The sequence below is a fragment of the Manis javanica genome, chromosome 3 (assembly GCF_040802235.1).
Source record: "Manis javanica isolate MJ-LG chromosome 3, MJ_LKY, whole genome shotgun sequence".
NCBI lineage: Eukaryota > Metazoa > Chordata > Mammalia > Pholidota > Manidae > Manis > Manis javanica.
This window is the reverse complement of record NC_133158.1, coordinates 76,821,044-76,965,222: the sequence shown is the minus strand read 5'-3', so window position 1 is coordinate 76,965,222 and position 144,179 is coordinate 76,821,044. Positions and strand designations below refer to the sequence as shown.

The following is a 144,179-nucleotide window of genomic DNA, read 5'->3' as shown; positions in this document are numbered from 1 at the left end:
ATCACCATTTCATGTTAGAAATAATACAAACAGGATCCAGTCCCAGTTAAGTATTCAGTGGGAGTGATTTATGATTCCGTACCAATATCAAATAGGTGAAATGACAGTGTATGAAGCTACATAAAGGTATGTGGCAGAATAACCAATCACACTACACTAGATCTCATAAAAGTTTCCCTCCAGATTAATGTGTCAGCTGGCAACCTGCACAGTTCCCACGGGGCTGCTGGGTTAAAGGCAGCAGTGACTACAGCCATTGGAAGAGAACTGAGTGGGGAACTCTAAAATGGGTCTGCTTGTCAGATCACCACCTACCCTACCCCAGGGAAGTCTGAGATAAAGCCTACTAAGTGGAGAAAATACAATAGCTACTGATGTCTTCACCATTACCAAGGCCATTAAAGAGATGTAAAAAGCACAACAGCTAACCACATTCATAAATAAATAGTAAACTAGCCTTCAGAGAAGGCAGTAAGAACCCCATCTCATAAGTAACTAGATGTATGTTAATTTAATTTTGTTGGAAGGAGAAGTAGAAAAATATGAAACATTAATCACCTCAGGAATGATTTATTGTGCACATATCTCTGCAGGGAGGAGGAAAGCAGCTTGGTTTGGGTACCTTCCGCTCCTGCCTCCTTCTTGATCACAGGGGAGCTGTGTTTATACATCTTCTATATGTCAATTGAAGTAGATTAGCTTGATGTGGCCATCCTCTACTTTCATGTGTGTAGCCAGAATCCACTGACTTTCATGGGCAAATGGTGGTGAGCTTGATATTTGTGATGGAGCTATTATGCATCAGACCTCTGGGTCAAACACTCTGATCTGGGGACTGTGCCAGATGGCTGAGTTATTATTTCCCCCTCGTTATATATGAATGGGCTCCTTTCTTTTTTCCCCATCTTTATTTAGACATAATTGATATATAACATTGTATAAGTTTCAGTTTTACAATGTGATGATTTGTTATATGCACACATTGTGAGATGATTACAATAATAAGGTGAGTTAACACATCTGTCACCTCATAGTTTCCATTGTGTAAGTGTGTGTGTGGTGAGAACTTTTAAGATCTACTCTCTTAGCAATTTGTAAATGTATAACACAGTATTGTTAACTATAGTCAACATGCTGTACATAACATCCCCAGAACTTATTTATTTTGTAATCAAAAGTTTGTGCCCTTGACCACCTTCTCTCATTTCCCCAGTCTCTGACCCTGGCAACTATTAATCTAATCTCTGTTCTGTGAGTTTTAGATTTCATATGTAAGTGAGACCATACAATGTCTGTCTTTCTCTGACCTTTGTTCCTTAGCATAATGGCCTCTAAATTCATCTCTGCTGTCACAAATGTCAGGATTTCCTTACTTTTTATGGTATGTATATATGTATGTATGTATATATAGTTTTCTTTATCCATTCATCCACTGACAGACACTGAGGTTGTTTCTGTGTCTTGGCTATTGTGAATACTGCTGCAGTGTTCATGTGTGTGTAGACATCTCTTGGAGGTAGTGATTTCATTTCCTTTGGATATATACCCACAAGTGGGATTGCTGGATCTTATGGTAGTTCTGTTTTTATTTTTTTGAGGAAATTCCATACTATTTTCCATATTGGCATCTCGAGTTTACATTCCCACCAGCAATGCACAAGGTTCCCATTTCTCCCCATTCTCATAAGCATTTGTTATCTCGTCTTTTTGGTAAGTGCTATGCCAATAGGTGTGAGGTGATATATCTCATGTGGTTTTGATTTGCACTTTCCTGATGATTCATGATATTGAGCACCTTTTCATGAACCATTGGCCATTTGTATATCTTCTTTGGAAAAATGTCTCTTCAGGTCCTTTGTGAATGGGCTCCTTCCTAGGAAAACAGGTCTTTCATCAGATATGACATTCTAAATTTCCTCATTGACACAGGTCAGCACATACATTATATCCTAGTTGAATGAATTGCTTTTGCATTAAAAGTGATTGAGAAGTTCACCTAGTATATTAATGAAGTAACTTGCATAGTCAGCTTCATTTTTAGCCTACTTAGATCTATCTTTGTCAGGAGTTTTAGAAGTGAAAGAAAACTTTTAAATCTAAGACTTACTCAAGCTACCCAGGAAATAATAATTTATTTATATGCAGACGACCATGTATAAACAACCTACTAGCAAAATCCAATGTGCTGACATCAAGCAGGGCTGTGGAGGGTAGGGCAGAGGTAGGGAATGCTACTAGTCTGACTTTTCCTTCTACCAGAAAACATCTTATCATGAAACTTAATCATAGAAAAAGATTTCACAAAGAGCTAGTATAGATAGTTGACTTTTTTTAGGTTTGTCTGGTCATAATATTCAAAATAACCAGTCCAAAATACAATTTCTTATTTCAGCCTTGCTGAAACTCATGTTTCAATTTGTAAATTTGTAAACTGCATATATTCTGAAATGTGCATTTTTAAACTTGCCCATATGAGAACCTTGTCTCTTAAAATTTAACAAGAGAGTATGAATATTTATAACTATTTCATTATTGCCCAACACATTGTTGCAACTCTCACTAGGCATATCCTTCAAGGAATTTCCTTCAGCAAAGGTTTAATTTTTCTTTTGTGGGTTCGTGCTTCTGAAGAGGTCAGAAGGAATTCTGAACTAAACTTGATAGTTAAATTGAGGATTCAGATGGGACTTTATAATTTATATTGATGTGTCTGGCATTTTGTATAGTTTATAAACTAGCTCTGAAAACAAATTTCAAAATGAATCGAATCAAGGTTTAAATGACAACAACCTTTGTCAGAATAAGTAGTCAGCTTTCAAGTACATGAGCTTTTTTATAGGACAGCATTCGCTGGGAAACATGTTTTGGCATGTTTGTTAAAAATTCACTTAAAATCATTCAGTTTAAAGGAGACCAAAAGCTAGGCATTGAGCTGAGGTGTCTAATTTTAACTTTCAAGCTTTCCCTAGCCTAGAAACAGACATCTCTTGCTCAAGGATGGAGTCTAATCTTGCAGTTAACTTTTATCACCCTGGAGACAAGTATTAGAAAGCAGCACCTCTCGTGCTTAACAGTTACTAAACCGCAACCCAGATTAAAAATAGTATCATTAGCATGCCAAGAGTGACGCAGGATAGAGAACTGTTCCATGACAGTAAACCGTATCTTCCTTAAAAATGATATGACACACTTTCAACTTCCCAGGAAAGAAGTAAGGTTTATTCTCACTTGAAAATAAGAGAAAAGAATATTGCTGTCTTCAAACTATAGGTAGAAATTGAAACACTTTAATAACGCATTTAAAAAATGTTTACCCATTAAAAAAATTCTAAAGTGCTTCACAAAGAGCAGTAGAATGAGAGCATCCTAAACTGCAAGAATTGAAGGGTAACAACAGCATCAAGTTGCTTACACAAGGCAGTATTTCCGTGATTAAGCCAATGCCTGCTTTGGAAACGCTCAGATTCTTCACCCCAATGTATTGGGTTTCCTAAGGAAGAGGACCTTTGGACACCCGGGGTGCTTGCTGTGGATGCCTGTTCAGCTCTGGTTTATTGTCGCGGATCTTCTGTGGGCTTAGAACCAAAAGCAGCAGCTGGACCTGTCAAGTCTGCTAAGGGCCTATCTGCTGTCCACAGTGCCCTTCAGTGTCTTAGAGGGATTTGCTGACAGTGATATTGCTGACCTTGAACTTCCTCACGGAGATACAATTGAGGGGAAGAAAATTTACTTTTTCCTCCCAACCTGAGCATGGAGCAAAAGCCCAAGGACTGGACTGAAGAGCAATTGGAGTGAGACACTTTCTGTGCTCAGCACCACCTCACCATCTTCAATCTGGCCCAGTAGCCTTACACTGCATTTGTGGGTCTAGATTTCTATTTTCTAATGAGTTAGTTTTTGCCTCTAAAAATGTTTCATAGTCCCTTAGACAAATAACCAAATAACCCTTGGATGTTATGTGCCACCAGTTATCCAGAGCAAACTTGCCTAATCCTATGGTGGGTAAAGCTTACTGTGCACATGCTAAGACCCCTGATACAGGGTTTCCAGTAATGAGCTAACTATTTATTTACCAGGGCTTTGTAACTTTGAGATTATCTCTTATGGGTTCTGCTTTAACTACTTAAGGATACAAGTAAGAGAAATTATAATGAAAATCATAATAACCATTATAATAGCAAATCACCAACATATTAAGTCCTCTATGCCACACATTTGTTTTACATTGTTTTATACTGATTAACTTACTCAGTCTTCGCAATAACCCTTTAAGATAGGTGCAACTATTTATCTCATTTTACTGTGAGGACACTGGGCACATAGAAGTTAAGTAATTTTCATAAGTTACGTCAACTGGATTCAGAGCCTCAGCATCTGATGACTAGCAAGAGGTGTAAGGAAGAGGAATGACATTTTGCCTTCATTATATTTTATTCTCTAGTTCCAATTTCAAAAGCAACTAACTGAAATAAAAGAATATTTCTCTGTCTGTCAGTGGTAAGTCCCACTGAAGCACAGACCATGCCTGCTTTCTCTCTCCATGGTATCTCTGGCACCTACTCAGTGCCTAGTACAAAATAGGTACTCAATAAAAATTTATGGGACAAATGTATGAATGGTCTAAAAAAACTTCCAGTTGCTTTTTCTTATATGACCTTTCTTTTTCTTGTCTTTCCAATTTCAGTGCTTATTTTAATCTTTGCTGAAGAATTACTGAGCAGTATCTGGATTAGAGTAATTTAACACTCCTTGTCAACAATTTACACAGCTTTCTTTGTGTTGTAATTGCTAACAGAAGAATTGGGCCAGTTTGGAAGATGAATCGATAAAGAGAGTATTTTCCTTACAGGATGTCACCAACAAGACTTCTCCGAGATGTGTAAAGAGGAGCCTACTGAAACTGCGGTCCGTATCTAGATGGATGAGCCATGGCTTTCACGGCTTCTGTGAGGTCCTTTACCATATTTTATTTGTTATTCCTGGCAATAAGAATAATTTCAAAAATTAATCTCTGGTTGTATGCACAACACTGATAGAGCTATGTAAGTTATACATTGTGTGTGTGTGTGTGTGTGTGTGTGTATGCACAATATATATAGAAATAGGTATAATGTCTACAATTTGACTTATAAAGCTACTTAATGAGTGATACATACGGAGGCTGTGTGAGTATGTAGCTTCTAAATCGAACTACGGCCATGCAGTGAGAACTGTATTTTAGCTCTGGTCTTTGTAGTTGCTAAATGTGATTTGACTATTCATCCAATAATTCATCTCATTTTTCTATCTTCTGAATATCTTCAGCTTCTTAATTCTGAGATGTCATGCTAACCATCTTCATTAAAGGAATAATAAAATAGCTTCATTTTACACGATGCTTTCTTTTAAACTCTTTGACAGCATCCTGGAACTTAAAAACATCCATTCATAAATTATTCTTATGATTAGGCCTTGATCAATTCACTTAAACTTAGTGTGGCCTCTTCTCCATTTGCAAATGATAGTCTTGACCCACTTTTCACAGGAGCCAGTAAAAATGATTGAGCCTTCCTCAGAGAGTACTTTAAAAATATGTAATCACTTAGGGTATAGGAAAAATTAATCACAAAAATTTTTTAAAAACTTTAAAAATAGCTAGAGGAAAAATCCAGGATGCAAGCAGGGACTTCCTAATGCTAAATAAGGCAGAACATATTTTTGCTAGTCATTTTCCTAGTTTAAGGAAAGCCTATTTAATTATAAAAAATCTATTTAATCAGTGATGGAGTCATTTCATTCCACTGAGTGTCTAATTGTAGGGCAGCTCCACAGCATAATCATGACCTTCTTTTGTTGCGCTCAGCTCAAGATGGCTTTTACTGAAATGTGACAATGGAGCAGTTCTCTTGATTAAAGCACTTAAATAAATAAATAAGTGCAAGATGAATTTACCAGCTGGGGGGAAAGGAGCAAATGCAGCTGTAAATCCTATAAGAATAGTTTAATCATTAAAAAAAAACTTTCATGGATTATTTAAATTGTGCTTCTCTAATTACAATAGTTTATAACATTTCCTTTTCTTTAATAGCATTTGCCTTGCTTAGCCATTACCATAGTTAGTGAGTTACTCGGATCCCTGCCTCACAGAACCTTTCCAGTATTGTGAAGAATAACTGAAGTTACATGAGTGTGCTTTTCTTTTTGTCCCTAGAAAGAGACTCTGATAGAATCTGAAGAAATTGCATTTGTAGAAAATTTATACCTTATAGTCCCTTACTCACAACCTTTCAGGTCTATTTAGTAACAGTTTAATTTTGCACATTCACCCATTCTAATTGCCCCCTCACAAATTTTGATAATCCCCTTCAGTTTTGGCAGGAGAGCAGCAGAAAGAAAAATTTTTCAATTTTTAGTCTTTTGGAGTAGGTACTCAGAATTGTTGAGAACATTTAAAAAATGATTTCGGTCTTCTCATATGCCAAAATCTGTGATCTTACCTCACACCCCAGTCCCCCAGCTCTGCTTTCAGAGGGCATAGTGGGGAGGACCCTCACCCTCTCTCCTGCATGGTCCTCTGGACCTAGTGTCCATTTGTGCAGCTTTCCTAGGTTGATTTGAGAGTGAGCAAAAGTGTCTTGTAGCAAGAGTCAAGCAGGGCTCAGAACTGGCTGTGTGAATGTTTTGCTTTTCCTGTACCTGCCTTTGTTTCTGCATCTTTTGGAATTTAGGGGTGTGTGTGTGTTTGTGTGTGTAAGAAAGAGAGAGACAGAGGGACAGAGAGAGAGATTGTTATCTATTCTGATACTACCATAAGCACAATCAAGTAAAACATCCTTCATCAATTCTGTGATAGTAACTACAGTGTCTGTGGAAAGGAGAATGGTCTAAAGTTGTAGAAAGAATATAGGCTTTGTAGTAAGAAGCATCTAGGTTTAAATCTGAGCTCTGTATTCACAGACACTTAGCTTTACTTTGTCTTGCAAATTCATCAAACCTATCTGAATCTGTTTTCTCATCCATAAAATAGGAATAATAATACGAACTTCATAGGGTTATTGTGACTATTAAGTAAAGTGAAGAAATTGCATGGAACATTATATGTTCAAAAACTGTGTGTTCTATTCTGCTGCTTAGTATTCCACTGAGGTGACTTTACTATAAAACACAGACATATGATAAACATTTCAAGAAGTATCAAAATACAAATAACAAAAAGGAGGGTAAAACAGTTAAGCTGAACATATGCTTGAAGTTGTTTACTTGGATTAATTGTAGTATTCAGCTCTTAGATTCTTGATGGACAAGGTAACAAGATAAACATAGTAGGTAACATTATTATCAATATTTGACAAAAGAAAATAAGACTCACCAACTTTTTCCTGTACTGATGTTTTTTTAAATATTAAATATTAAGTATCTTTACTCTTATGCTGCATCTCAGTTGTCATTAAAATTTAATTAAAAGCTGATTACAAGTTCAATAGAGAAGAGACAGCATCATCAAAGCATGGATGGATATTTCTCTGCTACAGCAATGGCCACCTCTTTCTTAACCAATAGAAGGAATCTTGTTAGAAACAGTCTAGTGAGGTTTGAACTAGAGGTTATTCTATTGCAGAAATGGTGGAAAAAGCTGACTACATGCAAGACCAGTGTAATAATGGATGAGGGGAAATTCTTGAGGGGAAGATATATTTACTTTTGGAAACTTATTTTGATCAGCAATTTTAGAACCTTTGAGGTTGATTATGTCTTCCTAGACATTTTAGAAATAAATTGGATAAAATTATGTCTAAAAAAGAGTGTGTACAACTCATAGCCCCAAAGGTAGGCTTCAGAAGTAAATGGGTATATGAGAAACAAATTGAAACCATTATATTTTAGAGGTTAACATAGTAAATGTTCATATTTTCTTTCAGTTTTGTAAATTCAGGAGGATAGATTGGTATTTCTTTGCCTCAGTTTCCTCATTTGTGACTGCATCCTTACAGACATTTTCCTAATAGTCCCAACAATGGTCCAGTGCCAATGCTCTACCAACACTACCCCCTCCCCACCACACACGCTTACCTCTTACCGAAGTTCATTGTCCTCATTAGTAAAGAAGTCCTCCTTACTTGAAAGAAGTGTGAAGACTTTTGTTTTCCTTAAGTGCTCACCTACAATTGGTACTATAAAATATTAGTGTAAAGGGAAGGTATAATGCTTCCAAATTCCTGAAGATATTAATCTTTGAGAGTTGCCAATGAAAAATTGGAATTCTGGGAATTGCACAAATCATAAATGATCCTTAAAACATTTCCTACATTCTTCATAGTCTTTATGGGTATCTAAACAAATTATTACAAATACAAATTAAATATTAAATTTAGTAGCATTACAAAGCACTGTAGCCTTTGAAGAATGCTGGATTATATTCAAATAATGGAACATTCTGAATCCTAGCAAAGTTTGCATCACTCACTACACAGGATCATGTGCCAATATTGGCAATATAAGGACTTATTTTGTTCTAAAGTGTTATTTCTTAGAACATTGCTCATAGGATTTGCTTAAATTATATTTTGCATATAAACTGATTAATATTTACTTCATTTGTAAGCATGACTTACTATTAGTAGCAAACAGGGCTATGAACACACACTTATAACATGGCAGTAGATACAAACAATACTGTCTGATTAGATCAGGAAACTTTAGTTCCCAGAAATGTCCACCTCAACTTCTGAGCCTTCTGCACTGTTTCCTGTTCCTACTTTCAACTTGACTAGTAGATTCCTTTGAAGCAGTGTTATCTCTATGCTGACTCTTACTTTTTAAAGAGAATTATACTTGTTCCTATTTTCTCCATTCTCAAGTGATTTTTTTTCCTGATTCCAAAGAAACATATCAATTACCCCAGAAAAGATGGGAAGGGGTTCCTTACAGAAATACTAGGAAATAGCCCCTCTCTCTAAGACAGTGGTTCTCACCCTTTGTGGTATTTTAAATTCACTTGAATGCTATTTTTCAAATACCCACAGCTGGGTGGTAGATTTCAGGGAGTTAATTTAACAGGGTTTATTTTTTCAAATGCAGGCAGTTCTGTTGTCTAGTCAAGTGTGAGAACTTCTCCGCATTCTATAGTTCAATGAACACACTTTGAAGTATGTCTCAGGCTTTCATTGTAGGTGAATTTTTAATCTCTGAAATAGGTTGACAAATTCTTGAGGGGAAGATATATTTACTTTTGGAAACTTATTTTGATCAGCAATTTTAGAACCTTTGAGGTTGATTATGTCTTCCTAGACATTTTAGAAATAAATTGGATAAAATTATGTCTAAAAAAGAGTGTGTACAACTCATAGCCCCAAAGGTAGGCTTCAGAAGTAAATGGGTATATGAGAAACAAATTGAAACCATTATATTTTAGAGGTTAATATAGTAAATGTTCATATCTGTATTATTTCATTTTTGGTAGTATTTAATTGACCTTTTATTTTTCAGTTATCGAAGATAAATATATGTATATATATGTATATATATACATATACACACACATAGCTATTTAAAAATAGTTATGCAGAATTATTGATTATGAAAACAAGATTTACCTGCCCCAGTATCCCTCTCCAGAAGTATTCACTTCTAATTCAATAAGGTTTTTGTCCCAGTTGTCATTGTAACATTTCTAAATAATATAATTATGGTGTTATTTCTTGATGATTTATTTTTTTACATCTTCTATGTATTTTCTTCCATGATACCAAGGATTTGGCCTCCTACTATCCCTCATCATTTTGTCCATCTTTCCATTAAATTACCATATTATTTTTTAATACTCTACTGGCTAGTTTTCTAATTTTAGTATATATGATTGCATCATTTGTTTTGTACTTTAACTATGAGCTGTTGCTCTTCATTTTTATTTTTGCATAATCAAAGTTGATGAAAGCATATCCCATTTTATAACATAAATACTTTCTGTACTTTGCCTGTATATTACTTTTGTATTTTGATGGCTAATATTTTCACATTATCCTAAGAACAGTAAATTAAAGTCAATCAGTCACTTGTACATTGAATGCCCCACTTCAGTTTATTCACTCTTTTCTTTTGTATCCTGTCATCATTTAAATAAAATTTGTCGTAGACATTCTTTCCTGACCCCCTTTCTCAGAGACCACTAACATTGCTAGCTGGTTTTCCTCTGTAACCATCCAGTCAAGCTCTGGACTCAAAGCTATGATTCTGGGATTTCCCTCTAGGTTGAGAATCATTTTCTCTCATATTCTGAAGACATTTCTGTACCATTTTCTCACATCCAGTATCAGTGATGAGTCTTTTTCTAGTCGTTTTCCTTCATTCTAGGTAAATTTTAATTGTGCCCTGAAGCTTTTTAAATTTTCTATCTTTGGTACTCCAAAATTTCACAATAAAGTGTCCAGATGTAGGTATTTTTCCATTCATTATGTTGAGCACTCAGTCTGCTGTTTCAATCCTGAGATCATGTCCTTTAGTTCTGAGAAATTCTCATTCACTTTTCCTTTGATGATTTTCTTACCTCTGTTAACTTTCCTCCAGTCATCTGAACATGTTGGGCCTCTTGGAAGATACATTGATGTACTCTCTATATCTTTAACGTTTTCTCTCATCATTTTCTAGTTTTTTAGTAATATTTAAAATTTTTATCTTTCAACGATTTTTATTCTTTTTTTAAGCTATCATTCTTTTAAATTTCAAGCAATATTATTGAATTCTCCCCTCCCCCACAGTATATCTATGTCTTTATTAATATACATACAATTTATTTCTGAGGATATTTCCATTATTTTAACCTTGTCTTTTTATATCCATTTCCTTAAGAATAACATTTTTCTGTTTAACAATAATTTCTCTATTTCATGTTGTAGGCTTGCCTCAAAGATCTCATTATGCATTGCTGCCAACTCATATTTAAAAAGAAAACAATATAAAGCACATTGAGGTTCAGTGCATAGATGGGGCTTTTGCTAGGTTTACTCTAGAGCAAGTGGGCAGGTGTGCAACTGCTACAACTGTTAAAAAATGTCAGAACTTGAGATGTTTTTTCTGGCATTTGGGAAATCCTTAGAGAAGAGACTTAATTTTTTTGTCCAGGCAGTAGATATCTTGGGGCCAGATGGTGCAGAGAGAGTTGGGAGCTTGACTTTTAATTAATCTTCCTATTTTTAACTCCAAGACTTGCCCTTGTCTTGGTGTTCAGAAATTCCAACCTCTATCATCAGCTGTATCTCTTTCCAAGTTTATTTACCTGAGCAGTTGCTTCTTTTCCCTGTACCATCATTTTTGCTGCATGGCCTCCCTTGGTGATTCTTTCCTTGTTCTGGACACAAGTTACACACTCAAATGCCCATTTTGCCCAGGCAGGTAATTAAGTAAATGAAGAAGGTAGCCCTTAAGAAATAAAAATGGAGCTGGTATGTCCTGGTATAGGGGAGATTGCCACTACTTAGTTTCAGGTGTTATGTTTTTCTGCCTTTACAGTCAATTCAGTAAGTTTCCCAGGGGCAAAAATGATAAACACATATGGTTGGTCCATCATAGTGATTCGGCAGTCCTCCTAGGTGCAAAATCCTAAAGGAAACTTATTGTTTCTTAGTAGGGCGCTTTAGGTCCTATTACTTTCCATCAGACTTCTCCAAGCTACCTTAAATGAACATAGATTCTGGGTTAGCCGTGCCCTTGTCCACGTCCAAGCAGCTTCAAACCACATCAGAAAGGAAACATTGTATTTCCTATTCAAAAAAATTTTGATGTAGAGGCCCTAAATAATCTAAAAGGCAATGTTTCTAGCTTGATTTTATAGTACCATGGCAGCATGCTTCATGTTTCTTTCTCATGTGGACCCTAGGTATAAATTTAGGGCTGAATATTAAGACATAACTCAGAGAAAGTGATTCTGCATGGGTCTGGGTTAAGGAGGTTCATTTATATAGCTTTTTGGTTCTATAACTTGATCCAAAGATAGGATTGAATTTAATATATAATCTGAGAATCAGATGGATGTTTTATTCTTAGATGGTCACTTTTAATGTTATTTCTCTTGTTAGGCCTTTAGATAATGCAGCAGAAAGTTAAGGATTGCGTTCTTAGATGAGATCTTGAATGTTACGGTGTTCTGATGCTGATTGAAGGAAGAATTAGTGAGAATTATTTGTATTACGTAGTGATGGTAGCGTTGAAAACATATTAGATATTGAAAAATGTAAATGTGTTTTGGAGCTGAGGAAGGCCTCTAAAAGGGATGTTGTAAAAGAGGCCAAATGGATTTGCCACACTCTCTTTGCTATATTGGCAAATGTATTAGTTTTCAGAGTTAATGCTGAAAGGTAGCAGAATATGTCAGCCCAAAATATGACTGAGGTAGTCAGGACATGCCACCCCAAAATATTCTGCTTTGGTATATAATTGTTTTGAGCTGTTAACACTTGCAACACAGCAAACACAGGGAGAGGCTTTCTCTAAATTTCTCTCATCTGCTTAAATACTTGTCCTCGAATGTGCAATTTGAGGTTGAAAAGCACCTCAAATTAAAAAACATGTAAGTCTAGTGATATCCTAGACTCCCAAGTAAAAATGTCAGAAAGGGACTCCATGTCCTTTTTCAGTTACACACTAAATAACTCAATGTCCTTTTTAGTTACACACTAAATAACTCCATGTCCTTTTTCAGTTACACACTAAGTTGTCATTGTTTCCCTCCCAGGGGAATTATGTAATTCAGGGAGGGCTGACTCACCACAGCAGAGGATACTACAAGTCAACACCATACCTAGACAAACTTTATCAGAAACTATCATACTTCCCATTTAGTCCTCTAAGGGCCCATTCGTCTTTCTTAAAAATCACTTACTGTCCTCTCAGAGGCTTACTTCTCCTCTCCCCTTCCCCTATTTAGATGTTATTTAAGCCTGAATTCTAAGCCATCTCAAATAGTTACTCATTTTTCCCCTGGGGATCTCCTATGTATGCCTGAGTTACACATGTTAATAAAGTTCTGTTGGTTTTTCTCTTGTTAATATGTTTTTTGTTATAAGGTCCCCAGTGAGAACTTAGAAGGGTAGTAGAAAAATTATTTTTTCTACCTTACAATGCCAAGACATGACTTAACAGAGGTGAGGAATTAGGTCCCAATAGTCTCCATGAGACTTCCCTAAGCCACCCCAGATAAATACACAAATCTATATTAAAACCATGTGCTTTTCCTACAAAGATAATTTTAAACCCCAGCAATAAACACATAATATAAGAACAGTGTGAATTCTGTTCTAAGTAGCTTTACAGCATGTTCCCTTCTACCTCCAATCTGATTTGTACCCATAAGTCCCTCCTATTCAGTTCATTTGTTAGCACTATCTATTATCAAAGGAAATATTATAACTGCAGGTAACCACAATTTATATTCACATTTGTACTCACAATCTGCTGAGAAATAGGGCCTATGTGGTAGTTTAAATTCAGTTAAGTCTGACTTGCCCAGGTATTTAGAGCAAACAACAGATTTTTAAGGTATTTGCATTACCTAACAATTCAGCGTGATGCACATGTCTGCTTTAGGCCTGTCAGCTTCCTCCCTGAGCAAGAGAAAATCAAATCAAATCTCAACAAACATGAAGTGCATGGTTTGCTGCTCTGTGTCTTTAGATGGATATAGATCTCTAAACAATTGATAAAGTTGTGGTGTTGTAAATTGATTGTTGAGACAGGCAGTGGTGCATACCACAGCCTGTCTGTCCTTGCCTCACTCTGCTTAACTGGTTACTCACAGACATGTGTCTAGATCAATATCCTAACATGTGAAAGATTATTGGAATGTGCAAAGTGATGAAACTTAAAGGTAGGTTTAAGCTGCTGAGGTTGAAAAGCACCTCAAATTAAAAAACATACGTCTAGTGATATCCTAGACTCCTAAGTAAAAATGTCAGAAAGGGACTCCATGTCCTTTTTCAGTTACACACTAAATAAAATTTTAGTCTCCTTGGGAAACCATCCAGAAAGGGGAAGGATCCAGATGCTTCTCTTTGGGGTTGCTGGTAAGATATCTTGATTCCTTAACTTGTTTTGCATAATCCAAAGAGCTGAACTTCGGCCAATTTTTAGGTGAAAGAAGCTTATGGAGTCTAGTTTCTAAATCCTGCAACTAAATACACTAGACATGCAGAAAGTTTTTTGGAGTACTTCAAAAGCTTCTCTAAGACTAGACTCTAAAGGTATATTTTATTTATTTATCTCTGCCCAAACCTGCCCCACACTAGAAATAAGGAGAGGAACCTTAATCTGCAGGTGCCAAAGGACAAGTCTATCTTTTAAAAAAATTTGCTTGGGTACCGTAAGACTGTACATTCCAAAAAGGGCCGCAACCATGTCTCCCATCCCACATTCCCTTCTTTGAGGCTTCTCCTATCATGAGGTGGGGTCTCTATGCTCCTTCTTCTTGACTCTGGGTAGACTTGTAATTCCAGCAGAGGTGATGCAGTGAAAAGTGATACAGCTCTTCAGTTCTCCTCAGAGATACTCTTGGAACACAGTCATCATGCGGGACGCCCCTCAAGCAGCTCCGTGCAGAGGCGCATTGGAAAGGAACTAATAGCCTCATCCTCGTTACCAATCCTGCGTGAGCCACAGTGCTAGTTGAACCTTCAGTCCTGGCCGAGCCTCCAGCTCACTGTCATGCAGTGCAGCAGCAGGGTGTCCCCACTGAGCTCCTTGCAAATCACAGATGTGTGAGCAGAACACATGTTGTACTTTTGAACTTTGGGGTACTTTGTTGGGCAGTAAAGACCACTGTATCAGGGAATCCTCTTTCAGCTTGTTAAGACTTGAATTTGGTAGTGTTTTCCTTTTCTCTGTCACAGAAGTTGGCCCACTGTGGTGTGCAGGCTAGATTAGGAACCATAGTGAAGAATGGTTTCTGTATTTTAAAAAGTCATTGAAAGAAAACTCAAAACAAACAAACAGGCAAAACCACAAAGAATATGTGACAGAGACTATATGTGGCCTGCAAAGACTAAAACAGTTACTATCTTATCCTTTACAGAGAAAGTGTGCAGACTTCTGCTCTGTGATAAGCCATCTTCTCTCAGCTTTTAGTGTAAATTAGTGCTACTGGTTTTGTGCCCAAAGAAAAACTTAGCAAGAAGAGGAACTCTCAGAAATCTTTCTCTAAGGATCCTATCATAACTGTCTTCCCACAACTAACTTAAATTTCAAAAGCAGTTACACATTTTATTGAATACCTTCATGAAAATGTGTTAATTTCTCTATCAGGATACAATAGATCATAGTCCAAGAAAATATATTTGGGATATGATATACCTCAGAATCATGCATTATTGAGCAGGAAATTTTAGGAAAACATTTGCTTGAGATCTGGAAATAGGCATTCTACCCTTTTTCTTTCCCTTCAAACATAAACACTTGGTACATCTGTAACTTCTTTTCTAAGGCTGAAATAATATGAATATGGGGGGAATATTTGTATACATTTGTCTTATACATTGTGATTATATATTGGAACTGAAGGTTTCTAAGACCAACACTGAACTGGAAAATTACTAGAAAATGTAAACACATAATACCGAACATTTTAGCCTTTCTGTCTTAGATGACTGAGTCGATACATTAAGACACCATATCAAAGTGAGTTACCAGCCCAGGATTGTATTAGGCAACTGTGCTGTCTTATGGGCTCAAGGCACCAGTAAAATCATAAGATCTGACCAAAAAGTCTTTTTCTCATAATTCTTTCATTGAATAGATACTTTTATTGTATTTCTAATTTCAGATTCAATATTGCTGATGTACGGACTTACATGACACACACACTCTGAGGAATAAGAGTATTTTAATTTAATAGTATTTGGATGTAGACAGGAAAGTAGTGGATGTTTGGGATTTTGAATCCTACTTACTCTTCTCCCTTGATTTGGGCAGAGGGGGTGGGGGTGGCTAGGAGCTGCTGGAGGACAGGTAGATGTGGTAGAAATCTTACCTCACATGTGGGAAGATGGATTTGTGCTCACACATCACATCTGTTCTGTAGAATTTTTTTTTTACTTTTGATAAAACTACTTATTATGTTTAAAAGGTAGAGCTTTGGATTGGTAAAATTTTTAGTTAGAAAAATTTTTTTTGGCATTTAAACTACTTTTGCTTTGTTATTTGCCAAAGAAAAGTGTCAGTGGAAAATTATGAATGTCAAAAAACTGTTTTCACAATTAGCACACCTTTATGTACTGACTCACCCTGTCCTTTCCAAGGGGTCTTAGTGGTTTTAGAGAAAACAACAAAACACAGCCTTAGAAGCCTGCATTTAAGCCCTTGATATGTTGGAAACTGCTGTGGAGCCTTAATTTGGTAGTAGGTTTTCAGTGCAAGGTAAAATTGATGTGATGATATAAAGGAGTAATACAAGTAACAACCTTTCAAAGAGATTCAACATAATTGTTACAAAGTGAAAACCCTTTTAGAACCTCCATACATTTCAGCAAGAATTGTGTTGTTTTCCATTATGGTTTTTATAGAGCTTCTGTAATATTGGTTCATAAAATGTGTGTCTGCAGAAATTATCTACGGAAGTTGGAGGTGGAAAGACCTGCTAGGGCATCTATTTCATTTACAAGCCATCAATAACTAATGTAAGACATGACAATAATGCAACATTAAGGTTATACATTTAAACACAGAAGTCAGGAAATGCAAAAAACAAGGATCTCATAATAACATTGAACTCCCACAGTGCACAGATAAAATATTTTTGATTGCTAATTATACTGTTAAGTGTTATACCTTAAAATGAAACACATGAAATATGAAGAAGCTAATGTTCCCTTGAGATACTTAACTTGCATTTCCTGGCTTTTATGTTTAAATTGGAAACTTTAAAAGTTTCATTGACATAGATACTTGTTTTTCATTTCCTTCCTTCACTTTGAAGAAAATGAAAACAATGCTGTCCATTGATCACTGATGTTGTTAAGAAGTGCTGAGTTACCCTCAGTCTCCAGAGTGCTTGCTGAAGTGATTTTAAAATTGAACTGATAACATTAACCAAAATCACCGCCACGGTCTTCAGGATGTGGCCTTCCATGTCTCTGAGCACAGACCCACAGCCACGGCTGGATCGTTTCATTTTAACATGGAGTCACGTTCCCTAGACAAATTGGCTCTGTGCCATGTTTGTAGATTTCTAAATTTTACAAAGTGCAGTTTGAGAAGTAGTGGGATAGTGATAATGTCAACATCTGATAAATTTTGATGTGAGGAAGGCTTTTTAAGAGGGCAGAGTCTTCCTTTCAAAAGAGTACTCTTATTTAATTGTTTAATAAGAACAATTAAAAGGGAGAGGACAGAAATGGACCATGGCAGTAGAAAAACTATCTGGGTTGTGAGATTAGAAACTTAATATAAATTTAAATCAGAGAATCAATGATGGCAAAGGTATCAGTGGGGTAGAGGAAGGATGGACTCAGGAAGTGGATGACAAACCATATATGGTCAAAGTGCAGATGCTGACATGGTAGGCAAAGTCCTTCTTAATTCCCCTCCTGCTTACCTCTGGTGGTAGGCAGAACCACGGACCCCGAAAGATGTCCATATCCTAATCTTCAGAACCTGTGACTATGTCACTTCACGTAGCAAAAATAAATTTTGCAGCCCTGATTAAGTAAAGGATCTTGATATAGGGAGATTCTTCTGGGATATATGAGTGGGCCCAGTATAATCCCATGGGGCCTTATAAGGGATAGAAGAAGTCAGGAGAGTCAGAAAAGGAGACACAGCTATGGAAGCACAGGTCATAATTACTCGATTGTTACCTCTGAGGCTGGACAGTAGCCATAGCCCAAGAAAGGCAGGTAGCTTCTAGAAGCTGGCAAAGCAAGGAATGTATTTTCTCAGACAGCCTCCACAAGGAAAGCAGCCCCACTGATGCCTGGATTTTAGCCCCACACAACCCATTTTGGACTTCTGACCTCCAGTACCATAAGATAATAAATTTGTGTTGTTTTAAGCCACTGATTTTGAGGTAATTTGTTGCTACAGCAATAAGGAAACCAATATACCTGTACACACTCATAGTGATGGTCTTGAAGATGGCATCTATTGTAAGATACAAAACTAATTTCATAAGAAACTTGGAGTTGGTTACAAAACCAAAGATATGTTTATTGAGTTAGTGGCTTATCTTAATTAGTGCAATTACATATTTTTATCTTTTTTAATATGACAATCAAACTTGGGGCCCAAGTTTTCCTTGCAGTCAGAATCTAATGACTCTTCTGGTTTTCTTTAGGCTATTGGAAATCATGTAATTTGATCTTGACAGGCTGCTTTTTCATCACCCAAGCTCACAATTTCTTTAGAGATAGACATTGTTGTTTTGAGGTGCTTTGTTTGCACTTGCTTCTTGTTAATTCATGGTTCCATTTTTTTCTTAATTGAATTACATGATGTTGGAAGCTTAATAGCTTCTCTTATAAACTTAGGAGAAGCATTTGTCAGGCAGATGTTGGTGCGCCAGGGGTAGTCCTTGGCTGTGCATGAATCAGCCATGCTATGCTTCACTACCTTTAACAGTCCTATGATTTATTCCGAAGCACTGGCAATGTCTCCTGCCTCTAATTGCATTACCTGAATGTGACAGCCTTCTGCATATTCAAGCTGCCTCATAGCTCACATAGTATAATCTTCTTTGAAGACATTTAAGAGACAATTAGAGATCCATATTTCAATGGAAATTAAATTGCTTGTGATGCTCCCAATGCAGAGAACTCAGGTGAGTTAATGAACAAACACCGCTAAGGCAGACTGGTGCTTCTACTTCAGGATAAAAGCCACTGTGTTTCATCTCACTCTTCTGCCTCTTAGCTGAAAAGATGATTTTATGTTAATTACATGGCACATCTCGATTTTTAGGAACATCAAACTGAAAAAATTTGGCTTTTTGATATCCAAGGAATGTGATAATAACATGAATAGTAGCTAATACAATACAGTTCAGAGAAATTGAGGCTGGGGCAAGATAAGTTCCTCAAGACCACAGGGTTAGCGGAGGCAATGTTCAGATGGAGTGATGGCGGCTCTCTCTCTAAAGCCTGGGCTTTTGACCACTGCACCTCCTTACCTCTCTTAACACAGCCTACACTGCACTTCTTGGTGATCCACGCACATGCTCTCTTTCCAGCCTCTGCGTAGTTGTGTACGTGGTCTCTACTTCATCTGGAAACTTCTCCAAGCAGGTGGCTCTAGACTCAAGTGACTAGAGTCCCACCTGGCCCCACCACTCACTAAGCCTTAGTGGCCTCATTTCTAAAGTGCAGGTTACTTTGTTCCTATCTCATTGGTTGCAGTGAGGATTGAGTAAAATAATATAGGTAGTGTTTAAAACAATGACAAGTACGTAAGAAATTATTCTAAATAAGAAGGAGAAGAGGAAGAAAATAATGATACATATATTACTTTCCAACAGCTTCTACCATTCCTTACAGTGTATTTTTTCATACCCCTCCATTCAGCGATGGCAGGAAAACAATTTTTGACCATCAGCTTTGTGCTTGCACAGTCCTAGTTTTACTATCATGAAGGCAATTAATGATGTTAAAAGAAATGTGAAGATGCTGTGTAATGGGGAGAGCTCCTGAGTGGTAAGAAGAGAAGCAGAGCCAGACACAACTTGGAAGTGAGTGGGAGAACTCTGACCAGGTGTTTTTAGGATTGAAGTCTCAGATTTTGAAAATCAGGGATATTTGGTCTTTCTTATATAGGTCCTTTCTATTCTGTCCCAAAAGTACATCTTTAGGTCCGGCGCAGCGTAAATGCAGGGAGTCCATGTGAGTCACTACTTCCTACCGCTGGGTGAATCTGGAGGGTGACATTACCCACCGCCTCTTCTGGATACTGCCTTACGTACATTTCCATGATCTGAATATGTACTGTATCTCAATGAAATTATAGTGATTTGTTTTTACTAAAGAATCTTAAATGTGTTTTTTTCCACAGGGCAGGCTGTTCCCTTCACTAATCACCATGGCTTTTAAATTCTCACATTTACTGAATACAGCACTCCCTCTGAGATATTTGTAAAAACCTTTACTTGTTTGAAAGATACAGTAAACTAAACGATCATTTCTGTTTAGAAACATTTCCTGACAGTTGAGTTAATGGTGACAGATTACTTTCACCCTTGGGATAAATGTGGGTGAATGTACCTACATATACTACATAGACATATATATATATATGTTAATGAACAAACACCACTGTATATATATATATATATATTTATACAGATTCAGCAGGAGCAAAGAGGAATAGTTTGATGCCATTTAAATAAACACTTTGATTTTAGAGAAAATTGGAAATTAGGAACAAATTTCAAAGAAGGCAAAAAATTTTAGAATGGGAGAAAGCACTGCTTTCTCTCTTCTCTATCTTTTGGTATATTATTTGTCTAGTGAGTTGCAGTGAACTTTAATATTTGAAAAAGGTCATATGAATAGCCAGATTCACATACCATATTTGAATAACGCAGGCAGAAGTGATCTAGAGAATTAGCATACTTAGATGAGGAAGTGTGAATTTCCAGCCCGGTGTCATTTCTGCCCCTGATTTGTTGTTTGACCTGAGGTTGTCATTCTCTTCTTTGACTGTCAATGGTGATAATGAGATCTCTTCTTTCCCTTTCTAAAATAGATGTTATGAAGAATGCAATAATCTCCTATTTACATTTTACATACTACCTCCTAAAACTGCCTATATACTACTACCTTCCTAAAACAATGCTTTGCACTCCAGCTTTGCGCTCTAAAGAAATTTTGAGATCTTCCCCATGGTACAGTATGCAAGGTCCTCCCCATTTAGGTCCCAAGAAATTGCTGGCCGTCTTCAATGTGGGAGACACTGTACTGTGCACTTTTAATATTAACTCTTAATCTTCATATCACCAGGAACATAGCTATTAAGGCTCACACTCTTTTAAATATAAAGAAAATATCTTGAAAAACCCAAGTTTAAAGACAGATTTGTTGGATTCTTGGCTTTTGCTCCTTCTATATGCATATTTATGTTGTTACTGCTTACCTTGTACCTCTGTGCACATGTGTGCTCACATGCATGCACACACACAAACATGTATGCACACACACAGAAACACACATGGACACAAATACACACAAATGTACACATAAACACCCACAAGCATACATAAACACACACTCACACAAACACATGCACACAGAAATGCACACACACAAACTCACTCTTTGTATAGAACTTTATATATTTATGTTCTACCTGCTTTCAATAAAGATACAAGGTGGAACAATAAAATTCAAGTATACAACACCATTATATTAGAAATGAAGAAAAACAAGAACTATGTAAAGAAAGAGGAAGCTAGCATTTTATCTCTGGAATATTTCCCCACTGCATTATTTTACATTTGCATGACCATCACTCCAAGTCTCTTGCATGGACTGCTGCAATGGCCTCCCATCCTGTAGGCCCCTCTGCTGCTACCCCTATACAATTATGTTCCACACAGATGGTAGAGTGACTATTTTAAAACGTAAACCATGACAACTGCTTAAAATATTCTATTAGTTGCTATTACACTTAGGATACATTGTCATTCTGTAGCAGATCTGCCCTTCCTCATCCGGCTCACTGCTGCCATAGGTGGCCTTCTTAAAAGAGCACATCTGGGCCAGGGCATTTGTTTTTGTTGTCACCGAAGCCTGGCACATTCTAACACTAGGTTTTCCTGCGAATTGCCCCTCCTCATCATTTGGACCTCAGCTCCTAGTTTGCTAGTTTCTAGTCAGTCTATATGGATATACTCTGTCCATTTTTAACAGCTGCATAATATTCATCATATGGGTGCACTTTAATTCAGTTAATCTGCCACTGCCAGTAGGCATTTAGGTTCTGCCCAGTCTTTCACAATTACAAAAAAAGAAAAACACCCCTACAATATGAATGATCACATATATATATCAACACACTCAAAGATTATTTATAGGAATGATTGCCTGAATTAAAATTACTGGATCAAAAGATGTGGATTATTATTTTTTATATATTTCACCAATATATCACTCAATATAGAGTTTTATTTTTTCACCTTACTGAGGTAAAATTGACAAAAATTGTATATATTTAAGGTATACAATGAGATTGTTTGATATATGTATACATTGTGAAACGATTGCCTTAAGTTCACAAACACATCTATCATCACACATAGTTTTTTTTTTCTTTTGGTGTATTAAGAACACTTAAGATCTACTCTTGTAGCAAATTTCAAGTATATAAAACAGTATTATTAACTATAGTCACCATGCTGTGCATTAGATCCCCAGAACATATTCATTTTAGACCTGGAAATTTGTACCCTTTCACAACATTTCCTCACTTTTTCCACCTTTCAGTCCCTTGGTAACTATTGTTCTACTCAGAGTTTAATTTTAAAGCATATCTCAGTGAAAGAAGCTTTATGAGATATGCAGCTTTATGCGGCCTTAACTTGATTCAAGGATAGAGCTTAGAAAGCCTTCAGGAGTAAATGTCTTAAATAATTTTTTTGATGCACACTTTTCTCAGCAGGTCTTTAAATAAGAAATTTTTCTCTGAACACAGCCTTCCACATTTCCCACTGCTAACTAAAGGATGACCCACAGCCTTAGCAGTATGGCATAAAAACAGGAGTTGACCTACTTTGCACACTGGAAAGGCTTAGGTGTGTTTTTGCCTGAATGGAGGGACCCAAGCTTCTTTATGGGGATGAGCCAGGGGCTTCCTTTATTGAATACCCATCTCCTTCTCCAGCTCAAAAGGGCTAGTGCCAAGTCACCTCTGCCATAAGGTTCCCCTGACTATACCAAAAGAATGCAATCTTTCCCTTCCCTTTATTTCTGCCACTTACTGGCTGCACTCTTTACTTGGTCCTAAAAACATGCTTTCTTCATCTTTTATTGTATTTCTCTTCTTTATGTTTTCTTTCCCTCACTTGAGTTTGATGCTTAGGGACAGAGATGTTGCCACACCCCTCTTCTTATTTCTAAACCTAATTTAGTAACTCAAATGTTCTAATACAAGCCTAAGAATGATCAAGCCTAAGATAATCCACTGGCCTCTCACTCTCCAAACCAGTCTCCCTTCAGCCTGTGATATTCCAGCAAGAGACTATTGACCTCCAGCAGGAGCCGATCTCAGGCGTAGAATATTTTCCTCCCATAGGAATTCATAACAGGAACAACCTGTGACCTTGGCTTTATTAGCTGTTTTCTAACCAACTGAACCCATGACTAAACATTTTTAGGTGAAATTTCCATCAATTCATTGTTAAGCTGACTCTAGAAAGAAAATAAACTGTAGCCCTGGAGGAAAACAGCATAAAAAAGTTGCCAGTGAGAGAAAACTGGGGTTATATGGCCGGTGTGTGTGCCATGTCAGCTACAGTAGCGTCCTCTCTGATGAGCTGCGCAGTGATCCATATATATGTATGATCTCTCTCTATATATCTTGAAAGACTGCTGAAATCAAATTTCCAGATGCAGTCATTATTTATATTTTCACGTCCTGGCATAGTAACACTGACAGGCCTGAACAATTCTGTGCCTCTGCTGCTGCAAAGCTGTTTTTCAGCAGCTGTGTATGAAGTGTGTACAATGAGGAAGTTTTGTTCTGATCTCTTCTGAATGTTTTGCATATTTTGGGTACTCAGTCCACTTGATTGACAGGTTGTCTTTACAGATACCATTGAAGGCTGCAGGTACTTCTTTTGGCCAGTTCTTAAGAAGAGAGCATTGATGGTGTCTATGCTCTTTGAAATGAGGGATTGAGCACTTAGAAATTATGAGTTGAGACAGGACCCAACCCAGCTGATTTTGCCTATATTTTAATTTATTAAATTTGTCTTGACACTGATAATTATTGGCTTGCTACTCTGTTATGAAAAGAAAAACATTGTGTAGAATGATTAGTACAAATCTGACATCACCCCTTGTTTGTGAGTGGTTAGGATTATTACAGTTCTCTCTTGCTACTCAGTATGTGACACACAAGCTGTAGTTTAAAAGGAGCTCTAAGTGAAGGGGAGGGGTAAGAAGTAATTATTCAGGTAATTTAGTTTCCCAAAACCTTTTGTTTTAAAAGTTTAAGGTTTTAAAGTTTAGGTCCTTTGAAACCAATTTTAACCAAAGTCAAACTTAACAAACTAAGGTTAACCTTGTAATAAATGTGTTGTAGGCAAAGGCAATTTTTTCCTCAAGGTTTGACTGCTTCTCTTAGCAGCCCTTAAACCAATAGTCCTTTTAGAAATAAAAAGTATTATATGTAGTTTTTTTTAAAACCTCAATATATTGTGGCATTCTCTGGCTTATAGTAACTCAGTAAGTTCTTTCTAGTGACCTTAATTTAAAAATCTTCACAAATGCTTTTTTTGGTGTAAGTATTTCATTGGTTTTCTTTATTTCTGTCTTTGAAGCCATTATAAAATTCTTTTATTCATTTAAATATCTCTCTCCTACCATTCACTCATTCAATAAACATTTATTGAGCACCAATCCTTTCTTGTGTAAAATGAAAACATGCCTGTTTATAAAGCAGTTTTATCCTTGCTTGGGATGGTAGTGGTGCTTAAATATCAAGTAAACATTTTTAGAAAATCTTCAGTTTCTATAAATTGGTTCTTTGAATGGGATGCTGTATAATGGCACACAAACTAAGTATTCCTAATCTGGGAATGTTCTGGAACAAATAAAGGCTAAGTGAACAGTAAGGGGACTTTGATAAATCCGTATGTTCTCAGTCCATTAAAGGGGGTGAAAAGCAAGAAATACTGCACTGGAGACCCAAAAAACCCTACCTGTGCCGAGTTGTTCATTTGGTATCCCTGACTTCCTGAGGCAATAGAACAGTATTTGATGATTATGAACAAGCCTCTTTAGTTCCACATCTTAGTCAAGTGAAGATCCAGAAGTTAAAAAATGTCAAACTATTTTCTTCAGGTTGGCTTGTGTGAAGGTGGTATGTTCAGCCTGTTGTTAAATGCCAAACATTTGAGTGGATTTTGATCACGATCTTCATATTGATAAAAGTGTGAGAGTAAGTTGCTGATAAAACTGAAGTAATTAGCATTTTAAAATCTTACCTTATGGGAAACTTCAAAACATATAAGATACAAAATAAATAGAAATAAATAAAAAACAAAATAAATATAGTAGTATAATGTGTGATAGTATAACACATAAAAAACAAAATAAAGAAAGTAGTATAATGAGCACTTCTGTGCCCATCACTCAGCTTAAAAAAATTAGGGCTATCTAGCCATTCTTGCATTATCTTTGCTTCTATTCACTTCCCATCCTTGCTTGCTTATTATTAGTAATACTTCAGTTCTTTTTTGTGAAATATTATTAAATGACATTGAACTGTACAAATCTTAGCAAATAAATGAATATTTATTTTTTCACAGATAATGTACCCTTTGTAAACCCTCCTATTCCACAATCAGCAGTGGGGTTTATAGTTATCATTGTGGGTGCTGTAACTTCTGTAGCTATTTGTATCGAAGAGAGGGAAATTCTTTCTCCATTTACTCCCTGATGCTTAGGAATGGTATTTGGGTCTTATACATGAACTTAAAGGACATGAGATGGGTGAGCCTTTGCTTCAAGCTAATAGCTTTTTAACATTCTTCTCAATTATAGACTTTCTGAAATATCCTCCCCTTGTGCCTCTTCAAGGTACAAGGAAAAGAGATAGCTATCATGATTTGAAGGAGGGGAAAAACAGAATCCCCTACTCCCATGTTAATCTTCAAGGTCTTTCCTTTTAGTAGAAAATGGGATGGAATTAAAGTCAAATGATCTATCTCAGGCTTTTATCTAAGTGAGAAAAGATTTGTTTTTTTCTTTGATCTCTAGTAACTCATTTTTCAGTACTTAGTTGTTATCATTTCTATATTAGTAGTTATATTTCTATAACCTCTTAGTGAATCAGGGAATAGATAAAATTCTAGTTTATCCACATAGATTTTAGCTGTGGTTGCTGAAGTTGCATCAGAGTGTTTAAGTAGAGGGTGGGACATAGTAGATGCTCTGAGGCATATTGGGGACTGTGAGCAGCAGAGTGTGTGGCTTGAGAACGTTCGACTCTGTCTCTGTTTCCTCCTTCTGGCTTTGTTCAGTTCAAAATACAGATCATTACTAACAAATAAGCCCTGAATTCTGTGTATCAGAAGTATTCACAATATTTCTTTCCTCTGTTGGCAGTGAAAATTACAAACCAACACAGAGATATTTTTAAAATGGTCAGAATTCTCCACTTGCTGCCAAGATCTAGTTACTTATTCATAGTCAGTGGCTATTTGCAAGGCTGATCATTATAATTCTGCAGAAAACTGCCTGTGTTCCCTTGTCACTCTTGAATAATCAAATTCCAGGGCTTCAATAAGGGTGCTCCTCATTTACAAGGTTAATTCCTCCAATAATGATGTCTATACCCTCACACACATTTCAGAGCTGAGAATTTATTGTATAGGGCTCAAACTCATTGAATATGCAGTGTAAATAACCTTATTAAGAATGCAGTGAGAGTGTATACATTACTGTTCCACTGGGTCAGGAGGGTAAAGACAACGAGAAAATGAGGCATTTACCACTAAGTAGTCCAACTGATTTATTTTACTCGGCCTTTTTCATTTTGAGCCTTTTGAAGCACAGGCTGTCTGAGTACTCTGCCCTCACCTAGGCATTCATTTAGAAATTCTAAATTCTAGAGGGTGTGGGAACTATCCCAGAGAACATGTCCAGGGACTATGTGTTAACTGAAGTTACAATTGAGATAACATTTCAGGGAAGGGTGAGTTGATAGTAAATCTGTTTTTGCTTTTGTGCTTCAGGTGTTTCTATTAGGGTTCTATATAATGTATGATGGAGAATTTCTCCCTTCCAGTATAAACACAACTCAGTTGGTCTAGACCTAAGCAGCGACATGGCTCCAAGTAGAGACCAGAGCTAAGAAGGAACAGGTACACTGGCTCTTTGGCTGTCTCCTACATGTGGTCTGTAGTTCCAGTCAACTCTAAGTGCTTTGATAAAAGAAAGTTGTGGTCTACCATTTTGCCTAGACACGGCACCCAGTATAGTAGTGTGTCAACGGGAAGAACTCTGTCAGCCAGGTGGTCTTCTGAGATACCAGGTCACATTTTATAAAATAGAAAACACTGTATCAAAGCTGTAATATCCTCAGGGCCCTTCCCCCAAGGGTCATTCAGCTTATTAGCATAAACTTTTCCTAGTCCTTGGAACAACAAAATATTTTTAGGTATTTTTAGGAAGACATTAGTGTTGCTGTAATATTTCTTCACCTGACAATGCAAATGATTATAGTTTACTGTCTTCTGTATTATAAATGTTGTAAACTGGAGTGGACTCATGAGAAAAGTATTTGGATTTATGATGATCCCAAAATAAGAGTCCTATTGAGTGCATTTATGATCTGTACATTTCTCTATATTACTAGCTTGTTGAGACTTACTCCTTTGACTCACTCTATGGTTCGCAGGGAGAGGATGGAGTCTCTCCTTTCTTTTATTCAGCTCCTTGAAGTTCAGTTTTGGCTTATCTTATCCTGGTCCCATTTATCTAAAAAGAAAGATATTTTCTCAGTTTTCATTGTCCCAAATCTCTGTGTCATGGATGCAGAATGTTTGTTTTCAATGTTACTTAAATTTTTAAATTAAATTAGATAGCCATGTTGGCTATCAAAATAGTAGAAAGGAAAGAAAGACAGTTACAGAAGACTTTCAGTCATGTGGTGAGAGGAGCAAGAAACTAAAATTTTGGAGGACCAGGACATCTCCCAGGGGCTTTGGAGTCAGGTCCATAAAGGTGAAACATAGTAAATGCAATGTAAAGAATTTTGCATTGATTTGTCACCTCCTTAGTTGTTAGAGACCAAGTAATATGACCCAACCTGTATAGTATGTGGTGATGTATTCTGTTCTAAACTTTTACTAACCTGCCCTATCAGTGTCAGCTTCTGCTAGACAGAACAGGTTTTCCCAATTCTCAATACGTATATTTTTGAAGTCTGAACTGTTGATGAAATATAATGTATCTTTCTTTGTCTTGTTCAACTTGTTGAAAAGAAGCCTGAGTTGGGAGTGAGAAGGTGTGGGCTTCATTCCTTGCCCTGGCACTAACCAGCCAGTGGTGACACTGAGTACTTAGCACCTTGGGGCTTCAGTGTTCTCTTCATCAAATGAAGGGGTTGGGCTACATAATTTAAGATTCCTTCCATCTGTAATATTTTCTTCTTCACATCTTTTAAAAAAATTCACCTTCATGAAAATATAATACTCATTAATGATGATCAGCTGTCCCCTCACTTTGAAAATACTAGAACTGAGTCTAAGAAATGTAAGTCTATGATGGGATCTGACAAAAAACCTGGTTTCCTAACTTGCATGTTGCCTTTATAATTAACTCAATCAGGTTGTACACCATGTACCTCCCTTCAAGAAAGAATTGGCTGTTCAGCAGCACAGAATGCAGTTAGACAACCCCTAGGAATCAGCTCAGTGTTTGATGAGGGCCAGTCCTCTCATGTAATCCTCTGATTCCTGTCCTTGAGAGTCCTACTGCCTAGCCATGTCTGCCTATCTGCTCTAGAGCATCCCATCAGGTTACCTGAGAATTTTCCAGGCTTTCTGAGGCTTTCTCCCTTCTTTCCTTCCATAAGTGCTGGATCTATGTTGTCTGAAAGCATTTTCTGCTCACCTCTGCTGCTTCTTCTCTTGTTTATCACAGGCACTGCCCACCCCTTTTCACCTCCTCACCCTGGTGGGTCTCTTACATGCTAACATCTCCATGTCTACCTCCCAGAGGACCTGAACAGACACATCAGAGAATCTGTGCTGGGTTAGAAGAGAAAAAATGGTTATATCAAAAGATTCATTTTCAGGTGTATTTGGAGAGGAAATTTTTGTTTACATTTCTTCTATCCTTTCTGTTTTTCTTTTATGGAATTGAACACTTTTGAATATGAATGGGAACTGAGAGACCTTACTTCAGCCTTTCCACAGCAAGGGCCATATGAATACCATTGAGTGCTGCTTGGTACAGAGCAATGGCAGACAAAAAGATTTGGGTTTTCTGCAAAGACCACTTCAGCACAGATTAACCCACAGATGACAGAAATAGATGAAGCAAATCAAGTCAGAGCTAGGCCTGGAACAGGGAAATTGTTAACTACTTCTGCCTTAGGAAGAGGCAGGTTCATGGTTGTATGTCCAGGGCAGTCACACAGGGCTCGAGCTGAGGATATGATACAATATGGTCATCTTGAAATTCTTGATAATTTCATCTTTTAATTTGCATTTTATATTCAAAATCATCCCTATGGGGTGATCGAGCATGCATTGGGGTCTTGGAGCCTCTATTTACATGTGGCCCTCTTCCTGTCACCTCCCGACTTCCCCTGGTTGTGTGCCCAGCCACCTGCTCCTTTGTTTTCACGCTGTGACTTCTGCTGCCATCCGTCCACAGTGGGGACTAAGGCATGGGCTTGGGGGAAGGCACTTGTGAGGGTCTGTACTTGTGCAGTCGGTATCCTCTTTCCCAAGGCAAGGGACATTAAAAGCAAATAAAAATCACTATGACATGTTGAGAGACTACAAAAAAAAAAAAAGCTTTTTCTCTACCTTTGAATAAGAGGTTCATATTTTCATTCTGCATTGATCCCTGCAAATTATGTAGCTGACCCTCACTTCAGGCCTTCATAAACATCTTTCTTTGCAAGGATTAGGAGTTAGTAAGAACATCACCTTTTCAATATTATTTCTATATTGTATAGTATGTAAGGTATATGATGTATATATACATCATACACACACACACACACGCATATATATATATATATGCATAATATAATGCAGTGATATTTATGGTATCTCCATGGTTCCAAATCTTATTTTTCTATTTTTTAGGCTCAGGAAGTTGATTTTTTCTTTCTCTGTAGGTATAAGCTTCTGGATGATTGATGTATGTCTACCAAATTATAAGAGCCTCATGAATTAATTTATTTTGAATTGATAAGTGGTTGGGGATCAGCACATCTTCTCAGAAGACATGTCTATGTGGGAAATCAGATGCTTTTAAGAAAACCCAGAGAAAAATTATTTAGATGATCTTTAGAAATTATGTTAATAGATTGGTACCCCTTCTTTACTATAGGAATATACCCTCTGAAAATGCTGGAGACTCATATCTGCCAATCAGAGCATCCTGTTCTACAGACTGTGCTAAAGACACAACTATATAATATTTAATTCTCAACTCTTGTTTACCCGTATTTTATCCTTCTGAAGGCATTGAGTGTTGCAACATTCAGCATCTAATCATACAGCTTATCTCCTATCAATTATATTTAGTTCTAAGATATCCTCATGATGGGATTTTAGTCTGTAAACACTTAACCACAGTAGCAACACATTTGTAAATGATCTTTTAGGATGGATACCTTTTTAAATAATTGATCAAATATGTTGGTGATGGTTAAGTTTTGCTTTCAGAAGTTTACATTTGCTTGCTTTCTCAAGTTCAACATAAGTTCGACTAACGTTTTATGATAAAATTAAAAAAAATCTATCTCCTGCATTCAGCAGTTCTTCAAGAAGCAATGATTTTTACTATAAACCATAGTTTAAAATGTTTAAAGAGAATGGCTGATTAATTCTAACCATTCTCTAATCCATCACCATAATTCAGAGCCCATCTTTCTCTTTGAGTAAAATCTCTAGGAGTTAAACTTACCAAATATTTATGGTATCAACATGTTTGTTTTATTTCTACAATGAGATGATCAGCTTGAACAAATTGTGCAAATATTATCAGAAGAAAGAACTCAATATCAGCTCCCTAAAAATGAAAATGATCATTTTTCAAAGATATTTTTCAGTATCCAAGTGGATCATGCTTAACAAGTCCACCCTGCATGTTCTGTGGAGTGCATTCTGGGAGGAACTCATCTTGAAATGTCATTAAGATGTAGCCCTCCTCGAATTTAAATTGTTGTTAGTATTCATATGGTAGAGACTGGGAATTACTAAAGTACACCCTTAAAGTTTTCTTAAAGTACACTTCTAAAGTTTTCCAGTTAATGGATATGCAGAAGCCTGAGGATTTCATTGTGTTCTTGAGTTCAGACCTTTGGGAAAAACTAAAATTGCTTCTTGAGAGAAGTCTTAGTCATGTCCAATTCAATTGCTCTGCAGCTGAGCAGGAATACAGATATGTTATTCAATGCATATATTAAACTATGAATCTAATCAACTATGCAGCTAGTAGCTAAGTCATAAAGAAGCCAGTTCATTAAAAATAAAAAATGTCTTCGCTTCAGAAACTTACAAAAAACTTTTTTTTCAAATGTGTGTTATATATACAATTCTTTAGGAGGACATCTGAGATAAAATCATTTTTCTAAAATTGATCATCTCCTCTTTGCTTTAGCTAAGTCAGTAGATAGCTACACTAATCTAGTTGTCAAAAAAATTGTCATTTTAGTGTTTGATTAATCTATTCATTCAACTAGTATTTGTTGATCTCCTACTCATAGCTCATTTAGGCATAGTTATAAACATAGCAAAGATTCTGTACTTGTGGACCACTACGGAGGGATGTGGATAACCAGTATCTGATAATGACAAGAACTATAAAAAATAAAGGAGATGTTGGGTCTGTAATATTATTATTTATTAATATTATTCTGAATGCAACATGAGGTTTCTGGAACAGAACAGATTTATTATTATTTATTTATAGAGAAAAAAATGTGCCCTCCTCTTGTCAACAATGTCCCTGTTCTGGGGTGTTGCAGTGACCAACAGATGTCACTTTGCACATTCTGGGTCTCTATTGTTGAGTCATCCCCCTCCTCAGCTTCTCCTCAAAAAATGAATGTGGACCTTTACACAGGAGAGAGAGGCAGCTGCTTCCCTTCCCCTTTTGAGAGATTTTTCCTGGAAAAGGACCTGGGATCTGGGGTCCTACTTTTTGGAATGTCTCCTGGGTCTCATTTCCCCTTAAAGTATAAATATATACCTCTGGAGTGGCAGGCCTCTCTGGAGCTCTAATTATTGATTCAGTCATAAATTATCTTCCAGGAATTATTTTTTAGTTTAGTTCCAAGTTTCAGTAAAATTTTGTGAGAAAGCCTTAACTGTGCAGAAACAAAAAATATTTTCTCCACAGCTCCATGAGAGGATTAGGGGATAGAGTGCTTGATGGGCTCCTTTACATTGACTTGCCAGCTCTGAACTCTCTCAGGAAGTGATCTAAGCTGAGATCCGAAAGGCCAGAAAAGAGCCAGCCATGTGAAAATCTGTGCAAATAAGACATCTGGCATAAAGGTCTTAAGGTTACAATGAGCTTGGAATGTTCCAATAATTGAAAGAAAGTCAATGTAGCTAGCGTATAATGAAGAGAATGAAGGAAGTCTATTCAGAGCAATGGAAAGTAGCCAGTTATGCTAGGCTTTACAGAACATGGGAAGGATTTCAGTTTTATTCTAGGTATAATGGGAAGCTATGGAAGGGTTTTGAAACAAGTAGGAAGCTAGTGGGATAATCTCAGTAAGAAAAAAAAAAGAGGAGTGTTTTGAACTATGGTCTTAGTAGATGTAAAGAAAAAAGTGGATATTGTACTTAGTAATTTTCATTCTCCATTCAACAAATGTACTGGGAGACTACTATAAACTCTATAGACATTAGCAAGATTCTGGGGACATGACTAATTGTAAGATCGAAAAGATGTTGTCCTGAAATTTATGATGCAGTAAGGAGGAGAAAATATTGTGCTCAGGATTTTAGAAGATGCTGTGGAAACAGAAGTAGCACCTAAGCCAGAGTGGGACAGAAATACATAAAGGAAGCCTAAGAGTTAAGGTGTTTTCAGCTGTATGTAACAGAAACTCAATATACTTTATTTTATTTTATATATCTTATTTTCATGTGACTTAGAGTTGGAGGCAGATGGAAGGTGACAGGATGACCAGGATGACGCTGAGGTCCCATACCTCCCCTCGTTGGCAGCATCGTCACCCCTCGCACAAGGCCATTCTCATGATTACAAAAATAGGTATTGCCCTTCTAGACATCACTTTTCAATTCTAGGAAGGAAGAGAGAGAAAAGGAAAAGAGCAAAAGATACATTTGTGGGTTTGCTGGGTTTTTCAGGAAGATAACAGTCTGAAAAATACAACGCTTAGCTGCTGTCTTTCCCTCTCTGCCCATCTGCAGAGCCAAGGGAGTGGAGAGCTAAATAAATTTAAACAGAAACATTACCCACTAAATTAACTTGGTTTCTATTAGAAAGGGAGATGGAGTGAGTAGATGTTAGGAGAGTAATTAAAAATGACTGGAACAGGATATGATTTCTGTAGAAAGAGTGAGCTAAGACTTGAAAGAAAGAAAAATTCTCAGATCATTGAGAGACTTACAGGAAAAAAGAAAACTTCCTATCACTTAACCTTTTCTTCCCAATCCTTTTTTTTCTTTTTTTAAAGAATAGTGATAAGAAATAGTATAAAAAAGATGCCCCTGTTCTTCCTTTTCTGTAAAGTTGCTATTGAAGATACAAATCATATTTTAGTCACTGTTCTTTTATAGACTCGTAACTAAATTCCTCTTTCACTCTTTCACTTTCCTTTACATTTTTCCATAAGGTTTATTTTATCTATTCCTCTTAATTACTTAAATCAGTTTAGAAATGGGTGGAAACCTTTTCAGCTGTGATTGAAAAAAATAAATGTAGTAATATAGTGAGCATGAGGAAAAAATGTCTTTGATCATCAGAAGATTTTTTTTTTTACCAAATATCTAGTACAAGGGACCTTCAGGTTGATCCTCAATACACAGAGCACAGGGCAACTAACAAAAACAGACCCACACATATCACTGGTCAGAATGTTACCCTTGTAATAGTGGAATTAAAAATAAAATTAATATAAAAACATGGTAAAATATCAAGGATATTAATCTTACCCCTTTATTTCAGGTTATAGGGAGTATTTGTTTCCTGACCCTTCTTAATTTTTCTAGCCCACATTTCTTAAACTGGGGGAAGGCACACCTTCTTTGGGAAGAAGGAAAATTGCTTACGATGAGTATCAGTAAACAACTCTTGCCTGTGGAATTTCCATGTCTTGAGGAATTAGTGACTATAAACCCACTCTACTGAAGTATTTATCCCAACAATGCCCCTTCTTAATTTCCAGGTGATAGCTCAGTTGCGGGTTCAAGTCAAGTAAATATTCACAACCAAGCCTCCATGATCATGTGGTTCAAATGCAAAATTCAGCAGACCCCTGCTTCAGAGAGCACAGGACATGCCGGATAGTGCTTAGCATGAGAACTCACTACCAAGATGTTAGTACACACGGCTCACACAAGCCTAGAATCATGAATTGGACTTTGTGCAAGTTGTTTTTTGGGAACTCGTTATATCTTCATAAAACTCATTTTCCAGATGACTGCTGATTATATTCACAAAACAATAATTTTAATGTTTTCCCTCCTGTTTAATTTCATGTTTGATAATTGCAGAGTCCCCCATTCAGGGTGAGCTATGTTTCCTCCATCATCTTGACTATATTGATCTGACTGAGCCTGAGTGTGTGGCTCCATTGCTGCAGTCTAACTTTTGGCGAATAGATTGGACATTGGTAGGCGGACTCCCACCCTTAGGACATTTTAGTTTCTATATTCAAAAAATGGGTAAATATTTGCTTAGAGTGGAGCTGAGAATCAGTATGGGCAAATACATTCATTTCTTTAGTTTTGTCTCCCATTACTATACAGATTATTAAAATACAATAACTTTCCTCTCACATTCTTCATTTAAACTTGAAATTCAGAACATTGGAAAACAAAACATTTTTGTTTTCAGAAAATGAAGAGATGCTAACAAATGTGCATGTGATTTTAATACATCAGATTGCTAGCTATTTCAATGTTTTATCCACACACATAGAAAAATGTCATTATATCACTCAGTTTCTAAAGGCTGTAAGGCTCCTGATAGTATAAATGAAGTGACCTTTCAGCAACGTAACACTGGACTTCAGAAATGGTGAAATCAGAAAGCCACTTAGAGTTTAATACCCTCTCTATTAAGAATTCTTTTGGAGAAACACAAGAGTTGCTGTTCAGCACCTACAAGTGCATAGGAAACCTGCTGAGTGGAAATTGGCCCAGGAATCTACATCCTGAATGGATTCCTTGTTCATGAAAGTCTTGCTATGCATGCTGTGCTGAGAAAGAGAGTAGAGGGGGTGGGAAAGGTAACCACTATATTTGTTGCATTTCAATACCTTCCAAAATATTTACTGGGCAAAATGGAAGGAATTATTTGACCTAATAATTGTTTATATAAAGGTTAACAAATGTTTCAGGAAATAACTTTTAAAGGACACCTGATACTAAGAAAGAATTGTGTCTGTTCACAAAATACTCTTTAAATGTCACTAATATACCTGTCTATGTTCATTGTGGGGAGACCAATTTACTTTGAAATACATTGGGTTTCAAATAACACAAAGTGGTTGCAAAAGTTTGATTTACATAGACAAAGTATTTAACTGTGGGATGAAAAGATGGGAGCTGGAAGTAAATTGGATTCTACTTTTTCAAAACTGAGACTATATAAAAGAAAGTCTTTGTCCATCAGAGCAGATGGTCTAAATCCCGTTGGGGTACATGGGCTCAATTCAATATTGATTTGGGATTATTCATTCAAAGGGTTTGGTTTCTTCTGAGAATTTAATGAACTAATAAACTGTGTCATTCAACTTGAGCATTATCACTTGTCAAGTGTGATTCAAAAGGGCTATTAAGGTAGATTTTTACTCTTGAGAAAAACCAAAACTCTGGCTCTGACTGGTATGAACCATTTCCTTAGAAAGTCAACTAGCTCCTACAGTGATATGACTTAAGAAACTAACCTTAATGAAGTAAGTATGATTCTATACTCTGGATTTGAGATAAAGCTGGGAAGGCAGTGAATTCATGGGAGACCAGAATAAAGTCCTCAAAAGAATCATTCAGCTAAGAACAATGAATTGACTCTAATAAGATAAAGTTAATTGTGAATAAATCTAAATTCCTTCATTTAGGGTGCAGACAAAAGCTAAAAGAAAAAAGTCTGTAGAGTTATAAGACAGGGGAAATGAGGTTTAGCAGCAACATGTATAAAATTAGCTTGCTGTTTTTATTAGTCAGGTTTCTCCAAAGAAGCAGAACCAATAGAATACATCTCTCTACCTCTACAGCTCCTCAATCATCTCTATCTCTGTCTCTATCTCTATCTCTACCTCTGTCTCTATCTCTCTGTCTCTATCTCTATCTCTAATCTCCATCTCTCTATCTCTATCTCTAATCTCCATCTCTCTATCTCTCTCTCTAATCTCCATCTCTATCTTCTCTATATATACTCTTGGTACTGTCTTTAATGTTGGCTCTATGGAGAAGAGTTAGAAGGTAGAAACATTTTTTTAAAATGATGTTGGAAAAAAATTGATTTATATTGTTCCATTTATGTAGAAAAGTTATGGGAATGAATAATTTTCCATATATGTTGCATTTTCATCCATAACTGATAAGTTTTTGAAGGTCAAACCCATAAGTTTAAAAAACCAGAAAATATTAATTTTGTTCTTCATCTCTTATCCTTGTTTTGTTAAGATAATGCCACCGAATACCTTTCTAAATGTGTCAGAAACTGTAACTATGATGTTATGAGCAATCTACTTTGAAATAAAATTATTATGAAGATAGTTCATTTGGACTTACCATTGTCTCCCTTTACAATGTGGTAGTTTTTATTTAATAAAAATAAATAGATGAAATCATGATATTGGGCCTCATGGATATTCAATATGATGAATGTATAGTGGGCTTAGGGCATTCACTCTGTGACTCAGGAAAATGCCACTACTGGCTAATTGGGCAGTATGGTCCAAAAGAACAAGATTTTAGCAGTAAACTACCCCATTTTTTTTTTCTATTAAGAAAATGCCATTGATGTCCCAGATTTCTAGACAAGGTACACATTGGTAGCTCAAAGGTTTAATTTAGTTCAAATATGTGAAGATGATTAAAAAAATGAGACAACATAGACAATTTGGATGGTTGTAAATAAAAACCTTGATCTGCTCTTTTCTTGAAAAACTGGAATTTCTGGCAATGTTGGGTAATGTATTCCTGCATGGCAACAATCTCTTGAAAGAGTGTAACCACTGTTGCCTTTAGGCAAGCTCTGTGCTCTCTAGTTGAATGTGGTTCCAGCTACTCACCTGATGGGCCCATATGCCCATCTACCGGTGGCTCCTATAACTTATTTACACTATCCCCTCCTTGCTAGTTCTTGAAATTCATTTCCTGTTCTAGAAAATAGGTGAATGAAAATAAGAGTTCATTCTAGAATGTGTACTGAAACTATTGCAGTAGCTTGTGTTTCTGGCTTAAACATTTCTTAGAATCTTTGGTTTGAAAAGGAATGGGCTGCCTTATTCTGACAATGGAGATATGATTAGAACAATTTTTCCTACCATTATTCAGTTTGTGGCTTTCAACAAAGATTTGCTGGAAATACATACCACAATTTCAGTGCTTTTATTGGCAAATAGAACTGTATTGGTGAACTGATGCAGTAATTGCATTTTTATGGCCATCAGCACTCTAATTTGCAATTATTTTAAATTTAATGTTTTGATTAGATATTTCCAGAAATGAGTGTGCTTAAGTAATCCAAGAAACAAGGAAATGCCTTATAAATCTAGGGATGATTTAAAAGCTTTCTTAAAGTTATTCAATATCAGATACCTAGTAAAGCTGGTTCCTGGAATTGATCATCTGTAAATAAATAACTACCAAGAAATTATAGTACTATAAATTCTGTAATCACCACAAATTCTCCATAGATAGCATCCAGAATAGGTCAGTAAATCTTGTGTGTAAGAGGAATCTCTAAAAATACCTGAAAAAACAAACAAAGGTTTAAAATATCATGTGATATATGAACAACAACATATCAGTATTTCCACTGATTGTCTTAAGGTAATAAATCCAACATCCTTTAATAACATTTTCCCATTTTGTGGTACAATAATACCTACAACACAGTAAAACTTTTACTTTATAGATGTTTGCTAACTTATCAACTATCAGTTTATGTTGATCAAGAAATAAAGCTAATTTATTCAGCTTTTAGACTCTTAAGATTAGAAATATTCGGTTAAATTACTTGTTGAGTTGGGAAATCGATTGTACTTATGTGTAAAGCTTGTTTGGGCATCTTTCAAGTGTGGCTGAATCTGTTTTTATAACTTGTCTACAATGCTGTGTGGCCTGAAATCCCATTAGGACCTATAACCAATTTGTTTGTGTTTAAGAGAATGCATGGGCTTTTTGTAAGTACCTATAAAATCTGTAGCTCTCCTACAATTCAGCTCTGCAGGAAGAAACCCGCTAGTGTGCATCTACAAGATGCCCATATACCAGTAGAAAATGAAAAGTAAGTAAATTAGTACGAGAGGATCTATGATGTCAAAAATTATTTTCTGATTGCTGGATTAATTGATTATATCAATTAAAATAAAAAATCAACCTATATGTGTCTTGTGAGCTCCTTTGTATCATTGAGTTCAGGTCCATTTTAAAACAAAAAGGGATTCTGTAAGTCAGGCTAAACATTTGGATGGTACTGACTTCATCAAGCATAGGGGCTTAGAGATACCACATTCTGATATTTATTTTATAATACAGTTCTTTAGTGTGAAGGTAAAGTTTTGTTTTAATAGAAAACCTTGTTAAAACTGGTCTTATTTACAATCTCCTTTAACTTTGAGAGAAACATATTTTCCCTCTTTGAAATTGTAAGGAAGAGTTAAATGCATTTTCTATAATTCCTCACTTTTTTCATTCATTCATTTATTCAAAATATACTACTGAGTGCCTCTTGTATGCCAGGAGTTCTTCTAGGTACTAGGGAAGCCTTAGGGAACAAGGAAGACCCATGGGGTTGGCTAGAAATTAGGGAGAAGATACATAAATAAGTAAATTATGTGTTCTGTTAGAAAGTAAGTGCTATAAAACTGGATGAAATGGAATCATCCAGGAAGTAAGTGTGCATAGTTAGGTGAAGTGGGCAAGGACAGCCCTCAGGGCAGTTCCATTATTGAGAGATAACTTTGTGAGTCTACAGCGGGAATCAACCTTTACACCTTACCCATATCACACACTGTTGGCAAATGCCAATCTCATCATTCTAGGATTGATGCTAATAATAAAAAGACAAAATCTCAGCTTCATATCTCATATTGAAAAGATACTTATATTGACTGGTAGAGAGAAAGTAACTCTACTGTAAGCATAATCCTAAAGTACTGACTTACTAACTATGCTTTATCATAGCTCCATCTGACAAGGAGGGCATTTTACTTTCATTTTCTAGCTGGAGAGATCCAGTCATTGAGGGTTTAGGCATATGATTTTTGAGGGAAGTTGGGACTGAGCCATCTAGTCTGAGGATATGGTTATTAGGGCATCTTCCTAGTCTCAATTCTGCCTCTGTTAGGAACTAAAGCACGTTGGTCACCTATCCTCTGGTTATGAAACATCGAGGAAGACCTTTCCTGGACAGGATAGGCTGCTCAGATTTCCACTTCTGGTGGTACCAGCTACTGATGAATACTTGATATAATTAAAATCATTCCCTGATACAAGCATAAGCTGCATGTACAACTAATCAAATATTAGGCAAGCCATATAGTCTGTAAAACAAGAAATTCCCTAATAAGAGCCTTAGAGTTTTCAGATAACTGGGAAAATTTTCTCTTGGAAGTTTGTGGAATGTATGGCCTTGCAGTTTACTACGTTTTCAAAGTAAAATAGTAACAAATAATGTCAGTTACTTCATCTCAACTATTTTATCTTTCCCTCACTGAAAGCCTCTAATGGAATTACTGTCTTCTTAGCTGACCAACTTGTAGAGTATGTGGGGAGTGGTATTCAATATTTATGAAATGTTCCTTTTCTCATAGGACGGAAGCTACTGATTTTTTTCTATAAATGACAGAATTTATTAATTGCTACTTGAATCTGTTGCATTGTAATTTTAACTTTTAAAATGGTAGAGGACGTGGCAGACAGGTATTCAAAGTAAAACCTGAAATATCACGGGAAAACAGCTAATCTGAAAGCTTCACATTAGAGTAAAACAGCCTCTGGAGAATTAGGAAAAGCTGCAGTTCCTATCAACATAATTAGGAAGACCTAAAAGAGGTTTTCTAGGACTGCTTTTATGTTTTTAATCTGAGTTCTTAACCAAAAAAATACAAGGAAATTGGTATTAATGGTATTTGAACTATCAATAAATTCATGTATCTCTTATTTATTCATGAGTAGAATAATATTATAGGAATGTTTGTTTATGGAGCCTACACTTCCCAGAAAAACATGAACTTGGATTTGTTTGGTGTAGAAAGCACCAACTCTCAACACTAAACAGGAGATAGAAAGCAACGTCATAGCCTTTGGCTATTATTATTTTTCAAGCAGTTACATTAACGTTAAATTCACTTGCTATTTAGGGAAATAGTTTGGTTCAGGGGGTTGGCTAGAAGTCTTAAAAGACTGAACTCTGAGATTTTAATCTCAGTTCACAGTCACCAGAGGCAACTTGCCTCTGTCACAGAAGCAATTGAGAACGTAAATGCTAAAGAATCCTGAGCCAATCAAAAAAAATAAAATTTTATAAAGGTATATGCCAGTAGTATGACTGTTAAAGCAATATGCTTTTTCAGGGTGGCCATCATTATTAAACAGATGATAGAGTACTATCAATCTACACAATGGGCTGCAACCTTTCACACAGTCATCTGTAAGGACTATAAGTGCATAAAGCAAAGCTTTCCTGTGGTCATATCTTGAAAAACTTTCCCTGTGATGCCCAATTCCCAAATTCTTACTTTCTTTCCCACTAAGAAGTCATAATAGCTATTGGGGTAGAATGCTTAGATGATGTCCACGCCAGGTCCAGGGCTCCAAAGGCTGGTAGCATGAGAGTTGTTTGGACGCCCCTAAATGAAAGCAGAGATTATGAAACAGCTTCAGTGTCTAGCTCATTCTTCACGATTGGGCCTGTTTGGATTTTTTTGCATTAACAGCCTCTTAGTCATTATTATCCCAATCAAGTCAGTTTTCACGATGGTATTCCATATCCCATTTTCATCGCTACATGAAATGTAGTATTGAAAGGACCAGGCATCTTTCATGAAGCATAACAGGACATTGATAACCGTGCAGATTAACTCCCAATCCAATCTCAGGCCTTGTTTCTTACTTTGTGATTTTTTTTCTAGACCAGCAGGCTTTCCCTCGGCAGGGTGATGGTGGTTCACTTACACATACCACTCAAGACTTCTGTACAGTATAAAATAGAAGATCAAAAGCAGGTCAGAGAAAAGAAGTAAGGGAATAAAATGAAAATTGAAAGAGATGTCGTTGGAAGGACACAAAGGTCTATAAAAAAAGATGAGCTCAAGTTTCATGTTGGTGATGATTAGTCTTACAAAATATTCTGAGACCTGTGGAAACATTTGCTTGTCTAAAATCGTTTCCCACCCCCTCTCTGTCTTTTTAAAGGCTCCTCATAATGAGCAACTCTTCTCTCATTTGAAGGGTTGACTCTTTTCTGAAAAAGTTTGGTAAGGCCAGGCACTCCAGCATTCAGTCACATGCGGCAGAACCAGGCACATGGAGGACAGCTGACTCCCCGGAAGCAGGGACTTGGGTAAGTGTCCAGCACGAAGCCTCTTGAAGTGACTGCAGATGTTGCCTTTTTAGCTAGCACCCAAAACTCGTTTTACTTGAGTAATGTTTTTATGACACAAAACAAACATCCAGTAAAGCCCTTCTGGTTGGTGTGGTTGCAGTGATGGAGAAGGGTTGGCTTGGGAATTATCGTAATATAGGAAAAGGAAGTGAAATACATTCCCCGTATTTGAGGGCAGAGAGGCATAAACAAAATTTTATTTTGTGAACTCTAGTTCCCATCCCAATTATTTTGATTAGATGTAGAGAAAGGGCTGACTCTTCTGGCAGCTTCTGCAATTTTGAGATTAGAGCTTGAGGTCAAAAGTTGTGCAGGATTTGCCACACCATTATATTTCAGACTCGACTTTCAGCCACCATCTACTGCCATAGGCTACAGCCCACAGGTGATCCATGAATGTGAGCAAGCAGGCAATTTACATTGAGATTTTTTATCAGGAATCCATCATACCAGAAAAGCTGGCTGAATATGGGTGGCGTTGACTCTAATTACAAAGATAATATGGTAATTGAAAACAACTATGGTCTGACTTCTCCTTAAATGAAAATTGTTTTAATGATTAACCTTATATTGTTATAACTGCCATGGAATCTTATCTAACCTGGAAGAAGTCATCCATGACTTAGAGGAAACGTGATCTCCATTTCTTAGATTGTCTTCAGGCTCTTTCTGTTCCAAGACTGCCTGCCTTTGGTAAAATCAATTGTTTCTGATGTTAAGGAGAAGACTCATTTTTTAAGTCATATATTTGAGATAATCTTTGTGGTTCTCAGGAATATGACATTATTTGTTTGGCCACTTTGGACTGGCTTTTTAGAATTCATTTTAAGGGCCAGAGAAAAACAATTCTACACTATTGGTTTAAATAAATTTGATAGTAAAAGGACTTGAACAGCTAAAAGCGTGGTATTTCTTTTAATACCTAATAGAAAATGTCTATTATTCATTTTTCAGTCACTGTCTCTTAAAGACACATATCAGAACTATTATTTGAGTCATTCCTCCTTGGTATACATACATTTTTTAATATGATTTTTGATTTTTCTTTACTATTATAATACTTAGGTAAATATAAAAACCTAGAAATGTGCTGTATGGGCTTTCATTTTAGAGATTTTTCAGAAGCATCCTCAAAATAAAAATGAGTTCATTCTTATTGTTAATAGTCATATAATATAATAATGATCATGTTATATGTCCTAGCAAATTATACATTCCTTTCAAAACATTTAAAGCTTCCCCTCTCTTTAAAGAAGGCCTATGATAATGATGCAGAGGTAGTAAACAATCATGTTTTTCTGCCAGGAAATATTAAAGGCAACGTTTGAACCATGAGCAGATGCTCAGACTGTGCAATCTAGTTATGGCAGCAAACAGTGAATTGCTGAAGATTTATGTTTTTGTAGTTTTTTCAATAGCTTGGAAAGCATTAAGTTCTTTAGCAGAGAATGATAATCTTTTGTATTATTTAAATGCCTATTAGCAATGTTTGCTTGCAAGGAATTCAATTTTTTGATTAATTTATTAAATTTGTACTTCTTTCCCTCTTTCTTGTATTTAAGCTGGAATATAAACTGGGTCAAGACTATAAATTAAGCTTGATTTGGTTTGCTGTGTTTTGTTCATTACAAAATGGTGTAGCTTCAAGCCAGGCATATCAGCTTTATCAAGACATAATAAAGTAAACATGAGCCTGAGTTTTACAGATTCAGAGTCCTTGCTGATTGTTATTAGATGTCTAAGTGGATTTCAGGTGGAAAATTATAGGATCTCCAAGCTCTGAAGATTTCAGTGACATGGCAAAGAAAGGTACACCTCAAAAAGTAAATGATCAATTCAATCAGTTCAATAATACTTTTTCAAATATTCAATGAACACCGTGGTATTGCATTGCTAATGACCAATGGTCTTTACCATACCTTACAGAAAAATATATTGAGAAAATAATAAAATAACATAGGCTAAAAGAAATCTCCTTGGGAATATATTGTGTCCTGTCCCCCAGATTTCTGTGTTGTGAGTGTATAGAATCATATACTAACTGTTTAAAGCAGGGTTGGCAAACTTTAATGAAAAGGACACATAGTTAGTATTTTAGTCTTTGCAGGTCTCTGTCACAACTACTCAACTCTGCCATTTTAGCTCAAAAGCAGCCATACAAAATATACACATTAATAAGGATAACCATGTTCTAATAACATTTCATTTATTCACCTTCACATATGAATTTCATATAATTTTTCCTTCTCATGAAATATGTTATTCCTTTTTTGACTTTCTTTAACATTTAAAAAAATGTGAAGACTGTTTTTGTTCATGGTCTCTACAAAAACAGGTGATGAGTAGAATTCAACCTGCAAGCCATCGTTTACTGACTGCTGCTTTTCTAGAACTCACAATACGATATCCTAGCACATAAAGAAACATAAAAAAACAAAATTATATACATGAATTTTTATGACTTTTTTTAAGTGACAAGAACATTTAGAAAATATTATAGAGCCAAACCTTTGGGTGCGGGCAAAGCTACTAAATCTCAAGGACAGCAAAATTAAAGTTAGATTAATACAACAGTTTTGTTATTTCTAAATTGCTATATATGTGAAAAATCCAGATGCTAAATACAAAAGATATTTTTAGTTTGGTTAAAATGTTGTGACTGAATGAAAACATTAACAGCTTTACTTGTTTGTAAAGTTAGGATTCTTTATAAAATGAGGTTAACTTTAAACTTTCACAAACAATATAGTCATTTATGATGAAACTGTATCATTAGAGTAAGAAAGACCACTTTTTGTCATGTTAGAATTTTAAGTGTGACATTTGCTTAAATATGCTTAGCTAATAAACAGCAAGCGTTCATATAATTATACTAGTTCTCTGTTGAACACACAATCACTAAGCCACTGAATATAAATCTTCTGTATATTACATTAATTGTACTTTCAAATCAAACCATTTTTCTTTAGATAAGATATTAAGGAATTGGAAAGAAATTGTGGCTTGCTTTCTGTTTAAAATGTAATTTATCATAATTTGAATATAAGAAGTCAAAATAATTGCACTTAAACTTAAAAAATGCTACTCTTTTAGAGATTTTAAATTATTATCTATAAAATATATATATTTAAAAAACAAGTGTATAATTATGTGCATTTGTGCTCATGTATTTGAATTATGGCATAGCATTTCTATTTGAAAACTATTTTGAATAGGTATTTAAAATTAAAGTAACATATTTCTGGTTTCTAAAATTTTTTGCTTTATTAATTCTGTCATAGAAATGTGTGCCATTAATGTTAATGAAGTGAAAAGGAGACTTAATGATGGACTGTGTTAAGTTAAATACTTTCTAGTTTACAAACGTTTTAAAAAGTGAAAAACTACTTATAGAGTATAAAAAGCACTAGCTGAGCATTTTCTTAAAAAGTAAAGCAATTATTAAAGCTATTTAGAGAACATAAAAGTATGACTGTTAAAAAAATATGAATACATCAATTGACTAAATTCAAGCAATTTTTAATCCAAGAGTTTTACCTACACAGATGTAATTTCAAATCAACTTGTAGACCCAAATACCATTTTCTTTGTATTAAAACCATATGAATATAAATAAAAGTTATTTATAATGATAGGTAGGTTAATTTGAGGATTTTAATATACTTGATGTTTCATTGAAATAGAAAATTTTAATTTCATTAGTGATACAATGTTTAAAATGTAAAAGCATTTTCTTAATCAGGACTAGATGTTGATACAGCTGATTTTCTACATTTTGATAGTATGGTATAATCTATCTCTTTTGTAAAAAGATGATCCTTCATTTAACAAACATTTCTTATGAATCTATAGTAGACCTGGCATTCCACTAGATCCTGAATACAAAGGTGAATGCAGTACTTTTGACCTTATGAAGCTTACAAATTTATTAGGGGAGAAAAAAATGTACATTTAACTCAACTGGAGTGGTTTTGCCTCCCTGGGGACATCTGTCAGTGTCTGGAGATGTTTTTGGGTGTCATTACATGAGGGGGAGTATTCCTGGCATGTCGTGGTCAGAAGCCAGGATGCTGTTCAAGCCATAGAACATAAAGAATTATCCAGTCTAGAATGTCAGTAGCTTTGACTCTGATACAGCTTGATCTAAATGTAGCACATTTTGGACCTACTATTATGGAATGTTACAGACACTGGTGGAAATACCAAAGAGGAAGTGGTCAGTTCTACAAGCAAAAAGGGTTGTCTCCATAGATGAGCATCTTGAAAGAAAAGTTAGTTATGTGTGAGATAATTCTTGAAAAGCTGAATGGAGAGATGGTACTACGCAGAAGGGTTGGAGTTGGGAAGGGAAGTTTTCAACGCAGCCAAGTGAGCAAAAGAATGGATGTGTAAAATGACTTCTCATCTTTGGGGGCTATAAGAAGTCTGGAATGGGTAGGATGGGCCTCGGAGTACAGAAATCTGAGTTTGGGCAGTTAAGTAGGAGTCTTATCTTTAGAACTTTTTCTCTTCCTTTCTTTACTTTTTCCTTTCTTTTTCTTTTTCTTTTTTGGTATGTTAGAGAGTTGGGTTTTCTCCTGAAAGGTGTTGGAAATGATGAAAGGTTTCAAGTAGGGACATCACATGATCAGGCAGCCCGTGTGTAGAATTCATCAGCCTTGGTGTGAAGTGTCTTGACTATTTAAGGAAACACAAAATCCTACATTATTTGATCAGAAAAGAGCCACAGGGGGAAAAAGTCTCCCACTGGGAAAGAAGGAGCCCTACTTCTTTTCCTATAAATGTTTTGCTTCTGACTCAGTTCACTTTCTTTGTCAGAACTCTATCAAAGCAATAAAAATTGAACCTTCATTTTCTATAGTTTCATAAATGTGTTATGTTGCTGATGGGCTGACTCAGATGGGCTTAAACTGCCATGTTGCGGCATAGGAATGAGGTAGCATGTCCATTCTTGGAGGTTCCATTTTCTGATTCCTGTGTGCAGCCATGTTGAAGCAAAAAAAAAAAAAAAGAATCTGCTTTTAGAATGGGAGAGAGATTTGATTATGCTGACTTCTTAAAACTCCTTAGGTTAACTCAGGAACTCTGTTATGGATACAGAATATTAACTACCACCAGGTACACCTGGGCATGGGCCCTCTGTGGATAGCTTGGAGGACCCACCCAATGCACAGCCGGCGTCAGGCTTGAGACCATGGAAGACCTGGCGGCCAAACTTAGGGAGACTGGGCAGATTTGAGCCCTTTCCCTGAAACTCAGCACTAGAACTATGAGTCTCCTGGAAAAAAAAATGTTCAATGGCATTCTATTTTAGCCTTTTCACCAGTAAACATTCTTTTTTTTTTCCATTAACAATTTAAAATGAGTTTTAACTTCTTCGAGCATACACGAACTTTGACATAGTGGCTTTCTGACAGTGTTACAGAGCTAGAAGGAACTAGTCTATGGTTTTTTACATAAAATTGACAGGTTAGATGAATCTCATTCAGGTAGCAGAGAATTAACTAGAGGTTTGAACACGGAATTCTGAACAATGATATTTATACTTCTCAAAGATCTTATTTTGTTTTGCCCAGCTCTCTAATTCGTTAACTTGGCTAATAACATGGTGCAATGAAGGCAAGCTTAGGAGTCTGATCTTTCTTTTGACGATTCTCTGTTCTTTAGCATAGATCATGCTCCACATCCTAGGCAGCTGCCTTGAAAATGTGGCTTTCTTGCTAAAGTGCTATAGGTTGTTTTATTGTGCTACTGTGATTGTGCACACTGAATTCATCCCAGTAAAAAGTAGCAAAAAAGGACAGCTCTAATTCTTTGTTTACTCAACAAAGAGTTATTATCTGCTTTATGCAGGAAGGAAAAGAAGGTTCAATTTTCACACCCTATGGGTTATTTAGAACATTGTACCAGTGAGCAAAATAGAAAACACTCTTGTTTAAAGTACTGTCTTCTCTACAGACTTTTGAATATTTTCATTTGCTTTTCCTTTCTCTGCAATCAGTGTTCCCTTTATGGAAAATTTCCTCTAGATAGTAATAACCTTCTAGGCATCTTCCTAATTTTCTCCTTTCATTCCCAAACTTCCTTAAGCAAGTACCTATTGCCTCTACTTACTTACTCTATATTGAAAACAAACATTCTGCTAAGATATAAACAAATCAGACTCTGTAATTCATCTTTGAGTCCAACGTGGGAAACATATTTTCTCTCAATATTGAGGTTAGGGGTAGTTCAGTCTGTGAATGCTATTTTCCTTTTGCTTGCTTTTTCTGTGAAACCTCTCAAAACTTGCCTGTAAGTAGAGACACTCAGCTCATGGGCTCCATGCTGCTGTCTTGTTTTAAAACAGTGGGTTTCACATTTTTTGACTATGATTTATGGTCAGCTATCTTACATAATAATCTGGTGTACACACACCCAAATACACACACAGCATGCATATATTTTATGAAAATATTCCATTCCTTTTCATCCTATCTATCCTATCCTATTCTATTTCATAAAAATTCTATTTTTGAGCTGCTAAACCAATATCCTAGCACAATAATTATTTCAAAAGATCCTTCTAATCTTAAACCATGATTGTCATGGGGCCTGTGGGGTATAACATCCCCCTAAGGGTCAGTAAGACTCCCAAGGGTTGTGCAGAAAGTTTGAAAACAAAGCTGTTCTTTGTACCATTGCATTGATGTGTGTTTAGTGAAGATGGTTAATATATTTAGATTTTTCAAGTGTCACATATAGGAAAAAAATTAGATTATGTTTTTCAAAGGTCTGATCCCTACTCTTCTTCAAGTCCCACTTATATTTTACCTTTTAAGGGACCAGTCCAATGAATGGGCCAAAATAACACCCACTGAAATTCATTTGGCAATTAATTCTATATTGCTGGGCAACATGTTTTGGTAAATCTTTGGGTCAGATACATTTTTGTCATGATGGGCCTTGGTTTTCATACTGTTCTTATGGAATATTTACCAAAATACTATGAAATAAACTCCCCTGAAGAGGTGGGATCTTCATGCCTTAAGGATTTATGTTCAGTTTTGCCAAAGACCTTGATTTTGTTATAATGCAATGCCATTTTCTATAATCTCATCCACAGTAGTACATCTTTCTGCTCATCTCCTTCCCTCTGTTCACCTCCTTGCCTTTCACTGAGATCCACTGTATTGACAGCTTACCTATCTACTGTGGCCCACAGACATCTCCAGAGACTGCCTGGTGCTGCACATCCCAGGGACCTTTTTGGTTTATGAGACAGTAGCTGAGAAGCTGTGTCTGGAGTTATGTCTTATATTCCTAATTCTGGCTATTAGAGGGCTGTATTTTTCTTAGAATTATATCCATCTCATCTAAGACACAAAAGCTCATATGTTTTCTTCTTAATAAATGATAACTCTACCTGCCTTTTAGAACTAACTCTCTACAGTGTTTTGACACCATTGACTTTGATCCTGTCAACGAGTTAAGCTTATTTCTGCCTCCTTCCCCTAATGCTACTAGATAAAGGATGAAATGTCCTTTTTCAAAGGTTCTGTAACCTAGTTTTACTTATCTAGTTGGTTAGTCATGGAGGTTCTTATTTTAAGGATAGTGAGAGTCCGGGGAGGCAAAATGGGTTATGCAAGGTACCAGTTAGGATAAGTTACCTGTACATCCTTGATTTTGAGGTTTTATTATGATAAATCTCAAATATACAGGAGATTGAAACAATAGCATAATCTTTAATATTTGGCCATATTTCACCCACACACACATTTTTTAATGAGTCATTTTAAAACAGAAATACTGCTACTACTTGAAAGGATCAATGTGTAATTTTTTCCTTTTAATTACTGATTTTCAGAGTAAGGATTTGATGTAATGATTACCTCCAGTGATCCATGAATGGTTCTTTAAATTCATAAAATAAAAACAATTAATATATTGCTAATAAAATGTTTAAATATAAGGATTTATATTTCAGGCTCTTCCCTGATTTCAACATTGATTCTTAAGTAGACCTTCTGTGTATATATGCTACCTGACCTACGTGACTGAAACTTTGTGGCTCTGATTTCATCATGCCAAAATTACCATATTTTGTGGATGTAATTTTGTTGTCAGCAAACAGCTAAATTAGAGATATTAGAAATTATTATTTTAGGAGCTGTTTTTAGTTATCTTCTTTTATATTATCTATAATAAGCATACACCACCCAGGAAAGCTATTTAGCTACTTGGCATCAGTTCCCACAAAGGCATCTCTGTTTGCTTCAGTGTATTCCTCAGAGTGAAGTCATGAAGATGAGTATTACATTCCTCCAAACAGTTCAACAAATAATTAAAAAAAATCATGAACATTAATGAGAACAGGGTTGAAAATGTATCTGAGGCAGAACAAAGTGTTTTTATAAATTACCAGCAGCCTATTTTATTTTGTGATTATTGCTTCCTAAAAGCCTTTGAACCTTTGAGAAACAAACAAAAATGTTGATGTGAGGAGAAATAAATGAAAGTATAAAACCAACAGCAACTTATTTATGGTTTCCTCATGTAATTTTAATTTTACCACTTTTGTCTGTGGAGAGCTGAAGGGCTAATGCTTTCCTTTACACTGATGGTATTAATCTGTGAGGTGTTTTGTTGATTTTATTTTTTTATGAGATGACAAGAGATAGATATAAGGATGCTCTAGACGCAGCATTTGCTGCCTCACTGATTGTCATAGGTTGTGCAAGAAGGCAGTACATCTCTGAAGCCTCTTGAGAGAGTACAGCTTAATTCCTGGAGTTAAGAAGCAAGAAGCAAGGCCCCGGAGAGTGTATCATTATTTTCTACTGCAGTTGTTAAAACGTCATGATTTCATTGGCTCTTCATAGTCTGGTCATATTAGTCACCTAGCTCAACACTTGATTTCACACAGAAAATAACAGAGTAAGGCATGTATGTGACTTCTCCAAGACCACACAGACAGTTAGTGATGGAATGAGAACCAGAGCCAAGCCTACGGTTATATTTATTCAGGATATGTTAATGTGTGCTGTGTAGGTGTCACATGGTATGAATTAATAGGCACCAGGAAAACAAAAATATCTCAACAGACCTCTAGAAGGAAATTCTTGGGAGGCTCAGCCTATATTTTGTGGTGGTAAGACAATTTTTTTCCTAAGACAGCTTTCACTATCTCAGGGTCATAAAGATACTCTTCTAAATTAACTTCTAGAAGTTTTACTGTTGTTAGTGTAATTATTATGAAGCTGAAGTATTTTCCTTTTGATTAAAAACTTCGAGGGCAGAAACACGTTCAGAAATGCATGTTCTGTGCATTTAGTGAAGCCATATCAAACTGGCATTTATGAACAAACTCAACTATATAATCTTGGGAAAAGAGAAATGTAATTAATTTAAATAGTATGCGTGTAGTCTTACTGTTATTCCAGTCAATGAATTTGTTTATGACTGTGTAAATGTGAGGTAGGTAATATCAAACTGCTATCCTTCCATGGACTCTTAGCTCCCCTATAACTCTCTTTGGGTGTAAGCATCTCAACGTGTGGTATATGATTTTACTGTTTAAAGGTGTAAATTCTATGTCTAAAATGGCTTCCAGAGCCAACAACCACTATGTGTTTAGTGTGAAGTTTTTTTGATAGTCTCTATTGAATAATTGTAAAATGCATTCTAATTTTTTAAGGATTAAATTAAATGAAAGCTACAAATGTCTAACCCAGCTATTCTTGGAGATTTTAAATTCAAGTTCAGACTTTTTGTCTGTACATTTGGTAGACTTAAACAATCACTTTTAACAGGTCTTTGAGTAATATTTGATTTTATATGCAAAAGTAGTTAATTATAATATTAAAAAGGAAGTTAAATATACCAAAATTGTAAATAAAGTCAGTTTGGTATGTTTGTAGTTTAATTATATGTTATAACAAACCATCTCAAGTACTTGACTAATACTTAAAAATAAAAAAATGAACTTTAAAATTTGTTCAATGTTATGTTTTATTAAATATCTCAATAATATATATAATCTTGGCAACAGTGAATTTTACGTAAGACATCTAAATTGTTTACTCAGTTACACATCTTAGATCAGAATAAAAAGATTAACCTGTTAGTCAAGTAGGTCAAATTCTCTAACGTACTTGAACTACTAAAATACCAACATGCATAGATTTGTTAACATGAAAAAAATGGTTCTCTAATTTTTGATTATCTTAAATATTTCTGTGCCCACATATTCCTAGAGTTAAAAGATGCTAAGCTACTTGGAAAGCAATTATCTTTTAAGCTAACTGAACTGCTTATTAGCCAGAGGTTTTTACTGGACAATGGGTAGATTCTTATTTGTAATCATCAAGCAACGTAATCTTATTCACTGTCTATACAAGTACTTGATAGACTAGAGATTGGTCTTGCTGTTGTTATAGTCCACATCATTCATCTAGCCCATTTAACCTACATGTCTAGTATTCTTTAGATTCATGTTACACACTACCCAGTTCTCTCTGCAAAACCCCAACCCCAGCCATGCAACTCAATTCTGCATTTATTTGACTCTTAAGATCTTTGAATGAATTTTATCCAGCATTAAGTCTTTCTGATTTTGATAGAATCTCCCATTTTCTCACATACTTTTGGTCTGGTAGGACCACAGAATTCTTACAGATGTAAAATGATATGAGAGCAGTGGGATGTTTCTTTATTACAGGAGATTAACAGGCTATAACAGCCTAAATGCAATGCATGAACTCTTGTATTTAGTTCTATTTTAGTCTTTTTTCTGGATCCTGGATTGGGGAATAAACAGGTTTAAAATATATTTTTGGTTAATTGAGGTAATCTGAGTGTGGAATTAATATTAGGAATTAATTGTAATTTTCTTGAGTTTGGTAATGGTTTTGTGGTTATGTGGAGAAAGTCCTTTTTTTCTTATGAGATGTGTGCTGAAATAATAAGGATCAAATGTCTAAAAGTTTTTTACCAGATGATTCAACAATCCCCATCCCCATACCAACAGATAGATGAATGGAAGGATAGAGAATGTAAGACAAAAATATGAGAAAATTAGTATTATTGGACTCTCCATATTTCAAGACTGTGTTAGATTCTGTGGTGGCCCTAGCTTTTGAGAACGTAATCCTTATCACAGATCTCATCTCCAGATAGTCATCTTTTCAATTGTGTGAAGAAAAACTAGCCATGAAGAGCTCATAGATAATGTATAAATCCATACAGGGCTTTGCCCATTAAAATTAGTTTGCATCTTGGATATGTCCAAATGAAGGTTTTGTTATTCCTGTTTAAGTAAACTCAAACAAAAGACCACTTTTTACCCATGAAAGGAAACGTCTGATCTTGTTATGTCAAGATAATTTTGATTAAAAATTTAGTCACTGCTGATACAAAATGTAGTTCCTTTGGGATTAACTATTCAGTCATAGTCACAATTCTCCTCATCCTGCTACTCCCAACCTCCTCATGATTCATGCGTAGTGCTGTGTTAAAAGCACAAACTCTGCAGCCAAATTAGCTGAGTTCTGCACCATCTCTACGTTTTCCTAGGTAAATGACCTAAAGTAATCTACTTAACCTCTTCTGTGCTTCAATTTCTTCACCTGTAAAATAGATATAATAATACCTATCACATAAAGTTGCAATGACAATTAAATATTGATAAATAACTATTAAATGATGTTAACTATTATATGTCATTGTTTATTCCATTTAATGTTATATTAAATGTGTATTATCATTAATATTGAATTATTAAACAATATTTAATAACTTAATGTTTACATTACTATATAATAACTATTACATAATATTTAATAACTATTGATAAATAATATTTATTTATTTTATTGACATATCATTGATATACAATCTTATATTGATTTCAAGTACATGGCACAGTGGTTCAACAGTTATTCACATTATTAAATCCTCATCCCTACTAGTGCAGTTACTACCTGTCAACATAAGATGTTAGAGAATCATTGACTATATTCTCCATGTGGTACTACTGTCCCCCTGATTAATTTATATTATAATTGAGAATTTCTGTGCCCTTTTATTGCTCTCCCCCTCCCCACCAACCCACCCCAACTCCACCCTCATGGTGACCCCAAGTCACTTCTCAGTGTCTATGAGTCTAAAGGTATTTTTATTCATTTTGTTTTGTTCTGTTTTTATATTCTTCAAATAAGTGGAATCATATGGTATTTGTCTTTTTCTGCCTGGCTTATTTCACTTAGCATAATACCCTGTAGGTCCATCCATGTTGCCATAAATAGCAGTATTTCTTTTTTTTATGGCTGAATAATATTCTATTGTGTATTTTCCATTATATACTATGTCCAATACTCCATTTATGTACCACTTCTTCTTTATCCATTAATCTATTGATAGACACTTTGGATGCTTCCATATCTTGACTATTGTCAATAATGCAGCAATAAACATAGTGGTGCATATATCTTTTCAAATTGGGAATTTTGTTTTCTTCAGATAAATTCCTAGAAGTAGGATTACTGGGTCATATGGCATTTCTATTTTTAGTTTTTTGAGGAATCTCCATACTGTTTTCCACAGTGGCTGCACCAATTTACATTCCTACCAGCAATGTAAGAGGATTCTCTTTTCTTCACATCTTCATCAACACATGCTATTTCTTGTCTTTTGGATAGTGGTCATAACTGTTGTGAGGTGATTTCTCATTGTGGTTTTGATTTGTATTACCCTGATAATTAAGGATGTGGAGCATCTTTTCATGTGCCTTTTGGTCATCTGTAATTCACCATTGGAAAAATATCTATTCAGATCTTCCACCTACTTTTTAATCTAACTATTTGTTTTTTTGGTGTTAAGTTGTGTGAGTTCTTTATATATTTTGGATGTTAACCCCTCATTGGGAAAATCATTTACGAATATGTACTCCCATACTGTAGGTTGCTTTTTTGTTTTTGTTGGTGGTGCCTTTTGCTGTACAGAAGATTATAGTTTGATGTAGTCCCACTTGTTCACTTCTGATTTTGTTTCCCTTGACCAAGGAGATGTGTCCAGGAAAATTGCTCATACTTAAATACTCAAGAGATTTTTGCCTATGTATTCTTTCAAGATTTTATGGGTTCACATCTTATATTTAGGTCTTTGATCCATTTCAAGTTTTCCCTTGTGTATGGAGTTATACAGTAATCCACTTTCATTCTGTTGCATGTAGCTTTCCAGTTTTCCCAACATCAGTTGTTGAAGAGAACATCTTTCCCCCATTGTATAGTCATGGTTCCTTTATTGTATATTAATTGACCATATATGCATGGGTCTATATCTGGGATCTCTATTCTGTTCCATTATACTTGTGCCAGTACCATACTCTTTTGATTAGTGTAGGTTCGTAGTATAGCTTGAAGTCAGAGAGTTTAATACCCCCAGCTTTTTTCTTCTTTCTCAGGGTTGCTTTTAGCTATTGGGTTCTTTGTGTTTCTATCTGAATTTTAGGGTTATTTGTTCTAGTTCATGGAAAAATGCTGTTAATATTTTGATAGGGGCATTGAACCTGTAAATTGCTTTGGGCAGGATGGCCGTTGTGACAAGATGAATTCTTCCTATCCATTTGGATGGGATAGATTTCCATTTCTCTGTGTCTTTAATTTCTGTCATGACTGTCTCATAGTTTTCAGAATATAGGTCTTCCACTTTCTTGGTTCCTAGGTATTCTTTTTTGTTTTTTTAAATGATATAATTCATTATGTAGAAAGCCATAGGAAATCTCCCAAAAAATATTAGAATAAATGAATTTATAAAGATCACAGGACACTAAGTCACATAAAAAAATTAGCTGGATTTCTGTATACTAGTTATAAACAATTAGAAAACAATACCATTTATAATACCATAAAAACATAAAATACTCAGAAGTAAATTTAACAAAATCTTCATTTATCCAAGAAAAAATGAAAAAATATATCCATGCAAAGACTAGTATATTCATCATAGTTCCAAACTAGAAACAACCCAAATATTCATGAACAGATGAATAGGTAAACTGTCATATATCCAAACAACATAATGTTACATGGCAATGAAAAAGAAAGGACTCCTGATACACAGAAAAACAGATGAATTTTGTGGAATTAAGTTAATCATGCTTAGTGAGAGAAGTCAGACACAATGCAGCATATACTGTGTGGACACTTATTTACAGAAAGCAGGTTATTGTTTGGTCTAATGGGTATGAAGAGTATTGACTGTAAAGTAGTATAAGAAAATTTTGGGGGATGATGGGAATGTACTATATTTTCATAATAGTTACATTTGTCAAAATTCATGAAAGAGTTAACTTAATATGGGTACATTTTATGGTGTGTAAGTTATACTTCAATAAGATTGATTTGTAAAAAAAAGAAACATTAACCTATCTAGTCTCAGTTAATCATGGAAAATGTTCTAGGTGGAAAGGACAGGATGATGGTACATCATTGACAAGAAATGATACAGCTGTCCTCAGAAGGTAGGGAGTTAATACCACATGCTGATCAAAACTTGGAGTCTCTTAAGAGAAGAGAAAAAAAACACAGCAGAAAGTGAATGAAAATATATTCAATTTGCAATCAAAGAAGAATACCGTGGGCATAAAGCCAAAGAGTATTCTTAGATTGGACTTGTTTAGCACTCTAAATTTAACTAGCTAGAATTATTTATTTATATATTTTTGTCTTATAATTTTTAAAATTTTGGTATCATTAATTACAATTACATGAGCAACATTGTGGTTAATAGATTCCCCCCATTATCAAATCCCCACCACATACCCCATTACAGTCACTGTCCATTAGCATAGTAAGATGCTATAGAGTCACTACTTGTCTCCTCTATGCTCTACTGCCTTCCCTGTGTCCCCACCGACATTATGTGTGCTAATTGTAATGCCCCTTATTCCCCTTCTCCCTCCCTTCTCACCCACCCCACCCAGCACCTTTCCATGGCAACTGTTAGTCCGTTCTTGGGTTCTAGGAGTCTGCTGCTGTTTTCTTCCTTCAGTTTTTGCTTTGTTCTTATGCTCCATAGATGAGTGAAATCATTTGATACTTGTCTTTCTCCATCTCGCTTATTTCACTGAGCATAATACCCTCTAGCTCCATCCATGTTGTTGCAAATGGTAGGATTTGTTTTCTTTTTATGGCTGAATAATATTCCATTGTGTATATGTACCACATCTTCTTTATCCATTCATCTACTGATGAACACTTAGGTTGCTTCCATTTCTTGGCTATTGTAAATAGTGCTGCAATAAACATAGGTGTGCATATATTTTTTAATCTTTTTGATGCAATTGTAAGTGAAATTGTTTTCCTGATTTCTCTTTCTGCTGGTTTGTTGTTAGTATATAGGAATGCAACAGATTTCTGTGTATTAATTTTGTATCTTGCAACTTTGCTGAATCCAGATATTAATTCTAATAGTTTTTTAGTTGAGGCTGTAGGGTTTTCTATATATAATGTCATATCATCTGTAAATAGTAACAGCTTAAACTTCTTGACCAATTTGGATGCCTTTTATCTCTTGATCTTGTCTGATTGCCATGGCTAGGACCTCTAGTACTATGTTGAATGAAATTGGTGAGAGTGGGCATCCTTGTCTTATTCCTGACCTTAGAGGAAACATTTACAGCTTTTTGCCATTTAATATGATGTTAGTTGTGGGTTTGTCGTATATGGCCTATATTATGTTGACGTATGTATACTCTATACCCATTTTATTGAGTTTTTATCATGAATTGATGTTCAATTTTGTCAAATGCTTTTTCAGCATCTACTGAGATGATCATGTGGTTTTTATACTTTTTGTTAATGTGGTGTATGATATTGATTGATTTTATGACTATTTTACCATCTTTGCATCTCTGGTATGAAACCCATTTGGTTGTGATGAATTGATGTATTTTTGAATTTGGTTTACAGATATTTTGTTGAGGACTTTTGCATCTGTGTTAATCAGGGACACTGGTCTAAAATTTTCTTTTTTTATAGTGTCTTTAGTTTAGGTGTTAGAGTAATGCTGGCCTCATAGAATGAGTTTGCAAATATTCTCTCCTCTTCTATGTTTTGGAATACTTTAAGACGGATGGGCATTAGCTCATCTTTGAATTTGAAGAATTCTACCAATAAGTTTGGTAGCATTCAACAGTGAAAACATCTGGTACTGTGATTTTGTTTATTGCAAGTTTTTCAATAACCAATTCGGTTTCATTGCTGGTAGTTGGTCTGTTCAGATTTTTTGTTTCTTCCTGGGTCAAGCTTGGAAGGTTATATTTTTCTATGAATTTGTCTATTTCTTCCAGGTTGTCCAATTTATTGGTATATTTTTTTTCATAGAATTCTCTAATAATTGTATTTCTGTGGTATCTGTTGTGACTATTACTTCTTCTTTTCTGATTTTGTTTATTTGTGTACTCTTTTTTTTCTTGATAAGTGTGTCTAGGGGTTTGTCTATTTTGTTTACTTTCTCAAAGAACCAGCTCGGTTTTGTTGATTTTTTTCAGTTGTTTTATTCATCTCTATTTTATTTATTTCTGCTTTGATCTTTATTATGTCCGTTTTCTGCTAACTTTGGGTTTCTTTTGTTATTAATTTCTAGTTTCTTTAATTGTGAATTTAGACTGTTTATTTGGGATTGCTCTTGTTTCTTGAGGTAGGCCTATATTGCTATCTACTTCCCTCCTAGAAACTAACTCTTTTATGGTGTCCCACTAATTTTGGACTGTTGCATTTTTATTTTCATTTGTCCCCATGTATTGAGTGATTTTCGTTTTGATTTGTTCATTGATCCATTGATTATTCAGAAGCATGTTGTTTAGATTCCATGTGTTTGTGAGCTTTTGCTTTCTTTGTGTAATTTATTCCTAGTTTCATACCATTGCAGTCTGAGAAGATGCTTGATACAGTTTCAAACTTTTTGCATTTATTGAGGCTCTTTTTGTGGTCTAGTATGTGATCTGTTCTGGAGAGCGTTCCATGTACACTTGAGAAAAATATATATCCTGTTTTTTGACTGAATGTTTTGTAGATATCTGTTAAGTCCATCTGATCTAATGTTGTTCAGTGCTTCTGTTTCCTTATTTATTTGCTGTCTTGTTGATTTATCTATTGATGTAAGTGGTATGTTAAAATTCCCTAATATGAATGAATTACAGTCTATTTCCCCCTCTAATTCTGTTAGTATCTGTTGTACATATTTAGATGCTCCTGCGTGGGTGTATAGATACTTATATGGTTATATCCCCTTGTTGGACTGAACCCTTTATCATTATGTAATTACTTTTTGTCTCTTGTTATTTTCTTTGTTTTGAAGTCTATTTTATCTGACATAAATATTGCTACTCCTGCATTTTTATCCCTATTATTTGCATGAAGTATTTTTTTCCATCCCTTCACTTTCGGTCTGTTTATGTCTTTGGGTCTGGAATGAGTTTTCTGTAGGCAGTCTCCATATAAATGAGTCCTGTTTTTTTAATCCATTCTTACACTGTATTTCTTTTGATTTGTGCATTCAGTCCATTTACGTTTAAGGTAATTATTGATAGGTATGTACTTATTGCCATTTTATTAACTGATTTCTGATTGTTTTGGTAGTTTCTCTCTGTTTTTTATTCCTCTCTTATACTCTTCCCTGTTATTTGATGGCTTTCTTTAATGTTGTAGTTGGATTTCTCTTTTTAAATTTTTTTGGTATCTGTTAAAGGCTTTGGGTTTGTGGTTACCATAAGGTTCATGGATAGCTTCCTAACTATATAAAAATCTATGTTAAGTTGGTGATTGCTCTATTTCAAACAATCAAAAAAATACTTCTTTTTTATTCTTCTTTCTCCTCCACACTTTATGTATTAGATGTCATAGTCTGCATTTTTTGTGTGTATCCCTTGACTAATTTTGTGTATAGTATGTTTTACTACATTTGTTATGTTTTGTTTGAATTCCATATTTCTTGATAAATAATTGGTCTATTACCTTTATTGTGGGTTTTCACTAGTGAAAGCTTAGGTTTAAGGACATTTCCATCTACAGAAGTATTTATTTCCAGAAATTCTTTTCTCTCACTGTTCCTCAGCTTCATTGTTTTCCTATTCTCTAATTTCTAGCTTATTGATTGTCTCCTCTACTTGGAGCAGTCTATTATTCATTCCCTCTATTGTATTTCATTTTGGTTACTATATTCTTCAGCTCTGAATGGTTCTTTTTCAAATCTTCCATCTCTGAAGTTCTCTCTGAGATTATCGGTTCTTTTCTGCAGGTCAGTGAGAGTATTTATGACTGTTTAGTTTGAAATCTTTATCAGGGAGATTGGTGATCTCCATTTCATTTAGCCCTCTTTCTGGAGTCTTTTTCTCTAATTTATTTGGAACATATTCCTCTGCATCCACATTTTGTCAGGGTTTCTGTGTTTCTTTCTTTGTAGTAGGTGGGTCTGCTATGCCTCCTGGTCTAGACAGTAACGGTTTTATGAAGAACGCATTCAGTGTGCCCAGATGCTCAAGACTCTTTACTCTCCTGTGCCTGGTTCTTCTTGCAGTGGAGCCCCCAGTGCTGTTGTTGGGTCATGGGCAGGCTCACCTTTCTGATCTGCCAGCAGCAGTCTATCTCAGTTCTCTGCAGACAGTAGTTTGCCTCAGCCAGCCTTTTGTAAGCAGGGCAGCAGTGCTACTGCTAGGATCATAGTGGGCAGGGCTGCCCTCTGCCTGCCCTGTAGCGATGGTGCACTGCTAGATTAGTGGGGTGGGTGGGGTGGTTGTGGGGTTCTGGAGAAGTAGCATGGTGGTGAGTAGCACAGTGGCCAGGTGTGGGAACAGGTATCAATGGGGCACTAGGGCATTTCGTCACATGGCATTAGCAGCAGAGGGGTGCACAGCACTGGGCTGGGCCACCCATGAGGAGGAAGGAATTCTTGGAGCTGGCTCCCACAGCCACCTTCCAGGTTGGGCTGAGATAGGGCTGAGAAAGGTGGGAAAGCCTCCCTCTGACTGCCAGGCAGCAATGTCTGTTGTGGATGAACTGAGCAGGCAGGTGTTCAGGGAAGTGCCTCAGGGCTGAGCTGACAGCGAGCACAGTGGAGTGCTTGGGGTTCCCACAAATGCCCAACCTACTGGGCAGAGGGAGGGCTGGGGACGTGTCTCTTACCTTCTTTTCCTCCTTTGGAGAGAGCTCTGTCCAACCCCACCCTTCTGGCACCCTTCCCACTGCTGGCAAATCTTTCAAACTGCTGATCATTTTGGGTCTCAGCAGGACCAGCAGAACACACCTGTCCTCCACAAGCTGCTGGAGTCTCAGCTTCCCAGAGTGCTCCATCTGTCCCTGGTGACCAGGCCCGCTAACCACCAGAATCCCATTCAATGTGGACTTGTGTTCCCAGAGCAGATCTCCAGGGCCAGGTGTGCAGAATTCCGGAGTGCCTATCCCCTCTGCACTCCATTCATCTTCCTCGCGCTTGTGGGTTGGGGTTGAGGAAGTGCTTGGGTACTGCTCTGTCATGGCTCTGCCATGTTACTCTTCTCTGTGAGGTTTTCTCTTCTTTACTAAGTGTAGGTGATCTGTTTTGCAGTCTTCAGGTCTTTTTCAGGTTTAGTTTTTGTTGTATTTGCTCTATGTGGGAGGAGGTTTATGGCTTGCCTTACTACTCCACCATCTTTTTTCCTCAAATTGGTAAATAATATTTAATGGATAATAATATTTAATAAATATTAATATTTAATATTATTTAATAGTTATTAAATATTGTTTATTATTTCTGTTGCCCCAGCCTTTGAGAAAAATGAGAATACCACCTATTCTCATAGGCTCTATTATTATTTATTGCTTGATAAATATTATTTAATAGCTATTAAATAATATTTATCAATAATCATTAAATAGGTTATTAAAGTGTATGTAAATAAAATAAATTATAGTAATTATTGTATATGTTCACTACTTTAATAAAAGTCTTATTTTCTTGGCATTGGTGAGGATATTTAGTCCATTTACCATCTTGTGTCCCTAATCAGCATTAATGGAGAATTCTCATCTGTTTGGTCCTTGGTTGTATCACCACAACCCTTACTGGGTCCACTATGGCTAGCGTGGATAAACAGTGGTTTATCCTGTCTTCTACCAGCAACTTAGATATACTCCACTGCACGTATTCTCCAGATACCCCATGGCTTTGGGCTATGCATCCTGCAGCTATCCACTACCTACTGGCTTCCCAGCAAAGTACAATGCATTTTAATTTTCATTTTCTTCTATCTCTCTTGAGGGGTTATGGAAGTTTTTAAAGGTTTCTCTACTGTTTACTTTTCATTCATAGCATTTACCAAATATATTTTGTAAATGCATATTATGTATGCAATTATTAGTTTGATGATTCTCTCTCTAGTTCACAGCTGGAAGACTGCATGGGAACTTGCCTCAAGCTTTCTCTGTCTAGATCTGTCCCATCACCATTCCACTCAGTTCTGACTCCCGGATGTTGTCATGGGCATTCTGACACATGCTTCCTACCAGATTTCAGACAAAAAGTCAGCATATGTGGGGACTTGGATGCTGAATGGAATGGGGAGGGGACAGGCACTCAGGAACTCTGCTTCTGGATTGCGTGTCTGCTTGGATATTTTTATCCAAAGTGGGGAGCAGAAAGAAAACCCTACATCAGAATGAAGCACTCTCTAGCTTTTCCCTGTCCTCTTCAAGCTCTTGCACGTGGGGCAGAACATCTCACTTATGACAGAGCCTATCTCACATCTTCGCTATGGGTTTCAGTACAAATTCTGTGCTTTGTCCTCCAAGCCTGGCTCTTAAAGCGCAGGTATTTGAAAGTCAAAATGTCCTTTGTCACTAGCAGTGAGAAACCATGGATTTTCATGGCTGTTTTCTCTACTTAGAGTTTAAAATAAGGGCATCTGGAAGTCACAATTAGGCAATATTTTCCATTTTAAATAAATTCTTTTCTCATCTGTCTCAAAGGCAGGGGCAACAGAAATGATCAGGAGGAAACTCATTGAAAATATCATTCAGTTACTCATGAATCCCACATAAAGGTGGGCAAGTTATAAGGAATTTCAGGGGTAATTTTAACTGTGAGGTAGCTGTAGTTCCCAGCTGCTGAATAAGATGCTATCCCTCTGTATGTGTTAAAAACATTCTACTGTCAGTACAGATTATATTTATATAAGACTGTGAGATGACCAACAGAGACTTGCTCTTGCAATTTAAAACAAGATTGCTATACTGTCTCTCACTATGTGTCTCATCTTTTACAATATTAAGTTTCTGTACAGAAAAACGTGGTTGCGATGCATTTGGCCCTAGTCCACTGATATCTTGGCTCCTTCTCCATTACAGTAAGTACCTCCTCTAAATTTTTTCCATCTCCATATGTGGTACTACCCTTAACTTAGTTAATCTAGACATAAAGTGGAGAGCCATCCCTGGTTCCTCTCACTCACTCTGCACCTAGAATTCAACACCAAGTCCTGTTATTTCCTGTCCAAAATAATATTTTAAACTTGCTTATTTCACTCCTGATTTTACAATCCTAGTCCTCAATTCAGAGGCTTTCAAGGGCTTTCCATTTAGTTTAAAATGGCACTCCAGGGTCTCCTTTCCTGTACCTTCAGACTTATCTCCTGGCCCTTTCTTCCTTGCTTGGTAATGGACCTTCTTTCAAATTTCACAAAATATTAACTGATTTTACAATTTGAGACCTGCAGTAAGCTTTACCTGGAATGCTCTTTTCTGACTAACTCAAATTAATCCTTTCATTCTTATCGACTACGGCATGTTTTGGAAAGAATTTTTTTTTTGACACCTACCATCTAAATTAGGATCTGCAGTTGATAAGGATTCTAACAGACCACAGTGCAGAAGTTGCAACACTGAAAATGTAATTAGTTACCACTAAATGATGTTCTAATGACTTGTCACTGGATGGCAGCCTTCAACAGGGTAGGGACATGTTTGTTTTGTTGATCACTGTATCCCTTGCATATAAAAAAAGTTGCCACACATCAAAAAAATTAGGTTCTATAGTTACACTTTCTTGAAGCACCCTTTACTTTTTATTCATAGCATTTACCAAATATATTTTGTAAAAATCTGTTATGTATGCAATTATTAGTTTAATGATTCTCTTTCTAGTTCACAGACTCCATGAGGTTAAGGACCATGTTTATTTTGTTTGCCACTGTACCTGCAGTGCCCTGAGTCTGACACTTAGTAACTGCTCAGTAAAAATGTGTGGGATGAATAAATTAATCATTTAATTAATTAGAGGAAAATAGGCATTTAAGATAGTTAAATTTTAATTTTATTTTTAATTTATTATTATACTTCATGAAAAGAGGAAGTCTATACACCAGTATATCTTTAAAGCTTCCTCAGAAGAATGAAATGTACACGTTATCTTGAAAATGAGCCTGGTGAATTAAGAAAAAGCTTTTAGAGTGACTTAGTTCAATCTGTCAATAACCCCAAAACTAAGGTGTTAGAATAAATGCTCTAAACTAAACACTGTAGATCATTTAAATGCTCTAGGTTACTTGAGAAAATCCCCAACAGAAAGACAAATGAGAAAGGCAAGCAAAGGAAAATAAATGAACAGTCACTTTGTGTCAGAGAAAACTGGGGTGGGTTTTTTCTGAGGAACAACCCTTAGCATTCATATTTCCTATGGTGCATATCAGCATCTTTGGAGTCATAAAATTTCTGAGCATCTTCTTGATAGGTAAATGTATTTCCTTATTTCCTTTGTGTGAGGCATGTTTCTGAAAGTACACAGTGTATTTTATTTGTTGGATAGCAAGACAAGGGAACTGTACCTTAAAGAATGTATATGTACATGATAATGGTTATTTCTGATGAAAGTTTTATATTTTCATTTTCCTTTTAATATATATGTTGCCTCTAATGTCCAAGTGCAATATAGAAATAAGGAATATAGAGCTTCAGTCTAGACACCCCTTCAGAAAATATGTTTCCTCATTAAATAGTCATGGTTTCCAGCACTTTAAAACTGGTGATTTTGGAAAGTGAGCTAATGTGTCCTTTTACAAGAGGTAAGACTGTGTAACACCATGAGACTGAACTGAGTGGGACAGTTGCTGCCTGTACAACCTTGGTGCCTCTTTATCCCTGGGTTCTGTTGGTTGGTTCAAAGGGCTTTATTCCTTTATCTTAAACTTTGATCTCTGTTAAAATACACACACACACACACACACACACATGCACACACATACAGACACACACACACACACATACACACACACACACACACACACACACACTCCTCTGTTTTCCACTCTTTAAACTATTTTCAGTCATTTAAAGATGATGAACCATTTCTGATTTTTCCTGAAGAGCAGGCTTGGTGGTGGGCAGGGTCGGGGGTTGATACAGAAGCCCCCAGAATGAGGTCATGCCCCAGGTAAAACCAGCGAGTCTGTGCAGAGTAGCTGGTCAGTAAATGCAGAGGAGGGTTGTGGAGGGAAGACTGGGGCAATTACTGATGCCAAGGAGCTCATTTCATATTTTTGTGAATCTGTATAATAGAAAAAATTTTAAAAAGCTGTACTTTAGTGAAAAAAATGAATAAATCTTCAAATGATGATTTAACATTAGAAGATATGGTGTTTGGTTGAAATTTTCTATTTTCCTCCCAATTAGAACAGTATCATATAGACAGCCTATATGAAGGCAATAAAATTAAGGAAGTATGAAACTTTGATAAATGGTTGAGCCTATTTGTTTCTACTCTCAAGAGTAGATAAAGGCGCTTTTGAACATATTCACTTTTTCTCAGGTCACAGGTGTGCTACTTAATAAATTACTTTTCTTAGGCACTAAGGGATACCTTTATTCATTATAAAAGGTTAATATAGCCGTTCAAAGTGTTCAAGTTACTCCCAGAGAATAAATAATTTATGCACTAAAGGTCTGTTTTATTTGGGAAATACCTAAGTAGCAAAACAAAAAAATTACAAGGTAAAAACAGGTAGATCTGCAGTTCATAACTGAAGCAGTTTTTCCCCCCAAGCTTCATTTGTATGTATTGGTTATATAGCCCTCCCCGACCACCCTGTTTAAAATTTCAGTACTCTCCCATCCCCCCCAGAACTCCTGATCAATTCTTTTTGCTCTGTTTTTCTCCATAGTACTTATCACAAATATACTCAGTCTTTTACTTCTAGATATTGTTTCCTTCTGACTTCCTTCACTAGAATGTGAGCTCTATGCACATCAACATTTTTCTAATTGCGGTACCTCAGCTCCCCTGGATGCTACAAGGCACATGAAAGCATTTGATAAATGAAAGCAGGAATAAATCCATATTGATCAAATTTACCAAGTAATTGCCTTTTTTCCATTTGGCTTAGTGTTTAAGGATTGTTTTCTGGAAGGCAGTGCCACATTATAGCTGAGGGTGGTTTCTGGGGTCATTGTGCATTGAATCTTGATTCTAACACGGGTCATCTGTTTCACCTTGAGCAAGTTACTTTACATTTCTGTGCCTCAGTTTTCTCATCCCCAGAATAAGGAGAATAAACTACTTTTCTCATGATTAGAAATTATATATGTAGTGCTTAAAAAAAAGCTGGTACACAGTCAGCTCTGAAAACTCACTGTACTATCATTAAATCAATTTGTGAAAAGAGTAATATCCTTATGCATTCACTGCTAAAGTGAAATGGTCGTGAATGACAATTATGTAGATACTAAAAATATTTTGCCTGATTTATCTGAATCATTTAGTTCAAAGCACATTTTAAGTACACATTATTAATATAATTTACTTTCTGAAAATTAGTAGGATATTCATTTTATTTGTTTGACAAACTCCAATTAAGTCTAACAGAGTAGTGTAATAATTCCAAAGGTCACACTTGGTTTTGAATTCTGCTGTGCCATTTACTAGGTCTGTGACCCTGGGCAAATCAATTAAAAACCTCAGGCTTCAGTTTCTGCATTTGTAACATGGGAAAAATTAAATCTATGTTAATAGTTGAACATTAAACATAGCTCAGTGCCTGGCACACAACAGATCTCAATAAAAAAGTCAATAAAAGATGATCAAATATATAAGATTAAAGAACAGTGTTAGTTGCAGAACTATATCAATTTAAATAAAACTGAGTAAGAATTTTGAGAGTAAAATTATATTTGTTTAACTCAAGTTCAATCTTAAGCAAATAAATTAGAAATTCTTAATTGTGGAAGAAATTATAATTTAGAAAAGAAAATTTAATAGAAATATTGACATACTTGACAGCAAGTCACTTAGATATGACTTCCTTTATATGGCTAAGTATAAAATACAGAGCCTGTTAGTATCAGCTTAGGAGATGTGGTAGTCTGTCTAAATTTAACACTTCTGAATTCCTTAAATTCAGTCCTTCTCTGTTCCCCATATCTCCATTAACTTATATTCATGGAAATACTAAGTTAAACATGTACAAAACCTTGTGCATACCTATCTTTAAGGTCATTACTGTCTGAGACTTTGTTATTGGTGTTTTATAATGATGGCTGTGGTAGGCAGTCTTGTATGTCATTGCTAGCACCAAAGTAGGGCTATCGGTTGCTGACTTAGTTATGGTGGAGAAGATGGGAAATACCTCTGCTCAAATTCTCTAATTAGAGTTTTCTGGAGCCACAACGGGACAGCAAGCACCTCAGGTTATTCCAGAGTGGACCACAGAAATCACCAAACTTGCTTCTGTGAGTTGATGCTCAGGTTTTCTATGTGCAGAGGAAATAATTGAGATAGGATTAAGGATGGGAAGTTTGCAAGTTAATAGTTCACCATTTTGTTTTAATTTGTAGGTGGGATAAAAAGGGCCCTCTAAAGTCTGGCCCCCTAAAGCATTGCCAGTAGCATAGGGATCAAATTGTGGATACTACCTTTGTGAGAGATGTGGCTGTCCTTTAGAAGTTCCCTACCTAATATACCTTAATATTAAAACAGACCAGTACAAATGATGTTATAAATGTAATAATGCAATAAAACTAATCAGGGCTGTTATTAGACAATTTTGTGTTGAGGAATTTAGTTCCAGAACATGCGGCTCAGCCAAAGGAACACAGGCTCTCTCCCTGCCACCATCTCTCCCCATCACTCTCTCTCTCCCCCGAATGCCCTTGCACAGGGCACAATGTGCAAATCAATGGGCCGTAGCCCTGACACTAATATTTCAGGGCATTCTGTACATACAGAGTATGTTATGTTCTTTAGGCACTTATAAAGTCTTATGAGCATCATCTTGATTTTGAAATGGCAAATCTAGTGAATGGCTGTGGGGATTTGAATCCATATTTGCTAATATCAAAATCAATGTATTTTCTGTTAAAGCAAGCTGCCTTCTACCTCTACCTTCTTTTCATCAAAAAATATTTATTAAGGGTTTTAATCTCCATGACAACTCTGTAGGTCCTGTTTAAAGTATAAAGGAAAGAGACATGCAGTGCTTGGACAATCTCAGATCTGATTTCAAGTTGTAAAGCTAAGACTTTACTACCACTATTAGTAGGCTGTTTAATATAGCTTGAGTTTCTTATCCATTGCTGGTCAACCTAGATGTGTCCGGTTTAGTCCATAGCAATAGTTCTGTTTTCACAATGAGGGCCTTTTTAAAAGATAATTTTGTCCCTCATAATGCCTGTGTTATAAATACATCTATTAAGCAAATTGCAGTCACTACCTAAGAATTTGCTTACCCATTTTCAGATGACAAGATCTCTTAACGGGTACACAATTTAAAAAACTAAAGAAAACAACCAATGGTAAATAGCAACCAAAATAACACTGAATTTAACAGGTAATATTAGGATTGTGCAGCACACTGTTATGAGGAAGACCTGGAGTTGAATTCTAGTTTCTCCACTTGATTTTAATGTGACATCACTTAAGCTTTTTGAGAATTAATTTTTTCTCTCTGTACAGGGCACAATAATTTCAGTCTCATCCAATTATTATAAGGAACATGAAGGAGACACTGTAGGTAAATGATCTGGCACCCAGTGACCTCTTTGTGCACAGTGTCCACTCAATAAGTATTTTCTTCTGTGAGAGAATTTAAAAGATAGAAAGCATTTTAGAATAATAAAAATAGCTCACCAATTTCTGTTGGTGACTCTGTGCATCCCTGGGGTGGGAGGCATTTCTAGATGGAGGACAACAGTGTGGGTCTAGAGTCAGCATTGCTTTTTGGGAATTAATGGGACTCATCAAGGGAAGGGAGTGGCAATGCATATCATAGCAGTGTGTGTACTGGGATACTCCTCAGAAACAGGGGGCTCTCTTTACTGGTGGTCTTCCAAAGACTGCTAGACAAGGCTAGGTTAGTCTATTTGAAGTGTCTTGAGGAGCTAGACAGTGCAGACAAAGGTGTGGCCGAGAGATCCCTGGGTCTGGATCAGCCCTTTATATGAGCTTTTTGTATCTGGACCATCTTGGGGATTAGAAGTAACCAGATGTGTGGCTGTTCTCCCAAAAGTCATTGGGTTTGTGTCTGTGTGGCATGTTATAATGACGAGAGAAGTTAGCTCCTGTCCAGTTCACATTTTTTTCAGTCTATTTTTGAGAGAAAACCCATGCCTTCCTTTCCCACATCCTCACCAAAGTAACTTTGTTTACCATAAACTTGTTACACTAAAATGATGATTCAAAAGCAAGATGTATTTCCTTCCTTTTGCTAAAGACTTGATTAATCATCTAAGGGCAGATCTTTAAGGAGAGCTAAAACACCAGTTCTGCTCCCCCCTCAAAACCCCAAGCTTTTAAAATGCACTAAATTATTTGAGTCAACTATTTACAATTTTATTTTCTTTTTGCTTTTTATGCACAGACCAAAACCACCAACACCAAAAGATTTTTTTTTTCCATGTAAAAAGTATGCTCTGAGAATAAGTTGGGTATTTCTGGAAAATATTTTAACTTTCTCAGGGCAATGAAAGGGCATTTAGGGAAAAAATTACCAGACTGGTGTTTAAGTATCAGAGTCAATTTATATTTATTTGTTCAACACACATTGACAACTTAAAAATATCTCCTTCCATACCTTCTACTAAAAATTCAAGGTTTTTATATGTTTGAGCATCTGTGTTACCACCGAAGAGCAGTCCCTGGGAGAACCAGATGTCAGTCCATAGATAGTATTTTACTGTTCTCCCCTTTGCTTTATGTCTGTGTTTCCTGAGAAAATGATACACAACCATTGATTTCTGAGAAGTAACAGTAGTCTGGAATTACTTTTTAAGGGGGAATTTTTCCTGAAATTATTTAGTCATTAAGAATATTGAGAAATCATCATGTATATAAATGTCAAATTACTATGTGGTACACTGAAACTCATGTAATATTGTGAGTCAGCTTTACTTCAATTAAAAGAAAGAGTATTGAGAATTCTCTGAGAATTAAGCATTGATAGTTAAATCCTTCTGATTTTATGCATACAGTTAAAGTGTAGGCTTGTCTCCAAATTGGTCAGTCTGCCTAGCTATTCTGTTTAAATCTGCCAAATACTTGGTTTGAGTCCTTCCTATTTATAATACTTTTTCTTTTGCAAACTTTGTATCTTAGCTCTTCCATTATGAAAGCCTGGGTTTGTCACACTTAGCAAACAGAAGCCAAAGAATGAAAGTAATTTTGAAATATTATAACCAAAATATCATGATGAGTCCCATTAATTCCCAGTAGGCAGATATTTTGCTGATAATTATTTCTGATCATCCTTAGGCCTTTGATGACTTTGCATGCATCGAAGTGTACTGCCTGCCTATCCAGTAGTGAGTTGAGATCAGCCTCAGCCTTTCCAGCAAGAGTGAAGGCTGGTGATGTCTTCATTGATGAGTAACTCTTTTCTAGGTTTTGCAATGGAACGGATATGGCTGCTGTTACTCCTGACAATTAGAGTGCTTCTGGGGTCTGCTCAGTTCAATGGCTACAACTGTGATGCTAACCTCCACAGTAGATTTCCTGGTACGTTGAATCTAATCTTTTCTCTAATTGTATCTGGAAAGACTGATTATGTTTGAATAATAAAGCATTTAAGTACACACGGAAAAGGAGGTGATATCCCTAAGTGGATATTAACAAATGGCAAATGACAAAACACATTTTTCTGGAGTTGTAATTTATATCCACATTAACATACAAAGTGTCCATCGTAGTTAATATTATTATAATGGCTGCTCACAGATGTGAAAAATATTGTCCAGCTAATTTCATTCAAAATTTGCCTAATTGATGCCTTTTTGTTCCTCCTAAGTTAATTCGTACTTTCAAAACTTCCTTTATATGCTAATAGATTTACTTAGGAATAATACTTAAGAAAATGTGAAATATTATGCATTCCTCACAACATATTATTTTAATGAAATGTTGGTTGTCACCCAAGTGCACAGGCCAGCTTCAGATATCATCTCACAGAAGTGCATCAACACTGTGACAGATAGGAGGTTTGGGCCAAATTGATGGCCATGTCCCACAGGTTCCTAAAATGTGCACTCAGTGAGTAGTAAATCAACATTTCATTTAAGTATTTGTCATTTTTATATCAGCTAAATTTATAGAGCTGCTGTTGTTCAACATTGACAAAGAAAGATTAGACCATCTGAAATCACTTTTCCAAGACTTCCATGAAAACTGAAATACTTTTATGTTTTACATTCTCCAAATTTGCTTGTACCGCTATGTTCAGAGTATGCCAGAGCAATAGCACACGTGCAGGGAGGAGTCAGCAGGTGGTTATGTAGTTGATGTGAGATTTCTAGTTTATGTGAGAAGAAGTAATCTGGCTTGCTCCAGAATAAAGACCAAAGTGTATAGGACTGTGTCTTCATGAGCCTAGACGCAGTGTGCAAGCACTTGGTAGGTTAAATAAAATGTGGAGGTCAGGTTGGAAGGTAAACCTAGAAAGGTATTCTAGGCTAAGTTGTTTTTGGTTTTGAATAGCACAAATAAAGGTTTTTATACAAATTTTTTATGGAAAATTTCAAAGATAGAAAAGTAGATATTACTAGAAAAAGCACTTATATTGATCATCCAACATCATCAATTATCAACACATTAATGTTCTGTCTCTCTTACCACTCTCTTCTCTGGAATAGTTAAATAAATTCATTATTCATACTTCAGAATGTATAACTAATAGAAAAAGAACTTAAAAGAATCATTGCATTTCATGTGTGCATCTAGTAAACTTGACAGTAATTCCTAAATAGATCATCTAATATTTAGCCAACTTGCCTACAGAGCATTCACATGGTACATTTGTTGATATATGTCTATTTTAATTTATAACAGTTCCTCCCTGTCCGTTTTGTTCATTTAATGCTATTTATCTCTTCAAGTAACTTGCTCATTTGTTTTATAGAATTCTGCCTCTCTGGATCTGGTTGCCTGTGGCTCTGACGTGTCATTTAACACATTTCCTTTTTCTCTGTACATCCTATAAGCTCTCCAGGGCTGGGGGTTTGAGTAAATTTGGGTGCAATTGTTTTTGCAAGAAGGCTCTGTGCATTTTTTGTGTGATTAAAGCACTTTGCCTTCATTTTGTAGGCAATGAAGAACATGAACCTATCTAAACATAATCTTTTTAAGGGCTTGATGTGATCACATTTTGTTTCAGAAAGCAGACACTGGGGGAGGTGTAAAAGAGAGATTCATGTTAGAGGAGACTAGGGCAGACAGAAATACGATGGCAGGGGCAAAGGGGTCGGCAGAAGGAGGCAGTCAATGAGATGTTTTTGTGGGGGACTTAGCAGACCCTAAGGACCAATTTGATGTGGGAGGTGAGCAAGAAGATGACGATGACATTTTGGAGGATGTTTTTGAACCTGGGTAACTGGGTATTGATACTGTTAGCTGACACCGAAAGTATAAGACACATGCATATTTGAGAAAGGAAGTTTGGGTTCAGAAATAAGGAGTTTGAGAGGCTTCTAGAACTTGAGTGGCAGCCTCTATCCAGTGGTAGGGCATACAGACTTATGTCTGAGGAGAGAGGTTGAAACCAAAGAGGGCCGGGTGGAAGTTGAACCCCCGTGTGGTGACTATGTAATGAATGGGGAGAGGAAAAGGGAAAGTGTGAAAACAGACTACCATAACTCTGGTGGGGAAGGAAAGAGAGGAGTATCCTGAGCCAATGATTTAAGTGAGAAAAGATAATTTTTGGATTTTTGGATTAGAGCACTAGTGACAAATGATTATTCCTGAATAAAGGGAAAGCCTTCAGAGCCTGAGAATACTAAAAAAATTGATGTAATGAAGAAAGACAGTATGGATGAGATCAAAGATAAGATGGAGCAGGTGACGTTGAAGAAGTGGTAGCTCTTCCTTTGATTTAGAAAGAGAAGAGAGAACACACAGGCAGAGAAGTTGAGAGGTGCTAATTATGATCATCTCCTCCATGAAGTGCAAGGCAGAGGACCTCAGGAGATGGAGGGGCCAGAGGGCTGGCTGGGGCCTGGGAAGGGTGTCAAGGCTCACCCTTTCATGGATGACAAGGCCAACATGCTCAGCAGAGAGAATCTAGCTAATGTTGTAGTTATATACTTACACATGAGCCAGAAAGTGACTAGGATAGCAGAAGGAAGTATTTTTCATATGGTAAACTTAAAAAATTATGTGACAACATCCATTTACAATGACAACCACTGACCACCTGCATCAAAATAATCTGGGATGGTTGTTAAAGGTGTTTTACCCCCAAAGTGTTTACTCTATTGCTTTATTCCCAAAGGGTAGTATCTGAATCTCTGAATGTGGCACTGGGAATCTGTATATTAACCCTGAAGATGAGTCTAATATATATTTTTGGTTAAGAACAACTGGCATTGTATATTCTATTATTTTCTTAAGTTCATTATTCCAATTAAAAGCACAGTTATGTGTTGGACAAATATAATTAAAAACAATATTTTCTCCCACTCCAGAAATCCTCTCACAAAGATAATAGAGGTGAAAACACTTTTATCATTGAATAAACATTCAACCAGAATACCATGTTCATCATAAGCAATCTAGTAAGGGATTGCAAAGACAGAAAGAGTTCTCACTCCTACACGGCCAAGCAGATGCAACCCATTACATAACATTATCCAGAGGAAAATAACAAGTCCCCAAGTAAGAGGACTGACAGTACCATTTGTAAAGTAGAGTTCATCCTTAATTTACCTGCTAATTGGGGTGGTGACCATTTGTGTTACCTTTTTGGCTTTATCCAGAGGAAAAATGAACTCCCATGTTTATGAAAGGAACTACTTTTACTATTTGGAGTAAGGCTCCCACTGATGTTAGGCTCCCACTTTCCCACAGAAACTGTGAGATAGGAGAACTAACTTCCTTGATGTTTACATTTCCATGTGATAGTTCCCAGGTGCTCAAGAAAGATTCCTGGGTCATAAAACAAACAAAAGGCCCATCTAGTTTTCAAAAAGATTTACATACATTTTAAGGAAAAGAATAAGTACTTACAGGTTTTGGGGGAGGAGGCATCTTTTTTCCTTGTTATCAACAGGGAGAATTAAGCCTCTTTCTTTTATGTTTTCCCTTCCTCTTGTTAGCACTTTTAGTACGGTCTGGCTTAGACAACAAATATCTAAACTTTCCAAATGTATCCCACCACACACACACATTGTTGTTATTTAAAAAATCTAAAATCCAGATAAATCAGAATTTCCAGGATAGGCTTTAAGTTTATATGGGAATTATTTTCAAGTAAGCCTATTTTTGCAGGTTGTTTGCAAAAGTGGAACAGAGTGAGCAAAGAAAGCCTAAAGGGTAATTGCTCACTGCCCTCTTGACTTATGGCTTCTTTTCCACATCAGGATCGCCCTAGATGTCATCAGGAGCTCCACAAGCTGCTCAGACACTAAGCAAAGGGATAGAATGAGAATGAGTCTGGCAAAGGAGAGGAGCTATCTAAATGCAAAGTAATGTTCATAATGATGAGAGTAATCATCTCGTCCTATCTGACCTTTGCTGTTTCGTGACATCACAACTACTTCTTTAATTTCCATGGCATTTATCCTTGGGCCAAGGGAACCACCATGGTCTAATTCATTTTAAATTTAAAGGGATACCATTTAATTTTAAAGGTAATTAACTCTTGGCTACCCACCCCAATGCAGGGAACAGACTCAGGGCCCACTGATTTTATGGTAGTGCTCTTCTCAGAATAAAATTCAAACTACAGTTGACTTTTAAAGAGCCAAGGAGTCATTTGGTTGGAGTGAGATATGTAAACAGATGCATTTGGCCTCTGTGACAGATTGATACCTTTTGGAACTAGTCCCTACCATGAAGATGGTAGCATATAACGGTTGGACTAAACTTGCAGACCTCCAGAGAAGTCTGTAATGAAAAAATCACATTCAAGGAGAGATTAGGCTTATGGCACCAGAAACTTTGTGTCCTGGCACTGTTTTATGGTGAACTAACCTATCGTGAGATGCTGAATGGAAGTCAGTGTGGCATAACTTGTAATTTTGTGTTTTATTTAAAATAAGGAAGAAGATGATAGGTTCCATCTAATGAGTTCTAGGCACATTACATAATTCTTTTACTCCTTACAACAAACCTACAAAATCTTTTAAAATAATTTTACTGTGGAGAAATTGAGGATTAGCATTTGTCTCATGTTGCAAAGCCAACAACTGACAGAGATATAAAACTAGAACTCTTTCCATCAAACCATGAAATCTTAAAGTGAACTTCGGCTAAACTTAAAAGGTGATGTATAAATCGAGAATCACAGTGGAAATTACCAAATTAGAGAATCTGAAAAATTATGTGGCTAGGAAATTTGTTTAGCTTTTTCAGTACCTGTTTGACTAAGAAAATCCTCTTTCTGGTAATACCAATTAATATTTCAATGAACACCAGTGTTCCACAAAAGTAAAATCGAGTGTCACCAATTTAATAGATATAATTTGTAGGTGGGTCAAGCAAAATAATCTAATGTTAACCATTGCATTGTTCTTTACCCAAAAATAAACTAAGCTTAGGTAACAGGGTAATTATCCCAGGGAATATGTTCTGATTTTTCTGTGTAGAGAAGAAAGGTTGATTCTCCCGCCTTCCTATGTCATAGTAATGTTTTGGTATCCAAGTTGTCAGGAGGATGCCTGCTTCCAGCTTTGCACCCATGTCTGCGTTTATGAGTGGATGAGGCAGAAGAACTGATCTGGGCAGTGATTGCTGATCACAACCTGATTAATCTACAATAATAAAATGCAGTGGAGAGAAGTGCAATTAGTTCGCAAGTTCAGTGACTGAATAATTTGGAGTCCATACCCTTCTTTATCTTAATAAAGATGTTCTTCATTGCATGAATGTTTCACTTCTTCTGCTTGTCTGAGTGAAACCCATTTGTTTTTGTCTGCCTGAAAAAAGATAACGCATCTCTCCTGGTTCCAGAGAATGTGGAGCAGCCCTTGTGAATGTCAGTCTGCAAAGCTTGACTCAGTCTACATATGAATTTCCTGCAGCAACTAGAAACAACAGCTTGCATTTGCTAACGAGAAACAGATGTGAAAAACTGAGGTGGCAAGAAACCTGTTCAGTGTAGAGGGGAAACTTGAATTCCTAATTCATTTTAAATTCTTCATCAGCTGCTGATATGTCATGTAGAGGAAATATCAATACCCTTTTAGGACTTCTTGCTTATTTAGCACCAAAACCTCAATATTGTATCCAAACTTGCTAAGAGGAAAAGAAACTTTAAATAATGAGTTAAAACAATAAATATAGCATCTGTTCTCTGAACAGTTCTAAATGTAGTGCCAAATATTATTCCTCTCATTTTACAGATACAGAAATGGAAATGACATATAAATGACTCTTATAATCTGCTAAAATGATATAAATTAGTTTTGGAATATCTACAGAATTTGAGGAAGTAAGGTGGGATTTCTATGGTACTACAAAGTAGTACACTCATCAGCATGCAGGAAATCTCCTGTTGTATTGATAGGTTTGGGCTCATACTGTCAGTTTGAAGTCAGTGCTACTTTTAAGCCCACGGTTAGAGCGGCAGTCTTATTCTCATCAACACCTGCATCTGAACTGCACAGAGCCTCCATTTGCTCGTGACTCACTCTCCTACCCCACCCTGTCTTCTTCAGTTGTTTCAGAGAGTGCACAGAGCATGGTGGACAGTCTTGCTCTTCCAGTTATTAAACTGCTATGGCTTTTGGAATGGGGTAAAGGTGGGGATAGGAGAAGACTGAGCCTATTCCCTACTTCAGTTTACACACTGGCACCTCAGCAGTAAAGTAGATGTATTTGGGTTCCATCTCACAAAGGTTTTTATGAGCCCACTTTCACTGAGATTCAAAACCTGTTAGTTCCTCAGATAAGGGAGCCAGAAGCACATCTATCCCCTTCATGATTCTTGTTCCTTGACCCCCTCCCTCTTTCTCTCCCCATCCCTTTTCATCCAACCTTTTCCCTTTTATAAGCATATAAATCATACAAATAGATATTTGGTGACAGTGCTTAATGTCACCAGTTGGGACCACCTAAGGGTCAGCTTCTGCCCAGTCAAAATATGTGGTTGTTACTAAGCAGCTCAACTGGCTGAGACTTGCAATGCTGACATCACCTGCGAGGTTGTGAGAAATACACAAATCAGCACCCACTCCAGATCTACTGAATCACAATCTGCATTTTAATAAGGTTTTCTGGTAATACATGAACAGCAAAGTGTAAGAAGCTCAGGTTAAAGCATGGTATTTGTATCTTACTAGCTTTGTGATGTTACAGACACACCGTGTTTATGCCGCCCCCTGGTGGCTGTCATGAACTTGCTTACTATTAATGACAAGGATCAGCAAATCTATCATTAAGGGTAGATTATTTTTAAAATTTAATGAGGCAAGATTATTAGTCACCAGGACTAATGCATTTAAAAAAGGTTAAATACCTTAAAGAGCTGGAAAAAAATCCCTTGATTTCATATTATTTAATGGATTTAATTTTCTCAATTGGAAGTCAGAAAATAGTTGACATTAAGGATTTTGATGTTCATCTAAAACTGAAAACGAATTGTCACAGGCAACAGGCAAGAGTACAGATTGGAAGTATGAGTTCTGTATCAATAGTCAAGATGAACCCCTATTAATTGGGCACATACTTCCTTTGTGATTCTTGGAATTGATATTAAAAAGTTAGAAATCATGGACATTTTTTTGTGAAATAACTGAAGTAAGTGTATTTTATTATTATTAATTTTTTTTGAGAGGGCATCTCTCATATTTATCACAAATGGTTTGTTCACAACAATTACCAATTGTTAACAAATGGTTGTTAACAACAATTAAATTCTGTACAGGGGACTCAATGCACAATCATTAATCCACCCCAAGCCTAATTCTCATCAGTCTCCGATCTTCTGAAGCATAACGAACAAGTTCTTACATGGTGAACAAATTCTTACATAGTGAATAAGTTCTTACATGGTGAATAGTACAAGGGCAGTCATCACAGAAACTTTTGGTTTTGATCACGCATCATGAACTATAAACAATCAGGTCAAATATGAATATTCGTTTGATTTTTATACTTGATTTATATGTGAATCCCACATTTCTCCCTTATTATTATTATTATTATTATTTTTGGTAGGTAGATGCAAGATAAAGGTAGAAAACATAGTTCAGTGCTGTAAGAGGGCAAATGTAGATGATCAGGTGTGTGCCTATAGACTAAGTATTAATCCAAGCTAGACAAGGGCAATAAAACATCCACGGATGCAGAAGATTTCTCTCAAAACAGGGGGGGTGAGGTTCTAAGCCTCACCTCTGTTGATCCCCAGTTTCTCACCTGATGGCCCCCCTGCGACTGTGCCTATCTTAGGTTGTTCCTCCCTTGAGGAATCTTACCCGTCTCTGGCTAACCAGTCATCTTCCGGGGCCATACAGGGAAATGTAAAGTTGGTAAGTGAGAGAGAAGCAATACTGTTTGAAAAGGTTCGCTTTTTATGAAGTAAGTGTATTTCAATAAATTTTGCTGAGTATTTGTTAGGCACTCTGGAAAAACTCAGAGCTTTCAGTAAGTTCATAATCTAGTAAAAGCAAATATCCACCCCCAGATTTAATGTAAGCGATATGGTAGACTCACAAAGTTGATGTGGGATAGAGCACAAGAAAATGATTATATTCCATTAGGGAAATGAAGGGAAGTCTTATTAAAGGACAACTTAGATATTATTTTTCTGTTCTTAGCCTGTTTCTCTTCTCACTTGAATGTTCTCATAGATATTTCATCTATTTTTATTGCTTATTATTGATATGTCAAGTACTTGGTGACTCTCAAATGTGTATTTTTTACTTTTCTTTATGCTCCAAATATTAGACTCATAATTTTAACTACCTACCATGCTCTTCTGCTCTGCTTGCATATCACATATGTACTTCAGCCTCTCGGAAACTGAGTTCATCATCTTTTCCCTTCCTGTATCCCTTATCTCAGAGAATAGTCTACTCAGAGGTAAAGGTAGGAATAATCAGTTTGACATCCCTTTTTTTTCATGCCATCATCTAATCAATTTCTTATAAAATTTAGCTGGTTGGAGCTATTTCATTTCTTCCCAACAATCCCTTCCAAACACTTCTCCCCTACCATGATGTGGTTGTATGCAATAGTATACAAATCTCTATCAGATCATCACCAGGCTGCATTGTAATTGTCTGATTCTCCTATCTCCTGTCATCAACCTTGAGCATCTTGAAGTAAAGGAGTCTTATTAATGTCTTTATCTTCAGAGTCAAACACAGACTGACTCATAGTATGTGTTCAATAAATGCTTTTCTTGAATACTATGTTGATGTGAAATAGCATGTAGTTTAGATCTTGAAAATAGCCTTTAGATTGTATAAAACTGACGATACTGATTTTATGTTTTTAACTCCTATGCACACACTCTTTTCCTGATTTTTTTTAACATAATACACTGGTCCCCAGAATTTCTTTTCTTACAGATATTTACTATTTCAATCAATGGTGAAGGCACGGTTTGAACCACTGCACAGCAGTGCTGGTACCAGCCTACAGCCCAATTTTAGGGTGTTGCCATGTCTGTATTGCAGAATTTATCTGTAAATTATTTGAATAATTGTATTAATCTGTACCTTTATTATTCTAGGTAAAAAGTAGAAAATGTCAAAGTAAGTATACTGAGACAAGTGAATGGAAATGTAGGTCTCAAATCTAACAAAACTGAGATGAGATGAAAATAATTCAGTCTGTCAAAAGTCAGGAATATTTGGTCTCATGTGGAAGCCGTTGGATTTAAGCCAGTTGAGCATGGAACTGCTGAGAAAAAGAACAAAGTTAGTTATATGAATGAAATGCTGCAAATATATTCTCAGTAATTGCATCTAAAGGGAAAAGTGTAATTAGATGTTTCAGAAATGGAACTTTAGTGGGGATAAAGAAGTACAGTGATATTTTTATTCATATATATAGAATTGAATCCATCCTCTCTCCTATTTATATGATAATCGTATCCCATGAACCCCAAATCAGGGCACATTTTTATATATGGTGAGATAGATGGTTGATGATATAAAATTTGCATAGTTTTAGAAAATCTGCAACAAACTTATTGTCCAATTGACTGGTGAGAGGAATGTAGAACATTTCCTTATTTTTACCTGAATTTGACTGAATAGTGTTTCTTTTATTCCTATGAAAAGCTTAGTTTGATTAGAAGATCATGAGAAAAATCACCATTTTGGCAGTACAACTGCACATAAATTCTGTAATCCAGCCTGCCATTTTAATCATGCTTAGTATCTTTAAACACAAAACTCTAAAACTGAAAAACATCTACAGGTATTTATTTCTTGATTTTTTTGTTTTTAGCTTGTACTTATTGAGTTGTTTAATACTCAAGTATTGTTCAAAGGGATTCAGACCAGAGACTGAACAATGAAAAGGCTCAACAATTTAGTTGTTGAGCACAACTGTTATCCAATAACTGAAAAATATGTCTCTACTTCTGGCAGGAATTGCGCTTTGCAACTAAAAGTATCATTTTTTTTCTGCCTCAAAGTGTCACAAATGAAAAAGTTGTGCTGAATGGATGTCTTCAGTATCTACAACCGGGAAAAAATGTGTTCCTCAGAAGGGACAGTGAAAAGTCTTTAGAAAACTGGGTTAGGATGGATTTGAACAGATCTCTTTTCTTATACTGCAAAAAGCCTTTAGTTTGTTATCCTATCTCCAAGTGGGGTCAGCTTGTAGCAAATTCAGGTCCGCTGCAGGAGTTACAAGTCTTCAGTTATCCAGCAGAAAAGGAAGAGCTCTCTGTCTGGAGTAAGCGATCACTGCCATTTGTTAAGCTATTCTAAGCATCAGTTAATTCCTTTCTAACAAAGGTGAAGAAGCTAAAGTCTTTACCTGGCTTAAATTAAGGGGAACAATACCTCTCTTTTGTGACATATTTAATGTTGTGTGTACTTCCATGCATTTGTGATATGCCAAGTAATGTAGTGATTATCATTCTCTATTTTACTGGGCATAAAGAGAGTTCTTAGTGAACACTCTTGTAGTTGAGAATTGATCTGACATCCAGAGACAGTTTTGTATTGAAGGTTCCCTGTGATCTTGCTGTGCGCTTGTCAGTGTCCTCCTTCCTGCCAGTCCTCCTTTGCCTTTTAAATTAAAACGAAAATGGAACTGTCCAGCTCCCAACCAGCCTGGGCACATGTCATACTCTGTCACGCTGTCCCCTCTATGTTGTAAATTTTCTACATCTTTATGTAGCTAAATTCTACTGATATTTCAAAACTCAGGCCAGTACCATTTTCTCCAAGAAGCTGCTATTAACCAGCTGGTTTGGGTGAGGTTTGTTCCCTGTGCCACTGCATATCTCCCTGCCCAATCTTTCTGTCATTGTGGGCCATGTCTGCTCTCCTTGTGGACTGTGATCTCCTTGAGGACAAGGGCCATTGTTTTGTGAATCCTTGGTGCAGTCTATTGCTTCTCTACTTTGTGTGATTAGTTAATTAATTAATTACTTCCTCTTCCTCATTAGAGTACATTGGTGGACGTAATAGCTTCCTGCTTTCCAGGACTTCTTCCAGGTTAATGAGAAGACAAATATACAAATATGATTCTAAGGCATTATGACACCATGAAACCGAGTGGCATAATTTAGACTGGGCATTAGGGAAGTCTGAGAAAATGACAATGAAATTTGAGACTTCAAGGGAGAGTAAGAGTTACTCAGACTGGCTGGGGACAGGAGGAGTATTCGAAGCACAGGAAAGAGCCGTGACTGAAAGCCTTGTGTGTAAGCCTGTACTCAGTTTCTTAAGATGCTCACAGTAGTTTACTGAAGGATTACTTACATGCAAGAAGATGCACCAGTTTTAAGTGTGAAGCTCAAGATTTTAATGTGTATACATTCCTATAACCACTACCCAGGTCAAGATGATAGGACATTTTTATCACTCCCCAAGTTTCCCTTTTTTTCCTTTCTTCTAGATAATTCCACCCCAGGGGTAACCACTGTTTTGGCCTCTATCACTCTGTGTGATGCTTTTTAAGAATGGAAAGAAGTTCAGTGATACAAACACAGGGAGCACGGGGGAGAGAAGAGAGAGATGAGAACACAGCAGGCACATAGCAGCTTATAGTCTTGAGTACTTGGTTCAAGATTTGGACTTTTGGCCTGAGTGAAATGAGTAGCTATTGAAGATCTGTGCAAACAGGTGACATGCCTGGATCATGCATTAACAGCTATACTAACTAGAGGGGGTTGAGAGTGTAAATAAAGGAACTAGTTAGGAAGTTGCTGTAATAATCAGGAAAGATAATGTTGTCCTGGACTAAAGAATAAAATGATAATGGAGAAAAGTCAATTCTTGAGATGTATTTTGAAGGTGGCAGGCACTCAATAAACATTTATTAAGATGAATCTGTTAGTAAAGAGTATCATTTAAAAGTTATGGTTGCCCTTAAATAGTTAATGTCGCTGAAGGTTAATGGAGATATTCTCCCAGTTGTATGTGATATTAATAATTTTCCATGTTGTCAACATATACTTCATATTGAATTTATTTTATTTTTCTACCCACAAAGGGAATGTTGCTTAGATTTTTCTATAACTAGCCTGATATTGCCTTTTGACCATGAAAAAAATTTCCATCTTTCTTTCCATCTTTGGCCATGAAAAAGACTTACTTTCTTTTGTGTAATGAGTTTAAAATCATTACCAAATACAGAAATTTCCATATTGGCTTATTCACATACTTAAAATATGACTCACTTTGCCAGCCAAAAAAAAGTATGAAGAGAATGAATACTCCAAAGAAATATGCTATATGTAAGGTTCTACCCTGACATTAGAACCAAGGCATTTAAGCAAATTAATTCTTTGCCAAAAAATCTGGAATGACACTTATGTATTACTTAAGTGAATACCCTCATCGATCAAAAATATATTTTATTTTGCTTGTTTTTCCCTTTTGAACAAAGTCATTTCTCCAAAAGCCTAATTGGTTTTTGTTTATTTCCCCATTTTGAAAACTTGATACATGTTTTAGATTCTTTAAGTGGTAAAACAGAGTTAAAAAGTGGTAAGTTTACTGTGTTAATTTCCTAGGCTACCATAACAAAGTGCCACAAATGGACTGATTTAAAACAAAGGAAATTTATTGTGTCACAATTCTGGAGGCCAGAAGTTCAAGGTGTCCGCAGGGCTATGTTCCCTCTGAGACTCTGGGTGAAGTCCTTCCTTGCCTCCTCCCAGCTTCTGGCGGTGTGCTGGCGGTCTTTTGGCATATTCCTTGGCTTATAGCGGCATCACTCTGGTTCTGTCTTCATATGGCATTCTCTCTGTGTCCTCGCTTCACATGGCATTCCTTCTGTGAGGACACTAATCCCATTGGATTAGAGACCCACTGTATACTTCAGTATGATCGCCCTTAAATCAATTGCATCTGCAGTGACCTTATTTCCAAATAAGGTCATTGAGAGTTAGGACTTCAATGTATGTCTTTTCTGGGGAGAGGAACACCATTCAATTTGTAACAGTTACCAAAACCAATAAACCTAAAAGCTTCTGCCACTGGGGAATTACCTAGCAGCCAACCTCTCCATTTTCTACCTGCAGTTTCTTCATTACATGTAGAAAAATAACTACATAGAGATATGGAAGCTTGTTTATGTGTGTGCTCACCTCTACAGACCTAGAGTGGACCCCAGCCCTGATAACTCATGGAGTTATGGAAAACTGTGCTGATTGTGTTTCACAGTTCCATGTCTCATTTATTCTTTTTATTGAGGCATTGTCATTGGCAAAATTTTCTTGGAGTAGGCTATGTATTTTTGTTTGTAATTTCAGCATATTAGTTTTCATTCTCTTTCCCTCTACTGCAATTCAATATAAGCAAAATAAAATGGAATTCTGACGTAGGACTTTTGTTTCTACATCCTGCTTACAAAACATCAAAATGCTCAACAATTTGGTTTAGAATAGATTTTAACTGCTTCTTCCTTCATGTGGGAAAATGCCTCATTTGCAGAGAGTCTCTCTACTCTGCACAGGTGACCTGAATGATTCAGTCACTCAGCTTCTGAATTTTGTCAGTAACCTGATTTTTCCACTCAAGTCTCCAATAATTTGATAAGACTTGACTGACATTAAATGAAAATCCACTCTATACCAGGCACAAATATACAGAGATGGGTTATAATCTCTGTACTCAAAGACCTCTCCCTAAATAACTAAATCAAACACTATTTATCCTGACTACTTTTCTTAGTAACTTTCACATTGGATTATGGTGTATTCAAATATGGACATGAGTTAAACAGATGGAGGGGATGAATAAATACATCAGGGGTGTTCAAGTTACTCTTGTATTCCTTTCTGTGCTTCTGTGACTCAGCTTTGTTTTCTGTATGTTTTTATTTCAGCTGAAAGAGACATCAGTGTCTACTGTGGGGTGCAGGCCATTACAATGAAGATTAATTTTTGCACCGTGCTTTTCTCTGGTTATTCTGAAACAGACCTGGCCCTGAACGGAAGGCATGGGGACTCCCACTGCAGGGGGTTCATCAATAACAACACCTTTCCCGCAGTGGTCATTTTCATCATCAATCTCAGCACCTTGGAGGGCTGTGGAAATAACTTAGTGGTAAGATTTGTGTGAAATTGTGTGCTAGGTTTGGGGTCATAACTAAAAAAAATCCCCATTTCGTGAAATAATCACAAGCCCAATCTATCTTTAAAGAAAAAAAAAATTCCAATAAGACTGAACAAATCACTTTCCTTTGCCTGTTTGAGGCTTCTGCTCCCAAATATACAATTTTATTTCCCAATAATGGTTCTATTTCTTGTAGCTGGGCAGTTGAGGGACCTGGGATCAGCTGTGCTACTCTGAGCAACATCTTTTTAAATGAGTGACGTTAGTGAATTTTTCTCTACACTTTCTTGTTCATTAGCTATGTTCCTCATGCATTTTATGGAAGCATCTTATACAAAAATTATTTGTTTCAGTGGATTTGGAAGTGAGTCATTGGGCCTACTGCTTCTTAATGACCTCATTCAGAAAGGAAGATGAAATATAGAATGCGAAAGAGAATTTTCAAGACTTCATGTTAACCACTGAATGATCCACACCAGTGTTTTGTAAAGGAAATCGGACTGCATTTCCAGTGTGAAATTCTTCACAGTGTGGGACTGTCCTTTGAATTTCAAGATGTTTACCCTACCCAGTCCTACCCATGGAAGTCCAGTAGAATACTTTCCCCAGTCATTGTGAAAAATCATAACACTACTTCAAATTTCTACCCTGAGTGAGAATTACTGGTCTATTCTATTCATTTACTTGTTCATGCAATGAATATAAACACCAAAAATTGAATTAAATAAGAAATTGACTTTCCCAGGAATTAAAATTAATTGCAATAAAAATATTGTGATTTGGGGAGTGATACACTGAAATTCATCAGGGCTACTTTTCATTTTTCTTGTGTAAATATAATCTTATTGGTAAATCTTAGCAAAGACCAAAAAGAGATACAATGAGCATGGCCACTTAGCCCAATGAAGAAGGTGAAATCAGCTTTTTCTCTTCATAAATTATTGTTTGGAACTAAGGGGGAGGCATGGTTGTTCTAAGGGCAGGGTTTCTGAGACTTGGTAGGTGGGAGACAGGAAAAAGAATTTTCTTTGCATGTCCTTTTTTATCTTTTCCCCAAGGGCAATTAGAATATTGTGCCTGTGACCATTTCCAAGCCCGCAGCTTGAGTTTTGTTGACTCTTTTTATTAAAAACGTTTATTCATTCTTCTGAGTTGTGTGCAGAGAGGTTATGAAGTGGACCTGAGGGAGAGTTAATGCAGGTTGATTATTACATGTCCGTGTTTCCTTGCGGAGGGAGGGAGCCTGCAGGGAGAGCAGTTGCATTTCCCCTCATCCCACCAGCCCCATGGCCTTCCGTCCGTGGCACTTTCTTGTCTGGATTTGAGCCTTGCCTGCTGCCAAGAAAACAATTCAGGAGAGATACCAGGCAAAGCCTCTCTGTGTATGTGTGCCTTTTAGTTTTTTAGAATTGAATAACTTTGGTGTACAGATCAGGGTGTATGTGTGTGCGTGTGCGCGCAGTTCACAGACAGAATTGGTATGTTTAGCTAGCCAGTCAGGCAGGTGGCGAGTGGAGGGGAAGATTCATGGCTTTTTCATTTCTGCTTTCTATGTCACCAACTTTGGAGTGGGATCCAAGGACGATCCTACATGGAAAACATTAAGTAGATGATGAAATTACTGGATTAGAGTCAAAATGTTTTCATTCAAAATGATTCTGGCTCTGTTCATGAATCAACTAGATAATTGCCTCAGCTTTGCCTATGTACTCCTAGGTTCATGCAAAAAATTTATTCTATTGTTGAAAATTAAGCATACACATTTCTGTGATACCTGCTAAAAGTGTTTATTGAGTGTACTTGACATACACTCCCATGCGAGAGGCTGCATTCCTCTGTGGTATTATGGAAATTAAGAACATTATGGATTATTTCTTCAATGGTGGTTCTTAAATTTTAGTGGGACTGGAAAATCCAATGAAAGCTAATCAGTCTCAGGAAAATAAATGCCTGGAGGATATTTTTATATAACTTCTGGGATTTCATAATCCTCTTGCAACCCATCAATGAACTATTGCCTTGGAAAAGGATGAGAGTCTCCATGTACCATAGAGGAAGATCCTGAGAAGATGGAACCTCAGAAAATTTGTGACCTTAATTCATTTGCTCAGAATTTATCTTGGGCCCCCAACATGCTGGTCTTACTGCTATGCTGAAGATGCTGAGACGAACAAGCCTGAGAGGCTTCCCTACCCACAAAAGATGCTTATGGCTAAGGCGCTGTCAAGTCAGGAAGCTGCTCATGCACTGTGACCACTACTCTGATGGAGATGGTCACTGCCTGCAGGAGGGGCAGGAACAGTCTCCTGGGGAGATGGGATCCAGGGCAGGAGGATGTGTCATGGTGAGGCCGCGGAGACTGGAGGCAGAAGGAACACACACCGGCCAAAGTCGCAAGGGCCTTGGGACTGGAGCATCATTAACCAAGAGTGGGAGTCCAGAGCTATGACGCTCAAGTGGGAAATGGAATTAGATCAACAGGGGTCTGTTCATCTATGGCACAGAATTTGGACTTTACCCAGAAACATTTTCAAAGAATTTGTAGTGCTCTGAACATATAATCTCTCTCCTTTCTTATATAAGAAATATGAGTAAAATGTCTTTGGTAAGTATGAAGTTTTATTTACTTAAAAAAAACACATAATCAGTTATAAATAGCATTATGTATTTATAAAACCAAACCCATTACATGTTATGTTGAAATGGACCCTACAAGTGACCTGGTCTAGTGTTTTATTTTGCATATGAAATGTCTAGATTTATATATAACCCTTTAATTATTGGACTTGATTTGCTATTCTAATAGGTATCTACAATTCCTGGAGTCAGTGTGTATGGGAATGCAACTTCAGTACAAATAGGAAATATTTCAGGATATATTGATACTCCAGACCCACCAACAATCATCAGCTATCTACCTGGGCTCCTATACAAATTTAGTTGTAGTTATCCATTGGAATACCTGGTTAACAATACCCAGCTTGCTTCGTAAGTTTGCATTTTATTCTTGCTTTCACATATTGCCTTTATGACTGTGTCATTTTTTATTCTTGAGGGACTTTATTCTTGAGGAATAGCCAAACTCAAAGTAATGGAAACCACATTAAGTCCTTATCTATCTATCTACTTACCTCTCTGTCTATATCTGTAATTGTCATGACCCATATAAACGACTCAGGAAATATAGTGTATATATATATGTATTTCCCCCAAATTAAAATTGGCTCTAACTAGACTTAGGTGTTTGTGTTAGGTGTTTGTGTTAGGTTCTTGCTCCCTTCAGAACTGCACGGGACTCCAAGGACTCAGCGTGCTTATGCAGTTCAGAAGGGCCTGTCATTTTCCAGTGCATAGAACATGCAGTCACTCTGTCACTGGGCCCTGCTTGGCTTCACTGTCTGCATGTGCTCTCATGCTGGACTCTGTTGCCCCAGAATCTGGGGTCTCCATGCCTCTGCTGAGGTGTCACCTGCATTGGTGCTGATGGTTCCTGAAGGAGATGGTACCACCCAGTGTTAGAGCACTCCATATGTGGTCTGAGGTCACAGCCTTCTGTTTATAATCACATGTTCATTCATTGTTCCCAAGCCATATGTTCTAAGACAGGATTACATCCACATTATGCCATAGTCATCTAGGTTTGTCCAGTAATTTTTTGGGGACTGAGTGAAAACTCTCCTCCAATTCTAGAGTTAGCTATCAACAAAGGCATAGCTATTGTTTAATCTTAGTCACGTGGGACCATGGAGACTATGTCTTGATCCAGCTGAAAAAAATCATAGCTGCTTTTAATGGTACAATGATGATCAACACCTTGATCAAAAGCAACATTTTGATGTGGGAAATAAGAAAAGAAAGCCCTGGATTCAAAAGGATACAGATGTGGAGAAGCAGGTCATTAGGGTGTCATGGTCGCTCACTCTGCTCCCTGCCTCTTCCTCAGTAAACACATTCCCAAGATTCAATGTGTGTGGAAATTCATTCATTTATGCAATAAATATTTATTAGACATCTACTATGTACCATGAAATGTTCTAGCATGAATAAAGTAAAGCCAAATCCCTGATCTCATGACATTTCTATTCTCATGGAACTGATGAAAATGAATTTGCATCAGACTCAAATTCTTTTGGAATGATGTTTTTCTGTAAAAAGTTTACCTATGTAATCCAAAATAGAAAAAATAGATGCCTTTAGAAATAAAAAGACCATAAAGAACAGTTTGTCTTTACTTGGTCCCTCCTGCTTTTTGATTATTTATCTGTTTGGTGATTTAAACAATACACCCACTCTAGGCCTAGTTAAAAAAGTATGTCAGGCTTACTCAATCGTTTAAGTGCCTTAAATCTAACATTAAGGTACAGCTGAAAATTTTAATTTAAATTTCATCAATGCTTTCCTTTTTCTAAATATGTTTTAGGTCGTCAGCTGCTATTTCTGTGAGAGAGAACAATGGTACGTTTGTCAGTACTTTGAACCTGCTCCTTTATAATGTAAGTTGATGGATGAAGGATGTTATTTTCTCTTTCATGGTTCTGAGGAGCCATTTATGTGAATGGCTTTTATATAAAAATCTACCAAAAGCTACATTAACCCCATTATACTTTTGGAACATTTATCTCTCTTTACTACCATCTTCCTATATCTTCAAGATAAAGGTATACTAAAAACTCCATTTTCTCAAAGTTGATAAACGATTTAAATTTTATTTCATCAATGTGATTCTGCACAGTTACTCCAGGTATCTATCTATATTTATAGGTATATATTTGTGTGTGTATATGTGTGGGTGTAGTTAAAGTCAGGGTCAAGATTTTGGGAATAATATTTTTGATATTATATATATATTATATATATTATTTTTGACAAAAGAGAAGGCCCAAGTGGTCCTTCTTTTGAAGGATGCTTAGTGATGAATGTGTTAATGTTCTCAGTATGGGTTTTAGCTGATGATGATTCTGTCCCATCTGAAATAATTTGAGTCGACTACACAGTATTATCTAAACTTTTGTCATGTAAATATCAACAGTGGCAGCAAAAACTGAAAAATACATGGATTTCTATTTATAACTCTAACATTAATCCCTCAAATGATATTTTCATGTTGATTAAAATTTTTTATTCATACATTTAAATGCCTGATTTAAATATCAATTTTTCAATCTATCAACCAACATTTTTGTAAATTATGAATCCGATTTTTACATTATTATTCATGTCATCATGGCACTGAGTTATAATTCATGCAACTGATTTAAAAGTCAGTGCTTTATACTTTGAATATAATGAGCTATAAATATTGTAGTAGGACATTTTCCAAAGGCATTTAAAAAATCTTATTTATAAGTTTGTAGTCTGATACCACAGAGTTTTAAACAACAAATTAAAAATGTGTTGGAATGAAGATTGCTTTTCTGTCATTTCTGAAGTTTCTTCTGTAAAGAGAAGCTGCCAATTTACTTGGTTTTACAATACTCAGCAAATGTGTGCTAATATTCATTCCCAATATGGCCAGATATTTATTATTGTTGTGAGCAATATTTTTAAATTGGAAAGTTTATATTTGTTGATTTATATGTGTAAGCTCCCCGAGGTAGAACTGAGATGACTGGTTTGGATTCAATATTTGTTATAATTGAATGAAACAAAGATAGAATTCCTGCTCTTAAAAAAAGTGAAAAATATGTCCATGTGGCATATAATGATAATTTCCATTACTTTCTGTGAAATTAAGCTATTCTCTTACTCTATTTTTAAAGCAGAGAATCAAAATTGAGAAACGTGGCTTTGAGCTTTGTAGTTACGGTCTTCCCTTTATCATTAGAAGTAGTATTATAGTCCTGTTGCTAACTAGACATAATCCTTCCGAGAGTTCCTAGAATCTTAATGCTAAGTAAAAGCCTAGAATTTGGTGATAACCTTAAGGTTTTAATTCTATGGTAAAAAGGCAACCAGTTGGTTGATTACAGATTATAAGTGAAAGAGGTTGTGCCAAAATACTTCTCATTCTTCACCAGTTTGCAGTGTAAGTATTATTCATGACTGAATTAAAAAATTAAATTAAATTATAAAAATTATTTACTAAACAATTATTTAATAAAATTTAACCGTTTCCTCACAGACTAGTTTTTTTCTCTTTTCCTTTAACAGATACAGTTTTTTAAGAGTAATTTTAGATTTATAGAAAGATTGATCTGAACATTCAGAGAGTTCCCACAGGCCTCCTATGCCTTCATATAATTTCATCTGTTATTTGCACCTTTGTATTATGGGGTATATTTGTACAATTGATGAACCAATAGTGATATATTATTAATTAAAGTCCCTAGTTTACATTTAGGTTCACTCTTCCTATTGTATATTTTCTGGGTTTTGACAGATCTATGTGACATGCATCCATTATTGCTGTAGCATAGAGAAGAGTTTCATTACCCCGAAGTAGTTTTTTAACATGATGCTATTGTTACAAGGCTTAAAAAGCTATTAATTTACAATAGAAAAAAAAGGCATACTTGTACTAATTAATCCAAAATCATATTTATTATTTGTTTGCAACACTAATGTTTAGCTACCCGAATGTAATTTTATTGCAGCATTTCAAATTAAACATTTTACAACCGTCGGCCTTGTCTTCCTATTTCACATGCAGAGTTTTTGATTTCTAACACTTAGGAATGATGAAGTTATATACACACCTATTACTTTTATTCTCTGGTTAGTTATTTGGAGAAGAAAAGTTCTACCCAATTGGTATTCAGTGCAATTGTTTATTTCTATGTGTTCTGGGAGTCAGTAAGTGTATAGGAAAATTTTATTTCTACAAAATGACTTTTATTGACTATGCAATTTCCATATATGTGGGTTATTTCAAGTTGAACTATGGCCTTATTTTTACATAATATAAACTTATCAGTTTTGTCCTCTATGGAAGTGGAAAATAGGGATGATTTCATGAATTCGAATTGTACCTAAATATTTGTGTTTTCTGAGCACATAGACAGTAAATCTGCAGCAGGCTATGGTAATTAAGAATTTTATTAAAGTTACAGAAAAAAATCTAAAATAACAATTGATTTTAGGGACAATATTGTACTAATAAGAATAAAGTCAGCTATACAAAATAAAGTCAGAAAATTACCTTTTAGATACAATTTCAGGAGGAAAACCTTGATGATCATGATTAAACCACAGCTGAGCCATATCCTTTGCAAATGGCTAGCCATCAAAAAAATAAAGCATTCTGGAAAATACTGATGCAAATATAAGATGAAAGAGCTGTATAGTTAATGGTGTGGATTACTTGGAGAAGTTGGAAAAGGAAAGATAGGAGAACTTGGGAAAGAGCCAGAAAGATAATTAAATAAAAATACCACATATAGGTCTGGTTAGAGGAGCTTTTATCATTTATCACAGAAACACAGGAAATAAGTATGGCATATAATCCCTCATTTATCTGGCTTTATTTGGGAATGAAATGCTCTACATGAATGCAACTTTTCAAAAGAGAACTATCCAAACTACTACTGTTTTGATCTTAAAAGTTCAAAATGTGTTGCTTTTTTCCCAGTCTTCTTAAGCAGAGTATGCTCTGCTTTTTGCCTTTGTTTGATGACTTTAAAAATTTATAATGAACATTAAAAATTTCCCTTTGCTGCAAAATAGCAGTAGCTTTATAATTACTAAATTTAGAGGAGACAATTTGCCTCCATGCAAAATGATTTGACAGCTTACATTTGTAGGAGCATTTTTTGCATTCTGTAATTTTTTTGTCTTTATTATCAAATTAAGGTAGTCACTTGTCAATTCCTAATCTCCTGTTTTCATCTACTGTAGGTTGGGAAGTGATATAAATAAGCTCTTTGTAATTGGTCTAAAATAGGAGTAAAAAGGTAAAAATGATACCCTTCCGTAAGGAACCACCAAGAAATTCGGTGTAGGAATTGTATGGCATGCGTTTTGGTAACTCATAGAACATGTCAGTCTCTTTTTAGTTTTCTATTAAATTTTGGTAATTTCATATTGCCAAATGAGTGATTTTGGATAAGTGACAGATTATCAAGAGCATAAAGACCTTCAGCTCCAATGGCGAAGGGTTTAAACTATAGCAGATATAGTTTAAGTAAATTGAATATTAAATTAAATATCAGCCACTAACTATTAACCATTGAATATAAATTAAATATACTGAACATTAACCATCATATATGGTAAACTATGGAAACAAAAAGATTTATGCATGGAAGTGAATTTGTTATTTGGAGATGGTTTAACAATTGTTCTGTCAAGAAACTAGAGGATTAACTGGGTCCTTTTTGGAGTTGTTTCTGTAGGTTTATGTTGATTTGCCCCCTCTTTCTTTTTTATATGACATTATTGTCTTAAATGCTAAAAGTGTTGTTGTAAAGGCAATGATGGATTAACTGTTTCTTTTAATCATTAGGATTCAACCTACAGCCAGCAGTTAATTATCCCCAGTCTAGGATTACCTTTGAAAACCAAAGTATTTGCTGCTGTACAAGCCACCAATCTGGATGGCAGGTATTTTCAAACTCTTAGTTTTTGTTGGTTAAAACATTTTGGCTGCCTAAGCCTCATGAATCATAAAGTTAGATCATTCATTTTTAATTAAAAATATTGTCACTGCAACACCATTTAGAAGTCATAATACATAGAAATAACAAATTACAGAGATTAAAGAGTGATGCTTGTTTTATGTCATTAATTGGGAAATAACAAGTCTTCCCATAAAGAAGGAGTAGTGATTGGAAGAGTTCTCTCCATGGAGAGATCTGGGATACTAGAATGTTCTTTTTTTACATCTAAAAAATGATAAGCCAGGTGCAGTTATTTTGTGAAGACAAAGCTTTTTGCACTGTTCTATATGTATGTTACTATTCAATAAAAATTTATTAAAAAACAAAAGAAGTTCCCCCATAAAAATCTGGGCCAAAATTATATAAAACTATCCCCAGAAACATACCTGCAAAAAACCAAAATCAATCAACTTTCATCTGAATTTGAAAATACAGAATGATCAAAATCTTAAGGGAGTTCAAAAGCTGAAGATCCAGTAATGCCCTGTGATAAAAGTATTATGTGTAAGTGTTTTATTTTGTGATTTTCATGTATTATTATTTAAACTTTTCATCCTGAAGAGATTGGTATACTCTAGAAATTTGGTTTTAATTTACCTCCCTTTTTTCTTCTTGGTATTACTATTCTTAGATATACAGTTTCTTTAAAACTGTACTATCAACTGCAGGATTTTTTTTAACTTTAGAGCATTTACTTTCCATGGAATAGCAGTATTAAAACACCAGAGTTGGAATGAAATAATGTATAAACCTAGGCACAGTCTGGCCTTGTGGAGGAAGGGGTATTTGCCTCCTGGCTTTCTTCTACCCACAGTGTCCACCATAGGCTCCTACTCTCACCTGCAATGATTCTGGGGTAATTTAGAGTGTATAATTTTTGCACCAAACTCCTTTGCTGGATATGGTATTATAGTAGCCTCTGTCACCTGTTATAGACAGTAGATTCTGGAAACAAAGAGCTATTGTTACCAGTGAACATAGAAGTATCTATGTGGTTCATGTTCAGGTTTTGTTTCTTCAGACTTTGACCATTGTGTTTCTTTGTACACAATTTTTTTTTTTTGTGTGTGTGTGTGTGTGTGTATGTGGTATTAGCCTTAACCCTATTGAATGTAGGATGGCAATTTGTTGCAGGTTTTTAAATACCATATGTTTAGAATTTTAATAGATAAGAAGCCTCTGCAAATAACTAAAAAAATACCTATATTCAATATTTACTTCCTTTGGATTAGTAACTCATACCCAAAAGGGGATTCTGACTCTAAATTATACTTACCTCTTTCTGCAGATGGAATGTCTTAATGGATTATTGCTACACCACCCCATCAGGGAACCCAAATGATGATATTCGATATGATCTCTTCCTTAGGTAGGTGTCCAAATTATATAGTAATAACAAGGATCCAATTGTAGATAATTGAAATGGAAAATCTAAGTCAGATAAATTATAGGGTACTTTTAAAACTTTTAAGTTTAAAGTTTTACATTTTGAACTTTTAGTCCTTATAAAACTAGAAGTATAAAAGTCTAGAACGGTAACATGAAATGCTGATAAGGCTATTGTCGAATGAGAATTGCAAGTAAATTAGGGCCATCAAAGATGTTTTATTCATGTTTAGGACATATGGGAATATTTCACTGTCTTAGGAAAAGCAGAGTTAGGATATTATTGGCAATAAGAGAAAGGCAATGGTGAGGGTACTATTTATCCACAGCTAGACTGTCTCATCATTTGTCAAAAGAAGAGTAAAATTAAAGTAATGGTCTAGATAATTCAGACCCCAAAATGCTTTTCTTCATTTATCAGTATTTAATATGAAAGCATAATATAGCCAACCACTCCTTTTTTATCAGCGCCAATAACTTCAACTTCATTCCCCAATGGACAGTGACAGACTGAATGTAATCTACATTTGAGGAAAGGGGACATTGATCATAAAAAAAATTCAATCATCCAAGTTTCCTTTCAGCATTTTTATCTGACAGTAGAACAGACTTGCGAGTCAAGCAATGACTTCTAATCATGCTTATAAAATGCAGTTGGCTCAGATCCCTGCCACTTATTGATACATGATGGGAAAAATATGATGGGAAACCAAAAGAATATGTTTTACTGGCTAATCAAGGTTAAGATGATGTTCAGAGGGCATTCTCAAATTGGCACTCATATCCTTTTGCTGGAAGTGTTAATTTGGGCAACACTTTTGGGAAAACAAGTCAGTATGTATCAAAACCCTTAAAGATTTCATAATCTTTAATTCTACACCTACAAATTTGAAAGAATGTTCTAAAAACTTCATATTTTTCTGATCTATCATTGATATTTAATATAGTAAAATATGGGAGCAAACTGGATGTTTAACAATAAGGAAATGGCTAGATGAATCTGGAGCACCAGCAAACTGAGAGCTCACACAGAGACTACAATCACATAGAGTTACTTATAAAACAGAAAGAAGGAAGGTTGGCTCTATTTTATCTTCTATCTTTCTATCATCTTGGTACTTCTATCCATAGAACTATGTGGTTCTCTAAAATTTAAATGCATTGAAATATGAAGTGAAGGAATCAATGTATACATATACAATTGTAAGTACAATGGTCCTCATTTAATATATTATAGAAAAGACTGTAAGGAAATACATCAGAAGGTTCACAGTGGCTGTTTATGCATGGTAGGATTGTGGATTATTTTATTTTGACATTTTTCTTATTTTCCAAGGTTTCTGTAATAATAATTCATATTGATAATTTGGAATATGATCATCAAACTTCTAGTATGATGATAGCTTGTTCTGAATCTTTCTATTTTTTTTTACATAGAAACTGAGAGTTAAATGGGTAACTTAAAGTAGTCTTCCAGATATCAGTTTCAGTGACAGTAAGAGGAAAGGAAAACCTAGAAGTTCCAAAATATGTATTAGTGTTGGTGAAAGCATGTAAGATCAGAAAGCAGTGTGGAGAGAGGTGGAGGAGCAGCAGGGAAAAAGCAGTGCTGAGGGGTCCCAGTGGTGGCAGATCCCAGATGCAGCCAGCAGAAAGCACAGCTAGATAGAGAGGGCACCACACTGGGTGTAGTTGCTAGGAGCAGGGCTGAGACCCAGCAAGCCATGAGGGCTGGGGAATACGGAGACTGAAGGGGGAGAGAATGTCCAGAGCTGCATAAGTGGCAGCTCTCACAAAGTTCCAGCAAAAGTACACCCTAAAGGTGAAGGATTCACCTGGGAAGGCAAGGGCTCTACCCTCGGTGCAATAGGCTTATGATGGTGGTACCCTCATAAATATCTTTAAGTTCAGAGAGGCAGAGAAAACTCAGCCACACAATTATACAATATTCAGTGAGAACTTGTTTATTATTGAAAGCGGAGGAGGGAGCCCTTGAGTTGAGGAAACCCTTGAGAAAGGTCATTATCATTTCATATTGATCTAGAAGTCCTCTGAAAATAACATGTCTAGAGAAAGCTGATTCTTTCAAATATGTATCGTAAGCAAATCAGGGCATTTCTTGTAGTATTCTAATATGCTACAAGAAAAATGTGGAAAAGAGCTGAAAAAAAAACTCTAAACATGACTTTAACTCACTGGAAAAATGTTATCGTGGAAAAATAAGATGTCCAGTTAAATATTTCAACATTAAAAAGACTAAAAAGTAATCATAAAGCAACAAAAGCAAAAATAAACAAATGGGACACCTTAAAATAAAAAGCTTCTGCACAGCAAAGGAAACCACCAATAAAATGGGAAGATCAACTTAATAGGAGAAAATATTAGCAAATTGTACCTGATAAGTAGCTAATATCTAGAATATATAAAGAACTCAAAAAATTCAACAGCAAAAACATGAACAATTTGATTTACAAGTGGGTAGAAGATCTGAATAGACATTTTCCAATGACATACAGATGGCCAGCAGATACATGATAAAATGCTTAACATCATTAGTCATCAGGGAAATGCAAATCAAAACTGTAATGAGATATCACCTTACACTTGTTAGAAAGGCTATAATCAAAAAGAAATAACAAGTGTTGGTGGGGACGTAGAGGAAAGGGAACACTCGTGCACTCTTAGTGGGACTGTAAATTGGTGCCGACATTATGGAAAACAGTATGGAGATGCCTCAAAAAATTAAAAATAGAACTACCATATGATCTAGCAGTTTCAATTCTGGGTATTTATCTGAAGTAAACCAAAACACTAATTTGATAAGCTCCTATGTTCATTGCACCATTATTTATAATAGCTAAGCTATAGAAGCAATCTAAGCATCTGTTGATGAATAAAGACCATTGGTATGAATCTATACAATGGGATATTATTTAGCCATAAAATAGAATGAGCTCTTGCCATTTGTAACAACATTGATGAACCTCAAGGGCATTGTGTTAAGTGAAATAGGTCAGACAGAGAAAGACAAATACCACATGATCTCCCGTATAAGTGGAATCTAAAACTAAAACAAAAAACCAAGTTCAAAGTTCACAGATTATTGTTTGCCACAGCTGGGGCATGGGGAGTGGGAGAAATGAGTGAAGGGGGTCAAAAGGTAAAAAAGAAAGAATAGCTGAAACAAGAGAAAATGAAAAACAAAAGAAGGAGAGAAAGTATAAGGCGAGGCAAGAAGACAAGAGGGTGAAGAGAAGAGATGAGGGAAGGGAAAGAGACAAAGGAAAGGGGAGGAAAGAGAAGGGAAGTGAGCAAGCAATAAAAAAGGACAGTAAATAGCCCTCTTTGTAATAAATGTAAATAATATGAAACCACTTCTGGTTTTTGGGAAGAGGGAGTAGGTGCATTTTCCCTTGTTCCTCCTAAGTATAACAAAATTCCTGAATGTTATATACAAACAACACAAGAATATCAAAAAGATGGAGAGTTAGACCAGCTAGGGACCTTGAGACTCAAGGAATGATACAGTGGTGAGTTCCCTGGGTTTTCCTTTTGCCTTCTGTATCCCAGACTTGGAGCTGAGGAAATCAGTAGCCCAGAAATGTCAATGGGCACAGATATGAAAGAATGAATAAAGGAGGGAAGGAAAGGAAGGAAGGAAGGAAGGAAGGAAGGAAGGAAGAATGATAAAGGCTGCCCTCTTAAGCAAAAAGACTAGGAGCAGAGCAGCCTAGTAGGACAGAAAATTTGTACACAATAACTTTAGTACTTTAGCCTAACAAAATAAACTGTGGCTTCATACCCACCCATGCCAGCAAAGGCTGAGTGGAAAGCCGACCACCCTTGCCTGGTTGTAACAAGGTAGCCCAGTCTTCTCACTGGAGTGATTTCAGAGAAGACCACACCCACTTGATAATAACAGAATACCTTTCATGCCCCACTGGATTGATGTCAGAGGAGTCCCAGTGGAGAGTTAGGACATTTACTACTAACTACCCCACTGTAACAAGGCCACAGTCCTTGTGGTGTTGGTGAGGCCACTCCAACCCCACCCAGTCAGGGAGGTATCAGTGGAGTGCTAGTGGGGAGCAGAAACTCCCTCCCTTCCCAGCATTAGCAAGACCTTTCATCCTGGAGTGTCAAGAAAGGCCAGGAGAGAATAAGCTTCCACTCCCACCTGGCAGAGATGTTGCAGTATGCCTCCTTCCCAGGATGGTCTTGTCAGGGGAAGTCAGCCAAAATGCAAGGTGCATGTAAGATCCAGAGTGCCGGACATAATGCTCCAAATGCCTCAGGTTCAGGAAAGAATCGTTTGTCGCAAAAATCAGAAGACCTCAAGCTGGATGATAAAAAGGGTATAAATAGATGTCACAGAGACTTTAGAATTATCTAAAAAAGATTTTAAAGTGGCCATCATCAAAACGTTTAAACAAGCAACTATAAACGTGCTTATTACAACTGGAGAAGCAGGAAGCCTCACAATAAAGAGAAAGTCTCTGAAAAGAAACTGAAGACATAAAGGAGAAACAAATGAAAAATTTAGAACTTAAAAATACAGTATCAAAGAAGAAAAGCTAAATATGCAACTACCATACAATATAGCAATTGTCTTTGTGGATATTTTCTTAGAGGTTCATACAAGAAAACATGTATACAAATATTTATAACATCTTTATTTGTAATAACCAAATACTGAAAAAAGAACCCCCTGATATTCTTCAGTGGGTAAGTACGTCCATACCGTGACATACCACTCATCAATAAAGAGGAATTGATTTTTGATACAACTATTTGGATGTGTCTCCAGATAATTATGCTGAGAAAGAAAATCTAATCCCAAAAGGTTATGTACTGCATGATTCCATTTATAAAATACTTTTGAAAGAACAAGATTGTATTAGGAACAACATCCTAATGGCTAAGTGAAGTTTTGCCCCAAAAAGTAATCATAGTTTTGACGATGGAATTCTAAGAACTCAGGTAAGAAAGAATAGGATAGTAAAAAGGCAAGGCTATGAGAATGTGAAAAGGGAGCTGGAAGAATTTAAGATGGAACAGAAAAAAGAACTGTTTCACAGAGACATTTGTGTAGAACAGAAGGAAGACATAATTAGGTGTCCATGGAAAAATAGATACAGCAGAAAGCACAGTATGGGACAGAGAAGATAAAAATAGGAGATATATATAAAAAAAGACAAATGGAAAGGGAATACAAAAAGGATTAGAGTAAGAGAGGGAGAAATAAAAGGCCATTAGGCCAGGGGAATCCAGTACATGCATAATATGCATAATTAGAATCCCCTAAAAGAAACCACAATAATAGATTAGAGCATATATATTAAAGTGTAACCCAGGAATACTATCCTAAAATAAAAGAAGACACAGCAATGTAGTGAAAGGATGTCTTGGATGAAACTGAAGCTTCCATAAAGTGGAAACTAGGGGAACTATAAAAAGACATAGTCAGAAGCATAATAAAAATGGGAAACCTTAATTCCACTCTTCTAAGAAACTTAGTTCTGGTGGTCAACAATTAAAGATATAGAAGATCTGAATGATATAATCAATGAGCTATATACTAATAGCTGGCAATAAATACATAACAATATCAAAAATGGAAATTCACCACTACTTGGAAGCTTAAAACACTTAACACATGGATCAGAAATGGAAGTATGAACCAACATTTCATAGTAAATAAAGAAAAAGTTATTTGCAAAAAAACCCAAGTAGAATCAGATACTAATCTAATCAAAAATAAAGGGATAAATGACAAATCCATAAAGAACAAAAAACACGGAAATGAGAAAGATATGGTCTACCAGATATTATAGTTAATACAATCTCTAAAATTATTAAATGGATGTGATAGTATGGAAGACTAGACACATAGACAAAAATTTAGAATAGTAAATTGAGAAACAGATACAAAACAGGGAAATTTACAATATGACAGATTGTGATATCACAAAATAGTAGGATAAACAGAGGTTTTTAAAAATAATATTGGATAATGAATAACTATAAGAAAATATAGCAATGGATCTGTACTTCACTCAATACATCATGATAAGCTGTAAATAGATTATTAATTTAAGTGGAAAGACTACAGCTTTAAAAGTGGTAAAAGAAAATGTATTAACATAAGAAGCATTTTTAAAAGGTTATAGCAGGAAAATCTGTCTTCCATCGAAATACTAGAAGCCATAAAATACCAAAAGCTTAACATACAAATAAAACCTCCAGGTGTATACACACACACACACACACACACACACACACACACACACACACACACACACACACATAATTATGTCTAAAGCTAAACAACAAAGTAAAATACTTTGCAACTTATGTAACAAGCAAGGAACTGCTCCTCCTAACATATAAAGAACTTGCAGGAACCAGAAAAAAATATCAACAACAAGGCAGAAATTTAGGCAAAGGGCATAAACGATTTTCAGATAAAGAATCAAATGGCTCTTATATCTGAAAAGATGCACATATTCATTTCCACTAAGAAAAATGCATATGAAAGTTGTATGGCAATAGTTTATTTTTCCTATCCAATGGAAAACAATCCAAAATTTTTCCTATATACTTAGTTGATGTAGGTCTGGGGCAAATAAGGATATTTTTCATATATTACTGAGGAAAAATAAACTGCATCAATACTTATAGAGGGCAATGTGGCAAAATCTGTTGGATGATCCTATGGATATATTGCACACATTAAAAATGCTGTACTATAAGGCTATTCATTAATACTTTGAAAAAAACAAAAGATTCAAAACAATGGAAATGAACATAAATAGGGAACTAATTAAACTGGCACATGTGTATAATGGAATACTATACAGCTTTGGAAAAAGAATGAGGAGGCTCACTAAATATTCAGATGGAAAGATCTCTAAGATAAATTGCTCAATTTTGAAAAGCTATAGAGAGTGTGCTATCATTTGTTTAAGAAGGAAGGAAAAATAAGAATATATTGCTTCTGCTTCTATTTGCATATACCCTGAGAAGATACAAGCAAAGTTCACCTCTGGCAAATTTGAATGTGGATGTAGAATGGTCTGGACAAAGGCAGAGATGGGAGGGACACTTTTCACTTTATATATTTTACAGTGTTTGGATTTTTGAACCATCTGAAAGTATAATCTCTCTAAAATTTGACAGTAATATAAATGATCTGTTTAAATTTTATGGTCTAGGTCTCTCTGTCACATTTGGTGTGTTAGCTTATGCTCTTATTAAATATCTGTAACATGGCATGATTTTGTCAGCTCTTAATGTAATGGGGTATCCTTAATACTGCAGAAATTAATTTACACATCCCACTGGGCTGGTACTTTCCAGTAACACCCTGTTTTCACATTCCCTAAAATGCAGCTGTGACAAAGATCCTCAGACCACTGTCATAGAGAATGGCAGAAGCCAGCAGGGCCGATTTTCCTTTGAAGTGTTCCGGTTTGTGAAACACAAGAATCAGAAAATGTCCACCGTCTTCCTGCACTGCGTTACCAAGCTTTGCCGAGCTGATGACTGCCCCTTCTTTATGCCCGTATGTTTTCAGCCACCTTGTTCTAAATTGTCAGGTTGATCTAAGCTGAAAGATTTTCACATGTTTGGAACTAATTTCTATATAGTGGATATGCATCAGGTCAAACAGTTTGAAGTAGGATTTATTCGTTCACCCAGTAAAGATCTTTGTGCCAAGTGTTACAGTGGGGATAAAGATGCATGCATGAATTATAAAGTCAAGTAGCTTAGCCTTCAGGAGCATGATATACTCAGGCAGACATTTGGGTTGTAATTAGAGGCACTGTTCATCCTTCTGAGAGAGAACAGGAAAGGTTAGGAGGTTCGGTGGAAGACATGAAACCTGAGTGTGAATGTGGATGAACCCTGAAGGGACAACAATGAAGTATGAGATACGCTCTGTGCCAAAGGATGGTCAAAGGATGACCACCATTTCCTTCTCTCAGTAAGACAATAGAGCAGAGTAGAGGATTATGGGAAACCCTGGGAAGGCGTCAGGGTTAGCACTCAAAAAGTAGATTGGATCTTATGGTCTAGAATCCCTTGGATTAAAAGCTAAAGGCTATAAAAGGCATGCATCTGTACTGCATACAGACATTATTAAAATATAGATCCATTTACTAGTGAATAAAAAAATTCTATTTTTGACAGGCCCTCTAGGGTCACATCAATATTAACCTGAGAAAAATGCAGGCACATTTTTAAAATTTGAAACAGCTTTAATAGGTTTTTATTTATGCTTGAATACATGTATTTCTTAATCATCATTGATTATTTTAGTTCTAACTAGCTGTATCAGATGGAGTTGAATAGAAAGTCCACATTACCTGTCTCTGCGCTGACCAACATTTCATGGAAGCATTTATTACAGGCTTGAGAGAAATAAAAGTAGAAAAGTTTGATAAACACAGCTCTTTTTCAGGAACGCCATTGAGCTATGTAAATTAATGAAGCAGTGCACAATTATAACGGGAGAAAATAAGAAATGTGACCAAAGATAGGATAAGAAACACTGTAGCAGTTATATGTGAAGTAATTAAATAAATGCACATAAGTAAATGAATAAAATTAAACATGTGGTGCCTCTTCCAAAAGAATCTGTTTTCCAAATGGCCATAAAGAAACAATTTTGTGCCAGTGTGGAATTTCATTTGTTTTCATTAACACCTCAGATTTGCAGCCACAGAGAAAGGAGAGACGTGGGGAGGAGGACCACTTGGAGCCCCCAGAGCACTTCTGGAAATGCCATCCTCTCTGCTGGTCCCATCATTACTCGGAGTGGTAGGAGTGCTTTTCCTTTTTGTGTGTAGTAATAGATGGGGCCAACATGGCTTGTTACTTGACTTCTAAGGAGAGCTCAAAGGGATTGCTAAATAGCACTAATTAACTGTGAGACAAGATAAAGAACTAAGCTACTTTAGTTTCACAGTAATTTCCTGCGTAGTCAACTTTCACACAAAAGGCAATGTTGTCTTTACCCCATTTCCCTTTTACACACACACACATGCACACACACACACAGGTAGACCACGCTGGACAGGTTTCAGCGTCCCCATCCCTGCCCTGCTTTCTGCCCCTGAAGACTGGTGGATGTGAACCATAGTCCCAGCTGCCTTGCCATCTAGTTTTCCATCAGGCTTGGCCAATTGGCGATGCTGTTGGAGGTTGGGAGTGCAGTCCACACAGCTCCTGCCAGACAGCTCTTCCACAGATCTACTCCTTTGGTGTTCTGGAGACCCTCCCCTTAGCCCATTGCCCAGGTGACTTGATTTCCTCTTGTGAATTCTCTGTATCTTTATAAACAGTCCTATTAAACTCTCCTTCAATTGCCCACTTTAAGTAGCATTCATTTCCTCCCAGGATACTGATTATTACCTAACCCATCTGGTGTGCTCACTCAGGCCATGGATTTAATAGACATGACCAGTTATACACATATATCCATGTGTACAAGTATCTGGGCTTCCATGTACATACATGCACACTCTCCAGAGTGACACTGCTTTGTGTCAGCATGAACTCAGAGACATCCAGAACCGGGTGGATGCAACAGACATGCAGTATAAATAACACAAGGTGAAGTCAGAAAAACTGATTCTTGTTCCATTTTTTATCCAAACAAGCTATGTGACTTGGGATTTCACTTCACTTGGCTGGGTAAATATTTCTTCGTTTTTGAAATGAGGCATTTGAATAAGTAAACTTTAAGATTCTTTCTGACTCTATAGTTCTAAAATTTGTCTTAAAAAAAGCAGAATTCTGGTTAGATTATATTGTTATATTTTCTCTCTACTTTATATTAGCTATAAGGCTATTATTATGTTTCAATCAGATTATCTTTACCTTTTCTCCCATCCCTCCCATTCCACAGTGAAGAGAAAGTTGTGCCTGAAATAGGTAACCAAGCAAAAAATGGTTTTAGCCTGAAAAATCGAGACAGTTGGTTCAATTATTCACACCTCTCTGTGTAGACACACCCCTATTTAAAAACAAACGAACAGGCCTTTTAAATAATGCAGAAATGTATTAAATATGAAATTTCAAACTTAGCCCCGAGGTTTGGCATGTGTTTTGAATGGTTTGTAAATGACTGGTTTGTGGTTTGTGAAAGGCCCAATTTTTACCTCTATTGAGCTGTTAGAAATAGCTCATAGAATTACACTGCATGGAAACTTAGTTCTTATTGCCAATAATTAGGAGTGCTTTTGGGTAGGCATAGTAAAAAATATTTTTATTTTTGTGGAACCTATCTGGAGTCAGTTTGCTATAAAAAAAGAACCTTGAAAGTAACATCTCTCTGGCCATGTTGAGTAGATGGCTTTTCTTTCTTACTAACATCCTTGCTTCCTTCTTACCTAGGCCAAATCAAATGCAAATATTACACATTTTATATAATTTGTTAGTGTAAGATAATTTTTTAAAAGACCAAAATTACTAAGAACCCCTCCTCAAATCCTAGTAAAGATTACCAAGTGGAATGTTCTAACTCTACCAAATCTAACCAGCTACCCCAGTTTGCAGGTTTCATCCAAACCATATCTTGTCACCCAGAATATCTATGCTGAACCTCAAGGAGCTAATGCCTTGATCACAATGTCACTGATGTCATAGCTGGATTTCTTCATTTCCGATTTCAACCTTTTTACTCCCAGCACACTAGGGTTGTCTCTTAGTCACCTCGTTCTGTCTACCAGCAAAGTCCCCAAAGGATCATGTCCAAACTTTCCAGATGCCTTCTGTTCCTCTCTCTGTTTACTTATGCTTTATAATTTTGACAAATAGCTAGAGGATGGTCCTCATTTTTCAGTGATCATGGTGGCCTCACTGCATAGAGGGCCATAAATAATAATATTTACAATATGATACTATAATATCCATGCAAAAATTTATTTTAAATTCCACATAGACACAGACTTCAGAAATCAAGCCATATTCCATCCACACACAAATCCTGTGTAAACTTAATCCAGCTTTATTACGAGGGCTTACCTTCTCTACTTAGTTTCACTTAATTTTTACCTTAGGTCAGCTCCAATTTATCTCACCAGGTCCTTGGCTGATTTTATATAGACAAATCTAACTTCAGGCTTGATTTGCTCTCTTCAAAGCTCTCTGATATTTAGAATTTTTGCTCTGTTTATTCATTGAACCACTCTTTTCCCCTAGGCGTCTGCCTTAGGTCAAGTTTAATAAGTTGGTACAGCCTAGAACTTCTGTCTTGTTTTGAATGAAATAAAATACATTCTGGTTGTATTTACCCAACATCATTAATCCTTTTGTTAGTTGATTTAGGAAAATATTCACATTCTCAAAATTCAAAATCCTCAATATGAAGTGTTCTTACATTAGGCTCCCAAATACTAAAACTGGTAGGAAAATGGGGTAAATTTCTGAATAATTCAAAATTATAATCACTGGAAAACAATAACATCTAATTGTTTTTGTACAGAAATTCTGATGGAGAAGTCCAAGGTAAACTCTTGTTGGAATAGTTTCATTGAGTTTTATGGGTAGTTACTAAATCATTTGAGCATAGTTTTTTAGCTTTCCATGTGACAGGCCCTCTGCTAGGAACTGAAAATACAGAGAGAACAGGACCATCTGTGCCCTCAGGGATCTTAGCATTCAAAGGTAGATAGACTATTAACGAACATAACTCAGTGGAAAGTTACAAAGTTTGGAGGTTCTGAACTTGAAATATGTGGTCCATTTCATCACACAAGTAACTGAAGATTTAAAACAAATATTTTGCCTGTGCTAAGAAAGGAAAAGTATTCATTCTGCATAAATCTTTTCACTGATGTTCATTCCTTCCATCTATTTCTACTACTTATGTGAGAGAGAAGCAGAGAATGAGAATTTATCTGCCACTTCTGGGTTTCAAACAGCTGTGGTATTACTGCTATCACTTTCCTCAGATGGGTCCTCAGCTAGCTGAATGTTTCTTGAAAAGCCCACTGAGCTTAGTGTTTCAATCTGTTCTAATACTAGAAGATTTCTTTTAGCATAGATGTATATGTTAAGACCAAGTGAGTGTGAGAGAAAGTAGAAGTGTATGATGACAAAAATCTCCTAGAAAGTGTCTATCTCCTCTTTCTGGGCTAGCCACTGCTTTGGCTTTTATTATGATGATGATTATTGCAATGATATGAAAAGTGCAGGATACCACAAACAGCACCCAGATAAAAAGTGATTATCTTTACCTTTATCCACTAATAAACACAATTCCAAACAATCAAATATTACCTGCTTGGGTTTCAGCCATCAGCCAAAGGTAGGAGAGGCTTTCAGTTTCTCAGAGTCCTGGAGCTCATGTGGCATTTTGCCCCCACATGGAGATTTTTGTCCTCAGCCACGTCCTTGTGAGTGACACTTGGGATAATGTTCTTATAAAAGTGTTGGTAATGTGGGAGAAGAGGGAATATTTCTACTTCTTTTATTAACCTCAAAAAACAGGATACAAAAAACAGTGGGGGCATCCAGTCACATCATTTTCGCCTGACTTGAAAAGCACATGGAGGAAGGAGCTTTCTGTTCTTTAATAGCAGTGTTTTTTAAAGCAAGCAAGTGTGGCAAACCGCTCTGGGTCTGCCGGCATCCCAACTCTCAGGCATGTACTCTTTCACTGGCTTTTATTCTCCATATAAACTCTTAATGCTCAATGGCAATAAAAAATAAATAAAAATAAAGCAAAGTAGTGTGATTTCTAAAGAATGACCTTTAAAAAGGAATTTCAGAGCATTATTTATTCTCCTCCATGTTCCAGTGAGGCAGTTAGTCTTCGAAAAGAGCAAAGCACATCTTTTGGATGAACTGATCACAGTCCATGAGAAGGAAGTGTTTTTATTGAATACTGTTGGTCAGAGGTCAGGAGTTTCCTAAGGGTGTCCTAGAACAAAAAGTTGTGCTGTTTCTCTTTTTGTCTTGTAACAGCGCTCTGCCCCATTCTACAGGATCCTGTGAATGAGTGCTCTATTAGTTTTGGGCATTGAACTTCAGGATCAAACAGCAGAGCCATCACTTCTGCCAAGACTCATATGTCTGAAAAGAAATGCCATCAGATGGTTTACAAATATCATACCAGGTTCTCCTATCAATTGTTTCAAATACTAATCCTGGAGTTTTGTACTTTGAGATATTAATCTCTATAAAAATATTTTCCATACTTGGCTAGTTTATATTATTTTAGAAAAAGGGTTAGAGATTGAGCTTTTATTTAAGCCTATGTTGACTTTATCATGGAGGCTGTGACAGATGGAAGTTTCCTCATCTGTAAAATGGGGGTGGTAATTATATCTAAACCGTATGCCTATTAGGAAGATTAAATGTGACAATATATGAAACAGCAGTTGGTAAACTGCATAGCATTATATGCATATTAATTGTAATAATATTTATACTTCAAAATCAGTCAACTGCATACATGTTATGCTTCAAAACACAAATACTCATAGACACGTCCACATCCATATATTTAAACACAAATATGAAATAACACACTCACTTTATAAGCTCAAGGGTTAATTGCTATATGGCTGCAAAATGGATAACAAAAATTGAGAAACCAAGTGAATGTGCTCATTGCATCTAGTGTTATGTTTGCTAAGGAAAAGTGAAAAAAAAAACCAACTTCAATCTTTTACTTAATAGATACAAATAAAACTCCAACTAAAGCTTGGGAGTCATGTTTTCTCTTTATTTGGTTATTAAGTGTGAATTTATCTTCTGGGAACTTAAAATGATGTTTTTGCAGATTATGATGCGCAAATTGGCAACACTTAAAATAGAGCGTCACTAAATAATGAATATTTCTCTGTGACAGAATAACAAATGGCAGGTTATAGGGCTATAAAATATGTAATTGCTGTTAACAATTACTGCCCCCTCTAACCTGACTAAAGAGAAAATGATGAAGAAAAGTTGGCAAGGAAAAATACAGCACAGTATATTTTGTGATTGTGTTTGTATGCCCAGGGTAGTGGGAAAGTAGAATGGTTTAGGAGAATTTCCATCATTGCCTTCCTCATGGAGCTAGTGGGCAAAGGTGAGGGGCCATGTAGGTAAAAAGTAATTATAGAATTATAATGAAATCAGGTAAATATTTGGAGACAAAATACTGCTTTCCTTTTTCTTTTTTTTCTATTCCAGATGAGACTCCAACCAACAACTCACAACTTGGTAAGATAATAAACATAAAAATAGGATCTAAAAAAAGTTTAAGTATTTTTTGGTGATCAGTTACTAAACTGCAATCAACTAAACATAATGGACTCTGGTTTTACAAGTTCGGTATATTTATTTTAAATGACAGTTCACCGAGGATTTCTGAACTCGTATGTGACCTGTTGGTCAATTTTTATTGCATTTTATAGGTGATTTTTTTTTTTTGGTTGCCCAAGGGATATCAGGCCTTTGAACCATATACTTCTCTGGTTATTGGATTGAATTATAGTCAAATAGATTGTAGCATGATCCACTATCATGCTGTTTTTCTAAAAGATAGTGATGACAGATGTTTTACAGGTATAAATTGGGATAAACTGATATAAATCTGATATTGGACCTTTCTGCCTTTCCACTGTACGTATTATCACTTGCAGGTTCTCCAAGTGAACCTTCTTTCCAGCTCAACGCCGTCACCAGCGCACTGATATCAGGAGTGGTCATTCTGGGCGTTGTGAGCTTTTCTCTTCTGGGCTCACTGGCCCTTCTGCACAGGAAGGCACCCACCAGTCTGGTGTTGAATGGCATAAGAAATCCAGTCTTTGACTGACTGTATCAGGTCCCTGCTCTCTGTAAAGAAGGCTTTCCTGACTATACCATGTGTGACTAAAGTCAGTGTTCCATCTGATTTGACTGCCTGCCAGCCTTTGTTACTTGTAGATTGATAGATTTCACAGTGTAGCTTGTCAACATGATAATAGGGAAAGAATTTTGATCATTTTGTTTTTGTCACTTATGTATGTGGTCAGCTTTGTTTGGAAGGCACCAGTAATGGGTTTTATACCAATAAACAATATTCAGGACTTAGAACTTACAGGATCATATTTCATTTTATTTCACTGTTTTCTTGATGGTTATAGAGAGAAAAAGGGGGCATAGGAAATACTGAATTTGTTTCATTTTTTTCCCCCTAAGCATTAAAACCCAATGCAATGACATTTGCATATTTGGTACTAAAATGAAAGTTGCTTTTTATTTTATTCTAGATAATTCCACTTTGTGGATATGTTTTAATTGGATTGGCCAGTTTGGACACCTGAGATTTAATTCCTCATTCTATGACCTCCTGTGTCCAAAGGATACTAAGTGACTCTAGATAATTTTTCATTTAGATAGAAGTGACTGAGAACACTGGCACATATTGACTCTCCTCCTAGGTACACAACTCAGCTGCTGTAGCATCTGTGCTTCCAGCAGTGAGGCAACTGCAAAGATTGTTCTCAGTCCAAGAACCATTACATGGCAAACCAGCCATAGCTGTGGGCAGAGAACACTGTCCCCACGGTCCCCACACACAAGCATAGTGTTCCTATGGGGGATTTTAACAACCTGGATTTTTTTCCCCCAGAACAAAGAAGAAACAGATTATGTATGTTTTGCAGAACATTGTCCCCATGAAAAAAATATTCCTTTTCCTACAAATTTCTGATGCTAGCAGAACAAATAGTCTGGAGGAGGCCTACTTATTAAGATGTCTTCCTGAAGGTATCATGATTGCCATGGAATAAAGGGAATAGTCCTCTAATAGTAAACCACAAGAAGCATTTGGTCCTTTACAAGTTCTGCAAAAAGTTTACAAAGCCAAGTTTTAAGCAGCCTATGTTCTTACAAAAAAAAAAATGAACGTTCCCTTTGTTCAGTCTATCCACACAATTGCACAAAGAAAACAATTTAGTGACAAACACCAAACCTAGCATTTGCAGCTGTTAGAAGTGATGTGTTACCTGTAAAAATTGCTGTAGAAACTAATTTCTCTTCAACATTTATGACCCATTAATCAGGACTTAATTTAGTATACTACATGCAGATCACTATGCAATTCTAAATTTATTTCAGATGAAGTGCCTATATGCTGAAGTTAATAATTAAATCAATCATCAAATCACAAAACACCTTTTCTCCAATTTGCCTGAATAATTCAAAAGAAAGTGTTTATATTACGATAATTAGCTATATAATTGCCTCAACTTTCTCTGTCAAGATGTAGATGCAGTTAAAGTGAATGGGATCTGGAAAGTCTTTGGATAATTTATTCAATATAAAAAAATCTAACACTTAAAAAGCCAGTTTTCCCTTCCCTGTCTTACTTCAAAACGACTTTGAAGTGATCATTCTGAACTTTATCTGTGTTAGCAAATTTATTTTCTAATTTAGAGGGAGAAATCTTACAGAAAAAAAAAACATGGAACATGGTACTTTTGTGATCTTATATGTATGTACATGGAGAGTATTGAAATATTCTGGTAAATGTATTTCAGATACTTTAAGTGAATTGCCTTTGATCTGAGGATTATACCCTGTGAACAGCACGTGATATCACTGAAACTGGGCTGTCAGCTGGATTTTTGTGCTTTGGGGATGGCTCCTTTTCTAGGTATTGACCTTTTAAATTTCACACTCCATTTTATAAAACTGAATTGTGGACATACCATTTTGCAAGCAACTTAAATCTCCTATTATTTTTCGCCACCCTTTCCTCATGAATGGGAGAATCAAAGCTATAATGAGACAAACTAGGTTTTGTATAGATTTGTTCTTATAAACCTGCAGTTAAATGTAGTATTTAGTTATACTGAATATTCTTGTTACCATAGTGTGAAAACTTTACAAAATATGTGCAAATGGTCCTTCAGTTTTAATACCTCAAACTGTTTTATGCACTTCAGGGGTAAGGTCTGATGAAATGTACAAGATGATTGTTTAATAAAATAATTGTAAAAGAATATGCTTAAAATAGTGACTTTTTTTTAAGTCATTTATCCTTTTTTCTTTCAACCTTCTAGTCCTACTTTCCCCAGCATTAAGAAGAACTGAACTTAAAGTCAGCTGCCTCCTGCAGCAGGGAAGGGCAGGGGAAGCTAGGTGCAGCTCGTCCTCTGCACACTGTGCTTCCTGGTACAGCCCTGGGCTGGGAGACACATCCATGATGTCAGCGGGAGGTAAAGAAGTGTACCTCTGACTTGAGTCTGAGCTCTGACTAAAACTAAGACTATACATTTTCAAACTTTGAGGGGAAAGTTAAAACAGGAAAGAACAAGGAGCTCAGCTTCTCCCAGAGCTGCAGTCTCTCATAACGGCTTGTGCGGGGTCCTGCTGTCATCCCTTGTTTTGGCATGTGATGCACAGCTGAAAAGAAATCCTTTTCGTGACTCAGGGAGAATCCAGTCGTGCAGAAGTGAGTACTACCCCGGGTCCTCAAGTATCAGCGAGCTTCGGGAGCACCACAGACATGAAGGGGCTTTGTCAGCTGTGGAAAACATGAGGCAGGACATTTCTAGATGTGAGAACGAGCAGGAGGAGTCTGTGGGAAACATTTGTTTGTGGACATACATGAGGCATAGTTTGAGGGATTCCCAGAGCACTTGGCAGGAGAGAATTATAACAGGCTGGAGAAACTTCTGTCATGACAGTGGGGGTTATTAGGCCAGCATATATTTGCTTTCATTCCATATTTATAAGGAGAGAAAAGCAAGGTGATCATTGCTTCTGAGAATGAGGTTCCTCAATTATTTATAAATGGGAAGACATTTAATATAAAACAATCCAATTTGGTGATTTGGAAAAAAACATTCTTGGGTAGGAAAAAATCAAATATCAGGGTTTAGTCAGGGTTCTCCAGAGAAAAAGAACTAATAGGATGTAGGTACATGAAGAGTTTTGTTTAAGGAATTGGCTTACACGATACTGGAGGCTGACAAGACTCAAGGTCCAGAGCCGGGGGGCCAGGAGAGCCAGTGGTGTGGCCCTGTCCGAGTCCGGAGGCCTGGGAACTAAGAGAGCTGACAGTGTGTTTCTAGTCTGAAAGCAAAACCCAAAAAAAGAGCCATTGTTTCAGTTCATTCCAAGGGCAGCATCCCAGCTTGAAAGGCAGGCAGGCACTAGGAATTCCTTCTTAGTCACAGAAGGATGAGACTCTTTGTTCTATTCTGATTTTCAACTGATTAATTGAGATCCACCTACATTACGTAAGGTAATCCACTTTGCTCATTTATTCAAATGTTAGTTTTATCCAGAAACATGCTCTAGGTGCACCCAGAATGTTTGACCAAATGTCTGGGCAATATATGTTCCAGTCAAGTTGACACAGAATGAACAATTTCAAGGCTGGAAAATTTGTAAACATGCCATCAATATGTATCACAATTTCAAAAACCAAAATGTCTTAATAAATCCAGTGACAGAGAATAAGTAAATAAAAATATAAAATTTGACAGTCTACAATTGAAATTATTCAGAAATATTTAGTGTCTGGGGGTGGAGGCTTATGAACAGAGGGTCCTCTTTTATATTAGCTAACAGTCTGGATCAAATACAGAAAAGACAGGACCATGAATAGTTGGTACTGTGAGCTCCAAAGTCATGCAAAATTATCACATATCATCAAGAGAAATAGGGCAGAAGGAGCTCTGGCATTGAAGTGATGGACCCACACCCTGGAAGGTTGGCACTGGAGCAGCGAGTGACCTCAGTCTGGATAACAGGCCAGAAGCAATAAAGGACATAAAATAGCAAAGCAGAGATAATAGGTAAATACAAGGGAAGTGCTGGACATTGGGAGGAGCAACACCTGCTTCGTGAGAAGAGTTCACAGTATGTGACAAAAGCAGAATCTTTGATAACTGTTATCCATATTTCTCATAATGGTGGCCCGTCTCCTCCAGAGGGTCAAAGGAAGTACAAAGCGGATAAACGTAAGTTGTATTTCCATGTTTGTGAGAATATCTTGCCTGATTGCTTATCAGCAGTTACAATCTCAGTTTTAGTCAGTTTGAAGAACACAAGAGAACAAAAATAGCCTTGATTAATGCCATTTTTTGCTAAGACCTCAAAGAGAGAATTGGTTTGGGGGCCTTCAGAACCTATGAATGGGTTCTGAACATAATACTTGGAAGTTCATGCTCAGTAAACTTCATTTGTACAATATTTGTATTGGCAAAGTAGAACTAAGAGCTCAGATTGTTACCTGCATAGTTCAAGCCTCCAATTCCTTTTTGTGTCAAGTATCTGGATGTTTTGTTTTACTTTAATTACCCACATAATTACCTCAGTTTTCCTTTTCATTTTCTATGTTGAAAAGAGAAATTCTCTCATTATGTGGAGGTTTAGTCAAAGGCAATGTGGCTTAAATTGTGAGGATAGTTTTCTTCTGGAGCAGAGCTATATCAGCATTGCCCAAAGCAAAATCCCTTACTGAATAATCCCATTGGTTTGGCTAATCAACTAACACTGGCAAATGATGGGAGAGTTGTGGTTTGACAATTTCATGCAACCCTGCCTCAGTTGTATAGGTCTCAAAGCTATTTCTCCTCTTATATGTGGTTCATTTCCTTTCTTTTTTTTTTTTACAGTAGTGAGCAATTGACTAAACTAAAAAATTACCAGAGAGGAAAGATGATACTTTTTGGAAATGATTTACCACTTGGGAATTGAAACTAATCTGTTTTTTTTAAAGCTATTGTTTTGCTAATATACATATTTTGTTGTTGATAAAATCAGCTGATGGCAGAGAATGTTGCAGTGCCAACTTGTGATAGACATGTAACCCAGTAATCTCTCTTAAATCCTAAAAAGATAAATCGCAATTCTTTTTGCATCACCTTCACTCGTGAAATACAATATGGAACAGAGGTGACTTGCTATCTGCCACTAAAAGATTTATCTAAAGTTCAATGCTTTCTTTCCAGTTTGTCAGTGGGTGCATAATGAGAATTTCTCCTATTTCACACTCCATCATCTCTGGTTTGTAGCCTTCGTCCTGTGGTCCAAAATGTAGAGCAGCCCAAAAAGGGGGGCCAACAGGATACAACATCAATAGTTTAAGGAAGTTTCCTAGAAACTGCCACAGGCCAATTTCTCTCATATTCTACTGGTCAGAACTTAATGTCATAGTCACACAACCAGCAAGGGTGTCTGGGAAATGTACTGTAGGTGTCCATGGGCCTAATTATCATCAGAGGTCCTGAAAAAAATCTATGTACTCAAATAGTGTCATCATTTATTCCCAGTTTGAAAATGTTAGATGCATTGATTTATGTACAAGGATGTTTATCACTCTATTACTTTTAATTACAAAAGTATTAGGTGCTACTTAAGTGTTTCCAAATGTAGAATTCTTAGATGCACTATGCGTCTAAGTATATCACTTTTCTGTGATATACTAATATGTAAATACTGAAAATCAGTTATAAAAAGATTTACTAAATGAGAAAATGTTTATGCTATAACATGAAGAGAAAAATGCAGAATATAGAAATGTATCTATAATATGACCTCACACACACACAAAAGGAAGTAAATTGATAGAGATGTTAACAATGGTCAGTAAAGAAAAATAATTAGTTTTAAATTAGTCTTCTTATACTCATCTCTACCATGTTTTTTTTCTTTCTCTCTTTTCCTTCCTTCCTTCCTTCCTTCCTTCCTTCCTTCCTTCCTTCCTTCCTTCCTTCCTTCCTTCCTTCCTTCCTTCCTTCCTTCCTTCCTTCTTTCCTTCTTTTCTCTTCTTTTTGTGTATATTACTGAGATAATTGCATCAATTCTCAACTTTATTTAGTTTCATCTACTGGAAAAAATTCTTTGATTCTAATCTAACAAGCATATATGTGAAGGAAAGAAAAATCTAAACCTCTCTGAGAGGTAGTGAGCTTTGTTTATTCCTAACATTTTACCCAATTCTAACATTTTACTCACCAAGCGAGTGATCTGCAATGTACTTCAGATTATATAATGGCAGGTTAAAGTAAACAGATTTGGGAGAACTCTGGCTTCTATTGATAGCAAAGAATGAGCTATCTGATTCACTGTTTTTCATTTATGCATTTCTTTTTCCTACATCAGTAGCACTTGTTATGGTCACACAGCTAGGCTCACACCAAAAACAAGTTTAGGTTCTGGGAAATGGTTGAAAAACATCATCTTCATCATGTCAACAGTGGAAATTTAAGTTTGTCCCTGCTCTCTAGAGCTGACGGCTGGAATGTTTTAAAACACCATCCAGACGTATTCCCTTTCACCCTGAGGAAGAAATTCATGCAAATGTTATTTTTTTATTTTACAGATAATCTGTTTTCCCCTTGCCCTTTAGAGCTTAGAAAAGCTGCATGTAATGAATGTTATTTGTATATAAAAGCAATTTCCAGAATGAGGTAAAACACCAGTGCCTGTCTAGTCATGAGAGAAATGGCATGTTAAAGGTACAAAAGTTCTCCAGGTTACCCACTTCAGTACCCCCTTGAACACTACCTAAATTTTGAAGTAAACAAATAACAATTTTCTATGCATTTTCACCTCACCCCATCTCCCACTTAGAAGACTGATAATTGCTTTGTCAATCCTTCCTATTCCTTCCATTACCTATTAAGAATCTCTCAGACTGAGTGGCCAGAACTCCACAGTCAATATAACTAGAAGCCCTTAATTCCTGCAAGTCTGAGGAAAAAGGCTGAAGCAGCCTCCTTCATGAACTCTTTAACTCTTTGAATTAATTTTTTTCTCAAAAATAGATCTCACCTCAGAATGGCAACCAGTGAAAGTGACTTTATACACATCCAGAGGGTGGTATTATTATTGAAATAATGCTTCAGTAATATAATAATTTCATTATTATTGAAACAATGCCTCAACGACTGTGTGGTTTTCCTAAATTGCCAACTGTACAGTTCAAAAGGGATCACATATTGCCTCAGTGTAAAATCAACATGTTTTCTTTCTTCAAATGGTATTAAGAGAATAACAGAAAGGACAGCCCATCGATATTCATCTTTAGCTCTTTGCTCTAAATTACTTCCTCACAAATCTAAGCTCGGTGCTAATTCTAAACTGAAGGCAAGAAGCAAAAATAATGTACTGTTTTAAATGTAGATGGAAGATAAAATGTTGAGACTAACTTTTAAAAGCCACACCAAGATATATTCATTCCACTATCACATTTAAATAATGCTCACATTAAATAATTGTTCCAGAGGAATTGTCAAAATGAAACAGTCATAGCTTTCCATAGCTGAGCTCTGACAACTATAAAAGTCTAAGGCTCACAGTGAAGCTATGAAAATTATTTAAAAAAATCATTTGCGAAACATGAGCAAAACCTTAGTTCTAACTGATTATTGGCAGAAAAATGAACAAGTTCTACAATATCAATTAGGTGAAGTGTTCTAGATTTGATTGATTATGCAGCGCTAGCCCAAGGAATCTAAGCCATGAGGGACAAAATAGAGTTTTGAGGACTGGTGCATAAATTGCAAAGGTATAAGCATCATTGTTTTTAATTTTTATCTTAGTTGTCATTTATACATATGCTTTCTATGCTCAGAGGAAATGTAGAAGTCATTATGAAATGCAGAAGTTCTGCAAATCGGTACTTAACAGCTTCCTGGAGCCTTATTTGAAGAGAAGGACTTGAACACTTTGCTTGTAAAGCAGATTGCTCATGCCTGATAGCTGCTATCATAGTATGGTCAACTACCATAGTACGGTCAACATTGGTCTGGAATAAAGAGAAATAAATTGGAAAGTTGCCATAACTCTAAACCATAGTCCTTAAAGTAAAGTATTCTGGCCAGTACCTTCAGTCTTAACTAGGAACTTGTTAGAAAGGCAGTTTCTCAGAACCCAGGTTATTCATGAGCCGCAGCTCTGGGAGTGGAGTCCCACATTTTTTATTAAGCAAGCCCTCCTATTGATTCTGCTGCATGCTAAAGTTTGAGAACCACTGCTCTGGGATAAAGTTGAAGGCAATCCAAAAATCCTAAAAGACTTTACCATAGATATGTGGCATCATCTCTATATCCTCTAACTGAAAGAAGGAGTCATGCTACCTAGTATCTAGAACGGGAAATGCACTTCCGTTACTAAATCAATCTGTATAGTGTTTTAACATAATTGATTACACTTTCACCTACTGATCACCAAAGCTGACTCAGCTTATCTGGCTGGGCAGGTGTGTACATTCTCCCTCATAGCTTCTTGTTTATTCTCTGCAAGTAGTAATTTATGTGTTTAAATGGGATGAACCTTCAAGTTGGGGAAGGACTATATGTCCCAGAATTCCTCTGCTGTTCTGTATCCCATTCTTAAGGGACAGAGACTGTTCCTGCACATAGAAAATTTCTGTTATCTAGACTGTGTAGATTTGGTCCCTGGGAATATTGTATAATAGAAGAAACATGTGCTTTGAAATCACAGACCTGATTTGAATCACAGTTGTGTGATTTATTAGCTGCACGACTTTGGGGAAGTTATTTGGCATCTTTGCATTGCAATAACGTCCTTTCCTTTGAAGTGAAGATTCTCATACCAGCTTGTTGGGTTGTTGAAGAAGATTTTAACTTTTAAAAGTTTATTTAACAAAAATCTATTCAAATCAGGTGATGCCCTACCCAGAGTGGTTGGAAGTGAGCCACCTACAGGAGCCAGGGGGAAGATTTATATCTAGTGCAGAGGCAAAGAGAGGAGATTATTTGACTGGCTATCCCTAAAAGCCTAGCTGGCTGCTTTGTGATTGCTTGTGCTCAGTTTTTGGTTAGTAAGCCTGAGGCATTTACAGCCTTAGAGTTCGGTTTTCTTGCATAGGCCTCCATGGCATTAGAGTCTTTTCATTCTAATGGCCTCCTGAATTAATTACCTGGGTTAGTGGGAGGACTAGGGACGATCTGTGTTAGGGCCTGGCACTCAGTAGATATTAGACCTTCCACCTTCCTGGTTTTCCCTTGCTATTGTACCTTTTCTTTGCCATTATTGTGACTTTTGACTTCTTAATTTATTTCTCTACAGGGTGGTAGGAGGCTAAGAGCATAGGCTGTGGTTCAGCCAACCTGGGTTTAAATCCTAACTTGGAAACACATCCTGTGGTTTTCTCATGTGTACAAGGTGAAAAATAAAACTACTTACCCAGTAGTTCTAAGGAATAAATGACTATAAGGTGTTTATCCAATCACAGACACATAGCCAGCATGTAATTAATATTAGCTGTTACTATTAATCTCATTCCTCAGCCCTGTTGTGACTTCACTTTTGTTCCTTATCCTGCTTGTACCCTAAAACATAGTACTTTGGTGAAAAGGAAAATCGTCTATTCATTCATTCAGCAAACATTTTTGAGAATCTACCATGAGACAGGGCTTGAGCACAGGTAGATTACTGCCTCAAGTTTTTAAGGCACAGATTTCCATTTACCCCTACTACCTCTCCAAGTTAGTTTCCTAACCTGTAAAATCTGTAAAATGGGATAATAACAGTTCCTTCTGTATCTATGGTAGAGTGTTGCAAGTAAAATGTGATCCCAGTAACTGAAATGAAAAGCTTCAATGCCATATACATATGAACAGACCATAAACACCTCCCTGGATAGCATAGCATCAAAGTAGAAGAGTACAGCTATTGCTTCTACTTTCCAAACACATTCTCCAGCTTCCTATTTGTATTTTCTCTGGCAGCATTAATGTTCTTAGTAGAAGGAGATGAGGGAGAAGAGAAAATGATTTAATAAGGAAGAAATAAATTAGTAGAAGGACCAAATTCACAAGGTTTTGCTCCTTTTCAAAAGCTTAAACCAAAGCTCTAGATACTGCTTTAATATGTTGTACATTACCAAGGTTGGAAAGAATGTTCATCTAGCATCAAGATTAAACTCTGGACACAAGAACTCAAATTTTGAGCATCAGGTATGGGTCACTGAATGACATTTGAGTGCCTGTGTTTTGTGGAAAGTGCAGGCCTCTGCCTGCTCCAGGCTGCTAAACTGCAGGTTACTAAAGGTCCAGTTTAGGGGCAAGGTAGACAAACATGGCAATATTTGGGGGCCCTTCTCCATCAGGGGTGATGACAGTCTTAAACTGGTCTTGCTGCTTCTAAGACCCTTTGCCATTGGATCTCTGGGAATTCTCTGATCATCTGTGTGTCCATCAGGCTTTCTGTTATGAATTGGACTTTAGTTCTAATCCCTGACTTGTTCACTTTTCTGACAGCCCGAATAGCCCTTTTCTCTGCCTCTATTCCTACCAATTGCTACCCAGGTCCTGTCCTGCTAAAAACTAGAATCATGAGCTGCTGTGCTTCTTGACCAAAAGTGTCACCAGTATAGGAAGATACCTCTTTTGAGTCTCTTATATCACTACTTTTCCTTAGAATTTTACACCATCCCAGATCATTAAGTCTGTCTGAAGTGGTTAGGTGGCCAGGGGATCCAGGCCATGTGAGTTCTTATCCATCCTTGTTCTCGGCTTACTTCTCTTCATCTATGGTCTGCTGAGCTTAATCTATGGTCTCTTACAACCTGGATCATGTGGGTCATGCAAGGGAATCTTTCAAAGAGAAAAAATAATTTCAAACTTCCCTACACAGCAATTTAAGAGACCCAGGCCATTCAAATCATAAAATTTCTAAGAAGGCAAGCAAAAATATTGTTAATTAAACATTTAATCTTTATTGTAGATAGCATATTAATTTTAAGTAGCTTTAATTTATAGTACAGCACAGTTTTATTTATGTGCAGCATGTATACTTTATAGCATAGAGTGCCCTCTTGTATAATCAATGTGTATAGAATATTTATGCTCATTTTATTGGACTCTGAGCATAATTTTGCCATTAAATATATGGGAGAATTTTATGCTTGTTTTTATGACATCGTTGGCCTAAGCTAGGCTTACTTTTATGCCAAGTCTCTTGTCAAGAATATAGCTCTCCATTTCAACATTGTTTCTATGGGGAAATACATAAATACATTATCTTTCATGAACATCTGCTTGTCCATAATTTCAATAAAGCTAATGGACAGAGACTCTTAATTCCATTGGAACATTTTTCCTCTTTGTTTCCCTTTCGGGATAATGATTTCCCTTGAGGTTATGTGGTTATGTTATGCAGTGGTCAAGTCTTTTACTACTAATGAAACACTCTTTTTTTGAGATACAAAATTCTCAGGAAAATGTGCTTATAAAGTGCATGTGTGGGGGTGTAGATGGGAGAGGGCTGTATGTATAAATCTATTACAACCCAGAACGCTTAATTAGAAAACAATTTCAATTAAAAAGAAAGTCATTGAAATAGAAATTACAAATTGATTTTACCCATATCTGTCTTCTATTGTTAGTGCTTTAACTATTTTTCTATCAGTGCATTTCAGTTCACAGCCTTGTTCACGGATCTAGATTTTATTCTGCCAGTGAGGCCTGAAAACCCTTTCCCTGGTCATCTGGAACAAGATGGAGTCTGACAGATGCCAACGTGGTGGTATTAAAAGTAATTTTTAGTGGCAATAAAAGTTGTTCCCAGGGCCTTAGGTAACATGCAAAGTAATAGGAATTAGTGATATGTTAGGAAGCATGTTGAATGGAAAATTGTGATGCTTCCATTCACTTTATTGAATCGTAATCTCTCTAAATTTTCATTAGATTCTTAGTGTTGTGCTTTATATTTAATTTCCTTTAAGAAATGCAAACAGCATTCCTTCTACTTCACATGTGAACTAATTTAATATATTAAGATTTTAATAAAAACAGTATAATTACATGGGGAATCATGGGCATTATAGCTTTAAGTTTTCCACACTTGGAGAGACAATATCTGTTAGCCTAACCATGTAGCCTTAGGTTAAGTCAGCAAGAAGTATAATTTGATCATTTAAAATTCCCATCCTTAAATTTCATATAATAAACTATCCATGCTAGAGTAATAAGATCTCATAAACAGCAAATACCTAATCATCTTTTGTTTGTTATTGAAAGAAAGCCTTTAATTTCAGGCCAGTTTTTCTTCACCATTATATATTTGTAAGATGCAAATCCCCACAATCATCTTTTTATACTAATGAAAAGTCATATAAATTTAGAAACTATTTCATTTCATCCATGCAATGCTCATTTCAAACCAGAATAAGCAAATATTTCACACGCATCCAGTGAATCTCTTATAGTCCCATTTTAAGGTTGTCAAGTATTCTGATTTCAATCCTATTTGACCAATTTAAATTGCAATTTAAATGGTTAGTGTTTACCATTAGATTTTAATTACCTTCAATTCTATCAGTATTCAATTCAATACTACTTTGTAGTAAATTCATTTCCTGCTTAACCAAAGAGACAATATGCTTTAAATAGACTTTCCCCCTGCAGTGCTTTCTCAGGAAAGAAATAATTTTAACATGGACTGTTGGTTTATTTCCTCTGTTACTACAGCACAAATTTATGAATAAAATAAATGACACACCTGTGCAAGGGGAAGACAGGATGAGAAACATGATACTATTTACTTTGTGAAAAAAGATGCTTAATATTTATTTAATATTTGTAACTGAATGGCTTTATAATTTTAACTAGAAGTCCTCAATGTTCATAATAATATGACTCTACTTTGAAACCTCTCATGCAGAGGTCTTTTCAAATACGACCTCCCTCTAGAGAATATAATTGTGTGATTAAATAAACAAAGAGGAAAAGAAATCCTCACTTTAGATAGTCTGTTATGTCAAACACAGTACAGATAAAAATCATAGAGAATCCACCTGAAATGTACACATTTATACTTCTATAAAAATACATTGTAGAAGATGTAGCAATAAAATGCCTAATTCTTATTCTTGATTTAAGCTGTAAGCAAGCATTTCTGGACAAGTCATTAATTGCTTGTGCCCATTCAGTGCACTGAAGCAATAACCTTCAAAGTGTTCCCACTGGCTAGAAAGATTTAAGTTAGGTTCCAGAAGAAACCCATCATAGTTTTTACAGAAGTGCTTCAAGTCAGGCATGTTGGAAATGACTCTGTGACTCATACATTAACTTTGGAAATGCAAGTATTTTCATATGTGACTAGGTGGTAAAAGGAAAATTACTTTCTTCACTTGAGGCTTGAGGATTTTTGATGTAACTGGTATCTAAGAGTGAAGGTGACTTTATCATGATGCTACAGCATCTTGGCATAAAAGCTTCCCATTATTTGTACACCATTTTAATCAAAATCTAGTGGAGTAAGAGATTGCCAAGTTCCTTTAAATGGGATCTGTTGCCATTATAATGAAATCTGACAGGCTCCTGGCTCACACTTTAAAAGAAAGTACTGTTTATTGTTGAATAAAATAATGAATAACTTTTTAAATAGTCAAATTAAATTTTTTTTATAAGAAGCCCTGTATATCTTACATAAAATATGCTGATATAAACAAAGACCTTGCTTTTACACCTGTCACTGACTGGTGTTAGGGAAGGTCCTACATGTTAACATAGTGCACAGCTTGAGATTTAGACAAGTCTTAGTTCTGTCACTTGCCATCCTACAGGATCTTGGATGAATTTCTTAATATCTCTCAAGCTTTGGTTTTCTGCGAAGTGGGCTGACTACATGTAGTTGTGAAGATTAACTGAGATCATCTAATATAAATTATTTGCACAGGGCCTCACACTTAGTATGACCTCAATATGTTGTTCGTGGTGACGATGAGTAGTTCTCGCCTCACACTGATAATCTATGACAGCTTTCTCATTATCCCTGTCAGAGCAGCTGTCTGATCTTACATTTCAGCCTCTACAGTATCTCACTCTGTGCTTTATTTTCAGTTCTGCCGTTCTGTACCACCTCAGGCTGTATGCAAACAAGAAAAATGTATGTGAGAAAACTTTATAGATGAGCACACCAAAGAATTATTTGTTATTTTTAACATTTTATTGAAACTTACCAGAACTGTATTAATTAATTAACTGGTATCTCAGCCACTAGTGGCTCCACACTAATATGTTCTTAACAGTCCTGCCAGATCTGTCTTTTGAAGCATGTCCTTTTAGAATACTCCCTTCCTCGGATACTTTCCATGGCTCCTCAGCACCACGGACAGCATCTACCGAAGTGGGTCATTGTTGCATTTCATAACCTTATCATCCGATATTTTCCTTCACATGCCAACAACACCTACTCTCCAACACTTCAGGAAAATGCCCTCTGCTGTTTTTTTCAGCTTTGCCTTGTGTAAGGAGTTAAGTTTTTGGGTAAATATTGATTGAAAACTTTTTCATATGCCTTCTCTCTGTGCCAAATAGTCTGCTTCTCTTTCCACCATTTAAATTCCTTTCCTCCAAGGCCCTACTTAACATTTTGTTTTTTCTTTTTATCCTTCTTGGGTCTCCCAGGTGGAAATCAGCCTCTCCCTCACCTGCCCTCCATTTTCTGGACTGTATCTATGTCCACTCTTCTACCTTAGTTTGTCATTACAACATAATCTGAAAGGCCTCATGGGCAAGGACTGGGCCACCATTTCTTGTGAACTCTCCTGCAATGCCTAATGGAATACCTTGCACGTGGAAGATGCTAAATCAGGAGAATAAACATTATGTATTTTTCTCTACAAGTGTATTTGCTAATACTGAGCTGTAGTAAAAAAAATAGGGAAACAAAAGACAGAACAGCAGCTGAATTGAAAAAAAATCTCCAAACCCAGAGGAGACAGGGGTTGGCTTTGATGTTCCCTACTCTTTTTTTTTCAAATGTGTTCTTCTTAGATTGTACATTCTTTTGGTACTTATTTTAACCAGAATCACTGGATAAAAATGTTAGGTGAAGGTCATGAATAAAAGATGGATGGACAAAGTTTGTCTCCAAACCAACAGTGCCACTGTGGACCCAAGGCTTGTTCTGAAGTATTTTACTAAGACATATGAGAAATCCCCACTGTGACGCAGCAACAGCAAAACAGAGAATCCATAATTCCCTGAATTTTTTTTTTTTTTTTTGCCATTTGATGACAACTTGGATTAGCCTGACCTGGTCAGTTTGGTTTCCAAAGTAAGGTGAAAATTCGTCTCAGAACAAAATGGTGTTTTATCAATTGCCATATTCCTCATTCATTGCATCCTATCTCAGCCCTGATATTTTACAGTTCTCTTTACCCCTTAATTGCCTTCCTGGGTGAAGTGTTGAAGATTGAAAGGAAAAGTTAGAAAATACTTTCTTAGCCTTCAACACCACCAAGGTGGAGGATTATCAACGTTTACCACATGTATCGGTCAGGTAACATTGTGAGGATTGCTCCAGGCCTCTCAAATACTCTTTCATCCTTCATGTGAATCACAGGACACTACGTGAACTGTGTGGAAAATGTAACAGGAAGGGTCATTTGGGGACACAACATTGATGGCTATGGGCAAGATACTGTTATAAGGTTTTGCCATATCCTTGATGGAGTAAATTAACTGGATAAATGGTATTGTCCCTTTACAGATTTTAAAATCCAGCCAGAGCCATCCATCTTTCTAAATAAAAGTATGAAATTGGTCAGCAGCCACAGCTGCATTTCAGCTAGACTTGTAGACAATGAAAATTAGTCATCTCTTCCTGTGAGGAATGCAGTCTTACTCTCTCCTGTTTTGAATCCCAACTTATACATAAGAATAGATAGACTGAAGGATAAACAAAATATATTCATCTTCAAATTAGCAATTATGCAAGGCAAACCAAATAAGTTTTTGGCTGGCTGATTGCTCGACTAACAAACTAAATCAGAGTGGAGAAAGCATTGCGTTTTTTTTCCATGTGTCAAAATGTTGTTCTGGGCTTCTTGGTTCTTGAAATAGCCCTGCGATGATGGCTTTCATTCTCCTGACGTCCCATGAGTTTTACTTTGCATCAGATCAGGGTGAGGAATGTATCGAGTGCTTTTGTTTCTATGATCGACTCCTCTTCTTTCATTTAAAGGTGCATTAAACATGGTTTACAAGGATATTCAAATCACACAGGTTTTCCTTTTAAGGTTTTCCACTTCATAGAACAGAGCAACCATATCATAGCTACACTGCTTTTTGTACTGAATCCACTGTTTCAGAAAGATATTGCTTGCAAAACTGCTGCTAGCTATAAAATGAATAAAATATGAATGCTGAGCTACAAGGTACACACCAGATGTAACCATGCTTTTCTGGAAGCTATGCCCACCAACAGGAGCTACATGAGAAATTGGCCCTGAGCTCTTTCAGCCTCATCATAAACAGGACTCCAATTAGCATGCTTGATAAATACTTCAACAACTAGCAGACAGAATAAGCATTCTGTGGTCTAATTAATACAATTCTTCTGACATTCTCTGGTAGGGAATGATAAACCATACTGCTGATACCAGGGATTCATGAAAGCAATAATAACATTAACCAAACTCTATTTACAAAATAATTTCATTATACTTTAATCTTGAATATGCTTGCAAATGATGAACAGGAATAGCATGAATAAATGCAATTTATAGATACTCTTCTCATGTAAACTTTAAGTTTTTAGTTTTATATTTCTTTACTTCTTATCCCTTCATTAAAATTCTTCGCTAAAACCTGAAGTGTAGACCAGTGTGGGCTTTGTTATCCCTCCCTTCTGCCCACCCTTGCTGAGATTACATTAGGCTTTTGCATATTCAGGAGTCAGCCCATTTTGGGCCAGACAACAACAAGTGGGTTTTATTGAGGCTTGCCTATAAATACTCTTTCAGACTGCAAGAACGGAAAGATATAACAAGTTTTGCTCAGGATTCACAGACAGGAGTCAGGAAGCATCGAACAAAGTTTCAGCAGATAGATAATCAGACCTCATGGAGAACTGGAACTCAGTAAGAATTCAAGCTGATCTAGCCGTCTAACAACAATTTTAGCACTGAAGCATCCCCAAGTTTAGTTCCCCCCAAACACCCTCTGTATAATTCTTTCTCTACTTCTATTTCTGCTGTTAACTGAGATCGGCTGCCTCCTGGCTTCCATTTACTCACCGTTACTCCTGGTTCATGGCTCCCGTTTACTGCACACTCTCCATGTGTCTCTTCTCTGCCAAATCTCTTCTGAGTCTCTCTATTCTTCATATTTAAGATTCTCAGCAAAAATCCATACAGATTATCATGGCCCTGCATAAAGCACCTACAGTGAAAAGATGTTTAATTCTAGGGTGCACATTATAGGCTGTGGAGTCACAGTAGGATTAAGTGCCTTGGGTTTAAGGGTTCTTCAACTATAACAAAGGTGTTGGGGTAACATGGTGCAAAGCACGGTGATATATGCATTGGAATTGAGCATCTTTGGTTATGGAGAAGCTACTTATTATTTTATGAGTGTTGAATTGTGAGTAGACAATTCCTGAAGATTGGTGAAGAGTGATCTGAAAGAAATGTAATGCCTAAGAGGAGGAGTTGGAGCAAATGGCTTGGGAAAAGTATATGAAATTAAGATATGGCACTTTTTATGTTTTATTGAAACTGGCAGCAATAAATGTACCTTTCTAGAAAGGAGTCATTTTTAGCTTTTGAAAAAACTCAGGTTTTAAGAAATTGTCAACCAAATTATTCACTAAAAACACAGCATGTAATTTTTAAAATTAGAACTGCATTTGCGTGAGATTGAGAAGAAACTTCAGCTCATTTGACCGTCCTGCCCCTCTAAAGGAAGCCAGGTTAAGCAACTGAAATCCCATAATTAAATAGTTGTAAAGGAAAATAAGATCATCTTCCCCAAACTTCTTATTTTACAGTTTGATATTGATGTTAAGTAAATGGTCCAAGCTCTCAAGCTAATTAGAGTCTGGGTGCTGCCCTACATTATGAGGGACAAGTTTAATGGGCTAAGAAAATAGTTTTCTGCTAGATTCTGTGTTTTAGCTAGAACACTGAGAGCAACACTTCTGTGGGCACCTAGGGGAACTCCACCAATTTTAAGAGCTTCTTCCATCACTTAAAAACCCCAATCCCAATCAACCGACCAAAAAAAGGCTACAGGATTCATTTGAGTTACTGACAAATGGCTGAAATAGCCATTTCTTCCAGATATGAATACTCAAATTCATTTATTCTCCTGGGTTGTTCATATAACAATAAAAAACTTTAAATTATAGTGCCATTTAATATTTTTCAAAGGATGTGATCTTACTGTTAATCACAACATCAATACAGGTCATAATTATTTTTTGCTTCTGGTTTATTTCAAGGTCATATTTGAAGCTCTGCAAAGATACATGCAAGGCCTTATGCCTGGAGTCAACTGCATTGGCTAAGGACTTTACATCTTCGGATTACTCTTTTTTACAGGCATTGTTAGTGATGCACTCTCAACTACAATTTTGTAATTTTACCTTCCCCAGGGAATATATCACACTAAGCCATTTAGAGAACATGAAATTAAATCAAGCTGAGAAATCCAGGGGTGTAAATTATGTCCATTTAGGTACTTTTCAGGTATCCAGCTTAAATGATAGATGTCTTATTCTCTCAGATACAACTTTTCTCATCCCTATGGTAGCTTAGCTTTCTATTACATTCCTGGTCCTTGAGAAAACAAAGCCAGCCTTTCTGCTTCACTTTTGGGCACAATCCTAGAGTGAAGAGAAAATCATTTTCTATATTGCTTCCTAACACCCCAAGCTGGACAGAGGAGAGTAGGGTTTTGAGAGTAGAAAAGCAACAGTGGATGCTTGCTACCCAAGAAAGAACAAAATTCAAACCTGTTGGAAAATAAAACAAAAACCTCTCAACCATTAAATGACCACTCCAGCCAGCAATAGAGTTTAAAGTGTTTCACAGAGCCATTCTAAGTTGGCAACAGTAAATTACTGGATTCAAATACATTGTTGGTATTCAGAGTATCAGAACAATCCCCCCGTCTCAGCTTTGCTCCACTCGTGTTCATATTTTCAATAGGTTATGGCCAACAATCACTTAATATGTTTTGACTGTCAAACTTTAATGCAATTGGTAATGATCCTTCCAAAATGGTTTCCGTGGCCAATGAAGCTTTCACCCATAAACCAGAGATGCAGAAAGGAAACAGGGAATAACCAAGGCATTTTGTGTTTGCATTTGTATTCATTTGTATACAGACCCATAATTCCTAATGGTGCATCCTTTCATTCTCTAAATGTCACTCTTAAATGCTACAGTAATGCATACAGTTCTGAATAACACCAAGGATTTAAAAATAAAACTCATCCTTGTCATATCTTGGAACATGATTATATCAACTGTAGCCAGTTAAGACCAAGGACATCAAGTTAAAGAGTCCCAAACCCAAAGACTACCCCTACTTTTTATCTTATGGTAAGAGGACTAGTAATCAGCAGGTGTAGTAGGTGCTCATCAGTGGGTAGTTAAGTAAAGCAGTTCGTATTAGGGATGTGAAAATGTGATAATAATCAGCAGAGCCCAATTATGGAGAATCCAGAAGGCATGAAGGCAAGGATTCACCATCAATCATTTGGATCACAGGTACAAAAGCATTGCTTATAAGCCAGGGTTCCAGGAATGAACAGGAATCCAGCCTCCAGAAGATGGGGCTTAGCTGGCACACTTGTTCAAAGTGGATGGGGGCAAAAGAGTGGATTGGGGTAGTGGTTGCAATGATACCACCAGCAGAAATGAGCCTGCATATCTAAAGCTCTTACTACATACCCAGTACTCTGCTAAATAACTCTTCCATGAACTAGCTCATTTAATTATTACAGCAATTCCATAGCTACTGTCACTCCCATTCAACAACTAATAACCTGAGTTCCAGAAAAGGGACTTGACCAAAACCCCACTGCTTGTTTGCTTTCTATGTACTGTTTTAGATATCCCCTATTTACCCTAACTTGGATCCTCCTCCATCTGGCTCTTTAAAAGGCTGACAGAAGATTAGAGAGAGGTTAGAGAGAGGGAGGGAGAAAAGTGAGGTCAGAGTATTCATTTCCCCGACATTGCTCCCTATAGGGTCATGTCAGGCTGCCTGTGTCTCTTGTCTCACTGAGTATCTAATACTGGGGCACATAAGAGAGACACACTCTCTAGGCAATGTGAGATGCTCAGCTGTCATACTCTAGTAAGAGGTCAGAGACAGCTGAACACCTAGGGATGCAGAAAACAGAATGTGGCACAAGAACTTAGGTCTCCTTTGCCTCGGATCACAGACCTGGGTGGTTGGTCTGCCCTGCCGGTGGAGACAACTGGCCTCATCTGCAAGGCTGGGAAAGCACTATGAATTCAGGCAAGGCTCAGCAGCAATTAGACTTTCCTCCTCATTGTGAGAATTTGACTCTACTCAGTAAATCTTAATTTTATTAATTGTTCTCTTAATTGTTCTTTTATCTTATTGTCATGATATCATGGTAACAGTGGGGCTTCCCTAGGAACTTTGAAATGAGAAAAATCTAACTGCCCTCTGTGATATAATGAGTCATAAGAAATATATATTTGGTCATTCAGATGACCATATATATTTCCCAGGTATATTTGGTTTTCAGGCACAGTTCCTGAGAACACTGCAGAGCCTTAAAGGCAAAACGGGTATTTGTCATGTTTATGAGAGACTTTTGGACCCATCCAAGGGCAGGGCCTGGAGGCTGAAGCAGCCAATGGCTAATAGCTTAGTCAACCATGATTATGGAATGAAGTCCTCACAAAGCCCCTGAGAAGAGTGTAGAGAAAGTGAAAGTTCCTGTGCCCAGGATTCTCACCTGACCCTGGTCGGCTTGCTCACTACACATGTGTGGGCAATACATTGTTAGTGACTCCATATAAAGAGCTCTGCCCAGTTCTGGGCTCTGCAGCTGCAGGCAACCAGAGGCTGGAGTGGTGGCAGAGCTGAGGACAGAGACTGAGATGGCTGCAGGACGGAGAGGCCCAGAGGCAGAGACCAGACTGGCTTGCTGCATGCAGACTTGCCCTGCGGCAGAGGGGATTCTAGAGCTTAACCTGCCACCGTGGGAATAAATTTGGGTATAAATCGTTTCACCCCAAGAACATTCCACTGTCATTTTTTGGTCTCACCAAATCAAGAGTGAACTTGCCCAGGGCTGAAACCCATTGGCAAGACAGAAGAGCTTACTGCTCTCTGCTCTCCTGGATCCTGCTTCTTGGCCAGAGAGAGCTTCCATGCTTGGGGAACCAGAATGCCTCCACCTGCCACTGAGTCAGGCCCCAAGATCCATGAGGATAGAAGCTCCTTTATTGGGGGCCTTGCCCTATGTCTCCCTTTATCTGGCTGTTAACCTGTATCCTTTACAGTATCCTTTATTAAACTGGTAAGTATATTTTCCTGAGTTCTGTGAGCCACCCTAGTAAATTAACTGCAACTAAGAGGGAGGTTGTTGGAACCTCCAGTCTGTAGCTGGTAGGTCAGAAGCACAGGTAATGGCCTGAGGCTTGTGATCCACACCTGGAGCTGGCGCTGGAGGGCAGTCTTGTAGGATAGAGTCCTTAACCTGGGGAATCTGGGACTGTCTCTGGGCAGATGGCAATAGAATTGAGTTGAGGTCTCGGACACCCAGCAGGTGTTGGAGAATTGCTTGATGACCCCCTTCCACATACACTGAAATCAGGTTTGGAAATCCAAATGGAGTTATATTACTATTACTTCTGTGTGTAATACTATTGTTGTTGTTGTGTGTATATGTAGGAAAAGACAACCTAGCACCCTCCTTGCTCTAAGAGTAACACTAATGTCAGGAGAGCTGAGAAATGCACAAAACTGACAAAAGGCAGAGTAGCTCCCAGACATGCAAGACTTGATAGGAACACAGTGAAATATATTAACACAGCTTAAAAAAAAAACCCTGAATGAATCTTTTAAGAGAGAGAGCATTAACAGACTCCATGGCAAGACAAAGGAGAGTTAAGGAGGTAAACAGGGACTAGACCCATGCTGGCTTGGTCTGGTGAGTAGATAAAGACATTGGATCAGTGAATTTAACTATTCCTGCCTCTTTTGTCAAGACCCTTCTTACTAAGAGATAGTGACTTTATAAGAATACCCAATTTTTTAATAGTATTCTCATCCAGGAATCTTTTGATTATAATTGGACTTCCCATATATTTTCTCTTTAGGGAAATAATATGCCAGCTAGTATTGAGCAACTGAATCATGTACATCTTATGCTAAAACAAATTGGTTGTCACTCTGGTTTTGTTTACCAGTTTTGTGAGTTCAGGTCATGTGAGTCCACATCTGAGACCCAGATTACTCCACGTGTGCTAGCAAGTAAGCTTTCATCTCTTCAAGATTAAGGGCCAAATGCTGTTCCTTGGAAAATTAAGCTAATCTCATCCTAAAAGCATTTTGGGAGGAGAACAAGCTGGTCTAACACAGAGGACCCCTTCCCCTCTATAGTAATCTGTGTTTTGGGCATTTACCAATTTTTTAAAGAAGTGTTAAGCATCCCTAAAGTGTCAGGCACTTTGCTTTGTCCTGGGGACATGATGATGATCAAGACACAATCCTGGCCCTTAAACACTGCAGAGTCTGATGATACCACAAGCAAGTAATGAGTTTTCTATCCTAATGTCCACCTGGCTAAGGTTGCTAATTTTGATGTGGGGGATGCTCTAGGACCCTGTATGGATTAGTTGTTGAAAAAACAAGAGGAAAATATCTTGATTCACATGTACACACACACAAAAGGCTTGATTGACAAGCTTCTGTAATGACTAGAATATATACAGTTTTCTAAGATTCAGGCCTCAACCCCGCCTCTTCCCTTAGACTTGAACTTTGAGAACTTACCAGGTTTCCTGGACAACCCTCACCTAGGTTGGGGCTTCGTTCCCACCATGCTGTTTGCCATAGATCAACATTCGCCCTGTCTTCTCCTATGCTCAGCCCAGAGTAGATCCATAGATATTCTTTTTTCTGAACATAATGTGAACTATTATCCTAAGATTGTTATTATGTGAACATTAAAAAAAAATTTTCCTTTGTTAATGATTCCATTCAACAAACTCATCCATTTATTCAACCTATGTTCTTTGAACAACTGCTGTATAGAGGTTTACCAGTCCTTTCCAGTTACTTCTTTGTTCTAGAAATGGAGATAAGCCACATGTTACAAATTGTATTAATAATTCATACAGATTCCTGTGGGAGCTTTGGGACATGGGGGCTTTGTGGAGTGGGTGGTATGGAAACATATCTTCGGGGATCAAATATGCTTTTACTGGGAGAGACTGTAAGGACTCAGGAAAAGACAATTGCTTACTAGAAAAGAGGAAAGAAAGCTGTTTTGAAGTCTGACTGACCTCCTATCCCAGCTCTGCCATTATCATATATGTGATCTTGGAAAAGTCAACTTTTCTCTTTCAGGCTTCCATTTTCCTCATGATCAAAACGGCATAAATATACCCACCTTCATATGGTTGTGGGGATTTTTTAAAATAGCAATTAATTGAAGTTTCTTGTAAACTTTAAGTGTTGTGCAATGGTGGAATTTTGTTTACACACCGCAAAAGGAAAATTCAGAGGAGACATGGGGTGTGTTTCAGGGTCTGCAGGTGTCTTGGCCATGGATTCTGTTACAGTATTTATGCCCTTTCTCACTTGAGTAGAAAAGTGACATCTTTTTTTTTGAATCACTCAGTTGAAATATGGGAATGTTGTTTCTACTTCCTGTAGTTATAGAGACATTGTACTTACTAAAATTAGAGTATATTATAAAATGCAACTAGTATTTGGAAGTGAAGAGCTAATGAAAATAAGTTCAACTGGGTGCATGTTTTAGCAAAGAAATATTTGAAGAAGGTAGCTTTTAATATGTTACTCTTCTGCTTTTACTGGGAAAATAGGAAATGTTTGATGAAGTCCTTGAAATGATAACAGACTAAGTAAATGCATTAAAATTTTATCTCTATTAGGTGACTGTCTCCTTTTAAAAATTGACTGTCAGCTTGGTTTTAAAAATTTGTAACATTCCAGTACTTGATTTTGGTTAATTACTAAGAGACATTTGGGGGATTGGGAATGAATTTCATTTTAATAAACAGCATCAGCCTAATTTGGGAATGACTGAATTCCTAATGTAAATGTCTGGAAGAAGCTTCTATAAAACCCAGCAGCATGCACAGGAGTTATGTCTTCATAATGTAAACACAGCCTAAAATTGCAATACGGATATAAACACAAGAATTTTGAAGCATTCATTTGTAAATGATCACATAATTCCTAATGCTTCATTCCTTTGTTTTCCAAACACTGCTTTTAAAGTTTGCTTAATCTGTTTCTCTGACAGTTGGGGGTGTGGTGTGACACCTACAGAAGAAGTATTTTCTTCAATACTGCCATTATGAACAACATCTTAGTAGATAAAAAATGCCATGCACAATGCTAATTTAAATGGCTTCTGAGCCAACATCAACATTGCTGACACCGTGGCATTATGTATACCAAACCTAATCACTCTAGTAATATGATGCCTCAGTAAATCTGTGAATATTAACATACATTCACATCAGCTTAGCATTACCTCATGCTGCAGTATATTGACACAGAAACATGCTGGCTTGGGAGCAGAATAGCTCAAGCGTAAATACATAGAATGTAATGTATTTATAATTTGTAATGTGGCTGTCAGTCATAAACTCTGTGAATATGATGACCCTCTTCAAAGATTGTAAATATGATTTCAAAGTTTGATGTATCCATTTTAAAACAGGTGATCTGCCTTCTTTATAACATGAGACATACACCTACTTTAGAAAATAATTTCAATCCAATTTCACATTTCTAAACAAATTAACTAGGGCAATTACCTCCTTTCTAGAATGATTACTTTCATGGAGAATGAAATGCCTATAGGACTCAAAGTTCCTTTGGAGACATGGAAAGTAAGATTTATGCATGAGTGTTCAGAAACACAAAAACATTTACACCAGCAATTTTTCAACCAGTCTGGTATCAGTACATGCTATGCAGTATACTCACTTGGAATTCCTGCATATCTGAAATAATTCATCTTCCCTGCTCAAGCTGTCAGTGGATAAAGAGAAACATATGCACTAGCATAGAAATAGATAATTACAATAAAACAAAAGATGACTAAGTCATAACTGTGGTGCTTACAAAGCATTTGCTTAGTATTCTGATCTTTAAATCAAAAGGGCAATGAAATAAAAGCCAACTGAATACACATTTCTCTAAAGCAGTCAACATTTCTTAAAGAACCTAATGGGGTAGAGTCCACTATATGTATTTTAGCGACAAGGTTATCTTTTAAGGGAATTTTTTCCTGCTGTATTTTGTAAAAGTAGTAAAGTCAATATTACTTTGATGGCAAAACATGGTAGTTCAGGACCTTTCTGTCTTTCTTTGTGGGGTAAACCAGAGTATTACTTTTGTCATTGAAGGTTTAGTCATGAGTAATTCTTGGAGACAAGTCTTGAAATGACATTAACCTGAACTTTGCCAGCTTCTTTCCCCAAACCGCATGATATGATGCTTTATTAAGGTCTTTATTAAGGACTGCACAGACTGTGTGGTGCGATGAGCAGAACTGTGTGGAAGGGGTCCCCAAGGGCTTAGTGTGTTACCTGGAGGGTGAAGCAGCAGGGACACCAGGGCTTCTGTCCCTTCTCCTAGGGTGAAGGCTGCACAGACTCAGCTTCCTGTGGGGCCCAGTGGCTTCTTCACTCTGTCAGCATCCTATAGGCCATGAGGTTCCCAGGTGTTAGCCAGATCTTACAGCTCCTGTAGACAGATGACATCCAAATCCTAACTCCTGGTACCAAGCAGCTGTGTATTCCCACCCTGACAAGTTTACTGTCTCATTCTTAACTCTAAGAGGGGAAACATCCCCCCATAAGACAGCAATTCCACATTGTAACATAGGATGGACTAAGGAATGTGCCCCAGTACTGGGCACAATAATCAGTGGCCCTGAAGGAATTCTCTTGGCCTTACATGATACATCTGGTTAAGTCCCTAGGTGGTGCTATTTACAAACCATTGGGGCATAAGTGCCCATGGATTCCCAGAGCACTCAGCTGTGCATAAAAGATAAAACTACCATCATGTTATATTGGTTGCTGATTAAGCAACTTTGGTAATGAAGGTCAAGGGAAGATAAAAACACTTTACAATAAGCAACCTATAATTAGGTAATGTTATATTCAGGCTAGTAACAGGGAGTTCTCAAATGGGGAAGAAGACTAGGGTAGGGAGGGAGGGCTTTCCAGAGGCCCAGCAAGCCCACTGCAGTCACAGAGCGTATACAATTTCAGTTTTACTAGCCAGAAGAGAGGGACAGATTACAGGACGGAAGAAGACTTTTACCAAAGATTGGTAACTGAAAAAGATTGACTCAACAGTACAGAACAACCTTTTGGCATCTCAGTGTGATTGTTTGTAGTATCATGGCCAAGGATGAATTTTAGACTGTGGTAGTTTGTCGTTTTAAAAAGGAAGCTCTGGGACAAAATTTTCTTCTGAACTACATGCATGATTTCCCTGACATTCTCTTACAATATGTTCCCTCTTATTAGGAAATTCATAGGAAGCAATAACCAGTGTAATCTAGTTGCAGAGAGGTGAAAACTATTATGTGATGTACCATTAATATGCCAAAGCATATCTGTGTTATTCAAAGCTTAGAATTCAGTGACTTCAAGAGCTGATTCCTTCCCTCTGAAGGTCATTACTGCCACTTCTAGTGTCTGAATAGTAATGTCAGTGATGACTCACTTCCTTTGCGATAATGGCAGAGCAAGCCAGGACACACAATTCAAAGATGTGTTGATCTCTACAATACGCAAATTTTATATTCAATGGACTACCTATGTATTGTACTTTTTTCTCCCTGTTCTATAATTTTCTGCCCATTTATGAAGAAAAAGTAAAGTAATGGGAACAGTGAATACTGAGTCAAATTTGATCCTTATAAAATTAAGTTGCTCCAACTGAACAGTAGAGATGAAAATGAAATTAAGTTTCTCCAACTGAAGAGTAGAGATGAAAATGTTCAAGGGTTTTGCTTACATATTTGGTGAAATCATGTAAATAGAGCAGGAACTTCCTGCCTGACTGAAAGGGTATAAAATACATTGAGGGATTTACAATTGTCTCTTGAAACTGCTATGTAGAAAGTTAATATAGTTCAGACTAAAGCATCCACCTTCATCTTTCATGGACAATAAATGCTAAATAGTCCAAGGCCCAAATTGGGTTTTTTCACAATCCAAATTCACTGAAATACTTAATTACCAAGGCTTAATTTTGTGTTGGCAGGAGAAAGAAGAGGAAGATGAAGTTCTTCAAAACAAAAATCCATCTGTCACCATTAATAGCCTTTGTATTTAAAAAGCAGTCAGTGATAACATAACTTTCCTTCTCTGTCCTATTTTTGTATTTTAGTTCTTTGGGAGGAAAAGCATTTAAAAAATTGACACACTATCAAAAATGATGCAGTGAAAATTAAATTGCATGGACTTTGTGAGGAGATAAAGGGAAAATGTAATTTGTTTGATGTAGGGCCTCCCAACCTTGACCACATCCTGTGTGTCAAATGGGAATGAATGGATTTCCATGATATTTAGCTCTGAGATAATAATGACTAGAAATGTTACCATCAACAACTTATTGTTGCATAAACCTCATTTGTAAAAAAAAGTCTTTTTGAGACAATACTACTTTGGGCATTATTCAAATGAGCAGGAAGCACTTGTGTGGGTTTTTTGTTCTCCAAATCAAGCTAAATCTTATTAAAAAATTCCACCAAAAAGAGTTTCTGCAATTAAAAATAACTGAGATTAGAGATAATCTATTTGACAGAAAGAATATGTTCTATTTTCACTTATTTATCATACAAAATAAAAGACAATTTCCTATTAAGGGCCCTGCACTCATAACTGAGGCAGGTTAGGTCTAATTAATGGAAACATTTTTTTCTGCTAAGAAGTTCTATCATCAAAGAAGTAGATTAGTGAAAACTAAATCCATTTGATTAAAAAAAAATCCTTCGTTTTTTTTATGATGTTCATTCCATATGTATATTTTGAAATATAAATGCAATTTGGCCATCAATTATCTACAAGGCAATTAGAAAAACTTTAATATGCTACTTTAAATCAAATACAGGGACAGAGTGACTTAGAGCCTTAAATCAAGGACAGGAAGCCAGGCAATTGCAGAACTAATCTCAGCTTTAACCAATTTGCTGTGACCTCTTGGGAGTCCTGTTGTTCCTTATGGCAGAATCTGTGGGCCTGTGAGAGGGAATCCTGTACCTCCCACCTCCAGCTGCTTCAACTGGGAAAGTGGTGAATATATCCTTTCCCCAATAAGAATATCATGATTTTATTAAATTATGTTGGCACCCTTGTTGAAATCACTTGATTTGTATGTGTAGGTCTTTTTTTGGATTCTGTATTCTTTCTATCAAGCTATATGCTTACTTTTATACTAATACCGTAGTCTGGATACTGTAGCCTTAGGGTAAATACAGTAAATCATCCAACTTCTTATTTGTTTATTTGTTTTTGCTTTTTCAAAATTTTCTTGCCTATTCTAGGTCTTTGCATTTCCATATAAATTTTAGAATCAACTTGTCAATGCAAAAAAAAAGATGTTAAGATTATATTTGTGATTGTATTGAATCTATAGATCTATTAAGAAAAATAGAGAATATTTAGAGGGCTAAATCATGACTATCATATCTCTTATTTTGTTCAGACCATCTTCACTTGCTCTCAGCATTGTTTTGAAGTTTTCCTGGTAGAGGTTTTAAATATAGTTCATTAAATGGATCCCCATATTTCACATTTTTGATGATAGTTTTTAAATTTCAAATTCCAGATATTTACTGCTGGTCTATAGAATACAATTTGTTTTATTTTATTTTTAAACTAAGGTGTATCATTTATATACAATCTTACGAAGGTTCACATGAGCAACATTGTGGTTTCAACACTCAGCCATATTATCAAGTCACCCCACACCCCATTACAATCACTGTCCTTCAGCATAGTAAGATGCTATAGAGTTATTACTTGTCTTCCTTGTGCTATACTGCCTTCACTGTGACTTACCTGTATTGTGTGTGCTAATCATAATGTCCCTTAATCCTTTTCCCCCTCCCTCCCCACCCACAGTTCCCCAGCCCCTTACCTTTGGTAACCTCTAGTCTCTTCTTGGAGTCTGTGAGTCTGCTGCTGTTATTTTTCCTTCAGTTTTGCTTTGTTGTTACATTCCACAAGTGAGTGAAATCATTTGGGACTTGTCTTTCTCTGCCTGGCTTACTTCATTGAGCATAATACTCTCTAGCTCCATCTCTGTTGTTTATCCATTCATCTACTGATGGACACATAGCTTGCTTCCATATCTTGGTTATTGTAAATAGTGCTGCAATAAACATAGGGGTGCAAATTTTCTTTTTGAGCCAGGGATCTTGTTTTCCTCAGGTAAATTCTTCATAGTGGAATTATTGGGTCAAATGGTATTTCTTTTTAGTTTTTTGAGGAACCTCCATATTGCTTTCCACAATGGTTGTACTAATTTACATTGCCATCAACAGTATAGGAGGCTTCTCCTTTCTCCACCTTCTCGCCAGCATTTGTTGTCTCTGTTTTTTGGATGTTGGCCATCCTAACTGGTGTGAGGTGTGATTTCAATTTGCATTTCCTTGATAATTAGCAATGTGGAGGATCTTTTCATGTGCCTGTTGGCCATTTGAATTTCTTCTTTGGAGAAGTGTCTGTTCAGATCCTCTGCCCAATCAAGTTACTTGTTTTTTGGGTGTTGAGGCATGTAGGCTCTTCATATATTTTGGATGTTAACCCCTTATCGGATGTCATTTACCAATATATTCTCCCTTACATAGGATGCTTGTTGTTCTGCTGATGGTATCCTTTGCTGTACAGAAGCTTTTTAGTTTGATGTAGTCCATTGTTCATTTTTGCTTTTGTTTCCCAAGCCCAAGGAGATGTGTTCAGGAAAAAGTTACTCATGTTTATATTCAAGAGATTTTAGCCTATGTTTTCTTCTAAGAGTTCTATGATTTCATGATGTACATTCAGGTCTTTGATTCATTTCAAGTTTACTTCTGTGTATGGGGTTAGACAATAATCCAGTTTCATTCTCTTGCATGTTGCTGTCCAGTTTTGCCAACACTGGTTGTGAAGAGGCTATCATTTCACCATTGTGTATCCATGGCTCCTTTATCGTATATTAATTCACCATTTATGTGTGTGGGGGTTTATATCTGGGATTTCTATTATGTTCCATTCATCTATGGGTCTAGTCTGTGTCAGTGCAAAATTGTTTTGATTACTGTAGCTTTGTAGTAGAGCTTGAAGTTAGGGAGTGTGATACCCACAGCTTTATTCTTCCTTCTCAGTACTGCTTTGTCTATTTGTGGACTTTTGTGGTTCCATATGAGTTTTAGACTGTTTGATCTAGTTCATTGAAGAATACTGTTGGTATTTTGATAGGGATTGCATTGAATCTGTAGATTGCTTTAGGCAGGATGGCCATTTTGACAGTATTCTTCCTATCCATGAGCATGGGATGTATTTCCATTTATTGGTATATTTTTAAATTTCTCTCATAAGTGGCTTGTAGTTTTCAGGGTATAAGTCTTTCACCTCTTTGGTTAGGTTTATATCTAGGTATTTTATTCTTTTGGATGCAATTATAAATGAAACTTTTCATGATTTCTCTTTCTGTTAGTTCATTGTTAGTATGTAGGGATGCAACAGATTTCTGTGAATTAATTTTGTATCCTGCAACTTTGCTGAATTCAGTTATTAGTTCTAGTAGATTTGGACAGATTCGTTAGGGTTTTTTATGTACAACATTATGTCATCTGCAAACCGTGACAGTTTAACTTCTTCCTTACCATTCTGGATGCCTTTAATTTCTTTGTGTTGTCTGATTGCCATGGCTAGGACCTCCAGTATTATTTTGAATAAAAGTGGGGAGAGTGGGCATCCTTGTCTTATTCCTGATCTTAGAGGAAAAGCTTTCAGCTTTTTGCTCTTAAGTATGATTTTGGTTGTGGGTTTGTCATATATGGTCTTTATTATGTTGAGGTCCTTGTCCTCTATACCCATTTTGTTGAGATTTTTTATTGTGAATGGATGTTGAATTTTGTCAAATACTTTTTCAACACCTATTGAGATGATCATGTCATTTGTCCTTTTTGTTGATGTGGTGTATGATGTTGATGGATTTTCTAATGTTGTACCATTCTTGCTTCCCTGAAATAAATCCCACTTGATCTTTGAAAGATGATCTTTTGATGTATTTTTGAATTCAGTTTGCTAATATCTTGTTGAGGATTTTTGCATCTATGTTCATCAGAAATATTGGTCTGTAATTTTCTTTGTGATGTCTTTGTCTGGTTTTGGTATTAGAGTGATGATGGCCTCATAGAATGAGTTTGGAAGTATTCCCTCCTTTTCTACTTTTTGGAAAACTTTAAGGAGGATGAGTATTAGGTGTTCTATAAATGTTTGATAAAATTTAGTGGTGAAGTCATCTGGTCCACGAATTTTATTCTTAGGTAGCTTTTTGATTACTAACTCAATTTCATTGCTGGTAATTGCTCAGTTCAGATTTTCTGTTTCTTCTCTGGTCAGTCTTGGAAAGTTTTATTTTTCTAGAGAATTGTCCATTTCTTCTAGGTTATCCTATTTGTTAACATATAATTTTTCATAGTATTCTCTGATAATTCTTTGTATTTCCATGGTGTCCATGGTGATTTTTCCTTTCTCAATTCTGATTCTGTTTAAGTGTGTACACTCTCTTTTTTTCTTGATAAGTCTGGCTATGTGTTTATTATGTTTATTTTCTCAAAGAACCATCTACTGCTTTCATCGATTCTTTCTATTGCTTTATTCCTCTCAATTTATTTATTTCTTCTCTGATCTTTATTAGGTCCTTCCTTCTACTGACTTTGGGCCTCATTTGTTCCTCTTTTCATAGTTTCATTAATTGTGAGTTTAGACTGTTCAATTTGGGATTGTTCTTCTTTTTTGAAGTAAGCCTGTATTGCAATATACCTTCCTTTTAGAACTGCATTCAGTGTATCCTGCAGGTTTTGAGCTACTGAGTTGTTTTCATTTGTCTCCATATACTGCTTGATCTATTTTTATTTGGTCATTGATCCATTGACTTTTAGGAACATGTTGTTAAGCCTCCATGTGCTTTTTGGTTTTCTTTTCATAATTTATTTCTAGTTTCATACTTTTGTGGTCTGAAAATTGGGTTGGCACAATTTCAATCTTTTTTAATTTACTGAGGCTCTTTTTGTGGCCTAGTATGTGGTCTATTCTGGAAAACGTTCCATGTGCACTTGAGAAGAATGTGCATCCTGCTGCTTTTGGATGGAGTGTTCTGTAGATGTCTGTGAGGTCCATCTGTTCTAGTGTGTTGTTCAGCACCTCTGTCACCTTACTCATTATCTGTCTGGTTGATCTGTCCTTTGGAATGAGTGGTGTGTTGAAGTCTCCTAAAATGAATGTATTGCATTCTATTTCCCACTTTAATTCTGTTAGTATTTGTTTTACATATTTAGGTGAGCCTATATTGGGTGAATAGATATTTATAATGGTTATATCCTCTTGTTGGACTGACCCCTTTATCATAATGTAATGTCCTTTTTCTCTTGTTACTTTCTTTTTTTTGAAATCTAATTTGTCAGATACAAGTACTGCAACTCGTGATTTTTTTCTCCCTATTATTTACATGAAATATCTTTTTCCATCCCTTCACTTTTAGTCTGTGTATGTCTTTGGGTTTGTAGTGAGTCTCTTGTAGGCAGCATATAGATGGGTCTTTCTTTTTTTAATCCATACTGTAACTCTGTATTTTGATTAGTGCATTCAGTTCATTTACATTTAGGGTGATTATCGATAGATATGTACTTATTACCACTGCAGGCTTTAGTTGGATCTTTACCAAGGATTCATGGGCAGCTTCTTTACTATCTGACCAGCCTAACTTAACTTGCTTATTACATTATTTCAAGCACTATCTAAAGATTAAGGGTTTTTTTTTCTCCCTTTTTCTTCCTCCTCCACTCTTTATATGTTAGGTCATATTCTGTACTCTTTGTGTATACCTTGACTGACTTTGTGGGTTGTTGATTTAATTTCATATTTGCTTCATCTACTTCCTTTACTGTGCTTTTATTTTCTCTGGTGACAGCTATTTAGCCTTAGGAGCACTTCCATATAGAGCAGTACCTTTAAAATACACTCTAGAGATGGTTTGTGGGAGGCAAATTCCCTCAACTTTTACTTAGCTTGGAATTGTTTAATCCCTGCTTCAAATTTGAATGAATATCTTTCTTGCTGGATAGAGTATTTTTGGTTGGAGACCCTTCTGTTTCATTGCATTAAATATTTAATGCTACTCCCTTTTGGCCTGTAAGATTTCTTCTGAGAATTCTGCTGGTAGTCTGATGGGCTTTCCTTCATACATTATCTTTTTTCTCTCTCTGGATGTTTGTAATGCTCTCTCCTTCTCCTTGATCTTTGCTGTTTAAGTATTATATCTCTTGGTGTTGTCTTCCTGTGGTCCCTTGTATCGGGAGATTTTTGCACTTCCTTGACCTGAGAGAGTATTTCCTTCCCCAGACTGGGGAAGTTTTCTGCAATTGTTTCCTCAAAAAGACTTTGTATACCCTTTTCTCTCTCTTCTTCTCCTGGTAGCCCAATAATTTAAATATTGTTCTGTTTGGATTGGTCATACAGTACTCTTATTATCCTTTCATTCCTAGAGATCCTTTTTTCTCTCTGGGTCTCAGCTTCTTTGTTTCCCAGTTCTTTAATTTATATTTCATTTACCATCTCCTCTACTTCATCTAATCTACTTTTAAATCCCTCCATTGTATATTTCATTTCAGATATTGTATTTTTCAATGTTTCTATCTCTTGAAGTCCCTCCTGAGATCTTGAATATTTTCCTGTAGCTCTGTGAGCATGTTTATGATTTTTATTTTGAAATGTTTATCAGGAATTTTGGTGATTTCAGTTTCTCTTAGCCCTTTCTGATGCCTGGTGAAGTTTTGTTTGTACAAAATTTTTTTGCCATGTCATTTTTCTAGTGGTTCCTATGGAATAATAAATTTGTGTAGGTGGTGCCCTCTAGTGACCAGAAACTTACTATCTGAATCTGCTC

The 144,179-nt window shown here is 36.3% G+C and overlaps 1 protein-coding gene across 1 annotated transcript; it reads left to right on the top strand.

Annotated features, from left to right (window-relative positions):
- The first annotated feature begins 41,723 nt into the window (after positions 1 to 41,723).
- ZPLD1 (zona pellucida like domain containing 1) lies at positions 41,724 to 112,521 on the top strand. The gene is made up of 11 exons (XM_017677738.3): positions 41,724 to 41,852; positions 70,776 to 70,889; positions 84,843 to 85,063; positions 87,879 to 88,060; positions 89,493 to 89,565; positions 93,513 to 93,610; positions 94,955 to 95,035; positions 102,445 to 102,616; positions 103,767 to 103,875; positions 109,243 to 109,272; positions 109,695 to 112,521. The coding sequence occupies exons 2-11, from the start codon at positions 70,784 to 70,786 to the stop codon at positions 109,865 to 109,867; spliced, it is 1,245 nt and encodes a 414-aa protein (XP_017533227.1). The 5' UTR covers positions 41,724 to 41,852; positions 70,776 to 70,783; the 3' UTR covers positions 109,868 to 112,521.
- Positions 112,522 to 144,179: the final 31,658 nt, after the last annotated feature.

Coding starts and splice junctions, on each gene's coding strand:
- ZPLD1 (XM_017677738.3), top strand. CDS start 70,784: ATGGAACGGATATGGCTGCTGTTACTCCTGACAATTAGAGTGCTTCTG. Junction 85,064..87,878: donor GCTGTGGAAATAACTTAGTG/GTAAGATTTGTG, acceptor CTATTCTAATAG/GTATCTACAATTCCTGGAGT. Junction 93,611..94,954: donor GCCACCAATCTGGATGGCAG/GTATTTTCAAAC, acceptor CTCTTTCTGCAG/ATGGAATGTCTTAATGGATT.